This window comes from Mus caroli, unplaced genomic scaffold (genome assembly GCF_978045245.1).
Source record: "Mus caroli unplaced genomic scaffold, Mus_caroli_1 scaffold_17, whole genome shotgun sequence".
NCBI lineage: Eukaryota > Metazoa > Chordata > Mammalia > Rodentia > Muridae > Mus > Mus caroli.
Genome location: NW_028227272.1, coordinates 89190581 through 89334248, shown reverse-complemented (window position 1 = coordinate 89334248; position 143668 = coordinate 89190581). Strand labels below are relative to the sequence as shown.

The 143668-nt window shown below is 48.0% G+C and overlaps 5 protein-coding genes across 7 annotated transcripts; 3 read left to right on the top strand and 2 right to left on the bottom strand.

Moving 5' to 3' along the window:
- Positions 1-20398: 20398 nt before the first annotated feature.
- Kcne1 (potassium voltage-gated channel subfamily E regulatory subunit 1) lies at positions 20399-32083 on the top strand. 2 transcript variants are annotated; one of them, XM_021185662.3, is made up of 3 exons: positions 20399-20600; positions 20748-21038; positions 31419-32083. In XM_021185662.3, the coding sequence occupies exon 3, from the start codon at positions 31448-31450 to the stop codon at positions 31844-31846; it is 399 nt and encodes a 132-aa protein (XP_021041321.1). In that variant the 5' UTR covers positions 20399-20600; positions 20748-21038; positions 31419-31447; the 3' UTR covers positions 31847-32083. The 2 variants fall into 2 exon arrangements, with proteins under 2 accessions (XP_021041321.1, XP_021041322.1); XM_021185663.3 differs by lacking the exons at positions 20399-20600; positions 20748-21038 and adding an exon at positions 21473-21515.
- A 13503-nt stretch (positions 32084-45586) lies between these two features.
- On the top strand, positions 45587-51089 carry Smim34 (small integral membrane protein 34). The gene is made up of 2 exons (XM_029470711.2): positions 45587-45688; positions 48610-51089. Exons 1-2 carry the CDS (start codon positions 45682-45684, stop codon positions 49008-49010), a joined length of 408 nt encoding a protein of 135 aa, XP_029326571.1. The 5' UTR covers positions 45587-45681; the 3' UTR covers positions 49011-51089.
- A 5396-nt stretch (positions 51090-56485) lies between these two features.
- CUNH21orf140 (chromosome unknown C21orf140 homolog) lies at positions 56486-57542 on the top strand. The gene has a single exon (XM_021184983.3). The coding sequence runs from the start codon at positions 56508-56510 to the stop codon at positions 57261-57263; it is 756 nt and encodes a 251-aa protein (XP_021040642.1). The 5' UTR covers positions 56486-56507; the 3' UTR covers positions 57264-57542.
- Positions 57543-61740: 4198 nt separating this feature from the next.
- On the bottom strand, positions 61741-80364 carry Smim11 (small integral membrane protein 11). 2 transcript variants are annotated; one of them, XM_021185268.3, is made up of 4 exons: positions 80285-80364; positions 76072-76181; positions 70744-70912; positions 61741-63273 (listed from the first exon to the last, which is right to left on the bottom strand). In XM_021185268.3, the coding sequence occupies exons 2-3, from the start codon at positions 76081-76083 to the stop codon at positions 70757-70759; spliced, it is 168 nt and encodes a 55-aa protein (XP_021040927.1). In that variant the 5' UTR covers positions 76084-76181; positions 80285-80364; the 3' UTR covers positions 61741-63273; positions 70744-70756. The 2 variants fall into 2 exon arrangements, with proteins under 2 accessions (XP_021040927.1, XP_021040926.1); XM_021185267.3 differs by lacking the exon at positions 61741-63273 and adding an exon at positions 68809-68992.
- A 3184-nt stretch (positions 80365-83548) lies between these two features.
- Positions 83549-88809, bottom strand: Kcne2 (potassium voltage-gated channel subfamily E regulatory subunit 2). Its single transcript, XM_021185649.2, has 2 exons — positions 88694-88809; positions 83549-85066 (listed from the first exon to the last, which is right to left on the bottom strand). The coding sequence occupies exon 2, from the start codon at positions 85052-85054 to the stop codon at positions 84683-84685; it is 372 nt and encodes a 123-aa protein (XP_021041308.1). The 5' UTR covers positions 85055-85066; positions 88694-88809; the 3' UTR covers positions 83549-84682.
- Between the last annotated feature and the right edge of the window lie 54859 nt (positions 88810-143668).

Here is a 143668-nt window from a genome sequence, read left to right as displayed (position 1 = left end):
AGCTGATCAGTGATGACATCACTCCCACATCCCCCTTGGGATATGTAATCTGACATCAGCTGATCAGTGATGACATCACTCCCACATCCCCCTTGAGATATGTAATCTGACATCAGCTGATCAGTGATGACATCACTCCCACATCCCCCTTGAGATATGCTAATCTGACATCAGCTGATCAGTGATGACATCACTCCCACATCCCCCTTGGGATATGCTAATCTGACATCAGCTGATCAGTGATGACATCACTCCCACATCCCCCTTGGGATATGCTAATCTGACATCAGCTGATCAGTGATGACATCACTCCCACATCCCCCTTGGGATATGCTAATCTGACATCAGCTGATCAGTGATGACATCACTCCCACATCCCCCTTGGGATATGCTAATCTGACATCAGCTGATCATTGATGACATCACTCCCACATCCCCCTTGAGATATGTAATCTGACATCAGCTGATCAGTGATGACATCACTCCCACATCCCCCTTGGGATATGCTAATCTGACATCAGCTGATCAGTGATGACATCACTCCCACATCCCCCTTGGGATATGCTAATCTGACATCAGCTGATCAGTGATGACATCACTCCCACATCCCCCTTGAGATATGTAATCTGACATCAGCTGATCAGTGATGACATCACTCCCACATCCCCCTTGGGATATGTAATCTGACATCAGCTGATCAGTGATGACATCACTCCCACATCCCCCTTGGGATATGTAATCTGACATCAGCTGATCAGTGATGACATCACTCCCACATCCCCCTTGGGATATGCTAATCTGACATCAGCTGATCAGTGATGACATCACTCCCACATCCCCCTTGGGATATGCTAATCTGACATCAGCTGATCAGTGATGACATCACTCCCACATCCCCCTTGAGATATGTAATCTGACATCAGCTGATCAGTGATGACATCACTCCCACATCACCCTTGGGATATGCTAATCTGACATCAGCTGATCAGTGATGACATCACTCCCACATCCCCCTTGGGATATGCTAATCTGACATCAGCTGATCAGTGATGACATCACTCCCACATCCCCCTTGAGATATGTAATCTGACATCAGCTGATCAGTGATGACATCACTCCCACATCCCCCTTGAGATATGCTAATCTGACATCAGCTGATCAGTGATGACATCACTCCCACATCCCCCTTGGGATATGCTAATCTGACATCAGCTGATCAGTGATGACATCACTCCCACATCCCCCTTGAGATATGTAATCTGACATCAGCTGATCAGTGATGACATCACTCCCACATCCCCCTTGAGATATGCTAATCTGACATCAGCTGATCAGTGATGACATCACTCCCACATCCCCCTTGGGATATGCTAATCTGACATCAGCTGATCAGTGATGACATCACTCCCACATCCCCCTTGAGATATGTAATCTGACATCAGCTGATCAGTGATGACATCACTCCCACATCCCCCTTGGGATATGTAATCTGACATCAGCTGATCAGTAAAGACATCACTCCCACATCCCCCTTGGGATATGTAATCTGACATCAGCTGATCAGTGATGACATCACTCCCACATCCCCCTTGGGATATGCTAATCTGACATCAGCTGATCAGTGATGACATCACTCCCACATCCCCCTTGGGATATGCTAATCTGACATCAGCTGATCAGTGATGACATCACTCCCACATCACCCTTGGGATATGTAATCTGACATCAGCTGATCAGTGATGACATCACTCCCACATCACCCTTGGGATATGCTAATCTGACATCAGCTGATCAGTGATGACATCACTCCCACATCCCCCTTGGGATATGTAATCTGACATCAGCTGATCAGTGATGACATCACTCCCACATCCCCCTTGAGATATGTAATCTGACATCAGCTGATCAGTGATGACATCACTCCCACATCCCCCTTGAGATATGCTAATCTGACATCAGCTGATCAGTGATGACATCACTCCAACATCCCCCTTGAGATATGCTAATCTGACATCAGCTGATCAGTAAAGACATCACTCCCACATCCCCCTTGGGATATGTAATCTGACATCAGCTGATCAGTGATGACATCACTCCCACATCCCCCTTGGGATATGCTAATCTGACATCAGCTGATCAGTGATGACATCACTCCCACATCCCCCTTGGGATATGTAATCTGACATCAGCTGATCAGTGATGACATCACTCCCACATCCCCCTTGGGATATGTAATCTGACATCAGCTGATCAGTGATGACATCACTCCTACATCCCTCTTGGGATATGTAATCTGACATCAGCTGATCAGTGATGACATCACTCCCACATCCCCCTTGGGATATGCTAATCTGACATCAGCTGATCAGTGATGACATCACTCCCACATCCCCTTGGGATATGTAATCTGACATCAGCTGATCAGTGATGACATCACTCCCACATCCCCCTTGGGATATGCTAATCTGACATCAGCTGATCAGTGATGACATCACTCCCACATCCCCCTTGGGATATGTAATCTGACATCAGCTGATCAGTGATGACATCACTCCCACATCCCCCTTGGGATATGTAATCTGACATCAGCTGATCAGTGATGACATCACTCCCACATCCCCCTTGGGATATGTAATCTGACATCAGCTGATCAGTGATGACATCACTCCCACATCCCCCTTGGGATATGCTAATCTGACATCAGCTGATCAGTGATGACATCACTCCCACATCCCCCTTGGGATATGCTAATCTGACATCAGCTGATCAGTGATGACATCACTCCCACATCCCCCTTGGGATATGTAATCTGACATCAGCTGATCAGTGATGACATCACTCCCACATCCCCCTTGGGATATGTAATCTGACAGTTACTTGGGGGCTGGTGTGGCGCTCACTATTTCTACTTTTCAGCTGTGTCTAGGCAGGTGACTGGCAGGGGCCATCTCACTGTGCAGGAGTCATGGGCAAGCCAACTGTAGAATGGTGGCCTACACGGAATGAGATCACAGTTCAGGGGTGGGTCCCCATGTCTGGGCTTGTTCCTGGGTACTGGCTTGGGGCCCTTGTACTCAAAGCTATCTTCTACCAACCAGCTTCTATGCCCCAGGTGGGTGCTAGCCCCTTAGCACACCCACATGCTTCATCAGCCACTGCCTCTTGGATCCCGACATAACCAACCCTCTGCTCCACCTCCAGCCTGCCCCTCAGGGCCCTACACCTCGGTGTATACATCCTGAAACCAACAGAGATGACTTCATCTTCTTTCTCAGGCAACAGAGTATCGACCTCCGGGGAAATAGCAAGAGATGGGACTGGAGACTTGAAGTGCCTTCCCAAACTGGGGTAACCTGCCCCACCTCCAGGATGAGCCGTCTTTCTATTCCCATTGGAGCTTTGGGCAGCTTTCACCATCTTCAATAGGCACATAAAGTCTCTGTTGTCTGTGTGATACAACCCTGGGGCTATACATCCCTACAGCAGTGCCACTGGTGTCTGGTGAAGACTTCTTGTAGTTCTAGAGGCCACCAAATTACCTGAATAGAGCCCTGAGGAAGATGAGGATCAAGAAAGACCTTGAATCTCCGTAAACTATCCTGGCGCCCATGTTTGAGAAGAAGCTCAAGTTGCACAAAAGTTTAAAACTACTCAGACATGGCAGACCTCTCGTGGGCATCTGTGCTTCCTTCTCAAAGAGCTGAGTGCACAGTGTGTCTCCTCAGTCCACCCCCAGAGACTGGCTCTCCCTCCTGATAGACACCCAGTGACTCCCTAATGCTTGGAAATGGTCCTGGGACTCTCTGGCATACACCAGGTTCCTCTCTTGCCAAGGCTCTGGGTGTTGTGAGAATGTGCCAGAACTTGCTTGCTATTGGGCAAATACTTAAAATAATATTTGGCATTTTAAAAAACCTGCTCGAAAGGAAGCCAAAAAGACCAATCAAGCAGTATGTGTCCGATGAAGTCAGCAGAAGGTTCTGTCTCTTGGTGTTTATATGATGTTTGTATGATGTTTGTATGATGTTTGTATGTACTGAAAGGAAACATCATATTAATCAATGTCTTTTAGTCAGCAGGAAATCCTCCTGATAGATGGACTAAGGGACTGAAAACATTTTTTTTTCCCCAAAACAGCCACACCACATGAATTCAGCCAAATGTGAGTGACACATCCCAGCAAATGCTTCAGATGCCCTGGCTTAATGCTTGCTCCAGCAGGATTTGTTGTTTTGGCTGTGCACACCAAGAGGCGGCACCAAGCAGAGGCCACAAAGCTGGCCTTCATCAAAGTTAACTTAAGCACGCTGAGAACCAACAGAGATGGACCCCGAGAATCACGGAGAACAAAAGAGCCAGGCTGAATTGTGCCCTATGGAATAGGCAACAATGTTAGGGCAGAACAACCATGCAAACCTCCAAGGACCAATGGCTGTTGACAGGTGATTTGGGACACCAAGAATTCTCCAGACCATGGCAGCAATGATATTTTGCAGTAACATTGCCTGAAAAATGCTGAGAAATTCCTGGTGGCACAAAAATGAGCAACCTAATCATAAGGTTAAGACGTGGGCTGAAGCTGTCTGCTGGTGGCAACGTGCCTTTAATCCCAGCACTTGGAAGACAGAGGTTCGAGGGTAGCCTGGTCTACAGAGTGAGTTCCAGATCAGCCAGGCCTACACTGAGAAACCCTACCTCAAATATCCCTAACCCCCTCCCCCAAAGACTTGGGCTTAGAAAGCATTTTCTTTTTTAAAGATTTATTATTTATATGAGTACACTGCAGCTGTCCTCAGACACACCAGAAGACAGCATTGGATCCCATTACAGATGGTTGCTGGGAATTGAATTCAGGACCTCTGGAAGAGCAGTCAGTGTTCTTAACTGCTGAGCCATCTCACCAGCCCAAAGATTTATTTATTATATCCAAGTATACTGTAGCTGTTTTCAGACACACCAGAAGACAGCATCAGATCCCATTACAGATAGATGGTTGTGGCCACCATGTGGTTGCTGGAATTTGAACTCAGGACCTCCGGAAGAGCAGTCAGTGCTCTTAACCGCTGAGCCATCTCTCCAGCCAAGATTTGGGCTTAAATGTCCATCCTCAGCTAAAGCAAATGGAAGAAGATGGATGTCCCAGGTGGGTAAGGCAAGTTATGGAAAGATGACCAGGAAAATGATAAACAGACTTGATTCATGAGATCTGTTGTACGTATTTAAGTTTGTGCCTCTTCCTTGTGTTGTTAGGGGTCTTCCTGTGATATCCCCATGCATGGTCCTTCCTAAGAGGGAAACTTTGTGTGTGTAAGACCTTTCCGCCCCTCTCTTTTCCTTAAAACTCCTTGGGTCACAATAACCCGAGCGCCAAAGAAGCGTGGAATCCTTGTGTTCCTCGTTGCTGCAACAGATTAACTTGACCTTAAAGAAGGAAAGGTTGGTAGGCTTACAGTTTGGAGTACAGCCCATCGCAGCTGTGAAGGCAGGGTAGCAGAGGCTGAGGCATCGGTAGCCAAGAAGCAAGTGGGGTAGATGCAGTCTCTCGGCCAGTTCCTCTTTCTTATTCAGCCTAGGACCCCACCCGGGGATGGTAAAGCTCAGAGAAACTACTCATTTTAAACCAACGGAAAGGAAAGTCGATGGACCTGCCCAGAGACGTAGCTCCAAGGTGTCACGTTGATAATATAAACCCTCACAGGGCGTGTTTTGGGGTAGCCACCTGTGTGCAGCGATGGGGCCCAGATCTGGTAACACGGAAGGCTTTTCTTGCTTTTGATTGTAAACGCAGAAGGCTGGCTATCAACTACGAAGAGTGGAAGAGTGAAGCCTTGAGGTAAGTTCCTACATCGATCCTCAGATCTGAGATTAGAGAACGCCCGCTCCCCGGTGGAGGCACAGGAATCCGCAGATAGTCCACGGAGGTAGCACCCGGTCTTGGGAAATGAAATCAAAATTCAGATGCCTGGGACCCGGCCAGACTAATTAAACGATAACTCATGGGCAGTTTTTAATGTTCCTGCAGATTCTGAAATGGAGCCAAAGTCGAGAACGGCTCACTGGAGAAAGGCTGAGGAGGGACTTTGTTGCTAGGGGTTCTGGGTTAGAACTTTCCAGCAAGGGAGAGCCTTTGGGAGGGTGGAGGGGAGAGGGGCAGGACGGCAGGACTGTGTGGAAGACAGATAGGAGAGGAACAGGGGATCTCTAGCTAGAAGATCTACGTCAGTCAGCTTTCCATTACTGTAACAAATATCAGGGGAAAGCCAGCTGACAGAGGGAAGGTCCATATGAGCTCACGGATTTGGAGGCTTCGGTCCACGGTCAACTGGCACCAGAAAGTAAAGGACTGCAAGAGGACCAGGGCCCCACTGCATCTTTTGAGGACACACCCCCAAAGGCCTGAAAGTCTCCACTACACCGTGTGTGTGTGTGTGTGTGTGTGTGTGTGTGTGTGTGTGTGTGTGTGTGTGTGTCCCGCTGAGCCAGCTGAGCCTAGGCTATAGGATGCATAACTGGAAAGAAAGCCTGAGTCTGCGAAAACCTACAGCCGGAAGTGAGGTCAGCACCACGCAAGGGTATCCTTTTCTGCCTTTCTGTGCTCTTCAATCTCTGCCATCTTTAAGGAGATTTTCAAAGAAATAAGCATCGGTTTATATACCAAGCAAGGAGAGTGTTCCCAACGCAGAGAGGCAGAAACACCTGCTCAAACCACTGACCTATGACTAAGGAGGGCGTGAAGCTCAGGCTTACTGGCCTACTATGCACAAGGTATCAGTCCCCACAGCGCATGTCTGTAATGTCCGCGCTGGGAGAGGAGAGGAAGCTGGATCATTCAGGGTTATCCTTGGCTGCTAAGTGAGTTCAAAGGACAACCTGAAACACACGAATGAGACCTTGTCTCAAAAAAAAAAATTGATAAAATAAGATAAAAATAAAAAGATGATTAAAAGCCAGGCGTGGTGGCGCACGCCTTTAATTCCAGCACTCGGGAGGCAGAGGCAGGCGGATTTCTGAGTTCGAGGCCAGCCTGATCTACAAAGTGAGTTCCAGGACAGCCAGGGCTATATACAGAGAAACCCTGTCTCGAACCCCCCTCCCCACAAAAAGGTTAAAAGTTATAAAAGGGGGATGTTAGAAAGAGAGATGGGTACCTTTTAAAGGTATATAATATCTTTATTAATCTTTGAGAATTCTATTCAGTATATTTTGATTATGTCCCTCTTCCAGATCTATTTCCACCCCTCAACTTTATGTCCTTTTCTTTTTTCTTTTGGTAACCCACTGAGTTCTTGGTAAATTTCACCTATTTTCTGTAAAATAATATAAATTATGCTTGTATCAGTTTAACTTCAAATGAATGAGACTCAAACTATAATTTATTTACTAGGTTCTGTGTAATTACTGGGGGATAGCCTCCTAATCTAATTCTCTAACCCGACTAGCTACCTCCCCAACTGTGCTCCCCCAATACTTGCTGTTGAATCTTACTCCAGCAGTCGGGGGTGGGAGTGGGGGACATTTCACTCTGGCTTGTGCTGCTGGTCCATCCTGACTAATGGAGACCCGTTCTCTCTGCCTTCTCTGTGCTCCTCTCTCCTCCTCCCATCCCTACCTGCCACCCCCAGCCCCACGGAACTAAAAAGCCGCCTACCTCTATTTCATCCAGGCATTGTTGCCATTTTTATTTAACCAATAGCTTTAAATTGGGGAGCAAGGTTTGCACAACAAAAGCTGGTGTATTTGAGGAGTCACTTCCTCTCGGGGCAGCCAGATCCTGGGGTAGAGAATTTAGCATTTGAATACACAGCAGCACCAGACCAACCCAGAACAATTTTGCACTTTGGAATTTTTTGACACTTGATTATGCAACTTATGGAATCTGTATTTGTGATAAGAAAAAGTATTAAAGAACCCTTGCTTATGGTTGTCATTCTTGTGGCTGATTTGACGTTCCCACGGTGAAACAGAGATCCTTTCTCTTCTGACTCCGCCTCACTAGAACAACTACAGTCTATTGAGAATGGGAGTCACCAGCACGGGTGTGAGAGGCTTTGTTCCCCTCCACCCCCCCCCCCCCCACCTCCGGCATTAGAGCCGCAGGGACTGAGCCTGGGCTCCCTCAGCCTGGCCATCTAACCGGGTCACGGAACCCTGAGCTAAGCTGGAAACTGCTTCTTCCAAATAGAAGGCCGAGGTGGTTAATACTGACCATCAACTTTATCCAATTACAATCACCGTGGAAACAAGTCTCTAGGCTTCCCTACAAGAGCCTGTGTGTAAGGTAGATTGAGGTGCAAAGATCCACCCTAAATTAGTTGTTCCGTTCTGTGGACTGGGATTTGGGGTTAATTAAAAAATGAGCAAAATCTGGCTGGGCATGAACATTCATCTCTGCTTCCTGACTGGACCCTGTGACAGCCACAGCCAGCTCCGCTCCAGTACCTTCCCTGCCATGGCCCACCGCAAGTCACAGTAAACCCCCTTCCTTAAGTCCTTAAGTCCTTTTGTCACTGGAAGGAGACAAGTAACAAATGGGGGAGCAGGCAGGAGGCTGTTCAGTTCTCATGGTGCCATTTGTGTCCCAGAAGGGGTGGACTTTTTTTTTTTCTTATTCCTAATTTATTTATTTCTGAGTCCACCATTGCTTGAAGCCACAGGAAGATATGTGCTTTGCACTGGAGACTGCAAGAACAATGGCTGTGTCTTCTTTTCATCTGACAAACTTCCCTGGCATCTTCTCTTGACCTCTGCAGACAGGTCAACAGCTTAGCTCCAACCCCCTGCCGCTAAGAATTCCGGACTTCCAAGAGGATGTTTCTCCTGGCTGGCGTTTCTCCTTTCCCCTTCCCTCTCCCCCTCTTTCTCCCTCCCTCTCCCTCCTCCCCTCTGCAGCCCCCCTCCCTGACTTTCCTTTGTGGGTTTTTGTCCCTCTTGACTCTTTAGAGAGACTCGGTGTACTGATGGACAGTGGCCAAACCACATGTTGGACAGAAGCCTGGCTCGCCACCTGTAACCCCCCCCCCAAAAAAAAACCCACCCCCTTTATCTACAACTAAGAAACAAAACAGCCATGGACTAGACCTGCAGGAAGCCAGCTTGCTCTCTCCAGTAGCACTCCAGGAAACTCTAACATTGGCAGCAACCACTTCCAAATGGCCAGGACTTGAGGACCTGACGCCTGCCCCAGCGCTCATCCCCACCAGAGCGAGCCAACCATGTCCTCTGACCCCTCTCATAAGCTATCCTGCATCCCACTAACCCATGTGCAGCCTCCCTAGGCCAAAAGCCTCCAACTAGGGCAGACCTGAAGTTTTTCCTTTTCCCACTGTGAGGCTTTCTTCCTCCCCTCCCCCTCCCCCATGCCTCTGTGGCCCTGCAGGACATGGGGAGCCTTGTCCACACTAGCTCTGGGCATCCTTGGCTTGCCCAACTAACTCATGTCACTCCTGTGAGGTGTGATAACCACTGCAGTGGCTGTGGACCTAAAGCCAGCCAGGCGTCTCTCACGCTCTCTCTACGGTAAGGTGTCTGGAGAGCCCTGGCACGAAGCAGCCATCAGTGCACCTGTAACACCCGCTGTGTGTTTCTCTTTGCTTTGAGCCTCTCTCAGCTCCTGACTCAATAGTAGGCTCCCCACCTTAGGCTTTGAAAGGCACCTCACCCACCACATGTCCGGAATGCAGATTTGATTAGCCTAGAACCTTCCTCAGCCCATCTGTCTTGTCTGGCTCTTCACCCTGCTCTCTGTCTGTCAGTCTCCATATTGCTGCTCAAACCAACTCTTGATCATCCTCAATTCCTCTTCCCTCTCGCTTAGACCCTAACATGTTAAGATCCATTCTGCATCTTCAGAGAGCTCTGCTCACCCGCTCCCCACCCTGTCTCCAGCCAAGCTCCAGCCCACTCTGTCTTCTAGATTCCAGCAGACGCTCAGCTCAAACTGTACAGTGACGGTGTGTGTGTGGGGAGGGGGGAGTGTTTGAGGGGGGTGAGCAGGCTTCCGAGTCGGAGCCTCTCTGACCTCCAGGTCCTGACTGCTCCAGGCTTCTGGCAAGCTTGTCAGCAAACGTAATTGCTTTCCCAGGGAACTGTGAGACTAGATTCCTTAGGAGATAGGAGCATAATGAGGGGATGGTGAAAAGCGAAGGTCGGAGAACCACTGGGTGAGAAGCCGCTGCTGCACTTGGCAAAGGCTCGGTGGGTCCATCGCCCTCTGCGACAGGGAAGGTGGGTGCTGATGGCAAAGTGCTCCTTCACGCTGCTCAGCTGTCGCTCTGACAGTATTACCATGTGCCCGCCTGGGAACCATGTGTTCTACCCAGTTATCATTCTCTAAATATGCATTTGTTTATACTTAGGTATGCACATATTTTTTTTTTTAACTAGAAGAAGCACAAAGCATAAGACGGAGTGGCGTATTTACCCATGGAACTGAACCCAACTGCTCACCACAGCATTTCACAATACGGGCTTCAGACCTTTCTGCGCTGCTGAGGATAAAATCTAGAGCCTTGGGTGTGCAAGTTGATGCTCCACTTCAGGTGACAGCCTACATAAGAAGCTGTAAGGCCAGGAGGAGGCTCAGTTGGTGTGGGGCTTGTTTGGCATTGCACACACAGACTTGGGTTCCATTCCCAGAACTGAATAAAACAGGTATGTGCTGCCCGCCTGTAACTCGGCACTCAGAAGATGGAGGCAGGGGGATCAGAGTCATCTAAGTTGGGAGCTTGAGACCAACCTGGGCTACATGAGACCTTGTGTTGTACAGAACTATCCTCCAACCAAGTGCTACGCTCTTCAGGACCGCTGTGGGGCCTGCTTGCCAGGGACTATCACTGGGCCTATTATAGCTCCCCTCAGCGGAGGTCAAGAGGGTCAGGAGAACCTACCTCTATATCCAGTCACCTCTCCCAATAAGTTATGTGTAATCTGCCCTAACTCCGCAATGTCTTTGGGGAAGGGTTAGAGGACATGGGGCGGGGAAGGTTGAGGGAAGGGCTCTATCCAGGCAGCCCTGGGTGAGCCATCATCTCTTCTGGGTGCAGACTGGCTTGTGTGGCTGATTTAGGCCACCTGTGACCTCCCGGTAGTCCCTCACCCGCTGTTCTTTAAGTCAACTCGGCATGCCCATCCATTCCTGGTTGGTAGAATAGTACTGGGACCTCAGAGGGAGGGGTGGGCATTGTTTACACCTCTCCCAGGGAAGAAATTGCAGAAACATCCCATCTCATAAAAGCTTGAAAAGCTAGATTGAGAAGCCCCTCGCTTTAAAATTTCTGTTTCTATTCCTCTCTCAACAGACATAACTGCTATCATGAATTTGGTTTTTTTTTGTGATTTTGAGTATCTTGAACGGTTGAAATATATTTTGTTCATAAGCAAGTATGGCCTCCCTTGTTAAATAGCATCTGTTCTTTGACCCCTTACCTGTTGAGTTCACTGTTGTTTTGTGAGATTTGGCTGTGTGGGTGCACACAGCTCTGGTTCATTCTTGCTTCCTTTATGGGAAGCAAGTTTATGGGAAGAATCAAAAATTATGAGTGTTGGCTCAATAAAGGTCACTCCCATTTCATCACACCAGGGCAAGAAATGGAGCCAGCGCTAACTGAGCCTCAGAAGTTCCTAGCCACATCAACCAGTCACCTCCAGTTCTGCTCCACCAACATAACCACACCCCCAAGTTTTCTCAGAAACCACACCCCAAGCTCTCCCAGCTCCGGAAGCCATAGAAGGAAAGAGACATACAGAGCCATGAGGGGCTTGTCCCTTTGTTTGAGGGCAACAATGAGCTGACTGTCTCAGTTCCTTTATTTTTAAGATTCAACATTTTACAATAGGTTTTAGAATTTTAGAAAAATGACAGAGGTCGTAAACAGGGTTCCCATGTTCCCCCCACAAGCAGATCCTCTTACTAAAGTGCTGTGTCTGTATGTTCTGTCTGTTACAGTGAACTAGAATGACTAGTAAACTCATAATTTGTTTCTGCTTCTGAAACCGTTACCGGCTATCTACTACCTATATTCGAGGATCACACGATATCTCCTGATGGTGCTCTGGGCCCCGCTGTGTGGCAGCTTCTCGGGCATTCCTCATTCCCTCTGCCCTTGAATGTCTAGAGGAGGGTAATCAGGTGATTTTCAGGCTGTCCCACCAGCAGAGCTTGTCTGATGTTCGTCTTAGGATGAGATTGAGGTTATGGGTCACAGAGAGGAAGGCGGCCGAGGAGACAGGCTATTTTCTTCACATCCTATCAAGTGCACACACTGTCAGGGTGATTTATGCGTGTGGGCAGTGGCCTCGGTCACCTGCGTGAAGCAGTGCCTGTCAGACCTATCCACTGAAGTCATTCTTTTTCTCTCTCCATGTTGTATATAGTAGGTGAAGTCTTCGGTCACTAGGATGAGGACACCCACAGTGAGGAGGGCAAGCTGCTTTAGTCAGTGTACAGACTTAAATATCAGTCTCATCCCAAGACATCTTCTTCAGAGCGTCTCTCCGGGAGTGCACGTTCGCAGGGATGCTGACCCGGGTGTGCACATGTAAAGGCCAGAGATAACTGCTGAGTACCTTCCTCTGTCTCTCTTCAGTTTATTTTTTGAAACAGGTTCTCTCTCTGAACACGGACCGAGCTTGCAGTTCCTGCAAAGCTGGGCAGTGAGCCCCAGGGTCTGCCTGTCCCTACCACTCAGCTCAGGGCTGCAGGCATGTGTCAGCATTTGTAGCTTTTTAACATATGTGCTGGGGACCTAAATTCCAGTCTTCATGCTTGTTCACAAATGTATTACCTACTAAGCCATCTCCTCAACCCCAGAATAATGTTTGACCAAATATCTGGGCATTTCATGTCCTAGGCAGGTTGATTAAATTAACCATCATATGTAATGCTAATATGTGACTGGCAACCATTGATCTCCTTATGTTATACAATGCTTTAACAACCTATGTTTTTGTTTTTTAAACAGCTTACTGTAATTACCACACGCTATTTATTTTAGGATTGTTGGATTCCATCCATTAATATTTGGTCTCGTATTTTGGCATCTGTTTCAGGAGTTGTGCCGCCCTGCAATTTCCCATCTCAGTCCCATCTCATGAAGTCGGCTGGTATCAATGTGTGCTAACTCCATGCACTGAGGTGAGGTGTGTTAGGCGCCCTTGGTATTAGATCTCATCATATGTTGCAGGATTTCAGGTTTCAGCCTTACCATGGGTGAGTTTTGTCTTTATCTCCTTTCCTTTCCCAGCTGCCTCTAGCACATCCAGGCAGCGCTTCCTTGACCGCCACTGTAGAAAGGCTTCTGCCCGGCCTCTGGGATCATATCCTGGCCCAGATGGATAAACAAGAAAGATGCAAAGAAAAGTAAGAAACGGCAATGATGGGGCTAAGCCTGAGCGAAGCCCAGTGTACACAGTTATGGTTGTGCTGTAGGACATCCATTCCTGTGTACAATCGATCTGCACAGAGGGAGGGAGGGAGGGAGGGAGGGAGGGAGGGAGGGAGGGAGGGAGGGAGGGAGGATGCTAGAGAAAAGCATCCTAGACAAGGAAGCTGGGGAGACCAAGCTTTGATCCGTCTTCAGCTCTGAGCACAAAGCCATGGCAGGTGACCTGCTACACATAGAGCTGGGGGGAAAAATGTCTAGTTCAATAGAAACAGGGAAGAGGCCGCTGGGACAGCAGCTCACTGGGCTCTTTGTCTAACCAGGCCAAGAACTTGGCCCTTGCTGGGCAAATCCAAGGTGTTCCATGAGGAAAACTCACAGGAACCAAACATGGAACATAAAGTCAGAAACCAGGGGAGGCCTTGGGAGAATGAATAGTGACTCTCCAGTTCTCAGAGCCCAAGGAAGGAGGAGGAAAGCCAAGGCCCAGAGGAGAACCAAGGCCCAGAGAAGAACCAAGACTCAGAGGAGACCTGAGGCCCAGAAGACCTAAGTCTAATGACACACTGTCCTCATGATGGGAAATTGTCCCTAGTGTTTCTATGGGGAAGAACCCCCAAGTTTGTGTTATGCATCTGGTCCAGGATACGATCCCAGAGGTCGGGCAGAAGCTGTTCTACAATGGCGGTCAAGGAAGCGCTGCCTGGATGTGATAGAGGCAGCTGGGCAGAAAAGGAAAGGAGATTAAGGCAAAACCCGAAATCCTGAAACATATGATGAGATCTAATACCAACGGCACCTAACAGACCTCACCTTAGTTTATGGAGTCAGTCCACATTGATACCAACCAACTGTATGAGACAGGACCAAACTGGAAAATCACAGGACAGCAAAACTCCTGAAACAGAGCATGTATTCTTACCTCTGAGTGACACATGAACAAAGCCAGAAACAGAACTCTAGTCCCGCCCCCCGCCCCGCCCCCCTGCTCAGAGTCTGTGAACGGCTGGCTGCCTGCTGAGTCTGGGACCCCACAAGGTGTTCCAGGATCCACTTCACTCTGGTCACTCTTGCCAAGAGAAATGGAACACGTAAGTAACTGCGGCCTTTATTGAAGACAATTTCCTTGTCCGTTTATTCAACACTTAGATTCTGTGGCATTTCGTGACTTCCAGAAGAACGATGCCTGAGGGAGACAAGGTCCAAGCCGCTGTCACATCCGCAGATCTTCATCTTGATCCTACCATTCACGCTCATTCTTCCTTCTCATACTTCTGGCGCAGCACACATGCTCCAACTTCCCACCGAGTCCTGCTCAAGCCGGCATTCACTGGGGCTCCTCTGTGCTCATACACCACCTCGGAATGTAGGCTGGGCTTCTGCTGTTCCAAGAAAGCACACACACACACACACACACACACACACACACACACACACAGAGAGATCATGGAGAGACAACTGACTGGATACTTCAGAACCATCTACAAAGTTCATGCCACGCGGCCAAGCTCTTCCTTGGAGATGGTGACATGGCTGATTGTGATGGGCTGTTCGAATCTGCCCTTAGGAAGCTTCCAGGTAAAGCCACTGTTCCCACTCTTGGCTAAGACGGGAAGTGACATGTCCTGGAAGAGACCCCTCAAGGCCACGGGAGACCAAGAGACCAGCCTGGAGCTCTTGTTCAGACCCTGACTAAAGCAGATCAGGGTGGCCTTCAGTGAGGGCTTCAGGAACAGACAGCGAAAAACAGTCCTAGGCACACCGAGAGACGGAAGGGCCGCCCTGGTGCTGGAAACTGTTCAAATACTCCCAGCAAGGAGTGATGACCACTCTGTCAGAAAGTCTTTATGGGTCTAGGGAGGGCAGGCTGGTGAGAGGAGAGGGCTGGGATCCTAGCTTTGCCCTGTAAGGTGTCTAACCACACACATGCATGTGAACCAGGGCCCTGTGCCCTCCCCATATCGGAAATCAGAAAATCTTTATTGACGAAAAAAATGAAAGAAATGGGTCCATGCTCAGACCTGAATATGATGTGAACACAGTTTGAAGATCAACATTTTCTTCAAAGTCTTTTTTTTTTTTTATGGATTTTTGACATCTGCTTTTTCTAAAAATTTCATCTGAATGTATATATATATATTTCCTGTGAGTCATGCTTCTGCTTTCATCTTATTCTCTTACTCATTTAGTACCCGTGGGACACAGACAACAATCCATATGCATCTAAGTCCCCATGGGGCCTGGGGCCAGCGTGGTGGTGGGACAACAGACACCATGACTATGGCTGCAGATAGCCCTGCTTCTAAGGTTCAGAAATCTTCAGTGGGCAGGGGAGGTGATCCAGTCGGTAACCGCGAGGCTCAGGATCTCCAGCTCCCAGGTAAGAAGATGGATACTGAGGTAGATGCCTGCAGATCCAGCTCTGGGAGGGTGGACACAGGAGAACAGACGGGGCTTATTCACTGCCGGTCTAGGTAAGTCACTGAAATCTAGGTTCATCAAGAGACCTTGCTTCAAAACTAAGGCTAGAAGAAACTCAGCCAATATCAACCTCTAGCCTCAGCACTCACACATGTGCACATGCACTTACACACACAGACGTGCACACACACACACAACCATGCATACATGCTTTCCCCGAGAAGGCCACTTGCACCAGTGTGAAATGCAGGGATGCCCTAACCTTTCATTTCAAGGACTTCAACAATAAGGCTTCTGTGTTCTCAGGAACTGGAGACAGACCAAAATAACATCAGACATGCAAGGAACAGAGATGCCTATCTCACTCCCTCATCTCCATACTCCTGGGCCTAAGAAAACACCCGGCATATTGTTACCCTTTCAACCTTAGGTCTGCAGTGTTTAAAGGGATTATACCCATGTCTGGGCAAACTGGACCGATTGAGCTTAAAAAGGGAAATATAAAGGCAGTGTAGATCTTTAAATGTCAAACCCTGTGAGAGTAGATTTGGTGTTCTTTCCGACCCAGGAATAATATTCCAAGCTGTAATTAATTTATCCACCTTCCCATCAGTCCAGGATTATTCCTGAATAGAGACAGTGGGGTGGAGGGAGAGGCTCAGGAGGTGAGAACTCCATTATCTCTTTTGGAAAGGCTGTCTTAATTGCATGTGCGTCCTATTCATAACACCGTGACGTTCGCAGTGATTGTCAAAGGCAGCCATGAGCCTAAAGCTGCAACTTCTTTGCGTGGTAGTTCAAGGGTGTTTTGAGTTAGCAAATATGTCCTCAGACCCTGGCCAGAGCCAGCCTAAAAGTTTATTTCCGCGAGCATCTGGCTGTCTGGCAGCAGAGCAATGCGCATGGCATTTGTCGGTCTTGGTCCACAGTAGAGTCCTGTAGGATTGATGCTACGGTTAAGGTAACTGGAAAAGGCGGTCTTTGCCTGGAATCGACAATCGATTGCTAGCATGGTGGCCTCAGTGTGGGGGCCGTGGAGCCCTGCTGCTTGGTAAACCTCTGCAGCTAGGTTGAGGTGTTGCGTGTGTGGATTGGATGCAGGAAGACCGAAAACTGTAGTATTTTCTTTTTTTCCCAATAGTCCCAGGAATCTGGGGAAGGTTGTGCCTGTTGCTCTAAAATGGCACACACCTGACCAGCCCGAAAATCCTGGCAACCCAAGGGACAGACGAGGACAGAGTACCGGGGAAGTGAGTTCTAAGGTGTGAAAAAGGAAGGAACAGCCAGGCTGTGCCACCCTGGTTTTGCAGTGGGCCCCCGGACAGGACAGACCTGCCACAGAGTAACAGACTCCATACTTGTAGAACCAGGCCATGACAAGCTAAACCTGCTGAGGTGTACTGTTGGAGGGAACATGGTGAGCTGGGGAGGGGGTCTGTGGTGAGGACCTTGAATTTTGTACAGATTACCAGACAGACAGGGCCTTTCCAGATTCCTTGAGTTTGAGAACCAAACATCTAGATATTTCCGTTTTTAATTTTAAAAACTAAACTAAAAATTAAGTAGACAAACCTAGACCTACAGGCTCAGAGCTGGCCCATGACCCACACTACTGTGCGGCTGAGGTCTGAACCAGCCCTGGAGTCCCTGTAGAGGAGGGTCTTAAGCTTGTGGGTGGGAAAGCTGAAAAGAGAAGGCAGAATCCCTGAGGGAGGGTCCCCATGGGAAAGGGCAGGCTGTGTAGAGTGTGGGGGCTCCCCTTCTGCCTCAGCAGCTCTGTTGGAGGAAAGTCGTGGTAGGGACTGAGGCTAGTCACCAGTGTGGCTAGGAGGTATCCGGAGTGCCAAGAGACCAGCTTTGCTGATAGATGCCGAATGTCGCTTCTGAGCAGGACTCTCTTCACAGAGGAGCTCTGGGGGTAAACTGAGACAGACCTCCTGTATCTTCCTGAATCTTGTCAGGTGAGGGAGTGGAGTCAAGGGGAGGGTTGTAGAAACTGGCGAGCACACAGAGGTCACCAGAGATGACGTGTGGGTCAGGCCATGGATATGGGCTGACAATGCTCCTGAGAGAGAGGGTGAAGCAGATGGCCCAGAGGCCCTCTTCCATCTTCTAGGGGATTCACAATGGGCCTTGAATCCCCATCCCCAATCCTTCCTCAGCCTGGTGAAGGAGTACTCGTGTTGTTAGTGTGCTACAGCTGTGTTCCTCCCAGAAAACCCAGAAATTCTCAGGGAAATGACAGTTGTCCCGAGAGGCAATAGGAGCCACGGGATAAAAGGGTCACAGGCAATGTTATGACTTTGATCTCTGTGCATGGTCATGCATGTGTATGTGTGCGCATGCACGTACATGAGGGCTGCACATTTGTGTGCAGCACCTGGGCACGTGTGTATACAAATGGAGGACAGAGGACTGTGGCCAGTGCTGGTCCCCGGGTGCTGTCAGCCTTTTTTGATGCCGTCTCTCACTAACCTGGAACTCATGAACTGAGGTAGGCTGCATGCTTCAGGTATCCTCCTGCCTCTGCCTCTTTGCCCTAGGATAGGGACTTGGATTCTAGGGGGTCAAACAGAGGTACCCATGCAAACAAGGCAAGCACGTTATTCTCTGAACTATCTCCCAGCTTTATGATTTGGGCTGTAAATGTTCCCCCAAAGGCATTAAAAGTCTGGCCCTCAGCTTGGTGCTATTGACAGCCAAGAGGGGGAAAAAAAAGGAAAAGAAAAGAAAAAACATAAAAGAAAAAAAAAAGATGTGGAGCCTTTAAGACATTTGGAGAATGTCTTTTCAAGGGCCAGAGGCATTCCAACTCCCTCTCTGCCCTTTTTGTTTCCTGGCTTCCACATACTGGCTTTGTTCAGCCATGATACATTGTCCCACCACACAGGCACACAGCAATGGGTCTGACCTAGCATAGAGAGAACCTTTTCTCTTGAGAGGTAATTCTCTCAGGTGTTTGCTGAGGTAATGCAAAGCTACCTAGCCTGGACAACAATGGAGAGGCCAAAGGACAGAGAATGCCCAGCCTGATACAGGAAGGACACCAGTTGAACAGCAACCACAGGGAATGACCAAGCGCCATGTGTATACACTGAAGACTTATGCTAACTCTCTTAGCATCGGAGAACGAGCGGAGCCGGGAGAAAGCAGAACTCCTAGATCTGAGAGGTGATGGGAAATGGTTGGTTTGCGGATGTCACACTCACTGAAGTAGGGGCTTCTGGAAGATGATGCTGACCCTGCTGCGAGGACAGGGACCATATCTGTCATGACTTTAGTAAAGGATCAGGGAGAAAGGAGGAGGAGGAGGAGGAAGGGGCTCTGGTACAAGGTCATTTGAAGGGTATGGGGTCATATCTATTGTACCGAAGAGAAGGGGTAAGAATGAAAGGGTGAAGGAAAAAGAGAAAAAGATGGGGGAGGCTGTCCCAGCTCAATGGGGGTAGAGCGTACCTCACGGGTCCCGGCTCACCAAGGGTGGAGGACGCCTCACGATGACAGATGGGATGCCAAGAGCAGCCTTGCAATAATAAACAACTCATTCTGTGGGGAGCAGAGAGAACCAGGAAGAGAGCTGAGAACACTGCCGAGAGCAACACTACCTTTCTGGAACGGCTCCCATTCACAATGCCCAGGGACAGGAGGGAGGCGTTATCCCATGCCCTGATAGACTGATCCAGGCAGCTGGTCCAGTCTGGATTGTGTGTGTGTGTGGAAGGACCACAAGTAAGTGCTTGGCAGGATAAACACACTGTTTCCATCCGTCATCCCCTTTCCCCATCTGCTGGACTCTGGCTTTGGAAAGATGGACAGAAGGACACCACACCCACATAGCACAGCACAGAGGAGACAGAACTGGGGATGTTCAGGCTGAGTTGATGGATTTTATTTTCTCTGGAGTATGAATGGTTGTAGAAGGTATAGAGCTGAACCACGGAATCCATCTTGGGTGACCCCCAGCAGCCAATGCTGATCTCGGGTGTTGTTTTCCTTGCTTCCCTTTGAAACAATGTCTCGCTCTTTGTAAATCTAGGCCTCTCTCTCTCTCTCTCTCTCTCTCTCTCTCTCTCTCTCTCTCTCTCTCTCTCTCTCTGTTTTTCGAGACAGGGTTTCTCCTATAGCGCTGGCTGCCCTGAACTTTGTAGACCAGGCTGACCTCGAACTCAGAAATCTGCCTGCCTCTGCCTCCCGAATGCTGGGATTAAAGGTGTGCACCACCACTGCCTGGCTACTAGGCCTGCCTTTCTCATGAAGCACTGTAAGATACAAGATGTGGAGCCAGGTGTGATACCGCATGACTTAAATCTTAGCACTTCAGAGGGAGACACAGGTATCTGTGAACTTGAGGCCAGCCTGGTCTACACAGAGTGTTCCAGAACAGTCAGAGCAACATAGTGAGACTCTGTCTCAACAAAGAGACAGATGAAATCCACATTATAACCAACCCACTAGGCGGCATTTTGCTAGTGGCTTCATTGGATATTTCACTGAGAAATAACTTTGTATCATACAGGCCCTAGTTTAATTATCAATTGTATTTATTTATTTATTTATTTGGCTTTAGGCATCAAGATTTTAATTATTATAAATAAAACTATGAAGAACCTTTATATCCTTAAGACTTCTCTAAACTCAGTGCCCCTCTTTGGAATAGATTTCTCAGAATAACATTACACGTCAAAAGCCAGAGGCAGCCTAGTGCTCTCCACTGTGCTCAGTACCTGGATTCTGCCACCCACACGGCCACAGCTCCCCATCTGCCTTTGTCAACAGGAGTATTATCTTGGAATGTTGCAGGTAAGCCCGTGGGAGGGCCTTCAGTTGTAGCCAGTTGTCCCCAGGAGCCCATAAGGGCTGCGGTCCTTAGAAGTGATCAGATGAGGAAGACCACCGCGGGGTGGGGGTGGGGGAGCAGTGACCCTTGGCTGTGTCTTTTCGCTGTAGGTCAGAAGCCTGCCTCTGTATCCCATCTGCCAGCCTAGCCTTGCCCTTTCACCGGAGCTGCCCCTGCTGACTCACACCTGTCAGGCGGGTGGGCAACGCTATGAAACTGACCAGGAAGTCACCTGAGCAACTTCAGAGCTTGCTCCTGCTGGGAGAGAAAGGCCGGTTCATACTTGCCTGAGAACTTCAGAGGTGGCGCCAGGGCTGGAGTTCCTCCAGCAACTGACTGCCCACAGCAGAGCCCCGGCCGTTTAGCTACCTCTGCGCCGTCCATCCAGGACCAGGCACCCAGTAAGTAGATGCTCAAGAGAGCCTTGTAGAATAGCCGCGGAGCCACAGGGGTCCAGCAGGGTGTTAAGATAAAGGGATCTGGAGAGGCTCTGAGCCATCTCTGAGTGCACGTGTTTGGAGCTATTTAACAGGGTGTTTGTCCAGTGCTGCCCCGGTCTGTCCTCCTTATTCTCCCACAGACTGTCTGCCAGCCCTAAGCCCACCTGCTGGAGTCAAAGTGTTTCCTGCCCTTGGGGCTGAGTGCAGCGTGCAGCGTGCAGGGTGCAGGGTGCAGGGTGGGCTGGGTAACTTCAGAGACCTAGGCTGGCAGATAGCGAGCCAACCCGGCTGGAAGCCCCAGGGCTCTGTGAGGCTCCGCCCATCCAAAGCAACATCACTTGAGTGCCTCTGGGCTTGTCGGTCCTAGACCCCGGCACACAGGCACACACACCAAGGATACCGCTGCACACACCAGGCTCCCTTGGCCTCTAGACCCAGGTAAGTCAGGGGCTCCTGCCTTGGCAACAGGTACCCTGCTAGGACCAGTCTTGACCTACAGGCAGGCACACAGCATAGGGGGGCTGGGAGGCAGGGATTTAACTTGTAGCCAGTCCCCTCTCTGCCTGTCTTCACTTACAGGAAAGTTACAGGAAAACATTCTGCTTTTATTAGTAGCTCAGTGGTATTCTCAGAGAAAATTTGGAAAATATCTAAAAGCATCAAATGAAAATTAAAACCACCATCCCCAGTCCTCAGCCTTAAAGAGATTCCCCACCCCCAACTCAGCAATACTTGAAGCACACCAGCCACAAAGAACCTGATTTTATTTCTATTATTTATTTATTTATTTATTTATTTTGATCAGGAAGGTTCATTGAGTTTTGGATTTTTTATTTTTTTATTTTTATTGTTATTTATTTATTTATTTATTTGCCATGGGAAAGGCACGGGATATGGAAAACATGGTTGATATCTGATAATGGTTGCAGTAATGCGGGAATGGGAAGCTTCTAGAAGAAAACCAGGTGACAGCTATGGTGTGTGCTTAATCCCTAATCCCTACTGCCACTGAGGTAAAGAGCAATTAGGGGAGGGAGGGCCCTTTGGGTCCTCTAATGCATCCCCTTCCCTGGGCTGTCTCTGTGTGGACTGATAGCTCACTTCAGCACAGGAAGCAATGTCTACCTCCACAGAGTAAGACTGTAACCAATTGTAGCTGCCATTTGTGGTCCCCGATGGGGCCTTTGCTAGGTTCACCATGCTGCTCTTGATTCTTGGATACAATGTGAACTTGACTGAGGCCCAACACTTCTGCCTTCCTTGCCTGTTTGGTTTTCCCAGTCAATGAGGAAGGTACCACAAATCCGCAAGGAAACAGTCCTGGCACCACCCTACAGATCCTGCCTTTGATGGTGGATTAGGAGTCATTTCTAAAAGCATAAGCTCTTGAAGGACCCCGGAGAGATTCACCCATGCCACCAGTGTCTCTGGGGGTGAGCGGCTGCCTGTGTGGTCGCTCATTCTGAGAGCTGGATGGAACTCGGAGGCATCTGTGCATTCATGCATGGAGGCATCCGTGCATTCATGCATGCACGCCTGCTTCTGATGAATGATTACTGCATTCCCACCAGATGCAGATTCTGTTCCAGCTGTTCTGGGCAGAATGAAAAACAGCTCACCTTGCAGTGGGAAGGTGAACATCCAACAGCACGCACAGTAATGAAGAAAACTACACTGCATACAAACATACAATGCTATGGGATAGGATTGTAGGGTGAGCATTACGGAAAGTCAAGGTGCCGGGCAAAAGTACACTGCACCAATAATCACCTAAATCTTTTTAGAGATAAGGTAGTGAGCCATGTAGATGAAGAGATTGTATCATGAAAAAAATCATAAAAATAAAAACCTATAATTTTTAACAGGAATAATCTCACAGGCTGCTCCCCAAATGCAGTGGTTCTGGCTTGAACACTACGGGTTCCCTCCCTTTACATAGAAAACCCTTCTCCTACTCTGGGAGGGAGAGACTGGCACCATGAGGGGCTGACAGCCAGTGTTCTCACTCTTTATCATTCCGTCTAGCCTTTGAAGGGCCTGTAGCATAGATATGCCCTGCACGTGCTCTTGAAGAGAGCAGGGACAAAGGCCATTGCGGGGTTATTTGATGTTGCCTACAACCCTGTGGTGTGTGCACTATGCAGTCAGGGTAAGCTCATCATCCCGCGCCTTTAGAGGGGGAAACTGAGGCTCCCTGGTTTTACCCGAGTTGCTGAGTACAGTTCCTGACTCCTCGCTTTAATACATCAGCTGTCATATGTCCTTTATCCAAAATTCTCATACTCCTCCCTCCCTGAATCTTCTGAGCATTTCGTCCTGTTTGCCTTTCCAGTCTTCACACGCAGCCTTCTGTCTGTCACCCATGGGAAGCTCTGGGGAAGCCAGGGGGAAATAGGACCAGATTCAGAGGCTGCAGCCTCCAGGGAGCCAGGAGGCGACAGACCTCCCAATCTGGCCTCCCAGTCTGAAGGCAGTGGTTCTGGGTCTCCACACTTAGTCCTTGAGAAGCCCTGTCTGCCTCAGCCGCCCAAGGAAGGCCGGAAGGCCACGGTATAGCCAGCTCGCTGCCTGGAGGGCCTGGAGACCCCTGTCGGCTTCTTGCTCGATAAGGGGCATACATATGAAGCATATATGTCTCCAGAATTTGGACATGGGGTTGAAATGAAGGCACTAGCAATAGACAGTTGCTTCCAAGGTCAACCGGTGTGAATTCTAGGCTTGGCCAAGGTCACAGTCACTCAGATCCTCCTGTGTAGAACTGACTTTACACTCATCCTACTTCTTAAAATACAAGCCAAATGCTTCCGTGACTCTGCCCCCGAGGCTTGCTGAGGAACTACCTCAGAACCCTGTCACTAGGAACAAGAATGTACCCCACTCCACTGAGGTAAGGAGTGACCAGGGGAGCGCTCTCTGGTTCATCCAAACCTGTATGGGGCAGGGAACAGTCCGCAGCTCTGGCTGTGGACCACCCCCTCCAATTGTGCCTGTCTATCTTGGAACTTAAACTGCTAGAGAAAGCCTTGCCAGGTGAACCAGACACCAAGTCCTCAGAATGTTGCCAGTGCTGGAAAGGCTCTGTTCAGGAAGCTTCCAGACTGTTATCAGTGCTGATAGGTAACATAGCCAGAGCACACAGGCTGAGGGCAGCATTGCAGATGGGTGCACCAGGGGCCACACGGGCTCCACTCAGAGACATTCCGTCCCACCCAGCCATGGGAGCCCCATGTCCTGAGTGACTTGGGACCTGAAGCTCTGGGTCTGAGCTTTCCAGGAAAAACCACATGTACACTATTCTAACTGGGGACAATGCCCCTGCTTCAAACCCTAGCATCGTCAGTGTCAGTGACAGTGTGAGAATGTCCAGTCCAAGCTGAGCCCCAGGTTAGCTGTGTCTGAAGCTGGGCTGTTCCGGTACCAGTGACCCAGAACCATGGCTCTCAGGGCAGAGCTGTCTGTGGAGTCCTAAGGACGGGGTCAACTTCTAATAGCTTAGGGAACATTTAGGGAAGAAGCCAGTCCTCACATGTGAGACCCAAGTGTACCCGAGAAGTGGCTGGTTCCCCAGTGCCTTTGAGTCTAAGGAGTCTGTCTCCTCTGTACAAGGTCCTGGGAACTCCCTTCCCTGTCCTGGTAAAAGGGGAGCCTGTAGATAAAAGATTAAATCTCTTGGGTTTTGCCAAGAGAGATAACCTTGGGGCCACTCATCACAGTACTATGGGGCCCAGTTCTCTGTAAATTAAAATGGTTGGATCTCCACGGGGCCACTGCGCAGTGTGTGCTTTGACCCTGTAATGGAAGTGAACTTGGAGAACCTGACATAAGTGCCCTAATGGTGTGCAGATTGAACCGTGCCTTTTCTACCAGGCCTGTCACAAGGCCACTGACTAACTCATTTGGAATCCTCAGTATTGGAAATACACAATGACCTGCAGGCTTTGCTGGGTACAGAGAGCATCAGCAAAGGCAAGGCAATGCATTAACTATAAAGAACAAAGTTTCCATAAACTTGGAGAGTTGGGATTTGAAAAGGAAGCAACCAGGCTGGCTTTTCTAGCCTAGCCCAAAGCTAATCGTGGTTTTAGGTGCCAGGGTGAGTTAACATGAGCAAGCAAAGACGGCACGTTCTGGGGGAGCATGCAAGGCCAAGTAAGATCTGGCAAACAAAGACAGTGTGGAGATTCCGCCACGGCCGCCATGATTTATGTCTTAAACCTTTAACTCTGCCAGGTGTTCTGCAGAAATGAACCTCAGTCTGTTTCCTAACTGTCCACTGTGCAGCCCAGATGCCTCCACCCCGACTGCAAGATGTGCCAGTTGGGAGTACAGAGGTCTGTTTGGGACAAAAATATCCAGGCTGAACAATACCCAAGGAGTTCATTTCCGGCCAGGAGTATAGCTCATAGGTAGTGCGGTCATCAGTATGCGCCAGGCCCTGGGTTCAATCCTCCTGCAGCATAAACTAGGTGTGGTGACCTAATCTAGAATCGTGGCACTGGGGAGGTGGAGGCAAGACCTTTGGGAGTTCAAGGTCACCCTCAGTACACAGAGAGCTCAAGGCCAGTGCAGAACTACAGGAGACACTGTCAAGAGAAAAAAATCCTTTCTACTGTCCTGGAAGCCAAGGTCAGTGGTTCAACATCTGGCTGGAGACATCTTTTGGTGCTATCCATGGTGGAAGGTGGAAGGAATGGTGGGGAGGTTGACCAGTCCTGAACTGTTCATTTAAAGGCCCCATCTCTCAGCACATGCTCTGGGGACACATTTAAACCATAGCAGGAAACTTTTAAAAAGTCCAGTGCCAAGGTGGGGACGCAGAGCCGTACCATTAACGTCTCAGGGGTAGGATCTAGGCATCATTATTCCCTGAGCTCCACAGAATTTCTCAAAGCTAGTGGGCCTGGAGCCCAGGGCAGCTCCGGGGAGTCTGAAGACATTTGACAGGCAAATTTCCAGTCTCCACCTAAGTCTCAGGGGTGCAGAAGCCCCTGAGGTGAGCAGTATAGCAGGCACTTCTCTATGATCTTCTAAACTATGACCCTAAGAAGACGAGGGAGGGTGTGTGGGCCCAGGGGGCGTTGAAACAGATGCTTGGGTCTGTTTCTTCTGACCACAGAAATTTCCATCTGGTTTTAAGTAATAGGTCTTTTTTAGTAAACCCTCAAGTATAAATTAAATACAGAATTGACTCTGAAATTAGTTTCCCGTGTGGAGTTATTGATTCTAAACCAGTTAACATATGTTCCCCCACATAGTCACTATAAGAACTCCCTGACAGCAAATGGTGGCTGCGTTGCTAACTGGTTATTTCTTTTGGAAATAAAATGATAACCATCAGTACCGAGCCCATTCTTCTCTGTGGCAGGGGCCTGAGCCTCCCTTAACGGTTCCAGGCGCGTTGGGAGGGGTCACTGTGCTCTGAGTGTTTGATGCATTAGTTTCCAGAAAACTCCTGCCTGATCCCCTGCTCAGGATGGGGCTAGATTTCGGCTTTGTTGAGGATTCGGAAGTATAGTGTGCCTTCTGGCCTTCTCACCCCTAACAGGCCTCTGCCCACACTCAAAAGGCCAGCGATCTGAGCAAGGAGCTTCATTTCTCAGTCCAGAACGCCTGAAGGGAACCACCGTGCCAACCATGGCGAAATGAGACCTAAACCTAAAGACTGAGTCTTGGAGGCCATGTGGGAAGGAAAACCCAACGACCTCGGAAGACCCAGTGACCTCCTGGTGTAAGCCATTTTCTATTGTGAAACAAATGCCTGAGAGACAACTCTGGAAAGATTTACCTTGGCTCACACTGCAGAGGTTTTGATCAACTCTTACTTGGCGCCCGCCATTGCTTGAGTCATGGCGAGGCAGAGGCAGAGCATTGCACAGTTAAAACTGCTGACCTGCTCACCTCAGCCTGCAGCCAAGAAGCAGCAAGGAGTGCAAAAAAAAAAAAAAAAAAACCCTTTGACAATGACCCACGTTCTTCAACTCAGCTTCATCCTCTACAGTTGCAACGCATCCTGTTAGTCTGTTCAAATTTTGAATTCACTTATGGACGGAACCATTGATTGAGTCAAAGCATTCATAATCTAATCACCTCTGGAAAGATTCTCCCAGACATACCCAGAGGTGTGCCTTGCCAATATTCTAGTGGTCTCTCAGTCCTGTCAAGTGGGTAGCCAAGACCAACCAGCCATACCTGTACTCAGGACCACTAAATGTCAACCAGCACGCGGCGTGTTCCATGCTTGATCCGTGACCAAACAGCCTGGAAATGTGGGTGTTGGGTTCTCCTGTTTTACCGAGAGGAAAGGACACAGCCAAGAGAGGCTGGGGAACATTTCTAGGATCATGTGTCCATGAAGTTACAGAGCCGGAATCCAAAGTGGGAGGCGGGAGGCCAAAGTCTGAGCACGTTCCGCCCCTTTAAGAGTGGGTTTGGGGGCTGGAGAGATGGGTCAGCGGTTAAGAGCACCGACTGCTCTCCCAGAGGTCCTGAGTTCAATTCCCAGCAATGACATGGTGGCTCACAACCATCTGTAATGGGATCTGAAGCTCTCTTCTGGTGTGTCTGAAGAGAACAATGGTATACTCATATACATAAAATAAATAAATAAATCTTTAAAAAAAAAGACATTTACAAAAAAGAGCAGGTTTGGGTGAGAGACAACTAAAGCTCTGAAGCTAGCTTGATGGTCTCTTTTAATGAAAATAAGCAGGTTTTAGAGAACCAGGCCCTGTGTGGAGGACAGTATTACATTTTGATGATAAATGTTTACTAAATGCTCAATAAATGTTCCTGGGTAGCTCTTGTGCTGCTGTGGACCAGGCACCAGCTCAGATGAGTAGAGATGGAGTCTAAAGATCTTGACTGGGATGAAGTTGGCAGCGTCAATCAGAATGATGCTAGCCCAGCCCTATGGACCAAAGAAGGTCTCAGGAACAAAGTGTGAGCTGGGAGGGGGGGGGTCTCATTCTTCAAGTATGAGTAACACATTGTGGAGCCGGTATGAACTGGGAATGGGCAAAGACACGAGGACAAGTGGAAAGTTCAGTGAAGGGCCAGAAAGACTGGAGGCATGGCTCCTGAGGACAGTGACAGCAATGGAGGAATGGAGCTGTGATCCTCAAACTCAGAGCCCATCCACAGCTGTGCTCTGGACAGGCCATTTCCTTCTGAAGATAACAAGGGATAGATGAAGACCCTCACTTGGGGCTGCTATAGTAAGATTTGCTGCGGTTTTCATGTGGAGACCATGGCTGTTGAGCTCAGCGAGACAAAGGAGGGGTGCTGATGGGATGCAGCTGGAGTTCTGTGTCAGAGCAGCCTGGGAATGGCCAAAGGGAAATTTTGATGAGCAGTGTCTCATGGCTCTTGTGCTGAGACAGGAGTGCTGGGGTCAAGGCCATGTGTATGATTCTGAAGGAGCAGGTGTGGTCAACCAGGGCAAGGCTGGCCGGAGAGGGAGAGCAGGGGAGGGGGTGGGGGCACTAACAGTCAACTGTGGCGTGTAGAGCAAGGAGGCCTCAGAAAGCACTAAGCATCTTCACCTGGGGCTGGGTTCAGGTTCATCTTTAAAAACAATTTGTTGAGCCGGCCGTAGTGACGCATGCCTTTAATCCCAGCACTTGGGAGGCAGAGGCAGGCAGATTTCTGAGTTCGAAGCCAGCCTGGTCTACCGAGTGAGTTCCAGGACAACCAGGGCTATGCAGAGAAACCCTGTCTTGAGAAAACAAAAACAAAATGATTTGTTTATTCTTTTTTTTTTTTTAATTTATTTAATGTAAGTACACTGTAGCTGTCCTCAAACACACCAGAAGAGGGCATCAGATCTCATTACGGGTGGTTGTGAGCCACCATGTGGTTGCTGGGATTTGAACTTCGGACCTTCGGAAGAGCAGTCAGGTGCTCTTACCCACTGAGCCATCTCACCAGCCCGATTTGTTTATTCTTATTTTACCTGGACTGGTGTTTTGCCTGCAGTGTGAAGGTGTCAACTCACTTGAAGCTGTACTACAGGCAGTGTGAACTGCCACTTGGCTGCTGGGAATTGAACTCTGGTCCTTTGGAGCAGCATCCAATGCTCTTACCCACTGAGCCATCTCTCCAGCCCCTCAGGCTCATTTTTAAATTAAGCCAGTTCTACAGAGAAGTAGCTATAGGTCTAACCCAGAGTGAGCTGAGCGTTCTGGGTTGATGGTTGTCCCATGTCCCAGGGATGATGTTGGTCAATGTCACAGTCCCCATGCTATCTGGGGGATGCTGAGCTGCCCTGGTGTTGTTAGGCTTTCTTTTCATGGTGATTCTGGCCAGAAACTGTGTCCCAAACATGCCTTTGCCTCTAGCTACAAAAGTTGCTCAGGGGACCTCATGGGCATATTCTACTTGGCTGCCAGGAGATGCCTAGGAGATGAGGTTGGACCACCCCAAACCTGGCAAACTCCTAGTGGTCATTTTTGAATTGAACTACACATCTCTAGGTTTCTGCTTCCAAACAGGAGAGAGGGGTAGAAGGTGATATTTACCCCACACCCACCCCAAAGGAATATAAGTTTTCACTCATCAGTGATCTGATGGTCACCTAGGGAGGGTTCTTAGGACACGCAAAATATCTGACAGAATCCTATAGTTACTCGGAGACACTTCTCACAGTGACCAAGCCTGGGAGTTCAGATGAGAATTCATCATGTCAGGAGTGATGTGTTCTTCAGGGGCCCATCAGTCACTCACTGGAGGAGGTGATCGGAGAAGGGAGGTTAGCACGCTGACTACCTACCTACCAACCAGGTCCTCAGATTGGAGTGTTGGAAACTCAGCACACCTTCCATGGGCTGCTACATTATAGTGTTTGTCTTCCACTCAGGGAGCACGGCTGCTCTAAGAGACGTCCACGGAGAAACAGCTCCCCCACCCCCTAGATCCAAGTACCGTGTGCCTGCATGGTTTATAAGGAACAGAGCTTTGTTTGTGTCACAGTTCTGAAGACTTCCAACAGTGCGGTATGGTCACGTGTCAGAACACGTAAAGTGCCTTGTACTATACCCCGATGTGGCAAGACAGAGCAAGGTAGCCAAAGATAGCCCATTATATCCATGAACAAGTGACTGGATAATAAAGGCCCTCTGTCAATAACACACTCATCTATAAATGGATTCATCTATTCACAAGGGCCAGCATCCTTGTGACACAATCACCTTCAGTAGTCTTTCCAACATGTGGACTTTTGGGGACACGTTCCCACTATAGCAACCACCCATTGCACATTCCATCCAAAGGTGCCCTGACAGCCCCTTCGGCTGAATGGTTATGGTAACCACTGTAGTTCCTTGTCTGTTGCTGTGATAAACGCAGCGAGCACCAATAGCCTATGGAAGAAAGAGTTCTCTTGACTTACGGTTTCAGAGAGAGAGTTCATAATGGCTTGGGAGGGAGGCGTGTCGGCAGGCAGCCAGGATAGGAAACTGAGAGCTCACATCTTCATCTGCATACAGGAAACAGAGAGTGAACCGGAAGTGGCCAAGTCTGTAAGCCCCCCAAACCCTCCCCAAGTTCTGTGTTTCCTCCACCAAGCTGTCACATCTTAAAAGTTCTGCAACTTCATTCTGCAGACCCAAACTCACAGGGATCCTCCTGCCTCTGTTTTTTTCTGGTGACATTTTTATCTTGTAAAGGTTTTTAAATTACCTTAATTAATTTATTTTGTGTTTGTGCATATGTATGTGTATGTTGGGGGGGGCGGCACACATGTGGAGGTCAGAGGTCAGTTTACAGGCAGGGATAGAACTCAGGGCACCAGGTTTAACCAGCACTTTCACCCACTGAGCTATTTGCCAGGCCATCTGCTTTGTTTGTTTACGGAGTGAGTGGCCAGCATGGTTTTCTTTTGTAGGGGGAGTGGGCAGAGAGAGAAACGAGTGTTTGACAGGGGTTGAGTGTAAGGAAATGCATGCGCAAGCAGCAATATTAATGGACCGTAAAGTCAGTGATAATGGGAAGAGGAAAGAGAGCCAATGAGATACACGGCTCTGTATCATTATGACACACGACATGGCAATGTGAACTATGACAATGAGACTCATCCCAATGGCCGCCTGCCAGAGAGCGGGAGGACAGCTGATTGAGCCACCAACTGATTGACAGACCAGTGAGACTCCTGACAATACATGCCATGGGAGGATGTCTGCTCATGCCTGCCACCTGAGACGCTAAAGAATCGTGTGCATAGGGTGGGAGGTAGCCAATCAGGCAAAGAACCGTGTGCTGGAATTAGCCAATCAGGCTAAGAACTGTGTGGACGGGTGGGAGGTAGCCAATCATGCCTTTTGATTCTAAGTTGCATTTTCCTTTCAGGAGTTTTGCTCTGCATCAGGGGAACCTTGATGCCCAGGATGAGCCTGTCCAATTCCACGACTGTTCTGCCTTTTCTGGCCAGGCTGTGGCAGGAGACAGCTGAACAGGGTGGCAACGTGTCAGGCCTGGCTCGTAAGTCTCAGCTCCGAGATGACAGCAAGCTGGAGGCGCTCTATATCCTCATGGTGCTGGGCTTCTTCGGCTTCTTCACCCTGGGCATCATGCTGAGTTACATCCGATCCAAGAAGCTGGAGCACTCACACGACCCTTTTAACGTGTACATCGAGTCAGATGCCTGGCAGGAGAAAGGCAAGGCCGTCTTCCAGGCCCGCGTCATGGAGAGCTTCAGAGCTTGCTATGTCATTGAAAACCAGGCGGCTGTAGAGCAGCCTGCTACACACCTTCCTGAACTGAAGCCATTGTCATGAACTCCACACCCTATAGATGACAAGCAGATCTTTCTAGTCGCACGCCTACCATAGTCTTTATTGTAGGGGCACCACTGAGTTTTGTGAAAGACTGTGAGGGGTGAATTAATGACACCAGTTTTCTGAAATTGCATTCTTTCTATAGTAGACAATAGATTTATTTTGCAGCGCCTGTCCTTGTCTTTGTAAATCTTGCAGGGTCCCAGACAACATGGCTTCTGAGAATACAAGCTGAGTTTCCCCAAATCTCTCCACATTAGCTGTGTCATGTGACTAAGTTCTGATGGGAGACATGGGCATGATGAGTCCAGTTTGTAAGTAGGTTTTGAAATGGGAAGGTTGTGCTCTCCATCCTCCCTGTCCTGGGAAGGTTGTGGTCTCCATACTCCCTGTCCTGGGAAGTGTGTGCTCTCCATCCTCCCTATCCTGGGAAGAGTGTGCTCTCCGTCCTCCCTGTCCTGGGAAGGGTATGCTCTCCATCCTCCCTGTCCTGAGAAGGTTGTACTCTCTATCCTCCCTATCCTGGGGAGAGTGTGCTCTCTGTCCTCTCTGTCCTGGGAAGGGTGTGCTCTCCATCCTCCCTGTCCTGAGAAGGTTGTACTCTCTATCCTCCCTATCCTGGGAAGAGTGTGCTCTCCGTCCTCCCTGTCCTGGGAAGGGTATGCTCTCCATCCTCCCTGTCCTGAGAAGGTTGTACTCTCTATCCTCCCTATCCTGGGAAGAGTGTGCTCTCTGTCCTCTCTGTCCTGGGAAGGGTGTGCTCTCCATCCTCCCTGTCTTGGGAAGGTTGTGCTCTCCATCCTCCCTGTCCTGAGAAGGTTGTACTCTCTGTCCTCCCTGTCCTGGGAAGGGTGTGCTCTGTGTCCTCCCTATCCTGGGAAGAGTGTGCTCTCTGTCCTCCCTATCCTGAGAAGAGTGTGCTCTCTGTCCTCCCTGTTCTGGGAAGGTTGTGCTCTCCATCCTCCCTATCCTGGAAAGGGTGTGCTCTCCATCCTCCCTGTCCTGGGAAGGGTGTGCTCTCCATACTCCCTATCCTGGAAAGGGTGTGCTCTCCATCCTCCCTGTCCTGGGAAGGGTGTGCTCTCCATCCTCCCTATCCTGGAAAGGGTGTGCTCTCCATCCACCCTGTCCTGGGAAGGTTGTGCTCTCCATCCTCCCTGTCCTGAGAAGGTTGTACTCTCTATCCTCCCTATCCTGGGAAGGGTGTGCTCTCTGTCCTCCCTATCCTGAGAAGAGTGTGCTCTCTGTCCTCCCTGTTCTGGGAAGGTTGTGCTCTCCATCCTCCCTATCCTGGAAAGGGTGTGCTCTCCATCCTCCCTGTCCTGGGAAGGGTGTGCTCTCCATACTCCCTATCCTGGAAAGGGTGTGCTCTCCGTCCTCCCTGTCCTGGGAAGAGTGTGCTCTCTGTGCTCCCTGTCCTACTTAACATCACTGACAGACTTGAGGCAGCTTTGATGGAGGCAGTGACTTACTCTCAGTGGTACTGAGGAGGCAGGACCCTCATCTTCCTATACTGCCCACCTGTCCGGTTCATAAGAAAGAGCCTATCACCACAGTCCCTGCAGCCACTGCTTATTTTGGTCTCTGCTAAAGCCACGGAATCAATATCTAAACAGCGTCACCTCTGTCCTTGTGGTCACAGCCGGGATTCTGCCCTCTGTCCTCCTAACTCCCACTCCACCGTTATTACACACCTTTTCTGCATTCCTTTTGCAAACACCCCTGACCCCCACGTATACTCTCCCCCCTCCACTCTTCCCACCCCCATGTATACTCCCTCTCGATGCCCCTTACAGTTCAATCTGGACAGAAATTGCTTCTTGTAGGGCTGAGACAGAGGAGAAAAATAAAAAAAAGACTCCTCCAGAATAGAGACCATGAACAAGGTGTGCAGTTATCATCGGAGGGAAAGTGGCTACCCGCCCACCCCAAAGGGCCCAGGAGAGGTATGGGTGTGGGCCCTGGAAACACATGGGGCAGGGGTGGCACCTTCCTCGAGGTGTCAGGCCTGGTTTGTCAGGTGAATTATGTCCCTAAAGACACACTGAGGCTCCAACCTCCAGTCCTAGTGAATGTTGCCTTGTTTGGAAATCAGGTTTCAGTGACCGACTGAAGTGGGTCCTACTCTATGTAGTAGGACTCGTGACCTTCTAAGAGGGACACACACGGAGAGCTCCGTGAGATGCCAGGACAGAGACTGGAGTGACAAGGACAAAAGCCAAGGAGAGCGGAGGACAGATGGCCACTGGACTCGAAAAAGGAACAATTGTTCCTGTGACCGTCCAAGGACGTGAGGCCCTCCCAAGCCCTCGTTTCCAACTCTAGCTTTGAGAACATGGGACAATGCCCGCCTGTTGCTTGGGAGACTTTGATAAAGCAGTCTAGACAGCTAATGCAATATCTGCTGCCTCCTCCCCGACTTCCCCCCCCCCCCCCGCCCCAGCCAGAAGGAACCATGGGAGTGGAGCAGAGAGAGGGCACCAGAGCTGCAGTTGGCAGCAAACAAAGGCTCCTCAGGCTGCATTCCCTGAGACCATGGGGAATCACTGTCCTGTGGACCAGCCTTCTCCGGCTGCCTCCTGAAGACACAAGGATCTTTCTCGCACCATGGTACTTTGAAAGCTCACCGGCCAGGCACTCCTGGAGAGTATGGAACAGTCACCGAGACACAAGTTTTGGAAAGCTGAACACTGGGCTAGCAAGATGGCCTGGCACAGAGAGGGGACTGCAGTTTGATCCCCAGAACCCATGGTGGGTGGAAGGAGAAGACAGACTTCAGAGAATTGTCCTCCGTTCTCCACATGATATACAGTGTACACACACACACCATACACTATAAAACAATAATAAAGAAGATTTAAATACACAGTACAATCTAATTAAAAGCAACCCCCATAGCACTGACTGCTCTCAGTAGACACATTTGACTCGGTCTGACTCAAGCTCTCATTTCCTATAAGGCAGGGATCCTGTGTGTGTGTGTGCGCGCGTGTGCGTGTGCATGTGCGTGTGTGTGTGTGTGTGTGTGTGTGTGTGTGTTGGGGGTGGGAGGCAGGACTCTCCGCATCAGAATCCTGTTGTGGATCACCCTCCGAATTGCTACTCTCCTTGAATTATTTGGGTCCCAGAATCCTTTGAATTCCCTGAATGCCCGAATCCTCCCCACCCCGAGGTGCCCGTGGATACTTTTCCTGCTGTCTTGAGAGGTCACAAGCTGCTGGCCCGAGCTGTGGCTGCTGCATCTGTGACCCCTATGTGGGCCAAACTGCTCCAGACAGATGCCTGTCGCACAGACTGACGGGAAGGTTTGGAGAGAGTGCTCATGACTAGCTTGTGACATGGTGACCTTGATATTCCTGGCATACAGACCTCCTTTCTCCACAGGAATTCCTGTGCCTTTTAAGGCAGGGAGATCCCCAGGCTTTGGAGGTCTCTGTCCTTGGAGAGCAGGGCTCACCCTCTCTGGCTGCTGCAGACTCCTCATCTCTTCCTCTTGTCTCTGCCTCTCAATTTAAAGGGCAGAGGGGAAGAGGCAAGTAAGAAATGAACTGAGCCACAAAATGTCACTGCCCGTTACACTGTAACATCCGATCTCACACACATGGAGAGGTAGGGCCAAGCCAGAGACCATTCTCAGCTCTTCATAGATTCTGTCCCTGTTTTTCATACAGGATTTTTGTTAGAGCTGTGCTTTTTGCTGTATTACTTTTTTTTTTAAGTTAAAGCTTTTAAAACATGATCTTGTGTTCTCTGTTTTTAAAAAAACAATATTGAGCTGCTTTATGGCTATGACTGTTTGCCTGCATGTATTTATACTTCATATGAGCCTGGTGCCTGTGGAGGCCAGGGGTGGGTGTCAGGTCCCCTAGAGTTATGGATGGCTCTAAGCTGCCTTGTGGGTGCTGGGAACTGAACCCAGGTCCCCTGTTGAGGAGTCCATGATCTTAACTGTTATGCCAGTTGTTCTCAACTTGTGGGTTATGACCCCTGGGGGGGGGATCAAACGACCCTTTCATAGGAGTTCCCTAAGACCACTGGAAACATAGATATTTATATTACGATTTGTAACAGTAGCAAAAGTACATTTTCAAAGTAGCAATGGAAATAATTTTATAATGGTTGTGTGTGGGGGAGGTGTTACCACAACATGAGGAACCATATTAGAAGGTTGAGAGTCGCTGTGTTAAGCCATCTCTCCACGCCCGGGGGTGCAGTGTCCACACCACTGTGATGCTTTGGGAAGAGGAACCTGTGTTTGAGGAATGCGGAGCATGGGACTGCTGAGGAGAGCTAGGTCAGAGTGTTAGCGCGCTATGTTAGGAGAGAGGATCAGGGGCCCCTCTGATCACAAGTGAGGAGACCAAGCCCCAGAAGAGGACGGGGGTTATCCATGGAGCCCCCTTTCCCGGGGTACTGGTTGTTTTTTGTTTGTTTGTTTTATTTTGTTTTTTTAAATCAACTTGTCAGAACCAAGGGAAGAGGAGCCTCAGTTGAGAAAACCGCCCTCACCAGACTGATCTCCAGGCAAGTCTGCAGTGCGTTTTCTTGATTAATAACTAATATAGGAGGTCCAGTCCTCTCTGGGCAGTGCCACCGAGGGACAGGTGGCCCTACGCTGTAGACTGGAACAGGCTGAGGAACCCAGGGCAGGCAGGACAGTCAGCAGTGTTCCTGGATGGCTCCTGTTCCAGTCCTGGCCTCTAGGTCCCTGCCCTGCTTGACTTCCTTGGTGATGAGCTGTAAATGGGATGTGTAAGAAAAATAAACTCCTTCCTCCCCGAGTCGCTTTTGGTTATGGTCTATAAAGACATAAACAGCAATCAAGCCAAACCAAGATGCTTTCTTAAAGAGGCAGGGGGCTGCTTAATGCCTAGTATCTGCTGCCAGCGGGGAAAACAGGCAAAGTAATGGTGGGATTCTGGCCTTTGTGAGAGAAGCTGGGAAGTCTTCATATGCTGGCGCTAATTTAACTGTTAAGCATCGTTACTGCTACCATCATTCTTGTGTTATTGGTGTGTGTGGTGTGTATGTGTGAGTGGTTGTATGAGTGTGTTTGTGTGTGTGTGGTGTGTGTGTGTATGGTTATGTGAGTGTGTTTGTGTATGTGTGTGTGGTGTGTGTGTGTATGGTTATGTGAGTGTGTTTGTGTATGTGTGTGTGGTGTGTGTGTGTGGTTTGTGTGTGTAAGTGTGTCTCTGTGATGTGTGTGTGTGGTGTGTGTTTGTGTGTATACATGGTGTGTGTGTGTGGTGTGTGTATGTATATGTTTGTGTGTTGTGTGTGTGTGTGTGAGTATGTGTGTCTCTGTGATGTATATGTGGTGTGTGTTTGTGTGTATACATGGTGTGTGTGTGTGGTTTGTGTTATGTATATGTTTGTGTGTTGTGTGTGTGTGTGTGAGTATGTGTGTCTCCGTGATGTGTGTGTGGCGTGTGTATGTATGTGTGGGGGTGGTGTTGTGTATATGTGTATATGTTTGTGTGTGTGTTGTGTGTGTTTGGGTGAATGTGTTTGTGTGTGTCCGTGTGGGGTGTGTGTGGTGTATGTGTGTGTGTGTTTGGGTGAATGTGTTTGTGTGTGTGTGCTCGCATTTTTTGATTTGTTTGTTTTGTCTGATTGGAATTTGGGGTTCTTTTTCTTTTCTCTTTTTTTTTGAGAGAGAAAGCATAAGGTTAGTTGGGTAGGGAGTGAATGTAGGAGAGATTGGGGGATGGGAAAGAATATGATAAAACTAAATAATTTACTATAAAAATAATAAAATAAAAAAACTAGAGAAAAACAGAAAAGTAGATGAAGCCACAGAGAGGTAGGTTGCAAATGACAAGAATGCTTTTGTCACTTTGCCCCTTTGAATAATATGTGAGTGGTGGATGTTCACTGTACACAGTACTGACTCCCAAGGACTTGTTCACACAACTTGATGTGTACTTTGTGTGGGCTCCCCCACCCCCATGCCCTGCTTTTCCTTCCCCTCTGGTCCCCAGACAGCTTTGCAGTTTGCTTCAAGCACACACCCATATCTCTATAGAATCTAGGAACCACAAATGAGAGAAACCTACAGTATTCGTGTTTCTGAGGCTGATTTGATTCACTAAACACAAGTACATCCATTTTCCTGGAAACGACTTAACTTTTCCCTTGAACCTGGACGTGGGTCCCCTCATGACACTTTTCATTCAACAGTCTGAACGAGTGTCAGCAAGCAGCTGACAGGCTGAAAAAATGGTCAGATTCCGGTCATTTGAAACTACAGGCCAGGTGGCCTATCTTGCGACATAAATACTAAGTCAGGCTAAAGGAGATAAGCAAAAGCCCGGAGGGCATGACGACCCAGGGAATGCGCGCATGCTCCGTGTGGAGCAGGGTCGTTTCCTTCTTGTGCGTGCCGCCACTGGATACATAAAATGGGTCTCAATGTGAAAGGGACACAAGCAGAGCAGCTGTCACTGCAAGAGCAGAAGTCCCCATGTCTAATTGAGGCCGGGAACGTAGTGGCCTCGAATTGCACAGATTTCCAGAAATACTGGATTTCTATAGGTGCATTGGGGACGTCTGGATGCGGCTGCCCCCTGGTGGCAGTTTTGAGGATATTTCTCTAAGCACAAAGTCCTGAGCTGTTCCTGAGATGATTCTGAGATTCTGAGAGTCTTTAGCCCCTGTTGTGGGGCTGACATTCTCATAAACCACGGTGCTTGGGAGATAGCACCTACTGTACAGAAAGGGATACACCTTCCCCAGGTGTGATTTGAGACAATTTCTCCATGCGGGGACTTGGGCGTCATAACTCAGTTTTCTGGAAAGTTTCGGAGGCCCCTTTATGCTGATATCTCAGCCCTTTCCCCCCCTGCAGGGATGACGTCATCGTTCTTCCAATCCCTATGAAGATATCTGTGAGCCTAAGGACCTCACAGTTCCACAAGGGACCACTGGTGCTCTGCCCAGAGAAAGGCTCCACAGCTCAGATCTGGATGATCCGAGCTTTCCTCTCAGCCACTCTAGTCTCGCCAGCGCTGAAATTTTAAGCGCATGTCCCTATGCCTGGCATTTTCACATTTTACATAGTCTTGGGATCAAAATGATGTCCTCATGTTTGTAAGGCAGACACTTTGCTGACTAAGCTGCCTCCCCAGCTCCTTCATGGACTCACACTTTCAAAACATGTCATTTGTCATGTGTGGAAGGCGAGTAAGCAGGAGTGTGGAGGAGGCGCTTCACAGCACCAGGGGCCAGGAAACGGGACCTATGGAACCTGGGCCATCTAAAGGCCACCTATTGTCACCTACTATCACCAGCTAGGCCCCAACCCTCATGGCTGCAGAGCCTCCCACATGAAGGCCACCACCTGTGGAGCAAGCATTCAAATGATAACTGGGGGACCTCTCAGACTCAAACCCTAAGAGGCTTACTTTTGATATTATGTGTCATAGTCTAGGGCATGTGTCTGCCATTACATTCCAGAGTCCCCCAACCCCCGTGCTCTGTGCTCTGCCTAATCACCCCTCCCTGTCACCTCACCACCTTTCTCGGTCTTTCCCACAGTGTCACAGTCAGAGTCACACACCACATTGTCTTTTCTGAATTGACTTCAGTCAGCAACTGCGTTAACTTTCCTTTGTCTTCTCATAGCTTGAAAATGCCCTCCCTCCCTCCTTCATTTCTGAAGCCGAATAGTGTTCTATCCTCAGAAGGCACCATGGTCTATGTATTCACTTCCTGCCAGCAGAAGTATCTTGGCAGCTGCCAGTTTGTGCTAAGGTGACTTAAAGCTATGTGAACACCGGACTTCGTGCAAGCAGAGGTTTCAGTTCCTCCTGGTGAGTTCTAAGGGCTGCTTTGCCGGGTCACAGAGAACGACATGCTTGGCCTTATAAGAACCACGGCCGTCTTTCTATATGACTGCATGATCACGTATCCACAGAAGTGCCAAGTGAGAGCTCCTGTCGCCTGCGCTGCCCGAGGACTCGCTGCTGCCAGCCTTCTGTATTCTGGCCGCTCTGGTACTATGTACCCTGCCACGTGTATTCAGTGAAGTTTTACTGGGATACCGGCACGCTCATTTGCATATAATCCAAGTCCAATCCTTGGCAAGCACGAGGAGCTGAGTTTGGATGCTAAGCAGTCATGTGGCACCCAGCGTCCACATCTCCCTCGGGGCAGGGTAGCGGGGCCCAATGCACACTGAGCTGGACTGGAGAGAGGAAAGCTTACCCAGGCGTGGGTGGGAGTGATGCAGTATGGAAAAGAAAACACCCGGGACAGAGAACTGGTTTGTTTATTAGGGGGACCAGGTGGAAAAAGGGGTACTTGTGTCACTGGGGAGGTCTGTGCACCACTGGCCAGGGTAGGGTGTTGGTCAATACTTCATTTGCACACTAGGGGGCTGTAGGGTGTGTGTATTGAGGGAACCTTATAAGGTCAGACAAGGACAGAAACCTGATAACGGTCAGGGCGATAAGCCCTTTTGAGCGTTGATGGTCCGGAAGCCGGCTTTAGTTCACCAGGTTGGGCAGGAGGAGGTTGCCAGCTCCTGCGGTCCTCATGTTTGAAGTATCCAGGGTGGAAGCTCCCTTGGTCCTTCTTCCTTAACTTATGGTCCCACACTCATGTCAAAGCCAGGTGCCTCCACATACCTATAACCACCCTGAGGAGCAGAGAGGCTGGTAGATCCTTGGGACTTGCCAGCCAGAATGCCTACCTAAAGCAGTGAGTGCCAGACCACCCTGGAGTGAGAATCTAGGTTCCTTAAAAAACCCAGCTATGTTACATGAATATGTTTTTGTTTTAATCCCAGGTATAGGATAAGAGGTTGCTTCACAGCAGGTGACTATGACTGTCTCCTGCTCTAGGAGGAGCATGACTTTTGGCAGATACAGATAGTCTAATTCTGGGGACTCTTGAGGGGGTATAAATGCAAGCGCCCCAAGCAGGGCTATGGCAGCTGCTGCTCTCCCTCCTGCAGTGGCAGAGGCAGAGGCAGAGGCAGAGGCAGAGGCAGAGGCAGAGGCAGAGGCAGAGGCAGAGGCAGAGGCAGAGGCAGAGGCAGAGGCAGAGGCAGAGGCAGAGGCAGAGGCAGAGGCAGAGGCAGAGGCAGAGGCAGAGGCAGAGGCAGAGGCAGAGGCAGAGGCAGAGGCAGAGGCAGAGGCAGAGGCAGAGGCAGAGGCAGAGGCAGAGGCAGAGAGGCAGAGGCAGAGGCAGAGGCAGAGGCAGAGGCAGAGGCAGAGGCAGAGGCAGAGGCAGAGGCAGAGGCAGAGGCAGAGGCAGAGGCAGAAGCAGAGGCAGAAGCAGCTGAGGCAGCGGTGGGTTCCTGCTGCTACATTTGTAATTGTTGGATATCCTGACTTGCCCCAAAGAACCTGGTAAGCATGACCAGCAGGAAGTAGTCTAAAGAGGCCTCCATCCCCTTTCCCCTCTAAACTTCTTTCTTTCCTTCCTAATGTTGGGGGCTGGAGGGATTGGGTGGAATAAGGGTTACAAGGGTGGTAGATACAGAACACAATAAAGTATGCTAAAAAATACATTGACACCAACCAATGAGAAACCTGAGAAAAATAAGGTGGGCACTGATCCAAGAAGACAGAATGTACACACACGCACATCACATCCATATATCACATATCACACACAACACATCACACACCACACACAACACATCATATATCATATATCACAAATCACACATCACATATCACACACCACACATCACACATCATATTATCACACACTCACACACCCACATCCACACATACCACATATTACACACTACACATCACATACCACACACCATACATCCACACACTACACATCACACATTACACACTACACATAACATCCACACATCACACCACACATCACACATCTACACACCACACATCACATATCCACATATTACACACCACACATCGCATATCATACACCCACACATTACACATCACCCATCCACACACCACATATCACTTATCCACATATCACACACCACACACCACACATCCACATACAAATACCACACCCTACACAAAAAACAGCCCCCCTCAAAGATTCTATGGGACACAATTCCAAAAAATACGTACGATCTTGTTCCTTATAGAAAACACATGTACTGACCTGTCATTTAGAGCCATCTGGATTTTTTTTTAACTACATAGCCATGTAGGACTGGCCTCATGGTAGCCATGTGATGCACATTCTTGTGTACGCAACAGGAAAGCCACCGTGGGAACTCTGTCCAACTGAGGGAGGACCAGGCTGAACATACCCCACAGTCCTTTGCAGAAAATGTATCACTTAAGCATAAACTATCAGAATCTGGCTGGTGTTTATGTGTGTGCACTTATGTGGGTACACAGGCATGGGATTTTTCAGTCTTTAAACTATTTTTATTGCAAAAAAATTTTGTAAAGAAATTATTATTGCATGTCTATTTGTAAAATCCACATATATAATCGTTATTTTGAGAGTGGAATGTGGTGGTTACACACCTTTAATCCCAGAACTGGGGAGCAGAGGCAGGTGGATATCTTTGAGTTTGAAGCCAGCCTGGTCTACAGAGTGAGTTCCAGGACAGCCAGGGCTACACAGAGAAACCCTGTCTTGAAAAAATGAAAACAAAACAGAACAAAAATCCAATAATTGTTATTTTGATAGAAAACACACCTCAGATCCTGCATGGCTGCCTCAACAGATCATCAATTGAAACTGTGAGCTGGACATGGAGAATCCATTGCCCTTGTGTCAACGGTCTGATTGTTATAGCGCATTCTCACCACACGGGGCAGCATTCATGGCTATGACCTAGCTCAGGGGTGCAAGAATTCCAATCTAGGCAAGCTGCGTGCATGGCTTACTTTGCTGCCTCTTAATTCTCTTTCTGGGGATAGAATGTTGCTTACACAGGACATTCCGACAAGAAAATGCAAATCAGGCACACAGACAGAAGGTTAGGGGGATCAGATTAATGCCTAAAATCAAGAATTTGCCGCATTCGCAGAAAAGCCGAATCCCTGCGAGTGCTAACATGCTAGTTACAAACTCTTCATCTTAAAAAACAGACTCTCCTTTTCACTGGCTAATAAACAGAGGGTAAAAACAAACAAGCCATTTGAAAGCTTGTGGTCTGCAGGTAGCACTGATAGGAGGTCTCTCTTCTTCAAGGATACTTTTGCACATACAAGAACATCCAGTGTTTGTATGCAAGCAGTGGTCTAGCCCACACCAACCTGCATCATGCTTATTTTTTCCTCTTCCTAAGCAATATACTGAAGATTGTTCCTCAGTGCCCAGCATCCTCCCTGTTCTCTTAATACCTGCAAAGGAGCTGGTTGTGTGGGGTATACTCGCCTCTCAGCCTGGTTCTCTCTTGATGGACATTTAAGTGGTCTCCAGTCTTTGGCTGTTGTTACTAACAATGGGACAGTAGCCACATTTGCACCAAGGTCTCTTAAACACGTCCAGACCCAATATCCTAAATTTCCAGGAGATGTGTGACGGGCTGGAAGGTGTGTGTGCTGTAAACTGTGATATACCCACCATCCTTGATGATGGTAATGATAACAGGCGGCTTCCATGAGCTGCTGTGCTGTGTGGACAAGGTTCTGAATGCTGCACCTTTCTCAGCTACAAGCAGTGAAATACCTGTACGTTTTCATCAGCATTTATGTTGCTATTATCTGTAGAAAGGGCATCGTGGAGGTTGAAGGCTTAGCTCAGTGTGAGAGCATCTGCTTAGCATGTGCAAGGTCTCCCCAACACATAGGGAGGGAGTAGGGAGGGAGGGAGGGAGGAGGGAGGAGAGAGAGAAAGACTTTTATCTTTACTTTCCTGTGACTAGTGTTCATATCCTTAAATCTTCTTTCTGCTAAGATGTGCTCAGTGTTGAAAGCCTTCTGAATATTTAAAAACTGGGCAACTTAATCTCGGCCATTTCCCCCCTCATGTTCTTATCATTTATCATTCTTCACTCTGGATAATATTTTCCATGAAGGAACTTTTAGTTCTTGTGGAATTGATCCCTCTTTCTCTTTCTCTCCCTCTCTCTCTGTCTTTGTGTGTGTGAATCTCTCGTGTGTGTATGCGACTCTCTTTCTGTGTGTATCTTTGTCTCTTTCTGATGTGTGTGGGTGTGGTGTGGGGTGTGTGTGTGCATATGTGTGTGTGCGTGTGGTGTGTGTGTGGTGTGCATGTGTGTGTGCATGTGGTGTGTGCGTGTGGTGTGTGCGTGGTGTGTGTGTGTGTGTGTGGATGTGTGTGTGTGGATGTGTGTGTGTGGATGTGTGTGTGTGGTATGTGTGTGTGTGTATGTGTGTGTGTGGTGTGTGTGGTGTTGTGTGTGGTGTGTGTGTGGTGTGTGTTTGTGTGTGTGTGGTATGTGTGTGTGCATGTGTGTGTGGTGTGTGTTCGAGTGTATGTGTGTGTATGTGTGTCTGTGTGTGCATGCGTGTGTATGTGTGTGCATGTGCGTGTGTGTGTTCCTCCCTCTCTCTGGATCACCTTCCTTAACTTTCGTACCATGTTTGAAAAGGTCACTAGATCTGCAATAATATAAAGGAACACACACACACACACATACGCACCCACACGCACACTCACACCTGTATACATGCGCACAGGACACACAATGCCGCGCACACACACACACACGCACGAACACTCACAGGAGATTTTTGTGTTTGTTCTTGCTCCCCTGTAGCTGTTACCTCTAAGCCTTGTTGGATCCACCGACTCTCTTTCCATGGGGAACCAGCCTTGCCTAGCGAGATTTTCCTTTTGCAGACATCGCCCCTGTGCCCCATCCACGGCTGGGAATTCTTTTCTCCACCAGTGTAAGATCTGCTCTTCCCTTTGTAATATCTCCCAGATACCTTTAGCCTGTTTCAAAACTATCTGGTTCCATCGGTCTGTCTGCCTGTTTTGATGCCAGAGTGAAGCTCTTTCAGTTGTGGGGTCCTACAATCTGTAAACCACTCGTGATTCTGTTTCATTGATTTTCTTATTGGAGTTTCCTTAGCTTTGTGTGTGCTCAGCTTTTCCATGTAACTCTTGTATCCTTCAGTCATTACGTTTGTATTTGTTCCTTCTTTATTTCTTACTAGGGAAGTTCATCGTCTGGGCATTTGATGCCCCACCCCCACCCCCACCCTGGGAAATCAGCTCTCAGACGGATTACTAAGCTTTTCTGGGTTCTAAAATCTTTTGCTACTTACATTCACTCTCTCAGTTTTGCTTCTCCTGAGAACCCTGGCCAGTGCACCCACCAGGTCCTCCCAGGAGACTCTCCACATTGGCCTGGCCCTTCCTGCTGTGCGTCTTGATCCAGGAGATGATCAGTGAGGAAGCTGGTGACTCTTGGCCATTGAGTTCCCTGTTCCTTGGCCACACCCGCACCAGGTGCAGAACAGGAGCCATCCAGTCTTAGAGCTGGCCAGCCAGTTTGAAAGACAGCACCCTGGCACCACAGGCTTCCAGGTGCCCCAAGGAGAGCTAGAGACTTCCTAAGTCTGCTTTTTTGTTTTTCCCCCCTCAAAGAAGAAACTCCTTTGATTTGGACCTTTATAACAGGCCATAGCCGAGCAGTGCTGTCTCTTCAGGTCAGCTGAAGAGAGAGAGAGGTTCCTCCACCCTCCTTGCAGCTCTAAGTTCTGCACTGTTTGGGGTTTCAGGTTAGAAGCTGGTGCTGTCTGGGCACACTGGGGCTGTCACCTGCAGGAAGGAGACCTGTCACCTTCCCCTCTCCTCTCCTCTCCTCTTTCCCCTCTCCCCTCTCCTCTCCCCTCTTCTCTCTCCCTTCTCCTCTCCAGCAGCATCTTGAATTTGCCTCCGGAGAGTCAAGGTCAAGCCCCACCATGGAATGTGAGTAGTGAGACAGGCGGCTCTGGCTCACCTTGTTTATTCCAGGTCATTAAGTAAGAGGCATCGGAGGGCACACCTCTGCCACAGGATGCGTTTATCCTTTAAAATACAATGGTGCCTACTCTCGCCTCTACATCGACAAAGCGCACAGTTTTGTCATCAGCCATACAGTTAGCTTCTTTCGTGTTGGGATCGGGCTGGTTTTAAAGCAATTGAATGTATGGAGTCCTTAGTTGGGTGTATATTATTCGGTGCTTGAATATTTAACAGCATTCTAGCAATTTCTAGAAAGCTCTGTAAGTTTCTGCATCTATTATAAGTTTAAATAAGTTCTCTGGCACTAATCCTTATGGGGTTGATTTGCTATTTAAAAAATAATAGTAATTGTGAGAGTTCCTCTTCGTGTTCCTCCAGTGTCTCAATCCATTCCACTGGCGGTGGTGTAGGGGTTGAAATGCTTCTGCGAGCTTAAGCCACGTGACTCTAATCTCACGGGCCCTGAGCTTTGACACTCATGACTTGGAGATTCACATGTAAGTCATCCTTTATCCAAAGTGAGTAAGGTTAGTCACTCACGCTGCCAAGGAACGAGACTCCGATGCCTCGCTTTAGAAAAAGTGAGAGAGCCATTGGCGACTGTTCAGTGAGCTGCTGGCAAGCCCGAGTGCTGGACCCTCAGGCTAAGGTGAAATCAACAACGTCACCGGGACATGCCTTCCCTGGCTCCCTCAGTACGGAACAGTTTTGAGTTAAACAGCAGCTGAGATCTTAATCTCCTCGCCAGACAAGGGCACAGTGTCTTTACCCAGGGCCAGCAGAAAGGAGATCAGAAAAGACAACTTGTATTCTTCCCTTTTTAAAATTGATTAAAAAAAAAAAAAAGCACGTGTTGTCTAACACCAAGCGTACAAATGGGCATGCTGCGGAGAGTCCAGCCCCTGCCCAGGTCCCTTCTCTAGGGGTGACAAGCAGTGCCCATTTCCTGTGGACTCTCCCACTTACATCATATGGCTGTGCTTGGATGAATGGTCATCAGTGCTGCTGGGAGCAGTGGGAGCTAGCAGAAGGACATTAGGTCTTTGGAGGAGTGACCTTAGAGGGGACTCTGGGCGTCCAGCGGCCACTTCTATCTCTTGGCCACCATGGAGAGCAGCTTCCTCCAGTACACACTCTATCCATGGTTTGTTGCTCTGCCACAGACGCAGAAGCAGTGGGACCAAGCGACCATGGGGTGAGACCTCTGGATCTCTGAGACCAAATGGCCTTTGCTCTTTATAGATTCATTTACCTCGGGTACTTGCTATAGGAAAGGGAAGCTGGTTAAATATATATACTCATAAACTACAGGCGAATCCAAAGCACCCACAGGCACCCACTTTATGGTTTTAGCTTAGGTCATTTATGTAAAAGAGCATACAATTTGAAAATGCCCTGTGCATGTTCTCCTGTGTGTTTTGATTATCTTTACATTATTTCTGCTGAAACCTATTGTAAATGCTGCGTATATGGTTGTCACATTGTCCTGTGTCTTAGTCAGGGTTTCTATTCCTGCACAAACATCATGACCAAGAAGCAAGTTGGGGAGGAAAGGGTTTATTCAGCTTACACTTCCACATTGCTGTTCATCACCAAAGGAAGTCAGGACTGGGACTCAAGCAGGTCAGGAAGCAGGAGCTGATGCAGAGGCCATGGAGGGATGTTCTTTACTGGCTTGCTTCCCCTGGCTTGCTCAGCCTGCTCTATTATAGAACCAAGACTACCAGCCCAGAGATGGTCCCACCCACAAGGGGCCTTTCCCCCTTGATCACTAATTGAGAAAATGCCCCACAACTGGATCCCATGGAGGCATTTCCTCAACTGAAGCTCCTTTCTCTGTGATAACTCTAGCTGTGTCAAGTTGACACAAAACTAGTCAGTACATCCTGCTTAGGGAATAAAGGCAGGAGAAGGGTCCCTGGTGGTCAGGGCAGGCTTGTGCTTCCTTTTGCAAACACTTCCTTTCTATGGCTGGCTAAAGCTCTGGGATGTGGGACCCACAGATCCAGGGGCCTGATTTTATACTGCAGCCCTGTCTGGAGAGCCCGTAGGACAGGTTGCTCAGGACAAGTGTCAGGATCCAAGCGGTAAGGTCACCATGAAGGTCAGGAGAGCCTGCTAAGGAGCCCTTCACATTGGTAGAACAGATTTACCCTCGACCCGCGAATGATAACAGGATCTCATTACCCCACACATGGGGAATTCTCGAACTCTGTATATTGACAAACCAGTAGATGGGAAAATGTCGACTTGGTTTGGACTCACACCGCCTCATGCTGACATTCTCCATTACAGTGAAGCCCTTTCCCTCTGATCCCATTGCATATTTTTCCTCTGAGATTTTAGACTTTTTTGTGTCTTTCTTGTAGGCCAGAACGCTGGTAAGAAATCATTTGTAGTTTGATTAAAAAAAAAAAAAAAGCTTTTAACTACGTGTTGATGCTTGCATCTTTGTGCACAAGTATGAAGGTGTCGTGAAGACCAGAAGAGGCCATAGGTCCCAGGAGCTGGAGTTACGGGTGGTTGTGAGCCACTGACACGGGTGCTGGGAACTGAATTCACACCCTCTGCAAGAATTAAAAAGCATTCTTATCTGCTGAGCTATCTCTCTGGTCTCCTGCACTTTGGTTTTCTGGCATGCAAACACATTCAAACAATTTTAAATATGGCTATATTTGATGATGTTATATTAACTATTCAAAAACTTAGTGTTTTAAACTGTTACATTTTGAAAAGGAGGTGGTGTGTGTGTTGGTGGGTTCTTGCCTGTCGGACACACAAAGCTTCCGTAAGCTGTCCCGGGCACTCACCTCTTGATGGTTTGGTTATGTGTCTACCTTCTTAACCTAGGCACTTTGTCTCACCTGGGCCTTTCTGTTTCATAGCAATCAAGTGGATACCCCAAGAAGCCTTCAACCAGACCCAGTCCAGCTCCCTCCTGCATGACCCCGTGGAGGGGAAGAACAGCACTGGCTCTGCCAGGACCCTGAGGCTGCTGGATGCAACCAGCGCCGCCTGGTACATCCTCACCATCATCGGCATCTACGGGCTGATCTTCCTCTTCCGGCTGGCCAGCAACATTCTCGGGAAAACTGAGAGGTCCTTGGAGGATGTTTACTACTCAAACTTAACTACTGAGCTCAAAAGGAAAGAGTTTCGGAACAAGATGGCCCATTGTCCGTCACTGATCATCAGCAACGCCGCCGCCCTTCAGCCTCAGCAGCTCAGCCTGGAGCCAACATGTGAAGACGGCAGGCTCCACGTGGGAGCCCAGGTGGTCCCCTGAAGGTCAAGGCCTCCAGACCAGTACTGGGAGGCAGTTTGGGGCCTGCCTGTGATCTTGAGAAAAGAACCCAGTCCTGGAATAGGGCAGGGTAAGCATCTCTGGTCATGGACACTTCGGGCTATCAGAGTGTGGACAAACCACAAGCAGCTTGTCTTCAGGTGACAACGGGGTGTCAGCAGTCACCAGCTGCTGTCTTCAGGTGATGGAGTCTCAACAGGTGAAGGAGTAGTGACAGTCACCAGATGCTGTTGCCAGGTGTTTCTGGTGTGATCAGAGGAGACAGTTGAATCCACAGGTTGGAGGGACCAGGGTTCTCAGATGGATTCAGGATACTCCTGACCTGGGGCAAAAGGATGGCTTCTTGTCATGGGATGAAGGCTGATCTTGGGGTGGGATGCTCAGGAATAGCATCGACTTCTAGGGATTGCATACACATTTGAGAGCCAGTCACCTGGAATATGTGGGAGCTGATATGGTCTGTCCCCAGAAGTGACTTTGTCCATTGAATTTAGGACGAAAGTTGTTCATAGTAGAAGCTAAGAATTCTTCATTGTTTTTCTAGAAGAGTCTGATTCTCTGAAAAAAGCATTCATTTTTTGATTCAGGTGTTCCAGACTCTGGGCCGGGCATGTTCAGCCCTGTTTGGATGTCTGGGAATTTATTGCTGCACTTCTCTGAGCATAGATGGGTTTCTAGGTCACACGGGAAGAGTGCTGCCAGCCAGTCATGCCATGTGGACGTGCTCCAGTGAGAGCGTGTATGTGAGTGCACTTTGAAATGGAAAGCACACCTGGAAGTGGCGGTGTGTCGCAGTGGTGATGGTGTGGAGACTGTGGGCACAGCTAAGGCTTCTAGTGAGGCGGCGTCGAGGGCAGCAATGGTGCTGATGGAGTTAGGACCTCGTGATTATCAGAATGTGGCAAGTCACCCCTTTGCTTTTTAAATTGAGTTTTAGTTAGACTTCAGACTTAACTACTGTATTTCCATACATTGTTATACTACGTTTTTGTGAATGCTCTCTTGGTCCCTGCTCTTCTCTTGCTGGTCCCTCCCTGAAGTGTCCCCTCTGCCTTCATGTCACACACAGTGTGACCTTTTCTTGTCTCTCTCTCTTTAGACCTTCACATCCTCTCCCATAGCTTTTCTCTACTTTCCTGTGTACACATACAAGCACACACATGCATGCACATGCACACACACATATAATTCAATCTATATCTACACAGCTATGTGTGTCTCTATATGTATACACACACACACACATATATCTGTGGTGTATGTACGTACACACACACACACACACACACACACACACACACGGGATCTCAGAGGAGCAGTGGGGAGGCAGAGGCAGGTAATCCTGGCCAGAAGTTAGGGGTGTGGTATAAGTCTTCTCAGGGACTCAGCATTTAGTACCTACAGAATGAGAAGTCAGAGTGGATTACATGAGACCATAGCCTTTCTTGGTTCTGGGGAGTCCATAGCATATGGACACCCCAGTTAGTCTTCAAACATGGCAGGGGGTGACATCAGTGTGGGCCGCACAGAGAATGTGCTACGGGCTACAAACTCTGTCAGGAAAGTATGCATGAGATGTTCTGTAGCAAATTAAACAGGTGGTGTCTTAGTCGGGGTTTCTATTCCTGCACAAACATCATGACCAAGAAGCAGGTTGGGGGAGGAAAGGGTTTATTCAGCTTACACTTCCATACAGCTGTTCATCACTAAAGGAAGTCAGGACTGAAACTCAAGCAGGGCAGGAAGCAGGAGCTGATGCAGAGGCCATGGGGGGATGTTCTTTACTGGCTTGTTTCCCCTGGCTTGCTTAGCCTGCTCTCTTATAGAACCCAGGACAACTAGCCCCGGGATGGCACCACCTGTGGAGAGACGTGAGCAATCGCCATTACAAGATAGCGCCGGCTTTTGCTGTGCCTAACTGGTAAACAAGCAATGTGCGCAGGTGCAAGAGTGAATTCATGCCAAGTCACTGCCCATTCCGGGGCATAGCAATGAGGCGATTGGCAAGCAACAAATCAGGTGCTGACACGACACTCCAAGGTGTATATAAGCAGCACCATTTTCCGGGGCTCGGGGTCTTCCTCCTAATGAAGCAATAAAGCTTGCTGCAGAAGAATCTGGTTGTCTGAGTGTGTTCTTGCTGGTGAGAAACTAGCTCGGGACAACCACCCACAAGGGGCCTTACCCCCTTGATCACTAACTGAGAAAATGTCTCACAGCTGGATCTTGTAGAGGCATTTCCCCAACTGAAGCTCCTTTCTCTGTGATAACTCCAGCCTGTGTCAAGTTGACACAAAACTAGTCAGTACAACAGGATTGAGAAAACTGATTGATATGACATAGGACAGGTTAGAAAACGAGACACGCCATCCAATGTCTGCATTCACATCATAAGTGGATGCTCCTGAAGATTTAACACAGCGGAAACGGCCAGCAATGTGGGCTGTTGAGCTTGCTGTCCGTGTGCACACAAACCCTAGAGTTCTCTGGAGAATGTTAACTCTGAAACTGTCACTTTCCAGGAGGATGCTGGGCTGTTTGACCCAGGGTATAAAACCCCATCATCACCTGCCTTTCACACGCATGGCCACCAATGTCTGTTTAGGGATGGACATGTCAGAGTCTCTCATCAGTACATAGTCATCAAAGAGATGCCTTCTCTCCAAGGCCAGGCAGGTCCTTGTCCTACCACCTTGACTTAAATGTCACATGGAGTACACTAGAAAGTTAATTAGTAGAACCACACATAAAACAGAGGCCCCAGAGATCCCACGTGCTGCCTCCCACTAGGGCCAGACAAGATTTCTATGTCAAGGGGTGAAGGCTGATCATCCCCCAAGGGGGCAGAACAAAGTCTGACCCCTCAGAGCCTAAGTCTCCAGAAGTCCAGAAAAGAACCCCAAGCTCTATAGGTACATGTAGGACACAGGCCACTGTAGTTAGCTCTGCGTAGCTATGAGCAAAATACCTAGAAAGAATAACGTAAAGGAGAAAAAGACTAATTAGGAATCCCAGTTGCAGAGGGTTCAGCCAGAGTTGCTTGGTTCTAAGCACTTGGACAGACAGTCCTAACGGCAGCAGCTGGGGAGAGCATGTATTCCCCTCCTGGCAGGCAGGATGCAGAAAGACTGGGGGAGGGGGACTGGGAACCAGGCGAAACCTTCAAAGCACACATCTAGGGACCACTTCCTCCAATTAGCCACACTCCTAACTTTATACCATGTGCAAAATGTGCCACCATCCAGGGACCAAAACATATAAAATGTGAGTTTGTGAGGACACTTCTCGAAAAACCACAGCACAGATACGCCTTGGACCCAGCAGCACTGTGACAGGATGCACTGTTTGGTCTAAGCCCAGAGCAGGAGTTGGCAGGGATCCTCTGGAGGACTGAACACATGAACCCAATGCAGGGTTGGTTAGAAAAGGAGCAGGGGCCATGAAATCTGCATTGGCAATCATTGAACCTTTATAGAGGGAGGGATCTTATAGAGTGCTGGTATGTTTACACACGCCATCCTTAACCACCCTCTCACAGCCTCCACAGAGGTTCACAGAAGCTGAGGCCCAGAGAAGCTAAGAGACTTGTATACTGTCACATAGCCATCAAATGTTTTAGGGCCAAGGCTATCAGGTTCTGAAGCGCTGTGATGTCTGTTACCTCTGCCCTGGCTTGCTTTCTGTTGTGATGATAAACCCCCGTGACCAACACGACTTGGGAAGGAGGGGGTCTATTAGGGCTTGCACTGCCAGCTCAGAGCCCACCACTGAGGAAAGCCAGGGTAGGAACTCAAGAGGGGATTGAAGCAGAGATCAGGATGGCACGACTTTCACTCACGGCTTTCTGGTGGCATTATCCTACCCCTAGAGGGTCTGGCTTTCTCATCTGCTAGCCAGGGCAAGAAGGGAGAGAGGCATCCTGAGGACAAAGCCAACTTATAACTCAGCATATAGCCCTGCCCTCTCCACCCCTGAGTGTGTGTGTGTGCCTCTGTCTGTCTGTCTGTCTGTCTGCCTGCCTACCTGTCTGCCTGTCTACTGGATCTCTCCAGTCTCCCCAAATGTGATACTTCCAATGAGAAATGACTGCCGCATATGATCACCATAAAAGCCCAGCTGCTAGTGACAGGGAAACAATGTTTCGAGTTGGTTAGTGCTGGAAACAATGTTTTGAGCACATTAGTACTGGCAGTGGCTCTGGCCTCTTTACCTGCCACCTATCAATCAAGCCCTGTGCCCCGTGTTATTGAAACAAACACCATCATCCCATTTACAAAGCAAACACAGGGAGAGGCCAAGGGCCCCCTCTGTTTTCCTCTTAGTGAGACTCCATGCTTGTTTTTCTAAAGACAGCATTCTTTATAAAGAAATTCTTTATCCAGGCAGTGGTGGTGGCTCAGGACTTTAATCCCAGCACTGGGGGGGTGGGGGCATGGGAGTGGGGGTGGGGAGAAGGGGGTAGAGGAGGCAGGAGGATCTCTGTGAGTTTAAGGGCAGCCAAGCCACTGTGAAACATTTCCTATCTGCCTCTAGCTCTGAGAAGACCCAAACCACCAGGGAGTATGCTTATGCCTCAAGCAAGTTCATGGACTTGGCAACCAGGATGTGTGTGGACGGTATAAACAAACATAGGGAGGCCTAATGACTTCACTCTGGGCAAGTGCTGTCCCTTAAGCTGTGACATCATGATAGAGCCTCATTCTCACTGGCCGGTCAATCCTACCTCTGGCCACTCTTGCTGACCTGCAGTCACCATGTTGTGTATCTCTTTAGCCCAATTCTCTCCTGGACCCTGGGGACTCCATAGACCCATCAGCTTCATGGTCCCAGAGTCTGGGAGAAGAGCAGGGCACAGCTATTTAATGACACTGCAAGTTATTGCTCTGATGATCCTTTGCTGTTTAATTTCTCGGTCTTTAATGCATTCTAGCTATTAGCCCCAGCACAGATTTGCCCCTACTCTCTGGTTTTTCCACACAGAAGAAGCTTTTAAATTCATGCAATCTCATTTGTCAGTTCTTACAATAATTTCCTGAGGTACTGGTCATTTTCAGAAAGTCCTTTCCTGAATCCGAATCTTAAAGTATTCATTTTAAACTTTCAGGTCTTAATTAGGGTCATAAGTTTAAGCATTAGAGTATGCACGCATGCACACACAGACACAGACACAGACAGACACAGACAGACACACAGACACAGATTAACTTTTATACAGGGCAAGAGACAGGGACCACCTTGTCCTTCCACAGGTGGCTATCCAGTCCCACAGCACGTTTTGCTGAAGGGGCTGTCCTTTTGCCGATGTGTTTTGGGCACCTTGTTGAGCATCAGGTGGTTGTGCAGTGTGGGTTTGCTTCTGGGTAAACCCCTCTTCTGTCCCTTAGTCTATCTTGGTTTTGTTTGTTTGTTTTTTGTTTTTCCCAGCTACGCTGTTTCGGTCTGTGAGATTTTGTTACTGACATGGGAAAAAAGAAAACAATTTAGTTTATCAATTTGTGTTGTTTGCATTATTTAGATATTGTTTTGTGCTTGTTATTTGCTTTGCTGTTTATATTGCATTTTGAATATAAATGTGCACATTTGCCAAGACTAAATAACAGCAGAGAGCGGGATGCATCCTGGGAGTTTCCCCCACCCTCTCTTCCTCCAGGTAAGCGTTGTCAGTGTTTGCTGTGTGGAAATATAATCAAATATGCACGCTGTTCAAACACAAACACAGCATGCGGATTCCCCTGCACTTCTAGACGAGTTTCTCAGGTCCATGACCTCTCACAGGAGAACAGGAGGTGCCATCGACACTGGCATCACTGCAAGGCCGCTCTCCTTGCAGCCTCGGCTGGTCAGGTCCCTCCAGGCAGGAGAGGGAACTATGGCCCCACCACCACTCCCAAGCACTCGGGGGACTATGGGACCGTCAACGGCTTCTGAGCTCTCTGGCTACAGAGTTTGTATCTACGTCAAATCTGATCTGAAAACTGTTTTAGACTGCTAAAGAAATGTCTCCAGAGAAGATGGCCACAAGACACAAACTGGAAGCTGCTGTCTGTGGCCTCTGGAGAGGATGTCTGGTAACTGCACACTTCGTGTGAACTTGGCTATGGTGATAGCCTGGGTTTGCCTGAGTCCCAAGAAAGCCCTGGTGGATCAGGGTAAAGGGAGGAGATTCCCATTTATTCGACAGAGAAGTAAAGAACCAGGCAAATCATTTTAGCTGCACTGCCATTCGGAAGATCCACTTAGGCGCATCTGTGAACTACCTTTAGCTTTGATTAAAGGGGAAACAATACAAAGGAAATTAAAGTAATAAAGAGGAGAGGAAGTGAAGCAAACTGCTATTTTCTCCAAGTATCAAACGGAAACGCTACTCAGTATGGTGCGTGTCTGTAATCCCAGAACTTAAATGGCCTAGGCAGGAGGATCATTAAGGCCAAATACTGAGCCACTCAGGGTTGCAGAGCAAGACGTGGTCTCAAAAAATTATAGCAAATCAGATGTTTTTCAGATAATGTACTGAATCATCTCCATTAACGGCAGTCCCTCTGAGGGACAGGCACACAGCCTGCCTCTTTTACTCTCTGCCACATCAGATTTCCCTTCAGCCGCCTGTAAACCATTCAACCAATTCCTTCAACATTCATCCTATTTCCCTTCAACCATTGCTGTAAAGGTAGACAGGCAGGTGGCACAGTTTACACATGTGCACAGGCACCCCCACAACACACACACCCCAGGCCTTCCTAAACACATCATGAATACCCCCCAGCACACTGCACAATGTCTGATTCACAGAAGGTACACAGTAAATACCTTGGAAATAAATAGATGGGTAGAATATCCATCCATCTCCATAGTCCAAATGAAAAGGAACCAGAAACCTGACCACCATAAAAAGATCTGTTCCAGGAGTGACACTGGGTGGCGTTTTCTGTGGTGAAGAGTTCTGAGCACGTGCCTCATGCTGTTCTGCCCCTGACTCGTAGCTATGGTACAGCCGTGAGATGATGTCCGTTTGTGAGGTGAGATGTCCGTTTGTGAGGTGAGATGTCCGTTTGTAAGGTGAGATGTCCGTTTGTGAGGTGAGATGTCCGTTTGTGAGGTGAGATGTCCGTTTGTGAGGTGAGATGTCCGTTTGTGAGGTGAGATGTCCCTTTGTGAGGTGAGATGTCCGTTTGTGAGGTAAGATGTCCGTTTGTGAGGTGAGATGTCCGTTTGTGAGGTGAGATGTCCCTTTGTGAGGTGAGATGTCCGTTTGTGAGGTAAGATGTCCGTTTGTGAGGTGAGATGTCCCTTTGTGAGGTGAGATGTCCCTTTGTGAGGTGAGATGTCCGTTTGTGAGGTAAGATGTCCGTTTGTGAGGTGAGATGTCCGTTTGTGAGGTGAGATGTCCGTTTGTGAGGTGAGATGTCCCTTTGTGAGGTCATCCTTCTCCCCCTCCCAGAACTCCCCAGGTGGGAAAATGTGAGCCACTCGGGGAGCCCCATGGCTCGCTTCACAAACTGTCTTCTGAAAAACATCTTTACCAGAAGTCAGTTTGACAGCACCAAGAGAAGACAGTGCCTTCAGTATCTCAACGCTCTGAGATCGCTGCAACACAACGGATACAAGACCGTGTATTTTGGGGAAACTGAGATCCCAGAAACTCTTGTCACTGGGGAGGACTTTAGTGAGAGCTATTACATTCACACACCATCGTGGTGTATTCTACATGCTGGGGGCAGTCAAGGATGGGTGCCTTGGAAATATCGCATGTTCCTGAGAGATGACCTGTGCATCAAGAAGGAAGACAGCCTGTTCTTGGAGTTCTGTGACGTTGTGAAGAGGGCCTATGGCAAGTGTGCCATCGTGGTCAAAGGGAGAAGGCAGCAAGATGAGATGAAGCCAAAGACAGACAAGGAGGGGGAGGCCCAGGCCTATGTCCCAACAAGCATTAATTTAACAAGCATCGCGTGTTCCCTGGGAGTGGCCAAGTCCTACGGCCATGAACTCATCTCTCTGCCTCCCCACTATAATTATCTGAACCCCTTAGACTCAGCCTGGTCTTCCATCAAATGGTTTATCATAAACAACCGGAAGGAGTTTTGTCTGCAGTCTGTTGACAACGTCTACACTTATCGATACATACTCTTGAGTGACTTAATAAGCAAAGGGATTGAAAGGGTTAACCTGACCAAGTGGAAGGCCATAACCAACAAGGTGCGCAGGTGGGAGAACTATTATCTTGCCAAGTTTTCTTAAGGGCATCTGTTCCACAAAGCCCTGAGCTGTATGGTCTTTGCTGCTAACTGTGGAGTCTGATTCTGACTCGCCATCACCAAAACCACTCTAGGGGTGACCTTGAGGGATCACTGCCTCAACTGGGAGGTTCTTGAGGGCTACCAGCAAAGTCCTGGGGTTGACAGAGGCTCCATTAAAGTTTGTTGATAAGTACAGGGTATCAGCTCTCATCTTGTGATGGCTACCCTGAGGGCCACGTGTATGGGAGGATTGGGAAGACTCTGGCACAGTGGAGGGTACTGGCGGGCAGGATTAAAGGATGTGTGATCAAAATGTAGGTCTAAGAAGAAAAGAGAACAACAACAACAACAACAAAAGAACACTCTGAATTAAATACTAAGCCAATAAACTTCAGGTTAAATAATCCACAAGCATCCGCCTTGCCATGAGCAAGAGACACGTGCATACAGTGGTCCAGCCGGGGCTATCCCTCTGTGAGGTAGTGGTGGTGAGAGGCAGCTGCGAGGTGGTCAAACCGCACCATATGTCCAAGGCAAATGGGTGGGGCCACAAAAAGGAGCCATGGAGACGTCAAAGGTTCAAGGGGTTTTAGGTCAAGTGGGGGATGGGAGGGCGATGGAACCCACATATCCAACCTACAAGAATCCCATCTGGAGAGTCCAAAGGCTGCCACGGCGTTTATCTCAGGCCTCTGAGCTGAGCTACTGCAGTTGGCACAATACCCTGCTCAAGGCCCAGGGGCCCTGCTGTGGGCCGGAAAGATCTGTGCTTGCATGTCTGCTACAGGAAAAGCCCGATGCCTGTGAAACCGACCACAAAGCGCCTTCTTCCTCATGTATGCTCAAGCAATAACTTCACCACAGACGTAGTTACTCTGGGGTGCATAAAATGACAACCTACACAGGAAAATATGGACAGCCACGAGGCAGGAGCAGAAAGGGCACAAGAACTCTACTTGGTCTTCAGTTTTGCTGAACCTGGAAGAAAAAAAAAAGCTCTAAAGACAAGTCTGATAAAAAAACTAGCGTATGAAGATGTCCACCAGCTCCCGATGGATTTGACTGTGGATGGAGTTGCGAAGCCAGGCCGCTGCCAAATGCAGAATGCTCCATATTCCAATCTTGTCCTCCGCCTCTCTGGAATCTTCCTGTGTTATTCAGAAAGAGGCTGTGGGATGAACAGAGCCATCCGGAGCTTTAATACTCTTCAGGAGTAAGCGGTGGGTTCTGCAGTTTTCTCAAGTTGGAGAAAAGGGGATTTAACATGCATCTTATCTAAAGGGTACCACACCCCAAACTGCCTATCACTTGGACCTACAAAGTTCACCTGTTGCAGATCCAACTCTTACACCGTGCTGTGTGAGCTGGTGGCTGCTGTATCAGAGGACTGCATATTTGGTGGCTGGAAGCAGCAATCCACTCTTTGCTATGCTGGCTATTGGGAGAGAGACATCAGTCTCACTGGTGTGAATCAAGCTGTAAGCAGCATGGCCGTACTAACGGGGGCTCTAGGGAAGGCTGCCACAAGTGTCTCCCAGGTTCTGATGGCCCACTTACCCTTGGCTAGTGTCATCTGTTGTCCAAGAAGCAGAACCAGACGAATAGGTTCCACAGGGCTCTGGTCTAGCCAGGAGTGCTGGAAGTGTTAAAGGCCTTAGAAGAAAAGTGAGGTTTGGGAGGCCTGCGCAGGGCAGGTAGCAGAAGTCTCTTCCTGTGAATGGTCAGCTACGGCAGCATCGATAGCGACAGCCACAGTGGCAGCACCAGTGGCAGGTGCCACGGGGTCGGCAGCGTGAACCTGGCCAGCTAGGCAGATCCAAGGTCTAGCGATGAATGTTTCCCAAGCGTGACAGCTCAGTAAAAACAGTCTCAGACGATCCTCGGGGAAATGTCTTGTGTGCTTTATTCCATGTGAGCGGGGACTTTATAAACATTGAGGAGTGGGGTGGGATTTAGGGGTAAGTGTCTCCTGTTGGCTCTGTTTGAGGTGTTGCTGATGCTCTATCTGCATGAAGAGGGACAGGTCCTTTCCTTACCTGACTGCCATGGTCCTCTCAGTGGGGTGTCATGGTTACATGTTTCAGAGCAGGTACAGGAGTGGATGGGGGGAGGCTTGACTCCTGCTGATCTCAGGTTCCTGAGATTCTGGGGTCTGAGCTCACCCAACCCTCCCGGTTCTCCTGCCATTTGCCCTACAGGCCAGCAGCCTCAGCACCTTCCTCTCCTCTGAGTCCACTCTTCCGACTTTGTACTGACAGTCTGTATGCCGTTATCCTTACATCCTACCATTCTTAACCGGACCACATTATGCAGAGACTCTCTTCCTTATAAGAGAAGCCCCGGGCTCAAGGAGTCAGAACCAGAATGGCTCTTCGGTCAACCACTGCTGTGAAGCTGTGAATGACATCTCACTCTGCCCACTGAAGTACAGCATTTCCCTTTGCCAATTTGGGTGGACTTTTCTCTACTTCACACGTGCTCTGAGATCTAAAATCCTTGAGGGCACTTGGTATGATCAGTATTTATGTCTCCTTGGTCTCTTCAGCTGTCACTGCGCAGACCCTGGTGCGACACGCCTGAGTTTGGGGGTGTTGAGTGCAGCTCGCCCTTTGATTGTACAGATGGCTGTCTTGGCACTTCTGTGGCCGTGAGAGGACACCGTGACCGTGACAATAACAAAAACACTTAATTGAGGGCTGGCTCATAGTTGAGAGGTTCAGACCATTGTTGTCATGGCGGGAAGCATGGCAGCATGCAGGCAGACACACACGGTGCAGGAGAGTAGCTGAGAGTTCTACCTCTGGATCCACAGGCAGCAGGAAGAGAGAGTGACACTGGGCCTGGCTTGGGCTTCTAAAACTCAAAGCCCACCCCTAGCAACACACTTCCTCCCGCAAAGCCACACCTACTCCAAGAAGGCCACATCTTCCAATAGCATCACTCCTGTCTTAGTCAGGGTTTCTATTCCTGCACAAACATCATGACCAAGAAGCAAGTTGGGGAGGAAAGGGTTTATTCGGCTTACACTTCCATGCTGCTGTTCATCACCAAAGGAAGTCAGGACTGGAACTCAAACAGGTCAGGGAGCAGGAGCTGATGCAGAGGCCATGGAGGGATGTTCTTTACTGGCTTGCCTCCCCTGGCTTGCTCAGCCTGCTCTCTTATAGAACCCAAGACTACCAGCCCAGGGATGGTCCCACCCACAGGGGCCTTTCCCCCTTGATCACTAATTGAGAAAATGTCTTACAGTTGGATCTCATGGAGGCATTTCCTCAACTGAAGCTCCTTTCTCTGTGATAACTCAGCTGTGTCAAGTTGACACAAAAATAGCCAGTACAATTGACCCCTTGTCAACTTGACACACAAACACATCACTAGTAAGCCTCAACCCTTACATTCTTATTCATCCCCAAGATCTAAATAACTTTAAAAGTCCCACAGTCTTTACATATTCTTAAAATTTGAATCTCTTTAAAATATCCATCTCTTTTAACAATTAAAAGTCTCTTAACTGTGGGCTCCACTAAAACAGTTTCTTCCTTCAAGAGGGAAAATATCAGGGCACAGTCACAATCAAAGCAAAAATCAATCTCCAACTGTCCAACGTCTGGGATCCAACTCACGATCTTCTGGGCTCCTCCAAGGGCTTGGGTCACTTCTCCAGCCATGCCCTTTGTAGCACACACGTCGTCCTCTGGGCTCCAGATGCCTGTACTCCACTGCTGCTGCTGCTCTTGGTGGTCATCTCATGGTACTGGCATCTCCAAAACACTGCATGACCCCTTCAGTCCTGGGCCTTCAATTACAACTGAGGCTGCACCTTCACCAATGGCCTTCCATGGCCTCTCACAGTGCTTAGCCTCAGCTGCTCTGCATGACCCCTTCATGCCTTCAAAATCAGTACCACCTGGGTAACCCTTACACATTACCAAGTCCCGCTGCAGAAGGAGTACAACCTTGCCTATCTCTGGAACACAGCCTCTTTGTGCTTTCAGAAAACACTTCCCAGAAGATGTCACCTCAACGATGCTGGTCTCTTCTTAATCACCGCTAATTTCTTAGCTCCAGCTAACCAGCATCAATAGTCCCAGTAATGCAAAGTTTTTGCTTTAGTAGTTCTGGTATCTTGTTAATCACAGCTGATTCTTCAGCCCCAGCTAACAAGAACTACAAAATCTTCACAATAAAAACAACAATGGCCCTGAAGAGAGTCTTTAATTTTCCCTCTGAAATTTCACAAACCAGGCCTCCATCTTCTGCACTGTTCTCAGCATTATCTTCCAAGTTCCTACACAACATCTGACAGAGCTCTTAACAACGAATGGATCTTCAAGCCCAAAGTTCCAAAGTCCTTCCACAGTCCTCCCCAAAACATGGTCAGGTTGTCACAGGAATACCCCACTCTGCTGGTACCAATTTGTTTTAGTCAGGGTTTCTATTCCTGCACAAACATCATGACCAAGAAGCAAGTTGGGGAGGAAAGGGTTTATTCGGCTTACACTTCCATGCTGCTGTTCATCACCAAAGGAAGTCAGGACTGGAACTCAAACAGGTCAGGGAGCAGGAGCTGATGCAGAGGCCATGGAGGGATGTTCTTTACTGGCTTGCCTCCCCTGGCTTGCTCAGCCTGCTCTCTTATAGAACCCAAGACTACCAGCCCAGGGATGGTCCCACCCACAGGGGCCTTTCCCCCTTGATCACTAATTGAGAAAATGTCTTACAGTTGGATCTCATGGAGGCATTTCCTCAACTGAAGCTCCTTTCTCTGTGATAACTCAGCTGTGTCAAGTTGACACAAAAATAGCCAGTACAACTCCCTATGAGCCTATGGGGCTGCAGGATAAGAATCTTGGATTCTGATGCCAGCTCTCTGGTCGCTGGTTATGTCTATGCCTAAATGACCCAGTTACTCATTTAATTGCACAATTTAATTAACCTGATCCTCACAACAGTTGCCATGTAGGAGTAACTGGATCTGCATTATACAGTTGTGGAAACCTGGGGTGCAAAGCACCTGTGTGGGCTGCTGCTGTGCACAGGGCAGCTAAGACTCAAACACAGTTCGCAGCTGAGGTGCCACCCACACTGCCTTGTTTGTCACGTGTCCGAGGTAACCCCGCCAGGCAGCTGCTACCCTCAGTTTCCCCATTTGACAGACAAGGAAAGCTGAGAGGTGAATCAAGTCCACAGGTTGTCAGTTTGTAAGGACAAGCTTGTGCTCACAACCGCCATGCTTAGCTTGCTTCCTTCTCTCGTTTATGTCTTGTAAGAAAGTCAGTGGGGTAGCACCCAGCAGACTGGCCAGCGTCAGCTATGCACTGCAACAAGAGTGTATTTCAGCACAGAGTGGAGGGGAGGCAGGACACCCTATAAAGCATCGTGAGTGTGCAGAGCAGGATAAATAGCAACGGCATATCAATTGGGTATTAGATGACCAGGAAGGGCTAGCAGGAGTGATTCTCATCTAGAAGTAAAACAGGGTTTGGAGCCCTGATGCTTTGAAGCTTTGGGTAATGACAAGGAAAGCAAGCAAGAGGAAGTTCACTGTAACTGGTGCTCTGGCGGCACTAGCACGAGTGTGGAACGAGGCTTTATGGCACACAGACACTTCAGCAGAAAGTCACAGGGCACACTGAGCTTGGAAGCCAGTGGCCCCTGCTGGAATCCTGCTAGTGATGAGGCCTTGCATGAGCTGCCTTGCTTCCCTGAGCCCAGGGTAGCTCATCAGGACAACGGGTTGAAGGCCTTAAAATGGAGTCACACGTGCCCAAACCACCACATATGGCCGGCCTTTACTGAGAGCATAGAATGAAGCCTGTGTCAAGGCTGAGATCAGTGCAGATGTCCTCAGTTAAACTAATGTCACCACAGTCGTTGCCTCTTTATCATCTGAGGAGCAGACTTTATTCCCTGGCATTCACGGCCATCTGCAGCAGGCTGGGGGATTCACGTACTTGTCCTTGTGCGGGTGGGGCAGCCAGGCTGGAGAACAACTGGAGGCTGGAGGCTTTCTGGGAAGAAGCAAGTAAAAGGAAGGGTAGACATTGTCATGGACCAGTGCAGGGTTGAGCAACATCACTGCAGACGAGTGCTCTGGAGTAGCCTCTGTGGTGTTGGAGCTGTTTAGTCTCTCTGGCCTTTCTGGATCCAGCTACTATACCTCTTCCCAAGGGCCAGGGGAGATGTTTTGAGAAGGCAGTGGTCTAAAAATGATGCTTTCTTAGAACCAGCATGAGTGTGGATTAGATATAAATCACCCCGCCCTGTGATGTGGTACCTGGTCCCCAGCTGTGGCACTCTTTGGGGAAGTTGTAGGAAGCAAAGAGGCTCATTGTGGGGAATACGTTGAGGGCTACACCCCTGCCCTGGCCTGCCTCCAGTCCTTCCTCCATTGCTGGTGCTGACATTTGGGCAAGCTCCTGCCACCAATGGAGGGAGTGCTGTCCTAGCATGATGCCCTGAGCCCAAGCAAACCCTTCTTCTTATAGTGTTGCTCCTGGAAGGCACTTGGTCCTAGCATGAGAAATGTAAGGGGCATTCTATGCGAACAGAATCCTTGCCCTTTGGCTCTGCCCAACCCAGCTAGACAATCACACAAGCAGTGCCCACTTCTCTCGTGGGTGAATGATTTTCTCCCACATGGCAATTACTCTTTCCATACGCAGCAAGGCTCCGTTCAGACAACTACTGTGCTCAGGGCAGTGACTTTTATGCTCATTTTATAAACACAGAGGAGGCTGGGTTGGCGGCTGACACCTAGATACACACACAACCTGTGGTAGAAAGCTGGATGTCTCCGGCCTTTGTTACAGTGTGGCTGCTTCCTGTTCCTGTCCTTTATTCCCTCCCCCACCTGTTTCACCGCTTTCCTAACACCAGGTAAGAGAGAAAGAAGGATAGAGGGGAAGAGGAGTCAGGAAAATCTCTGAACCTAAGTTCTTTCCTTTTGTTTCTTCTTTGACCACTAATATACTGCAACCAACCTTTCTAAACGACCAGCAACCTTCCACCTTGCCTCTTGGGGTCCTAGCGTTTACGTACCCTCTGAAAAGTTCCCAGAATTCCAAACATCATGAAATCACAGAAACTATGTATAGCTGGCAAAACCACGCCTCTGCTAGAGCACGAGACAAATCATACTCAGCTGCTTCGGACAATCTGAAGGAGCCCCACACCCGGGATTAAAATGAAATCACGTTATAATTTTTAAAAAGAAACCAAAATTCCAGAGCTGTCACTACACCAGAATCCAAGACTTTCTACCAGGGAGCCCTGTGCCCATCTCTTCTTGGCTCCTCACACCAGGTGGCATTAGGTTAGGCCAGGAGTCCACAGAGATGTCATCAGACTGTCAGGTACTAACGTTAGAAGTGCATGTGATGGGGGCTGGAGAGATGGGTCAGCGGTTAAGAGCACGGACTGCTCTTCCAGAGGTCCTGAGTTCAAATTCCAGCAACCACATGGTGGCTCACAACCATCTGTAATGGGATCTGATGCCCTTTGCTGGGGTGTCTGAAGACAGCTACAGTGTACTCACATATAATAAATGAAGAAGAAAGAAAAAGAAAGAAGTGCACGTGGTGGACCTCAGGCACCAGGGCCCAGGGCCCTCGCTTTGTTGGGGGCACAAAGGTCTTTTCATCACAGATCACTAAGGGAAACTCCCCAACAATAAACTCAGAAGCTACGACAGCTGTTTAATGCTGGCCTCTAGTCTGACCTGTGGAGATCAGGTGTTCTCTGGCCCTTTCCCTCTCTTCCTTTCATCTTGGGCTTTGCAGGTCAGGGGTGTGTGTGAGATTAACAGGGGGCTGCCTGAGGGATGCTGGGGACTTCTCATGGGGGGAGCATGGTGACATCTTACGGACACCCAGGGGTAACTATGCTATTTCCTCACTGCGCCCAGCTGCGGACTCTGGCTGTGGGCTGCACCATCCTGTCTGCCTACTAACGTCTAGCCACTGCTTCCACAACTATTTAAAATACAGCTCCCCATGCCCAGGGTTCATTTACTGACGGCACCAGTGGGTGATTGCTCATCTCCCTCTAGCGGCAGAAGAGTGCACTTGCACAGTAAGAGAAGACAACATCCTGTTCTCAGGAAAGCACTGGGTTGAGCCCAGCCCTTGGGTCATCTGTATAGTGATCCAAGCAGACAGCCATAAGTTCTGCAAAGCCAAGGGGTAAGCTTTAAATCCCACGGCCCAGGAGGCTGTACTCTACATAAGCAGCTGCAGCCAGACCTGAAGTTAAGGTCAACGGATCTCTCTGTCTTGAATACAGGAGGAATTGATGGGCATGGTGGGAGGTGGTGTCCCCGGCCTTGAGTCTGAGGTTCAGCATGCTCAGAGCTGGCTGTGTCCTAACTCTGCAAAGTGAGTAGCAGACAGAGGTTTGAGAAGGGGTGGGGCCGCTGGCAGGAGGCCACATGGAGGGCTTAACTGAGACTTGAGACTTGCCTACAGTCCAGGGTCAGGTGTGAGCACCATCTAAGCAGAGCCAGAGGACCCAAAGCCTTGGCCTCTTCTCATCTCTGCTCCAGGCTAGCCCCAGGCCAGAGTGGGGTCATCGGAGAGGAAGTGGCTCCCAGGCAAAGGCTGGAGCACCCTCCTTGCGGGATGGGGAGTTCCAGGGAACACAGAATTTCACCTGTTTGATGTCTGCGCTCTGTGAGCTGAGGATCATTCTGTACTTAGCTCCCTGATGCTATGTGAACCCTCCCCTGGCTCCCACACGAGGACCATTCTGTACTTAGATCCCTGATGCTATGTGAACCCTCCCCTGGCTCCCACACGAGGACCATTCTGTACTTAGATCCCTGATGCTATGTGAACCCTCCCCTGGCTCCCACACGAGGACCATTCTGTACTAGCTCCCTGATGCTATGTGAACCCTCCCCTGGCTCCCACACGAGGACCATTCTGTACTTAGATCCCTGATGCTATGTGAACCCTCCCCTGGCTCCCACACGAGGACCATTCTGTACTTAGATCCCTGATGCTATGTGAACCCTCCCCTGGCTCCCACACAAGGACCATTCTGTACTTAGATCCCTGATGCTAAGTGAACCCTCCCCTGGTTCCCACACGAGGACCATTCTGTACTTAGCTCCCTGATGCTATGTGAACCCTCCCCTGGCTCCCACACGAGGACCATTCTGTACTTAGCTCCCTGATGCTATGTGAACCCTCCCCTGGCTCCCACACGAGGACCATTCTGTACTTAGCTCCCTGATGCTATGTGAACCCTCCCCTGGCTCCCACAGGAGGACCATTCTGTACTTAGCTCCCTGATGCTATGTGAACCCTCCCCTGGCTCCCACAGGAGGACCATTCTGTACTTAGCTCCCTGATGCTATGTGAGCCCTCCCCTGGCTCCCACAAGAGGACCATTCTGTACTTAGCTCCCTGATGCTATGTGAACCCTCCCCTGGCTCCCACACGAGGACCATTCTGTACTTAGCTCCCTGATGCTATGTGAACCCTCCCCTGGCTCGCACTCGAGGACCATTCTGTACTTAGCTCCCTGATGCTATGTGAACCCTCCCCTGGCTCCCACACGAGGACCATTCTGTACTTAGCTCCCTGATGCTATGTGAACCCTCCCCTGGCTCGCACACGAGGACCATTCTGTACTTAGATCCCTGATGCTATGTGAACCCTCCCCTGGCTCCCACACGAGGACCATTCTGTACTTAGATCCCTGATGCTAAGTGAACCCTCCCCTGGTTCCCACACGAGGACCATTCTGTACTTAGCTCCCTGATGCTATGTGAACCCTCCCCTGGCTCCCACACGAGGACCATTCTGTACTTAGCTCCCTGATGCTATGTGAACCCTCCCCTGGCTCCTACACGAGGACCATTCTGTACTTAGCTCCCTGATGCTATGTGAACCCTCCCCTGGCTCCCACACGAGGACCATTCTGTACTTAGCTCCCTGATGCTATGTGAACCCTCCCCTGGCTCCCACACGAGGACCATTCTGTACTTAGCTCCCTGATGCTATGTGAACCCTCCCCTGGCTCCCACAGGAGGACCATTCTGTACTTAGCTCCCTGATGTTATGTGAACCCTCCCCTGGTTCCCACACGAGGACCATTCTGTACTTAGCTCCCTGATGCTATGTGAACCCTCCCCTGGCTCCCACACGAGGACCATTCTGTACTTAGCTCCCTGATGCTATGTGAACCCTCCCCTGGCTCCCACACGAGGACCATTCTGTACTTAGCTCCGTGATGCTATGTGAACCCTCCCCTGGCTCCCACAGGAGGACCATTCTGTACTTAGCTCCCTGATGCTATGTGAACCCTCCCCTGGCTCCCACACGAGGACCATTCTGTACTAGCTCCCTGATGCTATGTGAACCCTCCCCTGGCTCCCACAGGAGGACCATTCTGAACTTAGCTCCCTGATGCTATGTGAACCCTCCCCTGGCTCCCACATGAGGACCATTCTGTACTTAGCTCCCTGATGCTATGTGAACCCTCCCCTGGCTCCCACACGAGGACCATTCTGTACTTAGATCCCTGATGCTATGTGAACCCTTCCCTGGCTCCCACACGAGGACCATTCTGTACTTAGCTCCCTGATGCTATGTGAACCCTCCCCTGGCTCCCACACGAGGACCATTCTGTACTTAGATCCCTGATGCTATGTGAACCCTCTCCTGGCTCCCACACAATGGTTGGGGCCATCCAGCAATCATAGTTAAAATTTTAATATAAGCAATTTCTTTAAAGTTCATGTTCTACGCTGTGGGCAAGGTGGCAGACAAGCTACACACTCCCAAAAACTTTCTGTGTGGCCATCTGCAGTGGGCCCCAGCACTTCCCAGCACACCAGGGCTGGTTCCCACCTCCTAACTTTCCATCCATGTGTGGACCTTGAGGTGAGAGAGTTAAGCCTCTAAGCACCTTGGTCTCTTAAGCACTGAGCAAGGAAGCTCACCATTGTTTCCTCTCAGATGGGAAAGTGTCAGAATGGTCCAGAAGTAGCTAGTAGCCCAGGCTAGCCTATGACTATCTGCAGTCCTCCAATCTCAGCCTCCTAGGATTACAGTTGTGAGCCACCATGCCTCTACAAGACTGATAGCTATGAGTTCTTTCTAGACTGAGCTACTGTGATATTCCATGGCTCTTACCCTCCCTTCAGGAACCCTCCTAGGCTGGCACAGGGTCCAGCCTTCTTGGTTCTGTCATAGACAAGCACAGAGCTTCCCTGATGTTACACAGTCAACATGGAAACAAGCTACACATGAAGAAGCATGCTGGCAAGTGGGGACATGCTGGCCCAGGCTTCTACTGATGCCCCCTTTGCTGAGGACTGTCCCCTACAGCAGTGTTACCGTTGATGTGGGCATGCACATGCACCCAGAACTTTATCATAACTCCACAACCAGAATGTGGCAGAGAAAGGAAGGCTTGAAAAAGTGTTCTCATAGCGTGTTCTGTGTTGGGGATGGGGTGGGGATGAGGGGGAGAGGAGGTAGATAGGAAGGGGGAGAGGGAGGGAAGGGGGATGGAGAGAGTGAGAGAGAATGCAGACAGCAGTTAAGAATAATGTACTTTATTTCAGTAAACAAAATACTGGTTCTTCTAAAAACGTATAAAAATCCACTCTGTCAATCATTTAAGTTAAAGGTCTAGGCCAGAGTGCGGTCCTCTTCTGTGACGTTTTTGTTCTCTCTTCTCTGCTGGAGTCCACCCAAGCTGACATTTAAATAGGAAAATCTAGAAAGGGAGACCACAGCAGTAAGGCTGGTGCTGAATAGAAAGGCTCGGGGCTTTGCATGCTCCACACCAACTGTGCTTGCGCTCTGAGACGCCAGGGGAGGCTACTCGGCCTGACCCACTAACCGGTGCATCTGGGTTTCCTCCTTTAGTGCAGGCTCTGGACAAGCTGCTAGCCTGACAGACAGGCTAGCTCCTGGGTCAGTTCTACGTGGCTGTGTGCACACCCACGCTTGTGTCCCTGGCTCAATGAAAGCATGGACATAACAGGCACCGACGAGCTCACACGTGATCTTCCCACCCTCCTCTCAGCTGACAGGCATCCTCTGCCTGCATCATAAACCTAGCCAACCCTTCAGCTCAGCTGTCTGCCCTCGGCATTTGAAACTGCTAATCACCCCCTCCTCCAATTAGCACTGAGGCTCAGCACTTCCTGGTGGTTTTGGTTTCCCATCAATAAGACAATTTTTGAAAGGCAAGACTCCACGGTGGTAAGTTACTCTGCCTGGAAAGTCTTCACTCTCTGAGGGCCAGCAGGTGGCGGCAAACATGGATGAGTAGCATACAACAGTGCTCCTATGGTCTCGGTATTGCACGTTTTGGAGGTGGCACAGTTGGGGAGTGAGTAAGGTGGTTCAGTTCCCAGATCTGTTCTTTCAGCTTGACGTCACCTTGGGGAGTTGTCAGGAGTACTGAGGCATGACATGCACAGTGAAACCCTTGCCCCAGTCTCGCTGTCACTAAGGAGCCTGCTTTACTCGACAGCCCAAGGAAGCTCCGGCTTTCAGAAGCATGGCATCAGGTGGGTAGTGCCGTGATGCCAGAGCCCGTTCCCACGGTGACCTGGAGCTGAGCAGACTATATAAAAATCACCTGTTGGATTTTCAAAGCACCGGCTGCCCAGACTGAACAGTGGACCCAGTGCCCTTTCCTGAGGCTGGGGCCTGGGAAGCTGTGCTCTTAACAAGCAACCCAGGAATCCACACAGCCATGTATAGAAATTCTGATGTTCAGCTGGGTTCTGGAATCAGAATCTAGAATCTAAAATCCTTGATCACCATATTTGAATCCTGATACTAAGAAAGGATTGGAGTTCAGTTTGATACTTTAAAATTTGCACACAAAAGTAAATAATCAGGTGTGTCTGTGGCAAGGCCTTAAGAAAAGCTCCCAGGACCCTTGAGTCCTCCATCCCACCCCATGCACACAGAGAGGCACCAGATGCAGTAATACACAAGCCCCAAGCTTGGGGAGGAGCTGCCAGAAAGGGCTGGCTAGGAACACAGGGGCATAAAGGTCTCCGTGATGCAGAAATGCCAAGAGAGCCCAGGGAGAGGACTGGAGACATGGGCAGGTGAGGTTTGGCCAGATGATGAACAGACTGGAAGGGATCATTTGCCAACAGGGAGCCAGACATCATCTGAAGATAGCAGGGCTCCTTAATTTGACCTGTGTCTCCATCTCCTCCTCCGCCAAACATGCATGTCTTAGTACATGGGCTTTTCTGGCCTGCAGCTGGAGTCAGGGTCCTAAGCCAACCCCTCCCACTAACAAGCACAACAGGCTTGGCGAAGAGGACTGATATTCTAAATGGTCAGAGTGGGGCTGAGGCTCTGGCTTTGCACCCTGGCTGCAGTGCCCATGTGCCCTCTTGCAGCACTTCAGACCAAGGATGTAGAGATCTCAGGGCACCACACCCTTGGTTGGGCACTGAAGCCCTCTGGAAAGGTTTTGTTTGCAAAGCCCAGTACCTCTAACGTCTCTTCAGCTCGCTTTCTTCTCTGACTGCTTCCTCTTCTCGGCTTGCAGTTTTCCTTCCAGGCTTCTCCTTTGGTACATTTTCACACCCGCAAAGGCCAGGCACAGGATCAGGGTTTTTGCTGCCAGGATATACAGCAGCAGGGGCACGTGTTCAAGAACCTCAAGGGAGAAAGACACAGGCTGATTGCTCTAGCAGTGATGAGGAGTCTCCGGTTCCTTCCTTTTGCAAATGTTACTGAGCACCTACAATGTTTCAGGCTGAGGCTAGACTCCTGGACCACAATGGTGTTCTAGTTAGCTTAACTGACAACTTGATACAATCTATAATCATCTGAGAGGAAAGTCTAGATTGGAGATGTCAGGAGCCATCTAGTATAGGCTAAGGCTAGCAGGTGGCCTTCCTGGAAGTGGCCCACCATTTTTGCATTGTCTGTGATGGGTGAGCTCAATGGCAAGGCCCAAAGAAACTTCACCTCAGGATTGCTTCTTGCAGCTGCTATGCCTTCCCTGTCATCATTAAATTAACATAGTAGTTCCTCGGCATTGGCTCACCCAATTGATCAGATTTCTGGCAGATCAACATAAGGATAAACTTTCATGAATTAATGCTGTTTAGATGAATTAATGATTCTATAGACTTCTTGATTTGATTCAAATTTTAGGAAGTTTTAAAAGAAGGTCTTAGTCACTTTGCTAGAAAGATGTAACAAAGTTAGAATCAAGAATGGAATGTACCCACCCTTCATAATAGTAAGTGAAGGCTGCATAATAAGAAATACAATGAGTTTTCATCGTCACACTAAAAAGAGAAATAAACTTGGGACAGATTTGTGTGTAAGGAAAAACATTTTAGTCCAAGGATAAAGTCACAGGTGTGCACTATGATAAGTCAAGGCCATGAAAAAGCTGTTGCTTTGAACTTATAATGAGCATATTATTATGAAATACTGCCTTGAACTTAATATCAACACCCCTCTGTAACTCCCATTTTATGATAACATTTTATCTTTGAGGTAATTTTCTAAGGAACTTTTTGTCTAAGGAGGTATAAAAAGACCAGAGAAAAGAGATACAGTTGTTGATTAAATGGTTTAGCTTGGGGAGCTCTGCCCCATCCATCCATCCATCCATCCAACCATCTATCCATCCATCCAAAGTGTATATGCCTGTTTGTCTATATGTACATGTATAGGTATATGTGTGTATGTATGTAAGCATGCACAAACACTTGTTGTTTGTGACAGACAATCAAGCCTGGCCAGAGTGTGTCTGTGCAGTGTATAAAGCATTTAATTCTTTTCTTTTCCTTCCTCTCTGGTTCACAAAGAGTTAACCAGCCTAGCCAGAGAGGCTTCTGGCTGCCTGGCCAGAGAGGGGAGTGATGGTGATGGTTTTTTTATTAAATGCCCCCGCTGCTAGGCAACAGTGTTAATCACCCAAGCCAGTGCTTTTTAACCACAGAATAAGCAAGAAAGTTTTTAGGATGTTTTCAGAAGTTATCAGCAAACACTAAGTATAAAGAGCTGCACCCAGCCCCATGGAAGGGACAGGCAGTCCTGACTGAACAGATGAGGACTCTAACTACGGAGAGGTGGCTGACTGGTGAGGAGAAAGCAGGATGTACCGGACTCTCCATCGCTGAATTTCCCAGTAACACATCTTGTCCTTCCACCTGAATCTGGTTTACAATTTAGTCCGGCAAGTCAGCTACAACTCCGCTGAGCTCAGTACCTTAGAAACTATCTAACTATTAGGAACGGCTATCTGAGGATTTCCGAGGAAGGCTGCCCTGTGGCAGGATAATAGAGTGAATAAGAGAGTGAGGAAGAAGATACACTCTAGTTGTTTAATTTAACTAAGACGGTAACTAGGTCCACTTTCAGCCACTACTGAAGAGTGAGGATCACACAGCTTAGGTGCAGTGGAGGATCGGAACGATGTCAGAACAAACAACATGATGGGCATGTATCCTGATGACAGGACCTGTCACGAGGCTGCTCCTGAGCGCTACTGGCCAAGCTTGACTCCACACTCACAATCTAGCTGATGGGGAATGTGAGCATTGCCACATAAGCCTCCTTCCGTGCCCAGGCTGCTCAAGGCTGAGACTGCCTCAGATCTCCACAGGGTACTGTCTCATCCCCACAGATATCTCCTGGGGTCCTCGCAAGATGCAGCCAATGTCACAGGCCTTGGTTCTCCATGGTACAAGCCTCAGTCAGCTTTAGCAGGGGCAGGGATGTGTTCTCTAATCAGGAGGGGAGAAAACAAACTGAAAAGGAATTACAGCTGACAGACACGGCTAGGTGGTTCCATTATTTACTTTAAGGGGACCAGAGAGGCAAGAGTTTCCAGGCCGGAGGGCAGGGGTGGGGGAGTGATGCCAGCAGAGGGCAGCAACACTGAAGAATTAAAGAGTCTGCCCCACTCTGTGCCCCGTCCGGGGCAGAAACTGGCTTCAGCTGGCCTCAATTTCTCGATCATCTCCTCTTATCCTTTGTTCTGGCTGGTTTTGTGTGTCAACTTGACACAGCTGGAGTTATCACAGAGAAAGGAGCTTCAGTTGAGGAAATGCCTCCATGGGATCCAGCTGTGGGGCATTTTCTCAATTAGTGATCAAGGGGGAAAGGTCCCTTGTGGGTGGGACCATCTCTGGGCTGGTAGTCTTGGTTCTATAAGAGAGCAGGGTGAGCAAGCCAGGGGAAGCAAGCCAGTAAAGAACATCCCTCCACGGCCTCTGCATCAGCTCCTGCTTCCTGACCTGTTTGAGTTCCAGTCCTGACTTCCTTGGTGATAAACAGCAATGTGGAAGAGTAAGCTGAATAAACCCTTTCCTCCCCAACTTGCTTCTTGGTCATGATGTTTGTGCAGGCATAGAAACCCTGACTAAGACATCCTTTAAGCTCCTTTTATCTCTCAAAATATGCAGACCTGTAAGGGAGGAAATGACTACTGCTGGAATAGGTGAGATCAACTGTGTATGTGAGTGCATGAGGTCATGTGTGTGTGCCTGTGTGCCAGTATGTATGTACATATGTTTATGTGAGTGGGGGTGTGTGCATTCATTCATATGAATGTGCATGCATGTGTGCACACACTTGTATGTATATGTGTACACATGCTTATGTGTGTAGTGGGTATGTGTGTGTATGTGCTTATGTGCACCTGTGTGCGTGTACGTGTGTTCATGTGTGTGTGTGTATGTGTGTGTTCAAACATGTGTTCATGTGCATGAGTGTGTAACTGTATTATGTATGTGTGCATGTATGTGCATGTGTGTACATGCGAGTGCAAGCATGCATGCATGTGTGCACATGTGCTCATGTGTGCGTGTGACTGCATATGTTATGTGTGCTGGTCCACATGCTTGTGCCTGCATGAGCATTGTTTTTCTTACTTGTCACTGAACATGGAGCTCAGCTCACGATTTCAGCTACACTGGCTGGCTAGCAAGCTCCTAGGATCTGCCTGACATCAGCCGCCCTGTGTAGTCAAAAGGCTAGCCCTGAACTCTCTCTCCACCTAGCTTTACCTGGCTCTATCTCTACCTGATCCTTCCGTCTCTACTTCCCACCTTCTGGCATTATAGGTGTGCACCTGGCTAATCAGCTGGTCTTTTAACCAACGCCCCCCACCTTACCTCTAGGCTTTCGGGCTTTTAAATGAATGAGCCCCGCCCTTTCCCTTGCTCTTACTGGCTAGTGGGCTATGTATGCCCTGCCTGCCCCCAAACTTGGTTCTGACAGCTAAATCTGACTGACAGTTTATAGGAATCTCTTTCATTCATTTCCCAAGCAGTTCAACTTCTCCTTGGTGCTCCTGTGGTAATGACTTTTGAAAGGTGGTTTCCATGAAAACCGAGTTGAATTCTTTGAGAGAATCAAGTGTGGCTAGGAAAAAATCCCAATGCTCTTGGCAAACAGCTGGATGAGATGATGGATGAGGACCAGGAAAACCAGGAAAACTGGAAGTTCTGTAAGATCTCAGTCCACTCTCCTCGCCTCAGGCTTGTGCATCAAAGTCATAAACGGACACGTGGAGGACGAAGTCTGAGAGCGAGTGCAGCGAGGTGGGATGCTAGCGAGAGCCTCTTCTAGGATATGGGACAGACTTGTGTCCTCGCACAGCAGAAAGTGGGCTAGGCAGCTCTTTGGGGTCTGTTCTGTAAGGGCACTCAATGCTTTACTGACTTTTCTGTCACTGTGATAAAGCACCCGATAAGAGCCAATTTAGGAAGGAATATATTGTGGTTCCCACAACGGAGACAGGCCACCACAGGCTCTGGTCCCATGCGAGAGGGAGCCACACGGCCAGAGGTTCCACCTCTAAATACCATCATACTGCCTGAGCCATGCTACAACAGATTTGAGAGGCACCAGCATTCACCTGTTACATTGACTTCAAGGAAACAAAAGCGAGGTTGGCTAAGGGACGCTTTAAAGGCCTGATTTTTGCAGAACAGTGAGACAGTCTGAGGTTAGGGGAGGCACACTCAGAGAAAGGCCCCGCCTTCCTCTGGCAGTCTGCAGAACAAATGCAAATTCACACGTCTTACCCGTTGGAAACATTAAATGTGATTATCAAGGCATGGGTGTGAGTAGGGGGTATGGGGAGTAAGGGACATTCACAGGAGTGGGAAGAGATGATGAGAGCCAGGACTGAGGACCATCAGATGCTATACGGATATGACATTGTTGGAGAACAGATTCAATTCACTAAAAATTATCACTCTACTGTACAGAGTATCTACTCCACTGATACAGAGTATCTACTCCACTGATGCAGAGTATCCACTCCACTGATACAGAGTATCTACTCCACTGATGCAGAGTATCCACTCCACTGATGCAGAGTATCCACTCCACTGATGCAGAGTATCCACTCCACTGATGCAGAGTATCCACTCCACTGATGCAGAGTATCCACTCCACTGATGCAGAGTATCTACTCTATTGTTGCTCTTACCATCTTCAAGGCTATGATGTGTGTTAACCCCTGGTGGTGCTACCATGAACTGCAGTGAACCTTCAGAGAGTGGGGCCTTATGGGAGGTTCTCAGGTCACTGGAATTATGTCGGCAGAGGTTTAAGGGACTCTGGTCTATCCTTCCGCTTTGCTTACTGGGTTCTGAAGTGAGAAGTCTTACCTGCTTCTATTCTCCCCCAAATGCCATCTGTCACCCCCCACCACACATTTACAGCAAGGCTGGACTTTCCAGATCCCATGAACTCAGGTGTTCCCCTAGTGTGACAGATATCCTATGTGGAAAGACAAAAACAAAACAAAAACCAGACTATACTTTTAAAAACTAGTCTCACCTTCCAGTTCATGGCGGGCCAGCTGTGATTCACTTCTGACCGATGGACCTGTTACACACAGGCATGAGAGGCAGCTGGAAGGCCGGGCCCAAGGAGCTGGAAGTTCTGATCTAGGGAGAGAGAGAGAGAGAGACAGAACTTCAATGCAGAGCCTGCAGGGTGGACCACAATAGGAAGTCTTTGATAGGGAGAGGCCTGTGAACAGAGAGCGAGCAGAGGAGGGTGGGGGTCTCTGCACAAGGTGACCCCGTTCCTTCCTCGTGGCTCTCTGCAGCTCCCTGCATGGTGCTGCTGCTGAAGCATCTGTTCTCAACTGACTCCTCTGTGCTCTTAAAGCCCACACTCACCAAAGCTCCTACCCGTCTCCTGGCACGAAGACAAGCTAGTTTGGGGACGAAGGGCCTTCTGGACACTAACTGTGCTTGTCCTGGCTTAAAATAAAAACAAACCAAAAACTATCTGGAGGGAAAGGATGACAGGGGGAAAAGGGGGGGGGGGAGAAAAAAATACAAAAACACAAAAAATCCTGTCCTGAGAGCTAGGGACAGTGCAGAGACAGCCAGAGAACAGACGCTCTGCACAGTCTTCTGTCTCATTAGCTATGACACCTGCCTCCACAGCCAGAACACGGGTGATCTGGATGAAGCATCTGCACATGACACTGGCAACCAGCTGGTGCCCTGCTAGTTCTGAAACTTGACTTTATAGGAAGTTGTCACAGCCTGACTCCACTGTGCTGTCTGTGCTAATGTGCTTAGATGAGCTAAGCCAGTGAGTCTCCATTTTACCCCCCTTTACTTTAAAGGGGGAAGTCATAGGGCATAAGGACTGTGCTCAGGGTCCTCTGGTGTGTGACCAGAATCCGAACCCACCTAGGACCAAAAGTCTCTGATCCAAATGGATGTCTCTGGGTTCTTGGTACTGTATTTAAAAAATTGAAGGTGGACACAGGTCAGAAAGTGACAAGGAATTTTGTTCAGAAGCACAGACGTGGTACAGGCCAGGTACTCTACAAGAGGCCAACAGGCACCTTAAGCTGGAGTTGACCAGCCTGTAGCTTCCTTTTGTGGGTTTAGGAGGGGGTAGAAGCTGACTGTTATCAGTGGGGTGTCCTTAAGTTCTAATCGATATGGGCTATGTAAGCTTTAGTTCACATCCTTTCCCACAATGCATTTCAATTTAATCCTATCTGCTCCCAATTACACATAGCCAAAAGAGGGCAAATAGGGATTTTCCCCCTCCCTAACTGTTCATTTTAAGGTCACAGTTTGCCTTACTATGCATGCACCCCAGTATATGTTGGATCTAGCCATGATGCCTAGTTTCAGGATATGTTTGGTCACCAAAAGGACTTACTGAGGGTCATTGCTAAGGAGCTACAGTTTGGAGTGCCCACAAGCCTCTGTTTAAAGAGGGGTGTGCATGCAGCTCCACATGGGTGTGGGGGAGATCCCGGCTTGCTTTACTGGGAAAGCACTGTGTAGCTCAATCAAGCAGACCCCCAGGTTTCCCTCCCCCTTGCCTATCTTACATCCAGTCAGCCAGGTCTGGGAGCTTCAGCCTCAGCAAGTCACCTGGGTACAGACGGGCTGCTTCCAACTCACTTTCCTTCATAAAAACTTAAGACTAGAGTTAGAAATGCAACGGGAAATGCCACACACCTTTAGAATGGGTTTCCTTAAGGAAAGCTCATGGGAGATGGTGTAGAAAAACATTTCCAGGTGTAAAAGTATCTAGTATATAAAATTCAGATCTCAGTCTATTTCAAGGTTACAGAACTTTGAAAACCAGCTAGCTATTGGCGCAAGATAACCAAGCTTTGCCTTTGACTTGTGCAAAGTCAGATAAACCAAGAAGCATATGATTCAAAGCCCTATTTAAATGCGATAGCGGTGGTTGAAGGTGCCCACTACCTGCAAGCGTTTGCCTTTAAATAGCAGCAGATTCCAACCTATCTTGGAAAAAATGAGCTCTTTGCATGTTAGAACCTGCTGCTGGAATTTACACCTTGAACGTCTAGTAATCTTAGGGATTAGCCATACTGTATATTAAAACAAAAATTTTTTTATTCTTATAATTCCTTCTTAATTGAGTTGTATACATATTATATGGTAGACGATTTAACTGTTTCCCACAAGTCACCTCTGTGAATTGATTTGTCCAGGACACTGACTCCCAAGGTCAAGGGAAACTAATGGGCCCAAGATGCTTACAAGAGGAAATAAATGAAAGAAAATACCCCGGGGTCTGGAGGTCTGGCAAACACATTACACTTAGCAGCAATGTGACCTTGGCCTCTCAAAGCCTTCTTCATCAGTAAATTCTCCTTCAGAAGATGGCCAGTAATCGCTAAGAAGCATGAGTAGCACACAGAAAGCATTATTGTCTTGATAATGTCTCTCCTTTGCTATGGTCCTCAGATAACAAACAGCAATAGGGCGGGATGTAGTCAGGACAAGATGCCAGGCACGGGATAAAGAATAAGGGCAAGAAGAAGGAGGACAGGACTCTACTCCAGGTGGCAGTAAGGGCTGAGCACGTGACCTGGGAAAGCCATGCGGCTCCTGAGCCAAAGTGCTCTTGGGATATCAGGGTCCAAGGAGTGAGTCTCCCACTCTGGGATTCACAACTCTCTGCTCTGTCTAATGTCACAGGACCTGATGCCAAAAAGACTAGCAAAACTTGAGTGTTACGAGGTAAGGTCTCTGAGAAGGAAGCTGGGGGCTGTGGGTGTGGCTGAGCCAGAGTGCTAACACAAAGCTCTGGGTTCAGCCCAAATAACTCACAACCCAACCTTGGTGGTACAAGACTGTAACCCTAGCACTTGGGAGGTGGAGGTCAGGGGATGGGAGTTCAAGGTCATCCAAGGCTACAGAGAAAGACTGAGCTGGAGGCCAATCTCAGACGCACAGAATCCTGCCAAGGAAGGAGAAAGAGAAGAAAAAAAGAAGAGGAAGAGAAGGAGGAAGTAAAAGCAAAGGGGAATCTGTACTGCTATGGAGTGGGTGGGGTGGGTAGAGGAGAGCAAAGGGCCCAGAGCAGCCCCGTTCATTTTCACCCACTGCTTTAAATTTCACGGCAGCTTGCAAGCTTTCTGCAAACGGGGACAACCAAGAAAGCTAAACATAGCAGTGAGCTGTCTCCTCTGATATCACGGACTCCTGGCGCCATTCAGAAGCAAGCAGCAGCTGGCAGCAGAGGGTGAGCCAAAGCCACTGGGGTAAGGACAGCTGGAGGCCATTAAAATATACGAAACGCAGGGAGCTATCCAGGCTTAACCCTTCACGACAGAAAATAAAACTGTTTGTAGTTTTGATCTTTATTGCAAAGGATCCTGCCAGGTTTTATTCTAGAAACAAAGAAGACAATTCACTTTGATTACACCAATTGAAACGACCTGGACAATAGTCTGCTCACAAGCTCCGTGTGCTCCTTGGCAGGGCTAACAGAGTCGAGGGTGCACCTATCTCAGCACATCTCCAAATTTCAAGGCTTTGGGGAGCCTGTGAGTTATGGTGCACCTCCCTACTAGCTGAAACGACACGCCTTATTTAAGCAACTCTGGCGCCTTTCCGTGTGCTCCTTGGCAGGGCTAATAGAATCGAGGGTGCACCTATCTCACCATATAACACACTCACCTATCCTAGCAGCTTGTGTGAACTGTCTGAAGCCGTTTTCACTCCCAGTTTCTACCCCATTCACTCCAATTCCTCAGCCAACCATTTAAAGTATCCGTAGGTTCAAATCGCCATGGCCCCCTGGACCTCACTTAGCCCGCTCAGCACAGGCCTTGGTTTTCAAGAAATCCAGAAGGACCTTATCCAGGTGGCCAGATTCCAAATTTCAAGGCTTTGGGGAGCCTGTGAGTTATGGTGCACCTCCCTACTAGCTGAAATGACAGGCCTTATTTAAGCAACTTTGGCGCCTTTGCGATCTGGGGCACCACAGGATCAAATGGGGCTTTGCTCTCCCTGGATACTTGGGAGTGCCCAGCCCCAGGTTCTCGCCCCCAGGCATTCCCTCCACGGGGGTGGGGGGTGGGTAGAAGGCCAGGAATTATCATCGCTCCCTCCCTGCGTCACCAAAACAAGGCGACAAGATTATTAGAGTTCCCATGGGCTATGTGGCCGTAGGCAGCAAGTGTCATCATGGGAGAAACACGAACACGGGATGACCGAGGGATCCCCAGCGCCCCAAAGACTCACACACTTACATTCGGGGCGGCGGGGCCTCCTCGCTTGCTGCTCACAAACCACGACTCCCACAATCCCGTCGTGAAAACTACAAGTCCCGAAATGCACCGCTCGGAACGGAAGCGCCGTCTTGAAAGGCACCACTTGATACGCAGGCGCAGTGGCTTTAGGGCGCCCGCAGATTCGCTAGGGTTAAGGAGCGTGTTGCGACAAGCGCAGGCGCTATGGGCGTCAGGCCAGTTGCGCAGGAATCTGAGGCTACTGCAGAAATCCAAATAGGAACCCTGAGGGTGGTCCGCAGGGGTTAGGGTACTGCCTGGGACCCTTTGTTCATGTCCACTGGTCGTTGACTCCTGTTCTATACAGCGGAAGACAATAGGTCCCAGGTTTTTTGTTTTGTTTTCCAGGCTTAGCATTCCTCCAAGGGGACAGAACAACAAGAATGCATCCCGGTTGAGATAACCGATAGATACCCTGACTTTAGGTTCCCAGTTTCATTTCTAGCCAGTGAATCCCCAAAGTGCCGGGTGGGGAGACACAGACAGCAGCCCTGTCCAAGGCTCTGGAGAGGGAAAGTTCTCACTGAGCCCTCCACCCTCTTCTGTGGAGGTGGGAGCGGATGCCCGGTGCTGACACTAATTGCGGGGTGAATACTTGGACCCAAGAAAGTTAGCTTCAGATCTCATCATGCCTCTTTGTGGAGATGAAGTTGAAAATGTTAGCGTGCAGAGGGTTTCACAGACCTGGTTGTGCCAACAAGAGAATATCACATTGAGACTATCGTTTAATTTAATTCTACAAGGCCTATAAAAGGACACACTATAATTGTAATATTTCACAAATGATGAAACGGAAACACAAAGGATTTTTTTCTTTTCCGAGGCTGAGGCCAGCTCGTGCCAGACCAGGGGCTCGCCATAAGTTGCGAGACTAGAATCAGCCCCTATCACCTGTTCCTTTTGCAATAGCTTTGAATCTGCACTGAAGTATACTACTCAGGTGTGTAGAACTAGCAGACTAAGCAGAAAGACTCTAAAGGGACCATGGGTAGAAAAACAACAGCAACCCAGCTGTTTGACTTGGCATTTTCATTTAGAAAGCTTTGGTTGAAGTTGATACTGGAGGGAGAAGCTGGGGTAAATGGATCAACAACTGGATGCCCATCCAACATGTTAGTTATCTGCTGTTAACGCAACAAAATGCTTGACAGAAGCAGCTTAGGTTATCTAGACTAGGTGAGTAGAGTCCATAGCTGGGAGGAGAGTGATGGAGGCTTTCCCTCTCTTGGTCTTCTCCTTCAGGTTCCATCCAGGATCCCAGCCCAGGGAATGGTGGCACCCATTTAGAGTATGTTTTCCCACCTCATGTAACCCAATCTATATAATTCCCCACGGGCATTCCCAGAGGTGTGGCTGTTACCCTAGTCTAGATGCTGTGACGTTGCCCATATTAACTACCACATAAAGATGTAGCATTTCTCCTGTTCCCCCTAAGTAAAATTGACTGATTGATGCCCATGTTATAACTATATTTTCCAGTGAGGATGATAAAGTATGTTTAATGAAAGCTTGGGTTTAACCACCTGTATGTGTGCCTGGATAAACAGATAAGCCAAGGGGAAATTTACAAACACTGGGAAAGGGTGTGTGTTTTGTGTTGTGTTCTGAGGGAGACACAAAGCCCCTTAGACCTGCAAGGGGCATGCCCAGCAGAGTCTTAATGTTTGTATTTCAAAGAGATATTTCTACATGCTAGAAGAATTATTCTTGCAGAGTCTCAGTGTTTGCATTTCTAAGAGACATTTCTTTAGATGGAAGAAGAATTATTCCTCAAAGAGAAAGAGAGAGGATTTTGTAATTGCAAGCTTTCTCACTGCTATAAAAGAGGGTTCCATAGCCTGTCGGCCTCCTTTGGTTAGATTGTACAGTCAGTTCTTCCTGGTTTCTCAGGCAGGTTCTTTAAGGGGCTGGATAACCATTTTGAGCTGTTAGAAAGATATATTAATGTTTATTCAAGTCTCTTAGGATATGAAGGTCAATGAAATAATTTGTACCAAGAGTATAGGATATTTACTGGCCAAAGTGGGAGCCTAGTCATGAAGGAGGCTCAGGGAACCTTGACTTGATTAAAAAGAAAAGTCATTACGAGGGTAGATAACCTGGCTGGATACAGCCCCAGGCTAGGATCTCTGGGTCTGGGTTATCTAGGTTGACCATGTTGGTGTGCAACAGAATGTTAGACTTCTGGTCTGAGGAAGGAAGCCACTCATGGCACATCTGCTCTTGGAATATAAATGACTTACTCTAACAGCATTTCGTTTCTCTGGTAGCAAAATGCAAACATGTTGCAGGAAGCAAGTGCTTTGTGTAGATTACATCTCCTTCTCTAAAGGGACAAACATTGTAGTTGGTTTTATGGTGTGTGGCCACCAAAACTCATGTTAAAACTTGAGATGAGAGGGAGGTCTGGCCTTTGGTGGAGGGAGCTTTACCCTCACTGGGCTGCCCTGCACTACCAGGGCACACACCGTTATAATGAGGGTGTGTCTGGTGTCTATCTGGTCATCCTCTTTCTGTCATATATTAAAGCCATATGATATCTTCAGCAGGAACCTCAGACGCTGATACCTATGCTCTTAGTCTTCCCAGCCTCCAAAACCACGCACGGACTCAGAATAACCCCTACAAATCATTGTCAGGCACTGTCTAACGAGAACAGAAATGGTTCTCTTTGACTCTTGTTTTTGTACTCTGAGGCTGGAGGACCTACTCACAATGGGTGGGCCCTGGCCATGGCAGAGTAAAGACATGGGATATGGACCATGGGATATGGATGCTAAGGACCAACATGTCTCTCGTTTTTCCTGGATGTCCTACCTGCAGCTATTATGTCTTCGTCCTTGTGTCTCTGTTCCAGCCATGTCCACTTCCTGTTGAGCTCTGTTAAGACTTGTCACATTTGAGTACACAGCTGACTCCTCCCCCCTCCCGTGTGTGTGTGTGTGTGTGTGTGTGTGTGTGAGCTCTTCCACCTCTGCATTCCCTACTCCCAACCCCCACCAGCCCCTACTGCTCAAGATGTCACTCTCTTCTCAGTCCTAGGTTCCAGGCCAGGAACCCAAGTAGAAATATGTCATGAAGTTGAGTTAATGAAGAAAACATCTAATCTTGATAGATTGCAGTCTTCTCATCTGTAGGTGAAGTGGTAGAGGGTGACCTCCAAGGTCCCCTTCAGCTCTGGCGTGATGCTGGCATATACTCCGTCGTGTAAAATATTCATTTTATTTTCCTAAGGACAGGCTACATTGTATTACACACACAACATGGCGTTGAAGCATATACACATTGTGGAATGACTAACGTATCATCCCACATAGCTACTGTTATGTGGTTAGGATACTTACTATCCTCTCAGTTATCAGTTTTTAAGACCAAAAGGTATGTTACTGACCTTGCAGTGCAATGGGTCTAGAATGGCTTGGAACCTCAGCTAGCCCCTCCCACCTCAGTCTCCTGAGGGTTGGGTTATGGGTGTACATCCCCAGCCCCATTAAAATTTGTAGCCTTTGACCAACATCTCTCCAGCACCCTGCCTGTGGTGCAAAGGACTAAGTAGTCACTGTCTAGCTTGCATCAAACATCTAGTGGGGTGTTCTGTAGCTTCCATCTTGTCAGATATGTGTGAAAATAAGCTATAAAGCGGATCTAAAATTAAATAAAGAGTATGATGTTTAGGAAGAAAGGCCATACTTTTTCAAGCCAGAGAGCTTTTAGAGTTTGAGTTTCTATAAAAAGTTAAAAGTGCGTTTGGCTGCACGGGGGCTCTTGACTATTTGCTGCTTCTGGTGTGGGCTATTTGTCCTTTCAGAGTCTGTTCTGTCCAGACGTCCAACTCAGTTAAATACCAGGAAAGCTATGAATGCAAAATAACCCACGATTCTGTCCATTGACCACCTCGGGCTCGCTGCCCATTCATAAATCGGTAAGTAAATGCTCTCCTGTCAGTTCAGCAAGCCCGAGAGAGATTTAAACCCCCGCTTCTGAACACGTGTGACTTACTCATAAACTGAATCTGCTACATCCAAACTAATATTTCATGAGAAGGAAGGTTGAAAACTGTAAATCTCTGCTCTCTATTCCCTATTCCCACTGCCCCTGCCCCTTGCTTCATGTTTGCCTCTGTTCTCGTGATTGAAATTGTTTAAAATGACATTTACATTGCATAATAGATGAAAAAAGAGATCCTTAGCATAAAGTATCACCCTAACAGGCTCACCTAAGCCACTGAGATAGAAATGTCACTGTGTCAACTGCCAGCCAGGCTGCACAGAGGAACTAGCTGTTTTCTGAGCAAGCACAAGTGGGGCTCTCGAGGCAGCAGCAGCACCCTGTCTGAGCCAGACGGGCCCCCATTCTTTATCAGGGTGACACTGTGAACCCTGTCGCCCCCATGTTCTCATGGATGGTGGCCTTGGAGTCTTCCAGATGCAGGATCTGACTTTTGTACTTCTCCTGCCAATCCTCCACGATGTACTGGTGGTATGGGTCCTGGGAGTGCTCCCGCCGCTTCGACTTCACCGTGCTCACCAGGATGGCCACCACGATGAACGAGAACATGCCGATCATCACCATGAGGTACAGGATGACATAGTAGAAGTTCTCAGCATCCACTCTGGCCTGGAGTGCCTGCTCCTCGGCTGTCGTGTTCCTCCTCCAGCTGTCCATATAAGTAATAAAAATCTTTTTGAAGGCATCCTCCAGTGTCTGGGTCAAATTGGCTAATGTGGCCATGCTTCCCCCTTGCTGTAATTAAATGGGAATAGAGATTGGCAAGGTTAACAGAGAATAGAGGTTAGCAAGGTTAAGGCTCTTCCTCCATTTGGCTACCTCCAGGGAGGTGGGGAGGAGAGAGCAAGTGGAGAGAATGCAGTTTCTAAGCCAGGCTGGTGATGGATTGAATTAAAACTTGGGTGGTCTTTTAACCAAACACAGTCATTTTTATTCATTTTTGAATGCACTGTTACAATAAAATGTAATAGAAGACATAAATCTATATAATGGCATTTATACATAATATATAATGCACAAATTAAAATGAATAAATAGAAGGAAGTTGGACAAAATGTGTACATATATAGGGATACTTATATACCCATATATTTTTGATAGCTGTATATGCAGCCTCAAAGCATAAAGTTACTTAAAACACTAAGAAATTATGAGATGCTATGTGTGTGTGATGTGTATGTGTATGTGTATGTGTGTGTGATGTGTATGTGTAGTATGATATGTATGTGTGGTGTATGTGGTATGTGTGTGTAGTGAGTGTGTGTGTGATGTGTATGTGTAGTATTGTATGTATGTGTAGTATATGTGGTGTGTGTGTGTGTAGTGAGTGAGTGAGTGTGTGTGTGTAGTGAGTGTGTATGTAGTGAGTGTGTGTGAGTGTGTGTGAGTGTGTGTGAGAGAGAGTGTGTGTAGTGAGTGTGTGAGTGTGTGAGCATGTGAGTGTGTGTGTGAGTGTGTGTGTGTGTGTGTGTTGCCATGAGATTTTTCTTTGTAACTACTTGATTAGTTCTGGGGTGTGAACTCTGTTGATGACATATGTCACAATTTAAAAAGGTTGGCTGTGGCTAGTAGACAAACTTTACACACACACCCCAGAAAAGAGCATTTTAGATAGTGATGCCAAAAAATAAACAGAGCTTTCTTCACAGTTCAATCTGTCTCTCATTGCCATCCCCACAGTCTCTGCACAGCTACCACCATCTCTCTGAAACACTGTGTGGTCCTCCTGGAAACGTCTCTTTAGGGTGTGAGTGCCCTTCTCTCCCTGCACAAGAACACCCTCTCTATAAGAAGGGAAGGAGGGCTATGCCCTTACCTTACATCACAGGACTTTCCTGCTGTTCTTAAAATAACCTCTGAATTCCTTAACAAGATTTACCTGGCTTGGCCTGAGCACACCTGACCCACTCCTAAGCTTATCCCTTAAAATACGAGGGTTATGGCTTATGTACATTATAAGATGAGGGATATGGCTTATGTGCATTATAACATAAAACACATCCTTCCATTGCCCTCATTGAGACTCCTGTTCCCAATATATATTTTACATCTGACTTTTTAAAGACGACATACTTATTTAAATTTTACATGTGTGGATGTTTTTCTGCATGTATGTATACATACCATGTGCATGATAGGTACCTCAGAAGGCCAGGAGGAGTGGAGAGAGAGAGAGATTTGTGAGCCACCATGTGCGTCCTGGGAACTGAACTCGGCTCCTTTGGAAGCACAATTCTGCCTCACGGCTGAGCCGTACAGTTCCCGCCCCTCATCTGACATCCTTCCTGCCACTCAGAGCCTGACAGGCTAAAGAGAAAGTTAGCAAACAATGAGATTGGTCCCAGGAACACACCAAGCACACTCTCCAAGAGGTGTGTGCATTGTCAACTTAAATAGTGATGTTTGCTCGAAGGGGTGTAGCCAGAATTATTTTTCTCCTTGAGGTTTATGTATGCATATAGGAAGCTCCAAGTTCACTTTCAGGGGACCCCTAGGCTCCCCACCATCCACAGGTATCTTGAGGAGAGAGACTTCAGCACCGCCCTCCTCTGAAGCCCCTAGCCTGCTTCCTGGAGTGGACACAGTTGGCACCCCGAGGGCTGAGTGCCTGTATTGCACATTGTTTGCTCAGCCCTTCGCTGCTAAGCAGATCACGAAGATTTTTTGTTGTTGTTGTTCTGATTTAATCATAGGCTTGAAAGGGTGCTCGAGGATTAAATAAACACCTGAGTGCTGCCCTCTGTCCAGGCTGGGGAAGTCCAGTCTGAGGGGCTCACTGTTTGCAAACAAGGCACTGGATGTGGCTTGACTGGGAAGTCTAGTGTTTCATGGCCACCGAAGAACTCAAGGCACTGTGTGTGAGAAATTGTATTGGTGGAGACTATGTTAAAACATATTCATATGCTAAGCAGAACACACTATGAGAAGAAATGGAAGATTGGGGTGAAAGGCAGTCAGGGAGACAGAGAGGACTCACCAAAGCTAAAAACGCAGGAAGACATCACACTTTGTACACCAATTTCCAAAAGTAAAGTAAGGGCAGGAGGGATGAAGGTTCAGTGGGAAAATACTAGCTGCCAAGCCTGAGGGCCTGGGTCTGGATGGGGCACCCACATGCATGTGTAATCCCTGTGCTCCTGTGGAGAGCTGGGAGGTACAAGAAGGTCCTGGGAAGCTAACGTGCTAATTTCTGCAAAGACCTCACAGACAGCCGTGTTTGGCACTCGTTCCTTTTCCCCCATGAATCCCACGTGAGGCACTGTGATTTCAGAATACCCAGAGAACCCAGTGTGCATTTGTTGAGCTGTATGAAATCACAATCCTGGGCTGTAGAGATGGCTCAGTGGTTAAGAGCACTGACTGCTCTTCCAGAGGTCCTGAGTTCAAATCCCAGCAACCACATGGTGGCTCACAACCATCCGTAGTGGGATCCGATGCCCTCTCCTGGTGTCCCTGAAGACAGCTACAATGTACTCACATAAATAAAATAAATACATTTTTTTTTTGAGGGAATCGCCATCTGTGTGGGTCTAACTGGTTAGCATCATGCCGTTCCAACTATGGGAACTGTATTTCCACTGAGTCTCAGAACAGGATGGGCCCCTGGGAATGCTAGGCCACCTTGCTCTTTGGAGGGCAGTTCAATGACAGCCTAGGGCACTTAGCTCCATTTGTCTTAGACCAGGGCTCTCAAAGTGGCCACTGTGCCTGGGCTAGAAACAAGTGACTCTGGCCAGTGCCCAGGACTCAGTCTTTCCGACTGGAGGTCACACATTCCAATGACCCACCTCCTGTGGCTGGTTGGTTCAAGTGTATAAATAACAAAGGATGGAGACCACGCTCACTTGCTTCTGCCAGCTGTGCTCTGTCTCCCAGCCACCCAATGATCCCCTCGTTCCTACCACAAATATATGACGTGACCTGACAAGGACGCTCTGGACAGTACAAGGAAAGTCACACATTTGACCCCAGTGACCAAAGCTTCCTTTGCTCGAAATATGATGGATCACGGCCCTTACCCGAGCCGACAACAGACAGCAAAGGCTTGGATTTTCTACAACGGTAGAAAAAAAAAAGATACGCTTACCTCCATTTAGCATGAACCCTTCTTTTTAAAAAGCACTTTCCACATTCTCATCTGAAGGCACTGACTTGAAGAAAGGATCCAGGAAAGCTTAGGAGAGAACGGAGTAGGTAGAGAGAAGGCAGGCAGGCATAGAGGAGAGAGAGAGAAGGCGGACAGGCATGGATGAGTGAGACCACATGCCCAGAAAAAATTTTTTTTTTTTTTTTTAGTTTTCTGAAAAAGGAAAAAATAATGTTATACAATTCCTTTTAAAAAAGATCTATAATAAAGCTTACCTGTGCAGTATGTGAGCAATGCAAGAGACCTTCAGAAAGTCAGGCTCTGCCCCTCTTCAGGACTGGATGTAAATCTCAGCAGGCTGGGCACTTTCAGCTTGAGACCAGTAAGCCCTTGCTGCCTGGAGTCTGTAATCCTGGGCTTTTTACAAATCCTAATGTTTAATCTTATGTGGAAAGTTAAATACTGGCTGGCAGCCGGGAATTAACCTTGATGCCTTGACAGGGCGGGGCACGGAGTTGCCTGTGTGACGTCGGGCTGTGGGTGAAGTGGCTCAAGTTCCCTCTGTGTGACAGTTAGGTGAACTTTTCCTGGGGAGATGCGGGTGGACACTTGCTTACCCCAGATGGGGCATCAGTGATGGACAAAAGTAAGGATTCCACCCATGTCCATCTTGGTGAACCAATGAGAGCATTAGGGTCGCTTACAGAGCTGTGGATGAGAGATTCCTTACAGAACCGTTGGTATTCCCCCAATGGCTGCACAATTAAAGCGTCTCCCACCATGATTGGATGAAGATTTCCCCAGGGCTGCATGGATGGAGCCTCCAACCCTTCAGCCAATGGTCCACACTGTATATAGTCAGCACCTCCTGATCTGGATTGCATACTGCCAGAAGGGGAGGGTACAGAAAAGAGTGAATAGAATCTCAAACGAAGTCCTGTGAGCCTCCCCAACACCTCGAAGGGAAGGTCTGTGGGCTCCAGCAGCCATCTTGTTGAGGGTCAGAGGTGGTCAACGTCGATTCTGATCAAGATGGAAGCCATGCTCGGAGCATTCCACAACAGAGACCCAGGATGCCCTCCTGCACCAGTTAACAACAAAGACAGTCCCTCACAGACGCACTCTCAGGCCAATCTGATCTAGGCAAGTCTTTCATTGAGCTGTTTCCCCAGATAACTCTGCACCAACTTCCCAGGATGCCCTTTGTTCCCTGCATAAGACAAGGCAAAAGCCAACCAGGGAGAGACAACTGGTTTTATGGTAGAGCTATGGGCACCTCCACAGCAATGGAAGCCAGCAGGAAGGGCAATGAAAAGTCGCCATCCAGAAAAGAACGTTCTGGACCCACATGAGCTACTGCTCTCAAGCAGTTTATTTTAGGATCCCTCTCACCTACACCCCACTACACAATTCACAAGACAGATTGAGACTATGATATGACAGAGGAATCCTTCTTCCCTGGACCTCTTTTTGCTATAGGATCTGTGGCTACACTAACAAATTACAAGATTATTGACTTACACGAACTTCTTATCTTAATGTTCCAAACTGAGCCTCTGTAAAGTCAAGATGTCACCAGAGCTTCTGCGACCCATTTCCTTGACTTCCCAGGGGCCAGCATTTCTTGGCTGCTCTCTTCCTGGGCATCGAGTCACCCTTGCTCCAGGTTGTGCTTGCATCTTGCCTCGACTCTGACCCTCCCATCACACTCATTTAAAGTCCTTTACAACTGGGTCAGCTTGCCCAGATAATACAGAACAGCCCTCCCACCTCGAGATTCTTAGCTGTCAAACCTGTAAGGCCCATTTCCCATGTAGGTCGTCACGGTCACAGGTTTGGGAATGGGATTAAGTTGCTACTCACCTTAAGCCAGCATTTTTGCATCATCTGTCACCTGGGCCTGCACCACTGTCTTTCAGGCTTTTGCTTGTTCACCCTATTTGTATTGTTGATTCCCACCTGGCCACTAGACATATTTCTCCAACGGTACTATTTTTATTATTTATTTGTATATTTATTTGTGTGTGATGTGTGCATCCATGTGTGCTTGAGTGAATAAGGGAAAAGTTTGGGGAGAGGAAGCTAAGTGGTCACCAGAAGCAGGAAGAGGGACCAAGGGTAGCAGGAATGTGAGGATTAACAACATTTGATGAAATACATGTGTGTGTGTGTGTGTGTGTGTGTGTGTGTGTGTGTGGTGTGTATGTGTATGTATGTGGGTATGGGTATGTGTGTGTGATTTATGTGTGTATGTGGGTTTGGGTGTGTGTGTGTGTGATTTGTGTGTGTATGTGGGTATGTGTATGTGTGATGTGTGTGTGTTTGGAGGGTGTGTGTGTATGTGTATTTAGAGGGTGTGTGTGTATGTGTGTGTATAAGTGTGTGTATGTGTGTTTGTATGTGTGTGTGTTGGGAGGGTGATGTGTGTGTGTTTGGAGGGTGTGTGTATGTGTATTTAGAGGGTGTGTATGTATGTGTGTGTATAAGTGTGTGTTTGTGTGTTTGTATGTGTGTGTGTTGGGAGGGTGATGTGTGTGTGTTTGGAGGGTGTGTGTGTATGTGTATTTAGAGGGTGTGTGTGTATAAGTGTGTGTTTGTGTGTTTGTATGTGTGTGTGTTGAGAGGGTGTGGGTGGGTTACCCAGGAGAGTCTTTCAAGTGCCCCACCACTGAGCTACACAATGAAGTCCATTATTTAAATGGCAACTAAAAATGTAATTAAAAAGCCCAGCATATCTCTATTTTATAGACAAAATACCTTTTGAAAAATTAAAGTATTCAAGGATATTTAAGATACAGAGAATTATTGCAGTTATGCACAAGACTAAAATATTAATTTGTTTTGGAGTAAATGTATTTAATGATTTCGTTCCGTATTTACTGAATGGTCTATCATTTGGGGACGGAGAGCCCTTTTTGACCTTGGTCTTCATCACTAATCCTCTCTGTGGGCAGAAGCTTTCAGTGCTCTAACACTGCCGTCTCTGATGCAGACAGAGGCACGGATTGGGCAGATCTAGCACGAAGGAACAATTTCCAGCCGCCCCTGGGATCGGTCTTGTCACCATAGGTTCCCTCTTCTCACTCCTATGATCCACCACAGCTGACCATGTGCCACCTTAAGAAGTCCTTTGAAAGGATCCCATACCCTTGACATTTAAAGGGGACTCTTCTCCAAGCCTGGAAATGAAGACGTGGGTGGATGTGTAAATAGGCTAATGGGTGTGTGAAACGGAGTGTAAGTCTCCGTGGAGCAGTAACCATTGCCCTACGTACTTGCATATCCAATGGTCACATTGGACTCCTTGAGTATAGAGCTTAGACAGAAACAGTGATGTATGTCTGTAACCCTGGACTCAGGAAGCAGAAGTGGGAAGAGTTCAAAGCCAAAGCCAACCGGAGCCATGTAGTATAGCCATATCTCAAAAACTTCATCACACGCACATTTCTTATTTGAAAATTTCCTAAAAAACAACAGCAACAAACTAAAACAAAAAACAAAACAAAACAAAAGAGAAAAAACCCCTCTCTCTCTGTATGCACACAAGCATGAATATAAGAAGGAAATTTTTAAAATATTAAAAGGACATTACAACTACCCAGGCACCCCTGAATCTGGAAGGGCTTTAAGACATTGCCTCTGATGAGTGTCTCGTGGGAAACAACAGGTCTTCCACTGGCCATCCAGAAAGCGAGCGGCTGCAGGAGGCTGCGGTCCACATCTAGAAAGTTCTCAGCTGTCATAGTTAACGTTGTTGTCTCTCTGTCCTGGCTAGTCAGGCTGTTTGTGATAGATTATCCTCCGTGAGATCTGAAGGAAGGAACTCTCCACTCAGAGGCTGCCGTATTCAAAACGGCCACATCGTGTCACCACAGACCTGTCAATGTGTGCCACAGGGAAGACAACCATTGAAGTCAGAGGTTTCTATCTCTATGTAGAATATTAAAGGTAAAAGCCTTGTTACACCCTCAGAGTGGACCGTGCTCGCTCTGGACTATCTCATCTGATTGCTAACAGCCCATAGTAAGACTTTAGAGAGCCCCACAAAGATAGATGCTGAATTAACTATAGTCACAATCTCATTGTGTGTAGGCATATCAAAATGTCATGTTGTAATCCTTAAGTATATGTAATAAAAAGGATAATTAAAATATTTCTCTCTCTCTCTCTCTCTCTCTCTCTCTCTCTCTCTCTCTCTCTCTCTCTCTCTCTGTGTGTGTGTGTGTCTACATATGAGTGCTGTTGCCTACTGAGACCAGAAGAGGGCATCTGATCCGCTGGGGCTGGAGTTACCTTGGTGTGAGCCACCTCAGCTAGGTGCTGGGAATAGAACCTGCGTCCTCTGCAAGCGCAGCCAATGCTCTTAACTTGCTGAGCCATCTCTCTAGAGGGGAATCTTTAACTTCTTTATGCTTGCATAAAAACTTTCTGAGATAATTTCAGACTCACAGAGAAAGTTAAGTCCCGTGGACCACCCCACCCAGCTTCCTGTGGCGATTACATCATCTTAGCTATGCAGAAGACAAGAAGCAGGTTACTGATTTTGACAAGACGGGAACTGCAAAACACTCAGACCACAGTCGGATCTCAGCGTGTGTGCGTACTCTGACGCATGCACGTGTTGGATGGATGGATTCAAGGTGCCACCACCATACACAAGAGGGCAGAACCGCCCCCAGCCATCAAAAGCTACTTCATGCCCCATTCCCTTCATTCCCTTCTATCTGAGCCCTGTCTCCCATTAGCCCAGGGAACTACCAAACAGAAGCCCCTCTATACATCTGCCATTGTGAGAGTGTTACAGGATGCGGAGTACAGAGTAGGTCGCTTGTGAGGTCAGCTTTTTCCACACAGTTTAGTGTCCTTTTGGTCCATGCAAAGTATTGCTAATAGCAACATGTCCCTTTTCCTTGTTTTGAACTAGTATTGTGCTGTAGAGATGTGTCCCCGCAATGACAGTTTCTGTGATTTGCCTGTGAGTGTGCGTGTGCACATAACTTTTCACTGCTCTGGGCTGAATGTAGTAACTTCACCACAATGACGGCAGGGACACGTTCAGATTTATTTATTTATTTATTTATTTTTGTTGTTGTTGTTGTTTTTCGAGACAGGGTTTCTCTGTATAGCCATGGCCGTCCTGGAACTCACTTTGTAGACCAGGCTGGCCTTGAACTCAGAAATCCACCTGCCTCTGCCTCCCAAGTGCTGGGACTAAAGGCATGCGCCACCACGCCCGGCATACGTTCAGATTTATAAGGCGTTATGAGGCTAAAGAGCAGGGGATCTCCAGTGTCGCTGTGTCATCTAACGCTGTAATTAGCTGTGAACACAAATTCCAGTTACTCCAAAGTTCCCCAGCAGAGCTTTGGCTTCCATTGTCCTCAGCCAAGAGCTACTAGAAGCTTAGAGGATCAGAACGCTGTGGGTCCTCAGAGATTATCCAGTCCAGCCCGAGGCTGTAGAAAAAGCAACCAGGATGCCAAGAAGGGCACCAGCCGACATCTCCCTTGCACCTCAATTTTCTGTGATTTTTTTTTTTACTGTTTTTTTTTTTCTCCCTGCCCAAAGGCAGGCAGAGCTGCACAGTCTCTGCAGTCTTGTCAAAGGTTAGACCAGACCTAAGCGCCTTTCAAAGCCTCAGAAAAAGTCTTACCCGGGAAATTTGACCTTGTGCTCTGTAGCTTTGTCACAGGAGCCAGGCTGCAGCCACACATTCAGATTCCCATCAGTCTCTGACTGCTAAAGCCACACAGTATCAGCTGCTCTCGGGGAATTACTAATGGTCTAAGGTTCAGATTCGATCAGAATTTATAGCCTGCAGCTGTCAGTCATAGGTTCATCCATGTCTGTCTGTCTGTCTGTCCTGTCAACAGTTCTTCCAGCATTCAGCTCTTCCAGGCTATGAGTGTCTATAGAGTGCCAGGCACTTTAGAAGGCTCTGGTCCATGCTGTATCTGCAGTTAGGGTCAGAGAATGCCACCTGCCAGATGGGAAAGAAATGACCTTGAAATTCAGAATCCCTGGGGATTCCTAACCCAAGGTCTTCTTGGAAATCTGGCCTAGATCATTCTTTCATAGGGCTCCTGATCACAAACTCTGCCACATGCCGCTCCTTTGACTCGAACAGCTTTCCTTCATTTCTGAGTTTAGATGGCAGCTTGAGTCCCTTTCTGGGTTTTGTACCTGAAATGTGAGTGTCTGCCACCAGGGGGTGCCAGAGAGGTGACTTAGTCATAGACAGGCCAAGACCCTTCTTGCGGACTTGTCCTTTCTGTGTCCACGATTTAGGTTCACTTGCAGCATTTCTGGTACACAGAGCTCCTTATGAAAATACAGACGTCCCTGCCTCTCTGGGGATCACCGATGCCCTCTGACGTCTTTGTGAAAGGGGCACACGTCAAAAGAGTAAAGGAAGCTCACAACACAGAATCTTCCCCAGCTGGTTCACCCCGAGACACAGAAGTGTCCCAAAGCCATACTCATGCTGAGTGACCCAAGAGCCATTCAGTTCCCCGTGCAGATGAAGTTAACTCATACAGTGGCTTTATTTAATGGCGGGTTCGTATGGTCGCTTTTGAAGGGTTGCTGCAATTTTGTTCTGGGTGTCAGTGCACAATTCCTACCGATTTCCTTCTGTGTGCCAGAGAACACTCACCCTTTCCTTCTCCAGGACCATAATGTGGGAGCAGCAAACAATGGTTTGTGGGTTCCTGGAGGGCAATGTCTCATGATTCTTTCTCCTGATTCCGAAGCTTCCTACATAGGAACTTTTGTCCAAAGTCTTTGGATTTCAGACGTTGCGATCAATATACGCTAGGTTTGCCTGGGAACTTTTTCGTGTGGGGTCCTGATGAGTCCCTTGGTCCCAGTGAGATGGTTCACCATCCCTCTTAGCTTAAAGCTCTTAACTTTTTAAGTCTAAGCAAAACCCCTGCGTTGATTGAAGGTTAAAGGATTCAGCTTCAGTCTCTGTGGCAGGTTTCAACTTGAAATGGATCTTAACCTCAGATCTGCCAGCCCTCCCTCCCTCCCCACCTCCCTCCCTCTCCCTCTCTCTCCCGCCCTCCCTCCCTTTCAGCAAAGCTATAAGTGAAACTCATCTCCCTTCGCATCCCCAAACCCATCTAACTGACTCTTAATATGGGCACTTTCCACCACAGTGTTTTGACACCAACGTATTGTGTCTGTCCTTCCAAGGCTCACAGAGCATCTAATCTGAAGAGATATCTCTTCATGGCTAGTAAAAGAGTGACCCTCTTCTCCTTGACATCACCAATGTCATTATGCAAGGGCTTGCAGCCTTGAAGGTTAGGAAAGTTCCTTAGAGGGAGTAGAAAAGAAGCCACCATGAGATGTCATAATGTCCCCTAGTCTTGGCTCAGATCAGGAGATCAGTGTCCAAAGGTTTTTGGAAGCTGCCTCAACCTCCAAACCTTCTTGCTACCCTTCTGGGAATCAAAACTGCCGCTAATTTGTTTTCCTCCGGATTTCTGTGTCTGTTTACAAGAAGCCTTCATGCAGGGATAGTCTCGTGTCTGCACCAGACCCTCAGACTTGAAGAAGATGACGCTGTGGTGGCTGGGGTGGAGAAAAGGAATTTGTTGAGGGATTGTACTCCATTCCCAAATAAGCTCTGTCTCTCTCTCTCTCTCTCCTAGCCAGACTCGCTATAAAAGGGAAAACTGGACACCGGGTGGTGGGAAAGGAAGGGAGCCCGTGCTGGCAACTCTCTGTGAGACAGGGACACCGCACTGTTTACAAATTCCTGCAGCCAGCCCTGGAATCCAGATGCAGACGACTCTGTTTATGTAACAGAAATAGACCCCAATGCCGTGTGACTAAGGTGGCTACTGGAGGTCGGGTCCCCCACGAGGAGGCATTTGCTGCTGCTGCTGCTGAAGTCAAAGGGGAAAGATTCCCTGGGGTTCCTGGGCAGGTGGGATTTTTTGGGGGGTCGGGTGGGGTCAGTCTTCTAGGTGAGGTCTCTTGTAGGACAGGCATGTCTGAGATGTGTGGGGAGCTCAGGGCAGAGGCACCCCAGCATCTTTTCGTCATCAGTCACAAAGGGACATGGCCTCTCCCAGCAGAGACGCATCAAAGACTCCAAGCCAGCCCGTGTTCAGGACAAGGCTTCTCCTCATGGCTCCACCTGGAGAAGCCTCGGTCCAACACATGGTTCTCATTGGCCACCCACGGCCTGGTCAGCAGGGAGGCTTGGATGTTCTAGAGTCAGCAGATGTGTCTCCAGTCAGACCTTCCCTCCAGACCTGGTCCCAGCTCTCTGCTGTCATCACAGCCCAGTGAATGGATGACCTCCGTAAAGCACATCTCTGGAGAGTCGGACTAAATGCTTTCCCTCTTCAAGAGACCTCCAGTTGTCCCCATCCTTCCTCTGGGCACAGAGATCACCTCTCTCTAGACCTCCTCCTCCCGACAGGGTCACCTGTGACTTTGAAGTCAGAGATGTGTTTCATCTGCACACGCCTTGCCCCAGTGCAGGGAGTCAAGTTGTTAAAGGGAAAGCCGCATCAGAAGATGAGGCTAGGAGCAGAGATCCTGTGTCCTAGTTGGGGGTCCCTATGCTATTGATTCTTCTATCACTATATTGAAATTCCTAAGGGTGGATAACTTTAAAAAGGTTTATGTCAAAGTTCAAGAGCAACGTACCAGAAACAGCTCAGCTCTAAGGAGGGATTTCATGTTGGATATGACCAGGCTGAAATCCAGAGAGACATGAAAAGCAATGGCCTCCAACTGGGCCCCATTTTTTTAGAGGACCCACTCTCTCTATACTACCAGGCTGAGGACCAAGCCCCTGACATATGAACCATTGTGGGATCCACGTCAGATCCAGACGACAGCATGGTGCAAATCATGCCCCTAGCTCCTTATATCCCTAAGGAAACCAGAGTTCTCACACACCGAGGCCAGGCCTGGAGTCTCCAGGTCAGGTCTGTAGACCTGGATTCTTGGGCCTATGTACTTTGGGGACCAAACACTGTGTCTTCTCTTGAACCTGCTTCCTTGCCCTCCCCTCCATATATATACTTTGTGTGGACATACTCACCAGTCTCGTCTCCACATAAACACTACCTCCTCAAGGACAGTTACCCACACAGCAGCTCCCACACACTGAACTTCTTATCATATCACCCGGTGCCTTGTGGGTAATCACGTCCCCGGTTGAAGGTAACTCCAGGAGATCTGTACCCTGGGTCACCTCTCTGGCTTGTGCAGTGCTTGACCGCTCTGACATCTGCTTTCCTGCCTGATTCCTGGAAGGCAAGAAACCTGTCTGCTCCCACCATCTTCCCAGCGCCTGGTGACAACTGTATTCTATTAGTGAGTGAATTAGTGCCCACACCAGAGGTGGCCTGGCAGAACCCAGGACAGCTGGGATACATGACACCTTGAGAGGACACCAGGCTTGAACTCCACCAGGACCCATCGTACCTGGGGCTTCCAGCTGACAGCTGGTGGTGATATCTAACTGCCTCCTGGAACCTTGAGAGGAAGAAAGGCCATGGGGAAAATGGGACCATATACAGCTGGGCGTGGTCTTCTTTTTTCTTTGGAGAAATAAACACAAGCATGTGAACCCAGAAGGAGGAAAGTTCTAGACACTCAAATCTCTGATCTCAGATGCAGATCCAAGGACAAACAGGCCCCGGGGAAGTCACAATTGGATGCCAAAGTCACGGTGCAAAGGAGGTCACTATGGCTGCCAGGATCAGCGCAGGCAGGCACACACCAAGTTATTCACTACCTCGTGGCCACAATCCCTTCCACCCACCCACCTACCCCGTGTGCCCCCAGTAGAAGACAGAACCTTCTGTCTGGGGACTTGGGTCAGGCCTGCACGTAATTAACTGTAATAATTGGCAGGTGGGTCCCTGCTTTTGGCTTTCAATCCACCAGGGGCTCATGAAAAAACAAAACCCCCAAACCCTTGGACGCTCCACAGCTCAGATTTAGCTTGGGCTCAATCTGAGAGGCGTCAGCCTTTAATGACCAGAAACAAACTGTGGGCAGCAGCTGTCCTGGGCAAACAAGGGATCCAGAACAGTCTGAATGGTCCAGGATCCTTTGGCCCACAGTCAGTGTGCTCCCTGGGGAAGGAGGGGACAGTAGCCTGGCCTGTTGCCCTTCCTGGGAATGCAGATGTGGAGAAGAAAGGAGGCTTGTCCAGATGTTGTCTCTCTCTGTTTAAAAGAGTGATCATTGTCTACTCAGATTCGGCAGACCATCAGTGCCCCTGTCAGCTTTCCCATGAACATCTCTGGTACCCAGGATGCTGGGATTCACCGTAGGTGTGCCATCATCTAAACAGCATCTACTGCCCATATGTTCTCCCCAGTTGTGCCTATTCCAGGCATGGCTAATCAATCAACAGTGTTAACTTTTCTCCTGAGGTTAAGACTCCTTCACAGGGAACTCCAAGAAGTCATAAAAATAGATAGGAGTTGCTCTGAGACCTAAGACGGACTCACCAGCTCAGTTTAGTAGTTCAGAAGAAGCCAAAATATGTCATCTGAGAGCGACTAATAAAGAGAAAAACGGAAATGAGATGCACTTTAGGACCATGGTGCTGAGCCAGTTACTGACAGAGTGGTCACTACACCTTTTCAAAACCTGGGTCCTCTGATGATAACTTTTGTGGAGGGACCATTATATGGAACTTCATAAGAGACCCAGCCATGGTGGCCAGGCCTGAGGTAACACCCCATATGTAATCTGAAACCCAAAGCCTGTTCTCCTATGGGAAGTGTGAGGTGTGGGGTGTGGGATGTGGGATGTGGGATGTGGGGTGTGAGGTGTGAGGTGTGAGGTGTGGGGTGTGGGGTGTGAGGTTTGGGGTGTGAGGTGTGAGGTTTGGGGTGTGAGGTGTGGGATGTGGGGTGTGAGGTGTGAGGTTTGGGGTGTGAGGTGTGGGATGTGGGGTGTGAGGTGTGAGGTGTGGGGTGTGGGGTGTGAGGTTTGGGGTGTGGGGTGTGAGGTGTGAGGTTTGGGGTGTGGGGTGTGAGGTGTGAGGTTTGGGGTGTGGGGTGTGAGGTGTGGGGTGTGAGGTGTGAGGTGTGAGGTCTGGGGTGTGGGGTGTGGGATGTGGGGTGTGAGGTGTGAGGTGTGAGGTGTGGGGTGTGAGGTTTGGGGTGTGGGGTGTGAGGTGTGAGGTTTGGGGTGTGGGGTGTGGGATGTGGGGTGTGGGGTGTGAGGTGTGGAGTGTGGGGTATGGGGTGTGGGGTGTGAGGTGTGAGGTGTGAGGTGTGGGGTGTGAGGGGTGAGGTGTGAGGTGTGGGGTGTGGGGTGTGAGGGGTGAGGTGTGAGGTGTGAGGGGTGAGGTGTGAGGTGTGGGGTGTGGGGTGTGAGGTGTGGGATGTGGGGTGTGAGGTGTGGGATGTGAGGTGTGAGGTGTGAGGTGTGAGGTGTGAGGTGTGAGGGGTGAGGTGTGGGGTGTGGGGTATGGGGTGTGAGGTGTGAGGTGTGAGGGGTGAGGTGTGGGGTGTGGGGTATGGGGTGTGAGGTGTGGGGTGTGAGGGGTGAGGTGTGAGGTGTGAGGGGTGAGGTGTGAGGTGTGGGGTGTGGGGTGTGAGGTGTGGGATGTGGGGTGTGAGGTGTGGGATGTGAGGTGTGAGGTGTGAGGTGTGAGGTGTGAGGGGTGAGGTGTGGGGTGTGGGGTATGGGGTGTGAGGTGTGGGGTGTGAGGTGTGAGGTGTGGGGTGTGAGGTGTGAGGTGTGGGATGTGAGGTGTGAGGTGTGAGGTGTGGGGTGTGAGGTGTGGGGTGTGGGGTGTGAGGTGTGAGGTGTGAGGTGTGGGGTGTGGGGTGTGAGGGGTGAGGTGTGTTGTTCTTTGTCATAGTTAGCTTTCTATTGCTGTGATACAATCATAATCAAAAGCAACCTGGGAAGAAAAGGGTTTACAGTCCATCATGAAGGGCAACCAGGGCAGGGACTCAAGGTAGGAACCTGGAGGCAGGGACTGAAGCAGAAGCCTTGGAGGAAGGCTGCTTACTGGCTGGATCCAATGTCTTGTTCAGCTGCCTTTCTTATACAATAAAGATGTCCTGCCCAGTGGGCTAGGTTCCCCTGACTTCCATCATTAATCAAGAAAATCTCCACAGACGTGCCAGCAGGCCAATCTGACGGAGATGCTTTCTCAGCGAGCGTCTTTCCTCCTAGACAACCCTTTCGTGTATCAGGTTGACAGAAACATTGACCAGAACAGATTTGATCTGGCCTGATTTTGCTTCTGTTCTGCTATCAAGGCTGAGCCAGCCTTCTACCCACAGTGAATCCTGAGAATTCTGGGAGACAGTAGCCCTACCATGGGTGGCTTCAGGGTGGTCCCTGCCTCTTGTCTACCTTAGCACTATTCTCAGAAGAATAAATTTATAGGGAAGTAAGTTGTGGGGTTGGGGCCTTCTCTTAATTGGAGTTCATATCTAGAAATGGAACTGTAAGGCTACATGATAACTCTATGACTAAATGTATTTAGAAAACACTACAAGATTTTTTCCACTGGGGATTTACCATTTTATATTCCCACCAGCTGTATGTCAGGGTTTAATCTTTCCAAATCATACATGTGAACGTATGAGTGAACGTATGTGAACGTGTTAGCTCCTCCCTCTATTTAGTCCATTTTAATGGATGTAAAGTGGTATCTCATTGTGGGTTTTTTTTTAATTATTACATTTACTTATTGTTTGTTTAGTGTGTTTGTGTATGTGGGTCAGAGCACAGCTTGCCAGACTCAGTCCTCTCCTCCACCTTGTGGTTTCTGAGGTCAGAATTGAGGTCATCAGGCTTAGATTCGAACACCTTATACCTCCTCACTCATCACTGTGATTCTGACGTGCAGTTTTCTAACTACTAATAGCGTTGAGCATCTCTTCATGAGCATGTTGGTTATTTCAATCTCTTTGAGGAAATACCAGCTCAAGTCTTTTGCTGGGTTTTAAGGTGAGCTGTTCATCTCTCTGTTGTTTTCACTGTAGAATTTAGGTCAATTCTTAGCCAGTGAGGTCAGTGAGTCAAAGGGACAGTGAAGTGTCTGTGGGGGAGGGTGGCAGATTTAGAGTCTAATAAAATTATTATGTGCAGGAAATAAATAAAATTCCTTTGTTTTGTGCTAAAAGTTCTCTGTCCTCCCTTTGGGGCTGGCTTTTGGGGGATGAGAAGATTAATTTTAATCTGATATGCTTTATAACTTAGAACCCGAAGCATCTGCCAGTCATGCTTAGTCTTTCTAAGAAACCCAAACAAACACAAAGTCTAAGTATCTCTCAGCTTCTCTTCTCAGCCTCTTCCATACTTCCCTAGCAGTATGTGGTGGTAGTGGCAGTGGCTTTGCAGTCACAAAGCCCAGGAAATATCTTAGCATCCTTGGCATGGTAATTTGTGGTGACTTCTGACTCCTCTGAGCTCCTGGGTCATGTCCTCATCTGCTGGCCAAACCTTGCCATGATAGAGACAAAGTCACCAAAGGTTGTGGCTTTCTGGTCAATTTTCTCCTGGCTGAGACGTCCACTGGATCCTTCTCGTGGAGAACACACCTGAGTTCAGTTGTGCCGTTGGTTCCTCTCTCGAGCCTCGTTCTCATCATAGGTAAACTCGGCCTTGGGAACACAAAGCATCAGAAACTTCCTGCTGAATTACCCTCCCTTGTTAGGCAACTGCAGCATCCTCCCAGAACCCCAAAGGACAGTATGCTGGTAGCTCAGAGGAAAGAGAAACTTTTGGAAAGTGGTAACTAAGCCAGTCTTTGGAAAGGTATGTTGGAATCTACACTGAATCTCTTTCATCTCTACAGCATGAGATACAATTTTGCAGATAGGTGGTCCTCTGCAGTCAGGGCCTCGAGCTGTCCTTGAAGGACGAAGGCCTGGAGAAGGTCAAGTCATACCTGAGTGGCTATTTATTTTTGATCTAGAAGACATTAGCTGCATACCTGTTATGGTTTGACTGTGTCCCTCCCCAGAAGCATGCGCCAGAAACAGTCTCCAGCACGACAGTGGATGGAATTAGACCTCACGGGAGGTATGTACATCATGAGGACTCTACACTTCTAAATGGATAAATAGCCGGAAGTCTAGGAGCTTGGACGTTCATTTCTCTTGGTTCATGCTGTTCATCTTACTATGTGCCTGCTGCCACAATAAGGTGTAATGAGAAGGCCCTTAGCTCTTCCCCTTCAGTCTTAGACTTCTCTGCCTTTTAGAACTGTGAGCCAATGGACTCCTCCCTATCATAAATTACCTAGTCCATGGTCTTTGGTTTTAACCTCACAAGATGTAGCAGGAAGCCACCTAAAGCGCACCATTACCACTTACCACGAACATCTACAGCTTATTGCTTGCAATGTAACAAATGTACAGATACGACATCTAAAGATCCTCCCTGCCGGCGCTCCTGGAGTAGAGGAGGGTATTCTGCTGATGTTTGTCTCTCAGTGTCTCTCCAACTCCTTGCACCGCCATGCTGGGGATTGTGTGTAGTACATGCTTCTAGGGAAGGACATAGTTAATGTGTTCTTCTAGATAAACAAGAAATAGCCACTTGGGTATAACTTGATGTCTTTGTCAGGGTTTCTATTCCTGCACAAACATCATGACCAAGAAGCAAGTTGGGGAGGAAAGGGTTTATTCAGCTTACACTTCCATGTTACTGTTCATCACCAAAGGAAGTCAGGGTTGGAATTCAAGCAGGTCAGGAAGCAGGAGCTGATGCAGAGGCCATGGAGGGATGCTGCTTACTGGCTTGCTTCCCCTGGCTTGCTCAGCCTGCTCTCTTATAGAACCCAAGACTACCAGCCCAGGGATGGCACCACACACAATGGGCTCTCCACCCCTGATCACTAATTGAGAAAATGCCCCACAGCTGGATCTCATTAAGGTACTTCCCCAGTTGAAGCTCCTTTCTCTGTGACAACTCCGGCCTGTGTCAAGTTGACACACAAAACCAGTCAGTACACTTGATATACCAAGTGTAGCTGCTACTACATTAAGCAAGAAGGCTCCGTTTTGAAGGGGCCACTTTGAAGCTTATTCTCCCCTCTTCTCAGAATTCCCATTCCTTCATCTTCTTCAAATCTAAACCTTGATCCTATGTAGAGCTCAAAGCGCAGATGCTGGCCTGCTCAGAACCATACAAAGGGGGTTGACCAGTTTGGCTTATTGCTAGTTCTGGTGAGCAGACACTTTTGTGTCTTCCTGTTCCTGATTGAGCTGAATCCTGATCTGCTGCCAGTAGTATACAGAATTGCTAGTTCTGGTGAGCAGACACTTTTGTGTCTTCCTGTTCCTGATTGAGCTGAATCCTGATCTGCTGCCAGTAGTATACAGAATTGCTAGTTCTGGTGAGCAGACACTTTTGTGTCTTCCTGTTCCTGATTGAGCTGAATCCTGATCTGCTGCCAGTAGTATACAGAATTGCTAGTTCTGGTGAGCAGACACTTTTGTGTCTTCCTGTTCCTGATTGAGCTGAATCCTGATCTGCTGCCAGTAGTATACAGAATTGGAGGCACTTCTGAATCTCTGTGCTGAGGGGAGGAAATCATGTCTATGCGGGGAAGCCCCTGTTGGAGCAGAGGAGACAGAAGTGCCCGGCAACACAGGTGACAAGAAAATTCAACAGGACCAATAGAATGATAAAAGCCCTCACCAGAATGAAATGAAAGTTTTGTATGGAAAACTTAAGATCAAAGACAGTAGTCACTATTGAACAATGACTTGAGAGGTTCAAGAAGTGAAAGACATATCTCCAGTATAAGAACTGGAGAGATGGAAACCTAGAGAGAAGGTGAGAGACTGGTGGTAAAACAGAAGGCAAAGAGAGACAGAGACACACACAGAGACAGAGACAGAGACACAGAGACAGAAACATACATAGAGACAGAGAGACAAAGACACACATAGAAAGAGATACAGACAGAGACACACAAAGACAGAGAGATACACAGAGACAGAGGCACACACAGAGACAGAAACAGACACTGAGAGACATAGAAACACACAGAGAGATGCAAACACAGAACACAGAGATACACATGGAGACAGAGAGACATACAGAGACACACAGAAAGATGCAACACAGAACACAGATGAAGAAACACTGGCTGTGAGCTAACTTCTGACCACCTTGCCTACACTGTGTTGGGATCATGTGGTATGGCCACAAGCACATGCTGCCACACTGGTTTACGCATGCTGGGTGTCAAACTGAGGAATTTGTTCATGCTAGTCAAACACTCTGCCCACTGAGTCACATCTTCCACACCCCAGGACTCCTTTGTTTTGTTTTGTTTTGTTTTGATTTTAAGCCATGCACAGAAGTGTAACTTGATGAAATTTCAAACTCTAGTGTTGAGAATATTGTTTACCAAGGTGGGTGAGAACCAAGAGCTCTGACGGGAGGTGGGGCCTTTGCTAGCCCCTTCTTCTCAGTTCTATGGAAGCCACGTGAAAATGACTGACTGCTCACTATTTTTGAATTAGTGAAGAGAAGCATCTTAATGCCCCACCCCCAGTTTTTACGTGTCTATGGCATCCTCTTAGCCCAGTGGCTAACCGTCCTCTTCCTTGGTTCTGCCCCTCCTGGGGAGTCCTGGCAGCTATAGCAACGCTGGCTTTGCTTTGAGCCTGGACCTCAGTGTTGAGGTATGGAGGAGAGGGAAGCAGTTACCCTCCTCTCTGGGCATCACTGGCTCATGGCTTCCAGGGGGAAATGAGGCATCAGGGGAAGAGCACGTACACTGGCTACATCATCCTACCTGGAGTCCCCAAAGATCCTGAAAACTGAATTTTCGTGCCAACCCCAGCATGGTATCTCTTGTGGCTGTACTGATGTCCTTCTGGAACACAGCTGAATATGTGCCCCCGCCCCCGACACAACCCAAGTTCCCTCCTCTCTGCTTGAACCCACGGTCCTCACACCCACTCTCCTCTTTTACCCAGTCACACTGTGAAGACTCATTCATTCCCTTATCTGGGGGGCATCGCCAATATCGGACATTGCCTCACTTCTTGGGCTTCTTCCTAAAGACAATGGAAAGCAAGGCTGAAAGGCAGGGCCCCCTTGAAGAAGCATCACCAAGGTGAGCTAGGGATTGCTTTAGATAAAGAAGAGGAGGAGAGAGGGGCTGAATGGGAAGCTCTTCCCACTTCTCTAACAGGAGGGGAGTTGTGGCTAAGGGGCCTTTAATGAATCCATGCAGGCAAGTGGAAGGCTGCTCCCTTGGGAAATGGCCTACAGTACCAAAACGTAGCAGGGAAGTCTTAGGAGGATCAATATTGACGCTTCATGGGACAGAGTGAGTTTTCAGTGATGCTGAGGACTGATGCATTTGCCTCTGAGACTGATTCCTGGGAGCACATTAATATACATCTTCCCGGGTCCTCCAGAATGCCGGGTGGCACTGGACACATCCTTAGCACAAGGTAACAAATACCCATGGCTTTGCATCTCCCATTCAGCCTGTCCTGCCAGCCTAGCACTGACTTCCTTGAGCTCCACCCCCACCTGTCTACTAGACCTAGCCTTGGGCTTGACAGTCTCCCCGGGTGAAGGCTTTTTGTCAATTTCAGAGGTTGAGAAACAAGGACATGGTTCACCCGGCCTTCCTGGTCCCCTGAGATATACAGTGGAGCTGGGCCAGAACCCCAGAGATCCAAATGAGGAAATGTCAAGGCACCCCCAGGGAGACTCGGGTCACTTTGCCAACACTGACCAAGAGCTGAGCCAAAGGGCAAGAAGACACAGGCTTCCTGTGGACAGTGTCTCCAAGGATTGACCAGTTGACAAAAGTCTTCAAGCCCTAGCTCGGGGAGGAGAGATCCAGCTTTCTGTGTAGCCTGGCATCGGCCTATCAGGCCGGCAAGGACTGGCAAATGGCCCAGTGTAGATTCAAGGCCCCTGAGTACCCATGTTTGTCTTTCTGCTCAATTTCAAGAGCTCAGCAATGCGTCCATTTCAAAATAATGATTACAACGGTCTTTGGTAAGTTACAGACATTGGAATTCATGTCAAAGTACAGTAGAACAAAACATCCTAAGAGAACAGTTCCATGCGATGACTGGTTCAGAAAGAATGGAGTCTTGTCTAGGGATTCTCAAAAGGCACATGGGCCTCAAGCACCTCTGTGAGGATGAGATGTGAAGACATTACAGTTCAGAGAGTTGGTGGAGGAAATGACCAGAGCTTCACATTTTGCAAAATGGGGTGTTTCAGCTTGTTCTGGTCATCGACAACGAAAGGCGTAACATTCGGAGATTCAATTACCTCCCGATGCTGAGGACTAGTTGAATATATTTGTTTCCTGAAATGTCCCAGTGAAGCAAGAGAGAAAATGGAACAAAAAGCTCTGGCAGAAACTAAGCCTTTCTCACAGCTGTGGCAATGAACAATGAATCCAAGAACAGCCTCTATCCTGGTCCACCCCTGTGGGGCCCTGGAAAGATGCAGAAAGCAGGGCTTAGCAGCAGCTTGGGAACAGGGGGTATCTGTTTGCCCTCACTCCATAAAGCTCCTTGTGTTGGTGCAGTGCAGTTATAAGGCACACCATGCCCATCTCACTGAGGAAGAAATTCTGAAAAGAAATTAATCCTTTCTGATTGAGGATGTCAGGCACCCAGGTACCCAGGCACATGGGCATCTGGACACCTAACTATCTGTTTCTTTCTCTCCACTTAGGGAAATGGCAACTTCCCAGCCACACATTGACATTCCTGGCAAAAACAGCCCTATTATCCCACCTGAACCAACAGGAAACAAAGCCAGTGGAGAAATTTGCCTGTTGGGATCTCTGTCATGTGGAAGATGCCGAGCGGAGCCTGGCAGCGCCCCTGAAACCTCCATCCAAACAATCAAAGGATGCTCAGAGCCTTCGAGCCTACGTGGGGTAGGACCACTCCTGGAAAAGCCAGACACCGGCCTCCTCCAGTGGCCCTAATGAGGACCAGGTGACAATGGATGGATGTGATCACGCCGGGTTCGTTGAGTCTGAGAATTCTGCTGAGCCTGGAATGAACCCATCTACAAACAAGCGAGTCTGTCTGTGCAGGAGCTGGAAGGAATGGGGTGTGGAGAAGGCCGCGGGGTAGTGTGTGCCATCAATTACTTGTGGCTCGCAGAGAGCCGAGGACGCTTGGACGTCCAACTCATGAGCATCTGGAGAAGTCTTTGGACAGCATCTCAAGTCCTCCGGATGAATCAAGGTCATTCAGACCAACCAAGCCTGGCCAGATGGAGGCTGGAGTGTGCAGTGTGCAAATGTCTTGTGGCTCATCTTAGCTATCCTGCCTCTTGCCTGTCTTCTTGGTAGTCCATTCCTTCCATCCATCGTACACCAGTTTAGGGTCTATCCTGCCCTGCTAGATACACTGCAGAAAAGGATCCAACCTAACTCTCTTCATTTATGGCTGCAGAGATGGCTCAGTGGGTCAAATGCTTGTCATGCAAGCATGAGGACCAGAGCTTGAGACCCAGATCCCATATAAAAATCAGAACGTGATAGTGTGTGCTCCTCATTCCAGTGCTAGGGAGATTTCTGGGTTCCTGGGCTCTCCAGGCAGCCAGCCTAGCCTAAAGGCTGAGCCCCACATTCCAGTGATTGGCTTTGACTTAAAAATAAGGTGGTCTGAGTTCCTGAGGAACACACACACACACACACAGTCCATATTTATATTTTAATAGGAGGGGATGGTTTTTGATAGAGTCAGAGGAGTTCTTGCTACAGAGATGGAATAATTAGCTAGTGAGAGAAGCAGGAAGAACTTGAGAGGTGGGTCCTTCTTGACCCACTCTGCCTCTGCCTCTTCCTAGGGCTTTGGCCTCCGTGTGTTGGTCTCAGCTTCCTAGTTTGTATAAGGTGAAATCCAGCTAAGATAACCCCGATGCACCTTCTGTCTTGACATGAGGTGCAGGTCAGTGAGAACTCTTTGGTCTCGAGCACAGGGACCTGTGGAGCCCTGGGGACAACATGCTGGTCACGAGCTATTGATCTTAGCTTGCCGTTGGAGGCACAGTAGAGATATATTGATAGCTTAGTGGTCCACCGCTTCTCCTGTGCTCTTCAGGGGACCACTGGATAATAGACTACTTGCCCAAGCTCCCTGAGTCCCAAGTGCAGCCCCAATCCTCTCCAAAGTCCCCCCACTGTCATAACAGAAGTGCAGTCTACAGCACCTCTCTCCCAATCTCACCTAGAACTTGTACCAAAAAGGTGCTTCAGAAACCCCATGGACCAGCCCTGGAAGCCTAGGCCACAAATGCATACTCCCTGTTATTCGTTAGTTTTGTGGACTCCGGGTTTCATCCATGAGAGATGTACTTGAGTGTCCGAGAGTGAACTTTTTTTAAAAAGTCACTTTTTATAGCAAATGAGGACTTTTCAAATATCACTTAACAAAAGGCCTCTTTGAAGTTGGGTGGGTGGAACCTAGCCACAGTGGGTACCCGGCTTACTTGCTACAAATGGCCTATTTTGCTACAAATTGAATGCAGAAGAGAAGACTTGAGAGATCGCAGCCTCAGAAAGAATTCAAGGAACCTCAGAGCCATCCCCCACACCCCACCTCAACTATGCACTGTGGAGAGATGTTGTGCTTGGCTCAGCTCCCCATTGGCTCCCACGTGGCCCTGGTGCGGGCTGGATGGTAACTTGGACTCTCTCTGGGCTCCTGTTTTAGATCTTGGAGGAAAGGAGACCAATTCGTGAGTATTTGAGAGTTCAGGGCATAGAGTAATAGAATATAGGAAGGGAGGAAAAAGTAGGTTTTCTCTACTTATAACCTATTTAAGATGTCCTCGTCTTTTAACCCCCATACACCCCACTCATTTGTACACACATAAACACATACATGCACTCACATACTCACACACATGCCATACATACTCACTCATTTGTACACACATAATCATACACATGAGCATAAACATACACTCACTTGTACACACATAAACATACACATGAATGTACACACATACATGCACACACACACACACACACACACATGCCTGGACTTCAAAAATGTGCCTTCCCTGCTTCTGAGAGGGGGTCTCACGAGGTTCAATGTCTCACCCCCCTCCTAGTTTTCCACCTCACTCTTAGGAACTTAACTGTGTTTCCCCTACCTCTCTATGTCAAAGCCTTACTACCCAGTCCATTGTAAAGTCACTGCAGAAGAGACAGGGCCTGTGAAGAAGTGGTTCCTGTCGGTGAGAGGGCTAGGTGGGCTCTAACACAGGGAGAATGACAGCTCTGTACGAGGACCATTAGTCAGGGTCCTCCACAAAAACAAAGCCAACAGGATGCATATACACTCCCTGGGAGTCATCAGATTGCTTTACACATGCAGTCTGAGGAGTCCTGAATGGCTGTGCACTGGCAGCTGAGGCCTCCTGGGTGTTGATTAATCAAGTTGGATGTCTTAACAGTCTTCATCTTGTGCTAAAGGCCTAGAAGGTTTCTGAAGAGCTGATGGCCTTCAGTCTTCCTTGGAAGCCTGAGAAAACCCTGATTTCTCTTTAGACCCCTCTATCTGGGCCACCACCAAAAGATGCTGTCCACTCTGTGGAGAGGACTTACCTCTCACAGTCCCTGCCCAGGCGAGTATTTCTTATTTAGTCATTGATTCGGTCAAGTTGACAGCCAAGATTAACCATCATGGCTACTTAGAGAGAGAGCAGAGATAGTAACACAGAGATAGAAAACCACACGAGAATAACAAGAAAATGCTACCTACAGACCAAGGGGCCTCAGGAGCAAGCAGCCCAGCCGGCCACAGTTCCTGAACCTTTGACCATCAGGACTGTAAGACCACAACTCTTGTTGAAGCCATACAGGGTGGGATACAGCAGGAAGGGTAAGAACATTGTAAGACTGGGGACTCTAGACCTTGCTCCCAGTTTCCATGATCTGCCTAGCAACTAGAGTGGTTTTGTTTTGTTTTGTTTTAACTTTTTATTGATTCTTTGTGAATGTCACATTATGCACCTAGGTCCTGTGCATCTCCCTGTCCCTAAATAGACACCCTTCACCATTGCAAACTCCCCCACACAAAGTAAAACACATACACACACAGACACTACAACCACCACCACTAACAACAAAACAAAGCAAAGAAGAAGAAGGAGGAGGAAGAGGAGGAGGAGGAGGAGGAGGAGGAGGAGGAGGAGGAGGAGGAGGAGAAGAAGAAGAAGAAGAAGAAGAAGAAGAAGAAGAAGAAGAAGAAGAAGAAGAAGAAGAAGAAGAAGAAGAAGAAGAAGAAGGGAAGGAAGGAAGGAAGGAAGGAAGGAAGGAAGGAAGGAAGGAAGGAAGGAAGGAAGGAAGGAAGGAAAGAAAGGAAGGAAGGAAGGAAGGAAGGAAGGAAGGAAGGAAGGAAGGAAGGAAGGAAGGAAGAAAAGCCTATGTCACTGTGGAAGCTGTAGCACGTCACAGTGTGACCCACAGACCCACAGTGTGTCTTTGAAGCAGGAATATTTTAAACAATATTTCTATTTTGAATTCTGTGTATTTGTTTATGTGCTTGAGGCAGAACCCACAGAGACCAACAGAGGGCACTGGATCCATCGAAGCTAGAGTCCCAGTGGTGTTGTGAGTGGCCAATGGGACCCAAGCTCTGGTCTGGAAGAGCATTACGGGCTCCCCACCACAGAGACATATTCAGACTAAGGACAGAAATAGAGGATTTAAGGGTACACACATTCCTCAAAACACGGCTGTTAATATCCACCTTGCAAGGCTTTTGTAAAAATCATGAGTAGGAAGCACAGGATCCAGGCAGAGACGGCACTGTGTAAGCCACTGTGACTATCACGATCTGTCAAAGATGTTAGAGGTAGCTGGTTTATAGGCTGCTGATGCATCTTTGCCAAGTGGCATCTCATCGAGTGAATGACTTAGTACTGAAGCATTTAGTGTTCGAGGCAACCCTAGAGATTCTTCTCCCTGGGACACTAGGTGACCTAACCTTCAGGGTATGTTCACAGAATCTGTTATTCCTGAAACCAATTTTCTCTTTACATCCATGGACCTGCAGCCACCTGCTTACCAACTATTATGGTTTGGATCTGCAATTTCCTTTACAAGGCCATGTTCTGCATGCTTTCTGGATGCTGGTGCTATTGGGGGAGGGTCTGGAACTATGGGTGGTGGAGCCTGGCTGGTGGAAGCAGGCAACTAGAGGCAAGCTTTGCAAGTCTACGGGGCCACAGGTTCCTGCCTGGCTCTTGGCTTCCTGGTCTGTTATGATGTCATCAGCCCGCGTCACACACTTCTGCCACCATTATCTAAATTTCCCACTTTCCCTTCCCCTCCACAATGAATGGACCTCTCTGAAACCAGGAGCCCAGACACACACACACACACGCACACACACACACACACACACACACACACACCCCGTTGCTCTGTTACCCTGTCACGGTGGTATAAACTAACCAGTTGATCAATGCCACATGAAGGCAGAACTTCTAAGTACTCACTAATAAGTCCAGGCTTTGCTGAAAGGCTGAGATTTATACCACAAGGCCAGCACCTTCGCACCTAGTCCTGTAAACTCCTCCGGGATGACTCTGCCTTTGTTTGCCTTCTCCAGAGAAATCCTTTGAATGCCATGATCCTAACCTTTTAGACATGCTCCTTGTGACAAGCCAGAGGAGCAGGACTGCACACAGCTTCTTGCTTCTGAAACAGGGTTTGGTCTCTGTGGCCACATTTAATGTATGTCTACACCCTTCCCAGTAACCCTGGACCCGGAGCTACATTTAGTCTTGGAAAATCCTGGACTCTGATCATGTCTGAAATCTGATGTAACTGGATAAACTAGAAGTCTCTATAAGTTCTCCCAATTCACAGTACCATAGATGTCAGCCAACAGTACTTCTGTACCTTTTCTCACTCACTACATGAAAGGTGACTCTGCCATCTGTGTTCATGGTCATAGGTTCTTTGCCTAGAGTCTCCCCTTTAGGACAAAACTTGATATAAACCCTCAGGCCCAGGAAAGCCACATCCCCACCCGAGATATTTCAGATGGCTCCTGCTGTGCTGGCGTACAGAGACACCAGAGGTGACTGCCTGGCTTCATGTTTGCAGCCTTTAAGGCACTGTCTCCTTACACCTTCCAGAATGTATCAGTAAAGCAGCTGCTCACGAGTCTTGACCCACGGTCAGGACCCTAAGACAGAGCCACAGGAGTGGATTTGCAGAACCCAAGAGTGTGACCCATCAGACGCATATAGATTCCTATGCTATTTGAATGAGCTCAGTGGAAGATTCCATCAGCTATTTGGCACATTCAGAGAGAGATGGGGTGTAGGACCCCCCCCCCAGAATAATGAGGTGACAGGGAGCCACGTGACAGAAACACTGCTAGGGATTCCACTGTGTACCTGGAAGTTCCGTGGTTCAGACTGAGATACCTTGTTTGTTGGTGTCACAGGCTCCCGAGGCAGAATGCTGTGAGGATCACTTTTCCGTTGGGGAGAGAATTCACACGTCCAAAGAGTGGGGCGATCAACCAGGCACACATTTGTTTTTAACTGAATGTGCTGGAGGCAACGCTTCGAGAAGCTCTTCCGGTAATTATGGAGCCTGTAGGACGGACTGAGTTTTTCCCCTTGTCTGTAAAACTGTGACCCTGGCAAGTCACCCAAATGACCCTTGCAAGTCACCAGCTCACCCAAATGGTCAGAAGGCAGGAGTGATCTCAGTAGTAATTCAAATTTGATAAGAAAGACTGTGAAGCTGAAATATCTGGCAACAGACACCACCAGAGGGTTAGACTTCCAGTAACATTGGGTCTGACAGGTTCTATCTGGAGGTGTCCACAACCTCTCTGGAAGGTGCAGCTCCCTCCTTGAAAACTGTTCCGAACCCTAACACCTCGAGGTATAGGGTGCCAACTGCTCTGGGAAACTGCCTTCCACTCTCAGTTGATATTTCCCAGGAATTCCCTCCCAGGCCTTCCCTGAGGCTTGTATCTTAGTGGATTCTAGTCCAATCAGATTGACAGGCACATCAAGCATCGCACTGTTGTGGGGTGTCCACAGCAGTCATTCCTGCAGTCAGACACTCGAATCATAGTGCCCTGAGTGGAAATCACTACACAGCCAGTGCACTGCTTCTGAAAGATCCTTCCTGCCCTTGCCTTTGACTGGGCAGAGGTTAACCCACAGCATCCAGAGCACCAAGCCCATTCCTACCTGGATCAGAAGCTCTGCTGTAGCAAGATCTCAGGAGAGAGCAAGGGGAGGGGACCATGCGTGCTGAAAATTACCACAGATGGGACCAGGTGTCTGAGAACTGTAGAGAATCGTGTAGGGAGTCAGTAGCAGCGCTGACATGCCATCCACGAGGTGAAAAGGACAAGAGGGTCCCAGAACACAGACTGCAAGGGTCGTGGGGAGCCGAGGTCACTTCACAGAGAGGGTGGGTCCAGAGACCCTTCCTTGCCTGCCTCTGATCCAGGGCAGATGCCTCCCTAGCTGAATGCAACTAGAAAACAGGATCCTTGGGTTCCTAGGGCAGAGAACACAGGACAAGGCACAAAGTGTGGCTGCCACTAGGTCCTAAGGAGGACCTCAACACTGCACCCCAAACCCCACCATCTTACTGCTTTTATACTGTTGATGGTTGGTATTTCAACCCAACAGGGTCTAGGCAACCCTGACAGCTATGCCTGGGGAGAGCCTGTCAAGGTTAAGTTAACTGAGTTGTGAAGCTGCTCCTTGTAGGCAATGCTAGCCTATGGGCTGCACTCCAGAACTGAATAACAAAGGAGAAAGTGAGGGCAACGAAAGGCTGAATCTCTCTCTGCCTCTCTGCATCCCAATCATGGACACAGTGTGACCACCTGCCTCCAGCTCCCGCTGCCACAGCCATGACTACACTCATGATGCACCGTACCCTCCTTAGGAGGCATTTGTTTGGGTATTTCATCACAGCAACAAGACAAGGAAACTAATAGTTTGTGTCATTGTGATAACCCTACATTGGCTTACAGCCTGTGAAAGGATCCAGCATTTGAGAAAATTAGGAGGCAAGGCGGGAATCAGACCACCCGGGAATGAAGAACAGTGTAAGACTGCCGGGTATCCATTTCTGATCATGCGATGTTACCTGGGGCACGGCAGACAGATTCCTACAGGGAAGAAAGACAGCCTCTGAGAGGACTCAGTGTCAAAGGTTCATGATTCATGATTCAAAGTGGAAACTAGGGGTAGGATGTATTAAAGTTAGTGTTCTTTATTTCAGATAGTCCTTTTGGTTCCTTAGCAATGGCTATGCCATAGTTTGGGACATTCCAAAATTAGGATTTTAAAATCAGATGTAGCCAATGATGGATGGTGTGGAATGGAAACAGGGTTGAGAAATGCCCCCAGGGACATGAGGATACCATAAATGAGGTCCTGCTCTTTAGGAAGAAACAATGCTCTCTTGGTATCTAAAGGAATTAGTGCCCAGGTCTCCATGGACTCCAGTGTTCATGGATGCTGAAGTTCCTTTATGAAATATCACAGTGTTCTCAATGACCTGTGCACATCTTCCTACATGCAATAATACCTCAACTGTTCATAATACCCAACATAGTGACCAAGTCTATAAATGCTCAACCCAGATGTAAATTTCCCCAAATATTTTCCACATATAACTTGTTGGATCTATGGTGTAAAACCTGCGGCTACAGTGAGCCAACCACGCTCATGGGATTCTCCAAAGTGGATAAACTTGCAAGGTGCTTGCATACCAGTGCGAGTGCTGGAGAAATAGAGGCTGGCCCGGACTTGTTTCCTGACCTCCTCAAGCCCACACATTGCACAACGGTCTTCTCTGAATCCAAACATTCCCTCCAGCAGGAAGTAGAGGGCATGTAAGACTCAGGAAGCAAACAAACTTCACATATTTGGGAAACTTTCAAGACTCCTGAGGGCTCTGACTCCAAGGTTACAGAAGCCGAGAACAACTGTGGGTGGGGTAGGGTGAGGGACATTCTGACCGACCAGCAGGATCTCGGAGGCAGAGGCTGAGCTGCAGAAAGGAGATTCTCAGCTGTCCTGGGCTTCCTCAGCTCGCAGGAGTCTTGTCTGTATTAGGGTGGGCTTCTCAGTGATGATGCTTTTGAGACATCCTGGCTCCTGTAAGTAACCCCCTTGCCCAGATTCTTGTTGGTAAAGAGAATAAAGACTCATTGGTTTTCTACATTGGACTTCTGTGCAATTGCTGCTTTGGACTGTCGTGGGTTCCCTTTCTGACCAGGTGTGGAGGAGGATGCTGTGACTGGGAATACAAGAGGACTCAGGAAGGCTTCAGGATAGGAAATATGAACAAATGCATGGACAATGACCCAGAGTTAATGAACACCATGCCTCCTGGCTACCTCCAAAGGTGCAGGAGTTCAGGCAGCAGCAAACAGGGCCAAGGAGATTGGCATGACCCAGAATTTATGGACACATTAGTTTCTATTGCCAGGGAAACTCAAAGCTTGAATGGAATGCAAAATCAGTTTTTACAATTACATTTTTTAGCAATTAAAATTATGAACATTTATAGATTTATATTTCAATATTTGGGTCACATGTTTCAGACTAAAAGAAAAAGTGGAGACACTAAAAACAGATACAAGAATGAAGAATGGAGAGAGAGAGAGAGAGAGAGAGAGAGAGAAAGAGAGAGAGAGAGAGAGAGAGAGAGAATATGCCCTAGCAGCACAGAAGTCAAGGGAAAGAGAGACCCTGGGAGAGGATTCCAAACCTCCAAAGAGCCAGGGATAAGGCCCTGTGTTGATGAGCATGTTACAGGACACAAAGTGTGGCCTCTGAAGGTTCAGAGACTACACACATGAGCAACTGCTGCACATGCCCTGTATTGTGAACTTGGAGAGACACGAAGTGTGTTCAGCTCTTATCTGGGAGGTGGCCACACCGGCTCACAGGCCATCAGCTTTCCCTAAACCTGATACAAGATTCCTTCTTAGAAAGTTTATCTAGACTCAGGACAAATACTTAAACACAGAGAAAATATACCCCAGTTTTATGATCCTACAAAACTTCAAGTCCTCAGGCTACCTCAGGACCAGTTTGGGAAACTTCCCAAATGCATGGTTTAAAATGGAAGGCACAAGGTGAGGCTGGGTAAGCTGAGGGCAGTTCCCAATGACCTGACCACATACCGTGACCATAATTAGTTCCTGGAGTGACCAGGCCAAAACCACACCAGAAGTCACTAGCTGTGAACCACTGGGCAAATGACCTGCTTTTCTGAGTAACCCACCTATCAAGGAGACAGGCTGCATCTTAGAGGTGTATTCTGTTCTGTTCCTCAATGGAGCTCTCTTCTAGTAGCCTGAATCTAAGATACTGGGGCTGACCATCAAACCAATGGGATTCAGTGGCACAATCATAGAGGAAGTCTCAAAGCCTCAAACATGTCACAGCTTGATCCAACAGCCTCACTTCTATACATTAACCTCAGAGACCGTCGAGGATGGGCGCTCACTGCTGTGACGTGGATGGTAAGACAGAGGTGGGAAACAATTCTGGCTCAAACAATAGGATCTAATTCCATAAATTATGAAATGCTTGCACAATAGAACACAGTGCATAAAACTACACCATAGGCGGATACGTGATGATGAGGGAAGAGTGAGGAACAGGATGCTGTGCGGCAGAGGACAATGATAAGTCTGATCTCTGGCCTCTCAATAGCCTCATGTCTACAAATGAAAATAAAGGACGTGGCCACAATTCTAACAACACTATTCCACAAGAACTAAGGCTGGAGGCCATTTTCTCTTTCTCCTTTGGGCTTCTCCTGTCATCTGTAATGAACATGAGCTGTGTTTGGAGCCGGGGTTTTAAGTACAGATTTTGATGGAGGGTATTTTGTACCCAACCTCTCCTCACATTCTGAGGCCAATTAATCTCTAGAAATAACTCAGTAAACACCTCAGCAACAAAGGGTCTTCTTTTATCTGCCTGACTTGGAATTTTTGATAGCATGATTTCAATGATGTTGGGGGAACTTTTAGATCTGTGGTTTTCTTTTTGCCCAGATGGTTGTCGGGCTGTAGGTAGGGAAGGGTGACTATCTCTGGCACTAGTTTCACTTAATTGGAGGAAGAAGAAAAAGCAATTTGTGGGTCAATGTCCCCCTCTTTCTACCAGTGATGCAATTAGCTTGCAATCAAGTTCAGCACAAAAAAACTTCTGGCTATTCATGAGGGACCAGAGAGGCTATCCAGCCATGGGGAAGGTCACAGGCAATGCTTTGTAAACAAACCTTCAAAGAATAGTTCAAGAACCTAAGGGTGCTACTTCTACATGGTGGCAGTGTAAATGCCTCTGCTCTCTTGGGGACAATCAGCCCCTTGCATCCCAGGATGCTAAAATAGGCCTGCTACAGAAGAGGGAAAGATAAAAGCAGCAAACACTCGAGGTGCCTCCTACCCTCTAAGATCCACACAATTAAAAACAGCAAACCACTCTGCCGATGGCCTGTGCTAAATGTTCTGAATATTACAAAGCCACACTGTTCCAGTTCTCTTTAGGGTAAGTAACAGAAATCTCCTAAACGTGGGGATCAGCAGCAACAGTTTCACTGAGCTCTGGACTCTGTGGCTCAAAACGAGACAGAGCTTAGCAACCATGGTCTTGATTTTTCAGTGGACTTCTCGGGGGATATCTTCACGCCTGACTCAATATTGATGCATGAACTCCCAACAGTGTACCTTCTCATGGCCTCTCCATGTAGCTAGGATTCTCCTCAATACAGTGGTTGAGTTCCAAGAGGAATATTTGTAAGACAGCTCAGAAACAGTGGCACAGCTCAGAGAAGCAGTGGCACTCCATGGCCTTGCCCATCCTGGCCCTAAGCCACAAGCCATTTCATCTACTGCCTTCTGTGGGCTAAAGGAAAACCCCAAGGCAAGGTCAGATTTAGCCAGAGGGGTGGTAGAGTCTGTCTTGTTGGCAAGTGACAGAAGCACCTTGTAGAAGAATCACCAAGTGGGGAGCATATGTCTGGTGCATGCTAGACTGGCTGGCCACCAAGTTCTCCCTGACCAATGCTGAAGTTACAGGCAGGTGCTGCCACACTCAGTGTCTTGTTCATGTTCACTAGAGACCCAAACTCAGGTCCACACACTTGTGCAACAAGCACAGGCCTGAGCCATCACAGTTCTCCCTTGGGATGCTCATCAGGGCTGTGTTAGCCTGCTATCGCCAAACCTTCTGATTTTCAGGAGAAGCCTGCTATCTCCAAACGTTCCATGAAATCCCTCTCCCTTCCCCTCTCCTCTCACGCTCTGACATTGGTGACTAACCCCAAACACTCTAAGAGCACGCCTGACCCGTTATCTATGGTGTTTCCTCTTACTAAATCAGAGTACCTATCCCTTCTACAAGCAGTAGCACTGTCTTTTGATAAAGAACAGTTTTCAACTTTGGGCACATAAAGTGAGAGAAGGGCTGAGACATAGGATGTCACCCAGAGAGAGATTCTACAAGGGGCGAAATGAAGAACCTGATCATTCTGGGCAGAGAAGGAACCAGGTTCTAGAGGAGGGAAGACTCGCAGGATGGGCAGAGGTCACCTGTGGCTAGGAAGGAGGCCATGCTTTTCTTCTGAAGGAAGGAACAAAGGGGAATTTGGGAGGGTTAGCACAACCGATAGAGCACAGTCAACCAGACTACACACGAGGCATCGAGGCTATCCCTAAGCCTGTGATGATCCCTCTTGGGGGCATCTTCTGTGTGGCATAGTCTAGAGGGCTCAGGCTAACACTGGGGCAGGGCAGGGGAAACACTGAAAGCTGTGGAGAGGGCACAGCAGACAGGGTCCTCTGGGGGACCAGAACCAAGGCAGCACGTATGTGTTATGAGAGGAACTGATGTGTTATGAGAGGAAGGCCGGTGGGTGAGTGAGCGGGCTAGTCTTAGTTGTCAACTTGGCTGCATCAGGAAATAACTAAAGCCCCCAAACAGGGACACGCCTGTGAGGGATTTTCACTGAATTCAAAGTAGGAAGATTCACGTCTAATCTGGATCTTTTGAGGTGGGAAGACCTACCTCTAATCTGGGCCATGCCCGCTGCTGACAGCCTATATATAAAGACATGGAAGAAGGAAGGAAGCTTTCACTCTTTGTTCTCACCTTGATGTGAAGTCCATGCCTTCACTGACATTAAAGCCTACTTCTTTGGGATTCTGGTGTATACTGGAGACCAGCTGAGACATACAACCTCCTGGACTGAAAACTACTGGACTCTTGGACCTTCTGTTGGTAGATAGCCATTGTTGGACTTTGTTACTCTAGAGAGAACTCTGACCAATACAGTGAGGTATTGGGCTTTGATTTGTAGACCCCAGGTAGAGTTAGACCCTGTTGGAGGCAGGGGAACAGCTATGGCTGAGTTAAGGGCAAGCATCATGTGCTTCTGCTGATGGCTAGCCAAAGGATGGATCTGTCTTGTCCTGAGAGAGTGTGGGCTTGCACTACTGAGAAACATCAGCATCACCAGGAGATAGATCGCAGCGTAAGAACATGGCAGGAGACTGGTAACGCACAGGAATTCTTCATGTAAAGGGAAGGTGCCTTCCTCATGTGACATTCAAATTCCATCTAATCTGGAAGGACCTGAAGGAAAACCAACTATGTGTTTATTCTATAGTCCTGTAACAAGTAATGGTCTCCCTCTAGGACTTTCTTGAAAACAATGTTTTTGGTTTGCTTTTTAAAGATGAACAGTTTGAACCAGATTGCACAAGACACGAGTGATTGATGGGGGAGAATAGTAGACGGCATCTATAGATGAACAAAACAGCTTTCAGCACACATGAAGACTCCAACCAGGCTCATTAAGTCCAATCCGTGCCTACGAGATGCTTATGTAAGAACATTCGGGAACCTGTTTAGTTTCTGTGAAATGAGGCATACCTTCCCAAATTTCACTTCCAAAGTTAAATTTGAACCTGGAATAACATTCAATTCCTCACTCACCATGCTATGCATCTGCTGGAAGCAAAGTCAAAACAAATTTTCTATTGTACGACAAAAAATGAGCGTCGGCTCGTCCACTGTTTCTCGTGATCTCTTCATAGTTTCCTCTCTGTTCCCATAACTTAGAATTATTTGCTCACTCTCTAAGTGAGCACGGCTTTCTTCTCCTTAATGTCTCCTTCTGGCTTACGATTTATAGATGTGGGAGTCATCTGAGGTTGGGGACCAGTGGGCCAGGGACTAGCCCCTCTTTGGGTCCTTGAGACTTGGGACCTTGAACACAGAGGTCTCTGCCTCACAGACCCCCATAATGTATATTGTTGTTGAGAAAAAAAATGCTAAAATCTTAATGGGAAAGTAAACTAAGCCACACAGTTTCTTAACTTGTGTTTCAGGAAAACAAACGCTTGTCTTAATGCTGCAGTGCTCCCTGTGAAAACAATTTCCCCAAATGCTGGAGGCTTAAAATATTTGATTCTTGCTCAGAAATCCCATCCAGTATTTTGACATTGGCACCCTCTCCCCCATGCTGGGCCTTCAGCTCTGCAGTGCCTCTCCTCCAGCCTGGCCGGTCCTCATTCCAGATCCCTCTGGGATTGTTTTAACTATATGGGCATATTTTCAGCTTCGAAAATACTGAAAACTCTTCCAGTGCGTTTTTACCAATTACTGAGGTTTGAGTTTTGCAGAACAAATTTCTCAAGTGGGCACCAGGCTAGGGAAGTTCTGGCAAGAGGCACTGTCCTTGTGTATTGGAAATGTGAAGGGCAGAATTGAGGTTATATCCTTGTCAAGCCAACCATTTTCCTGATTACCATCTTCCTTCCCTTGGTTAAAACAAGGCAAGTTCAAAGGGTAGCCCGGCTGTCAAGGGCAAAAGAGCCAGGTGGGAGCCACGAGCTAATTTAGGCAGCTAAAAGGTTAAACCATCAGACAGCATAAGACATGTGAACCATCCACCCTGAGTTAATCCATCAGCATAGTGACTGGGTTCGGGTGTTTTGCTCTGTGGCTACAGGGGAATAAAGATGACATGAGTTAGACATATACTCTCCTGTTACAAGTTTTCAGTGCTGAGTACAGAAATTAATCCTGCGGCTTTTCAAATCATGTACTCGTCATCTCTGGCACACAGTACAAAGCCTCCTTGCAGCATAGTCTCCTGTCTGTAACCCATAGGGTTGACTTTGTACAACCAATAGCAACAGCCTCGAAGATGTGGGTACCATTCTGTGCCCTCAGGTTTTAATCTGCCTTCAATCTTTCTCCACCAGAGAAAGGGGTTGTGCAATCTCGCAGACAAAACTGATTTTAATTCAATAAAGGGGGTGGGGGGAGAAGAACAAACATATCGTAGCCCTTTGGGGTCGGGGAAGTGGTGGAGGGAAGCTTGTGAAATAATTGTTTTCCATCATCCGTGGTGAGAAACCCTCACATCTGCTCTGTGGGAAGGGCTGTCTGAAGATGTAGTTTTCCACTTGGGAGAAGCTGGGCTTAGGTGACAGTTCATAACTGGGAGAAGGGATGGGGTAGGTGAAGAGGGACTGATGAAGAGGCAAGGACAGCATCACAGTGGGAGCCACATTAGAAAGGGTTTGTGGATAAAGTAGTAACAATAGGGACGTGAGAAAGGACTTTAAGAAAGTCTACCTTGACTGGCTGATACCAGTCTTAGTTTTAGTGGCTTTGAAGTTATTGTGGTCTTTCAGAGAACGGTGGGGTCTAAAGCTTGTTTTGATACCCTAATCATCTAGTAGCCACTGGAACTTGAGAGATGGTCTTCTTCCTTCTCCTTCGTGTTTGCCCACAATGATGTATCTCATCTCAGATCACTTGAACAGCCGTTATCCACCAATTAACTCTCTAAAACCTCGACACCTTTCCTGTCCATCCATCATTTCTGAAGCAGGTAAAAGCAGAAACTAACCAATAAACATCAGCCCAGTATTGAATGTCTGCTGCCAGCCTCGTCTGTAAGTCAGGCTGGCCCATGACGTCAGCATCAGGTTTCACTGTGATCTGGCTTTGACATTGATCAGCAGCAGGGCATTGTTACTCCCTTATAAAATATGCAATGCCATTCCTAGGGAGCTGCTTGGCTCCTCTTGTCTTCTGACCTATCAGGTTTTAGCCAGGCATCCAGTTCCCTTTTGCACATCTGTGTTCCAGTCTGATAACGTTGCTCATCAATTATGAGCCCTATCCCAGGAAGACTCCTTCTCCCTGATGCCCAGGGAGAGATGCTCACTGCATGACGTGGGCCTGGCCCTGTGTCTGTACGGCAGTTGCCTTTCGATTCTCAAAGCCAACTTTTGAAGTTCAGGTTCATAGCCATTTTGACGCTTCCTGGTGGCATCCCCACCTGATGCTCACAAGACTGCATTTCTGTACACATTTCCCTAAGTTTTTAGATATTAAAAACTTACAGAGGCAGATTAGCCATCTTCGTGTTCTGAAGGCACTCCTGCTGTGGGAACAGTGGATTTAGCCTCCCAAGGGGCGGAGTCCACAGGAATAGGTTTCTCCTCAAAAATAAGAGTTTTCTGTAATAGTTTTGTAATAGCAAAATGGAACCACTTGCTTCAGGACAGAGAACCCACTTACTGGAACCCACAAAGGCTATCCCAGCAGAGGGTTTAAGAGACTGGAAACCGTTCACAAGGGAGGGAGGTCAGTGCTGAGTAACTGTTCTCCTACACACAACAGGGAACCTGAAGCTGGGGCCCTGGCTGTGTCCTAAGTAGCCCTCTGTGAAACACAGCACCCCAAAACAAGCTCCTAGTTGTTTCTTCAATTACCCCTGCTACAAGAGTCTACAGTTTATGGTTTTATTTTTAGTCTTGAATTCTGGGTGGGTTTTTTTTTAATACAATTTGGTTTTCTGCTTTCTGAAATTGAAAGTTATAGTAAAATTAAAAAATTTTGTATTTCTGCATTTCCACCATTTATATTATCATACTAACTTCTAATTGTAATAAGTTTAAAAAGGAAAGAGAAGACACAGAGGGAGAGAGGAAGCCAAATGAAAGCAGTGAAGTGGAGGGAGGGCAGCAGGGAGGGAAGGAAAGATGGGGGGGAGGAGAGGAGAAGAGGAGGGGGGCCATGACCCTGTCTTTTAAACAACGCTTCTGTGCTCATTCCTCTCATTCAGTCTCTCCTCAGAGACTGAAATGACCATGGATCCCTTCATCCCTGAAGCGTCTATTTCTCCAGAGACATGTGCATCCTTAAATCATCTGCAGAGGGAAAGAGATGGGGAAAGATTGGTCAGGGAGTTCCAAGTCATAGTTAGACGAGAGTCAGCAGCCCAGGTCACTTGCACAGCAGGTGCACAGTGGGGCACAGTAGATCTGAAAATGTTGAAAGAAGGGAATTTTCACCATTAAGAAATAATACAGGGGACCTGCAAGATGGCTCAGTGGGTCAAGGCTCTAACTGGCAGGGTTCAATCCCCAAAACCTAAATGACAGAGGGAGAGAAATGCCTCCTGCACCTTGCCCTTCCACCTCCACAGGTGTGTTATGGCAGGTATATGCATGTATCATCACGCATACATACATACATACATACACACACACACCAAAAATTAAATGTAATAAACATGTAAGGATATATATGTAGAATCCAATGTGTGTGTGCCTATCAAATTTACATTTGTATCCCACTAATAGATGTACCTTTTATGTTTTATGTATCAGTTAATTTTTAAAATGCACCTATATTTGTATAGAAACAGTTTTATTTCTAGAATTCCAAAGTACGTTATCTATATATCCCATCAATTTCCATTTTGTCTTAATATTCTTATTGGTTTTTTTTTACATTTAGTGTGTGTGCCTGCGTGCCTGCGTGCATGCATGTGTGCATACATGCATGCATGTGGACACACTCACATGTATGGAGACCAGAGAATAACTTGTGGGAGTCAACTGTCTCCTTCCTCATCGTGGATCCTGCAGACTGAACTCCAGGGGTCAAGCTTGATGGCAAGCACTTTGATTTGCTGAACTATCTCACCAACCTGGGTTTCTAAGATATATTTGTGTTTAGCCAAGCCTGGTGTACCTTCTGTAATGCCAGGAAGACTGAAGCAGGAGAATCATGAATTTGAGGCCAGCCTGGGCTGCATGGAAAGACCTTGTCAAAAAAAAAATAGTGTTGATATGTTAAGTTTATTTACATTTAAACTATATGTGTGTTAATGTATGTACATATGTATGTATGTATATATGTATGTATAGTTAATTTCATCATTGGTAAATGGCATGTTAAAAATTATTTCTAAATCAAGAGATTTTCCTGTTACAGTCTTCCAGCTTTTCAGAACTGAACTTTGACAGTATACATGTATAAGGCCCTTCTACCTCAGGAGACTAACCAGTGTGTATCTACAGCTCAGTCCCTAGCAAACAAAGGAGGCTTCAGCTTCCCAGGCTCCCTCACGTTTCTCTCCAAGATGTCACAAGCAAACTCACGCTCACAGACCAATCAAGTTGTTTCCCAAGGACCTCACTGCAGCTGGGCAGCATGGCTGCTTAATCAACTCAGTCCAGGAAGAGGGAGTCAAGCCAACTCCAACCCCGACCCCATTCCTTCCTTACCTGTCTTGAAGGCAAGCATCTTTTATTTGTTATCCGCCATTCAGATTTCCTCTTGTGGTAATTAATTCATTGTTTTTCTCCACTCAGATTTCTCATGTGTCAGAACACTAATTCATAGTCAATCGAATATGTCTCCCATTCTGTGAACTTTTAATTTTGTTTTTGCCAGAGGAAGATTTATGTTTTCTGTGAAGACTGTTACGATGTAAAATATTTGAGCACGCCCTTTACTGTTTAAGTGGCCCTTCACAGCGCCATTTGATGCCTCGTTTTTGCCCTCTTCTGTACATCCTGGCAGAAGCATCCTTGCTGTCTTTAACATTCTGCAAGTGTGTAACTTCTGTTTATGCTGTCAGGTGAGGTACAGGGCATATGGAGCGAGGTACGGTCCCCATCTCACTGACCCTTCTCCTTCCCCAGCCCTCCCACCTCCCACGACTCTAAGAGGCTTCTTCCCACCATTGCTCCACCAACAGGCATGACGGCTCCATCTTGCATCCATTTCCTATGGCTGCCCTGACAGTTTTCCACAGATGGAATTGCTTCAGCCACTGTACACATCTCGTGATATAATTCTGGGTATGAGAAAGTCCACGTCGGGATGCAGGGCAGTCAGTGTTCCTTCTGGAGACCCCAGAGGAGAATCAGTTTCCTTGCCTTTACCATCTGGACTGCATCCCGGCTTCCACCTACACGGTGCCATCTTCTCTTCCACCCCACAGACACCAACCATAGCGAGATCTGCAGCAGGACAGGAGCTGCACATAAGGTCGAGCCTGCAGGGTCAGGGGAGAGGAATGTGAACCGCTTAGTGACCCTTTGATTCTCCTCTCAGCTGTGAAACTGCTCAGTAAAACACATTTCAAGGGAATTAATGTCATTATGTTCAAAGGCAGAGAATTCGGAAAGAGTGGAGGTGCTGAAAGACTTCTTGAGTTTTAACTCAACAGAAGGCCTTTTCAATTAAATTAATGCCTTAAAACCAACCATTAGTACCAGAAGGTTTTTTTAAAAAATAGTCTTTTAAGTTCTTTAAAAAGTGTTGTTCTTGTTCCTCTCTCTCTCTCTCTCTCTCTCTCTCTCTCTCTCTCTCTCTCTCTCTCTCTCTCTCTCCCCTCTCTCCCTCCCCCCCCCCCCGCTCTCTCTCTCTCTTTCTCTTGGTCTGGTTTCAGCCTGTGCTGAGTTTTTTTTCCACTTCCAGTTGAATTTAGTTGCCAATGTGCCAATGGACCTGTTTCCACTTAGGCACTCTCCCCCTGTGCAGCCTCCAGGCAGAAGTGTCCCCAGAGGCTGCAATGTCCTTCTATCCCCATTTCTCAGCAGCTTATGCAACATCAGGAAACGGGGTCCAACCCAGGAAGGCGGAGCTGGTGGGGACAAAGGGACACCATTCTTAGAGTCTAACTCCATCCATCTTCTGTTCTTGGCCCTCTCATGGAGCCACCGGCAGCACACTCTAGTCACCAAAGTGCCATATGGAGGAAGTGAGTGTCATTGACCAGCAGCAGCAAATTATAACCTGCCTTGGGCAGTGGCGACGTGTGGGCAGGGGAAAGCCACCTGCAGATAGACCCAGATGAACACACGTGAGTTTGCCAGAAGCCATACTGGGAGTTTCACGTGGTGCTGGGCTCCTGCCGGCACAGCTGAGTGATGGAGGAGGAGGGAGTGACAGTGCTGGAAATCTGCTTACTTCCCAGCGGGGCCTGAGTTAGTAGAGTGAGCTCCACAAGCTGGAGAGAGGCAGCTTCTACTTGTCCTTCCATCACGGTGAGCTGCCTCGATCATCTGTGTGCATGCAGAACAGACAAGAAGTACAAATTCACACACACACACACACACACACACACACACACACACACACAACTGTTCCTGTGTATTCTGGCTATACATGCACCACTCTATACCTGCCAATCTCTTTATACCTCTGCATCTGCATATGCTAGTGTGCATCTATGGGTAGAGCCTACTTTTCACAAAGAATCAAGAGGTGGCAGAAATACCATCTCTCAACTACCTTCATAGCCCCTTCCCCTTCTTCCTTCCCCTTCTTCCCCTTCCCCTTCCCTTCCTCTCCCTGACTCCTCTTTCCTCCTTCCTTCTCATCTTCCTTCTGCTCTTTATCTATATGTGTGTATATGTATGTGTGTGTACCAAATGCATGTATTCTTATGCCCTCACCCTTTCTCTGTCCTGCTTCTTCCCTTTGTCTTTCTCTCCTCCTTCCCTCCCTCCCTCCCTCCCTCCCTCCCTCCCTCCCTCCCTTCCTCCCTCCCTCCCTTGTTCCCTCCCTTGTTCCCTCCCTTCTTCCTTTCTTCTCTCCCTACACCCCACTTCAAGAGAAACACCATGTAGCCTAGGATAGCTTAAATTCACCAACCTCCTGTCTGAGCCTCCACATGCTCGGTGTAGGTGTATACCTCCCGGCCTGGCTTCTCAGCTTTTTAGAGGTTTCTGAGGTGCAGGCATCTGCCCAGCCAACTCCTACCTCAGCTGCTGTGCACTTATCAATAGACACCCACCCCATCCCACTTCACCGCACCCCCACTTCCCGCTTCACAGTGATGGTGATGTCCCGGGTCTCTTCTTCATTCCTTCTTCCCAAGTCCCAGATGACAATGTTCCTGTCTCTGTCACCCTAGGACCTTTCCAGAAAGCCAGAGACATGAGTGGGGCAGGTACTTTCTTAAGGCCCTGGAATGTCTTTTTTTCCAGTTGATGACAGCTACTCCAATGGTGGCAACAGAACCTCATTACAATTGGCAAGCTTTTTAAAATCAATAAACTCAAATTTTGTTTAAATTAATAAACTTTTAAATAACAGTCTTAGATTCACACAGAAGAGTGAAGTAGAAAGTATTGTGAATATTGTATTTCTATGCCCTCCACCCCAGATGTGTACTCATGCCTTTCAACACCCCAAGACTGGTGTGTTTGTTCGAATCAATGAACCTACACTGACAGATCATTATCATCCAAATTCACATGGGCTCATTGATACCACTGAGCACTCTGTCTAGACAGACATGATATAGCTACACATGGGCTCACTGATACCACTGAGCACTCTGTCTAGACAGACATGATATAGCTACACATGGGCTCACTGATACCACTGAGCACTCTGTCTAGACACACATGATGTAGCCACACATGGGCTCACTGATACCACTGAGCACTCTGTCTAGACACACATGATGTAGCCACACATGGGCTCACTGATACCACTGAGCACTCTGTCTAGACAGACATGATGTAGCCACACATGGGCTCACTGATACCACTGAGCACTCTGTCTAGACAGACATGATATAGCTACACATGGGCTCACTGATACCACTGAGCACTCTGTCTAGACACACATGATGTAGCCACACATGGGCTCACTGATACCACTGAGCACTCTGTCTAGACACACATGATGTAGCCACACATGGGCTCACTGATACCACTGAGCACTCTGTCTAGACACACATGATGTAGCCACACATGGGTTCATTCATACCATTGAGCACTCTGTCTAGACAGACATGATGTAGCCAGCATTGCAGCAACCCATGGAGCGGTGGCACAATCTTAAAAACCTTCCACACATGCCCTTCTCCCTCTCTCTCTAGCTGGTATCTATTGGTCCTTCTTCCACACTTGGGTATCTATAGGTCCTCCTGCTTCCACACTTGGGTATTTTCCCGAGAGTCATGGCTAGAGTTACATAGTAGGCAGCCTTTATGGACTGACTCCACCCCCCCAGCCCCACCCCGATTGGTGAGCGTGTAGAACGCCTCTGTGCTGTTTTGTGTCTTGATAGTGCACTCCCTCACCTGTGAAGGACATTCCAGTGTCTGGGTGGAGGACCAGCCTATATTTAGTCATTCACCTACTGGGTTGCTTCTAAGACTTAGAAACTATGAACAAGGCTTCATTTTGTGGGCTTTTGCATGGACATAGCTCCCAGCTCTGTTCAGTGAGTGCTTAGAAGCACAATTGCTAGGTTGTAAAGGTAAGATATATTTAGTTTTCTAAGAAACTGCCAAACTGTTCAGACCATTTAAATTTAGCATCTGCCTAGCTTCATTTTCTCAACACTGTCATTAATGTGCAGTAATACACAGTAGGCGCTTGAAGCCCTCCCGGGTTGACACTTTAGATTTCCCCAGAATTCTTCAACTCAAGAATGTGGAAAGTTTTTACCAGCTCCTGGAGTCTTCCCAGCACACCACAGTCTAACGACCCTTTTAGCCTTCACAAAGTGTGGTGCTTTTAACTGACACACATTTGAAAAATATTTGTCTTTAATTACAAAGGATTCACTTTTGCAATCAGGGAGAGGAGTCAACGTATCATATTAAGATGAAGAGACTGGAGACAGGCCAGGCACACTTGAAGTAAGACGATGTGCACCCTAGTCACGCTTCCTGACGTGTCTGTATCAATGTCCCAGTGAATAGAGGGCTTCCCGACCCCAGGAGGAGACCCACATATGTGACTAGGTCAATACAGACTGGGTAGTAACTTTCTAATGAGACCCTAAGGCACAGATCTGTATTATTAACCCAGTCTAGTCCCAGAGCATGTCATCAGTGGGTTGTCCTAAGGACCCAAATAGCAGGAGCATAACATGAGGACAACAGGAATGCTGGGAACAACACAAACACCACAGATCCATTCATGTAAAAGGGAATGTGTAGTAACTCTAGTGGCCTCGCTACTCAGACAATGAAGTAGCCTGTCAGCATCCCCTGTGATATGATGGCACCATTCCCAACTGGCACTAAAATTGATTGCAATAACTTTTTTAAAAAACCTTTTAACTACAGCTGAGCTGACATCAAAAGAGAAAAATCCTGGGGGGCACCTGGAGAAATGGCTCAGCAGTTAGAGTATGTCCTGTTCTTTCAGGGAATCTGAGGTCAGTCCCCTCCACCCCCGCCCCCGGCTCAGCAAATAGAGTATGTCCTGTTCTTTCAGGAAATCTGAGGTCAGTTCCCCCACCACACACACACACACACCTGCACCCATGTGGGGAGGCACTCAACTGCCTATTGTTAGAGATGGTAATGTCCAGAGGGCCAGGGCTATGTCTCCGTGGTCCAGGTCTCTATGAGTCATCCAGGCACCAGGGACAGACAGGGCAGGGGATGAACAGGAGACCTCCCATACAAAGCCCAAACTACCACAGACAACACCCAAGAGACAGCATCTGCCCCTTGGAGGGATCAAAACGGAGATGTATATAAGAGACTTTCAGAAGCGTTGACCTAACCCATTGTCAGGGCAGAATTTCAGACAGATAATAGAAACAGCATGGGAACGGTAACCTTTAAAGAGATGACAAGGGGGTTGGAGAGATGGCTCAGGGGTTAAATGCACTGTCTGCTCTTCCAGGGGATCCTGGTTCAAATCCCAGCACCCATATGGCAGCTCACAACTGTGTGTAACTCCAGTTCCAAGGAATCTGATGCCCTCCTCTGACCTCCACACATGTGGTCCATAGACATACATGCAGGCAAAACATTCATATAATAAAATAAAAATATATACATCTCAAAAAAGTTAAACAAAACAACCGTGAGCCCCCAAACCAGAGACATCCATCCATCCATCCATCACCAGATACAGAAAGCCAGAAGAGCACCAAGACCAGTGACATCCATCCATCACCAGATACAGAAAGCCAGAAGAGCACCAAACTACAAAGAACACTGAGCTGAGAATGACCTTGCTTCTGGGTCCCAAAGCCTGCTACACTCAGAAACCACAAGATTGGCTAATGTATGGCCTGAGTCTCCTAATCACATACTTTTGGGAATACTGTCCCTGAAAATCACCCAGTAAGTCATAAAACAATACCACAGACATGGGTATGTGAACACTCGGTGGTTCTCAGTTAATAGTCTGTTTGTGGAGGTTATAGAACCTTTAGATGGTAGAGCTTTGCTCTCAGAAGTCCATGACAAGGGGCGAGCTTTGAGTGTGTATAGCTCTGTCTCGGTTCCCTCTTCCTCTCTCTGCTCCCTGTGCGGTTGAGACACAATCTCAGCTTTCCACACTGGCTGTCTCCCGCCATGCGTTCATCACCGTTATGGACTCATAAGTCAAAGTAAATTTCCTTAAGTTGTTTTGGTCATGGCATTTCAACTGATACAGATGTCATCTTCCTATTATCCCGGCATCTCCAGCTGCCGGCAACAGAACACGCCACAGCAGACAAATGTGCTCAAGACTGGTTTGTTGCCGTTTTCCCAAGTGTCCCGATCAATCACCAGCCCCAAGCTTGACAAAACTCGGCTGCTATGGAGAGGAATGCTGGGAATTCGTCAAGCTTTTCACCTAAAATTTCAAAATAGCACACCATTGAACCACCAGGAGAAAAGTGGTTTTTATAATATGAAAGCCCACAGAATGGCCACAGTAATTGCATCTTCATGGTTTACAGGCAAGAAGTCCTCAAGTTGATTTGAGTGAGAAGTAAAATAAACAGTCGGGGTTCTCCTGCCACTCGCCGAGATACTTAAGCACTTAAGAGACTTATGCTGGAAACCACACTCCCGTCCCCTCCTAGTGCTCAGCCGTTCCCTCAGAGCTATATCTGGTAGGCATTATTGTAACACCGCTATGAGTATTTGTTTAAAGTTCACCACACATTTATGAAGACCAGATTTGGATCCCCATGGAAATATTGGACGAGGAGGTTGAGAAAAATAAGTGTCATAAGCGAAGCTCACAGAGGAGGAAGAATGTGAAGGGAAGAGGAAATAGAACCCAGAAACCAGAACACTGAGCCAAGGACTGGGGAGCCATGGGTCTCTGCTCAGGGACTCTGTGCAATGGGCATGGAACCCAAGTCTAAGAAGGTGACCCTGAACAGATCCTGAACAGATATTAAGCTAAAACAGATCCAACAGCCTCCAGAGATGTGGCTTAGGGTCAGTGCAGAGTCAGAGACGGGGAAGGTCCATATGGGAAGCGGGGGCAGGAGGAACTGAGTAGGAAAGTAGAGAGTCTCCATACACAGGGTCTTTTCAGGAAGCAGCTTGGACTGCTTCCTGGACCACTAATACCTGGAGGTCGACTGCCAGGTGACCTGTCCCTGGGAGACTGGACTCTGTCCTTATTAACTAAATCACAACTCCACTCTCTGTGGATCTTCAGGAAACTTGGACCATCATAGTCATAACTCCAGATCCCCTCCAGTTATCATCCCAGCACCAATATATCCTCAAGGCAATGGATGACGACATCCAGGGAAAGAGCAGACTGGAGCCCCTCCCACTGGGACAGACCTGGCAGCAGACATGCTATAGACAGGGTCACCAGAGACTGGGCAACTCAGTTGTGCATGCTTATACCTTGGGAGGTGGAATACAGACTGGCAAGGGTCAATGCTCTCATCCTGGATGGATGTTAGGATAATTTAAAGGAACTTAAAAATAATTGCTATCTTCTGGCTATGTGTCCAGAGACTCTGATCCAGTTGCTCTGCAGAGAGCCACTGGCACTTTTAAAGCAGTGTTTATGTAATTTCCAGGCCAAGCTTCAGCTAGGTTTAGGGACCTGGGAAGATAAAATGAGCAATGACTTTCACACACATCTACCTGTGTCTCTCTTTGTATTTCAGGAATAGGTAGCTGACAGTGTTTGGGGTTTTATTCATACTATGTCTTTAAAAAATAACAACCCTCGAGTTTGGTTTCTGCATTCCCACTGTAGCACTTTCAAGCATGGGTTTCCTAAGTTTTCTATTTATTTAGTAAGGACTAGTCACTTACCACACAATGTGCAGTTCTCCAAGGGAGAGTTACCAAGTGACAGGCAGCAACAAGCATGGGAAGAGGTTGATGACAGCCCACTCAGACTCATGAGCTGTCATCTGCCCACAGCTGTGTGGAAGGCTCTGTGATCCCACTCTCAAGGTAGTGTGTCTCCTCTGGGACTGCAAGGACAGGCAGCATGGGACACCATCAGAAACATCATGTCAGGGATCCAAGACACAGATTCCTGAACCTACTGTTGGCACAAGTGTTCAAAGGTGTCTACACTCAGATTCTGGGAATCCACGAACGTGTTGCCATAGAAGTAGGATTTCATTGTTGTGATTTCATGATGGCGACTGAGACAGAGCAATTTCTAGGACAGTCCATCTGAATCCAACAAATCCACAAGGCTCAAGGATCAAGGGAGGGAGATACAGCAGGAGGGAGGGGATAGCAGCAGAAACTGGAGTCACGTGCTTTAACGGAGATGGGAGGAGCCACAGCCCAGAATGTAGCTGCTCACCTAAACAACAACTCACCTCTGCCTGAACTTTAGCCCAGTGACACTGGTTTCAGACTCTGACATCCAGGACTGTGAGTCAACACTCCCATGCTGATTTCAAGCACTAAGTTTGCAGGGTGTGGTAGCAACAACTGGAGACTAATATACTCTCAAGTCTGTTGGCTTTTTGTCTAGGCTCTGCCCCAGTTACCTGGCAACAGCCAGGTGTGCCTGACTCACTACAAAAGGGGCTGCTTGCCCCCTCCTCTCTCTCTTGCCTTCTTGCTCTCACTCTGTCCTCTCACCCCTTACCCCACCTCTCCCCCTCCCCCTCTCTCTCCTCGTGCTCATGGCCAGCCTCTACTCCTCTATCCACACACAGTCCACCCTGCCTTTCTCTGTCTCTACTCCCTCAACTCCCCTCCCCATGCCCTGAATAAACTATATTCTATACTATATTCTACACTATACCATCATGTGCTGGTTCCTCAGGAGGAAGGGATGCCTCAGCATGGGCCCACAGAGGCACCCCTTTCCCCCCACACACACCTGATTACACATCCACCATATTCCTTCCCTCTTTATTTTTTATAAAACACAACACCATCACCACATCCATTTTTTCTTACACTCTGGTATTTCCTTAATGACACGTCACCATCATTTGGTGAAGGGGCCAAGAAGATATGTGGTCACCTGCTTGGAAAACTTGTCATCCACCTGCCATGGAAGACGCAGTGTTAAAGAATGACCTTGGAAGTTTTTAACAAGAACCTTTCTGGTGTTCTTTTCTCTTTTTCCAGTTTTGGGTGTGTGTTGTGCATGAGTGAGCACGTGTAATTTTGCATGTGCGCGAGTGTATGTGAAGGTGTGTGGTACATGTGGAGGCCTGTAGTTGCTATTGGCAATCACTGATGGCTCTTCTGCGTTACTCATTAAGGCAGGGTCTCTCAATCAATTCCAGACAGAGATCACAGATTGACTAGGCTTGCTAGCCAGTTTGCTCTGGAGACTCCTGACCTCCACCTTCAGAGGCTAGAGTTACAGGCAGATTTCCACACCCACCCAGTGTTGATGTTGTTCGTGAGAATTAGAACCCTGGTCCTCATGCTTGCACGGGGAGTTCCTTAACTGTGGACCCATCTCCCAGTCTCTGAGCCTCAGCTGTAAACTTTGGGAAGCAGCAAGTGTCTGGCTTTAAAGATGTGGTCTCGCTGGTTATTGCAGCTAAAAATTTTACAGAGGGGGAGAGGGAGGGAGGGAGGGAGAGAGAGAGAGAGAGAGAGAGAGAGAGAGAGAGAGAGAGAGAGAGAGAGAGAGAGAGAGAGAGAGAGAGATTCCACTGGAGGCTTATATCTGTCTGTCCTCAGTGTTTCAGCATGTTCATTACACAGTCTGTTCCACCCTCCACAATGTCTTTGTAAGTAAAATTAGATTAGCGAGTTTCTCTTCTCTCACAACCTAGTCAGAGAACACCCAAACTTTTAAATAATTTCAGTAAATAGATTGGAAGCTCTTTGGAATTCTTTTTTGTAAAATTTTGAAGTTTGACTTTTTTTTTCCTGTTGCCTAATCTTTTAATGCACAGATGATGATGACTGGCAAGTGACATAATTCTCTACAAAAGGACACAGTCAGGACAACATTCCCAACCATCTACTTGCAATATACTTTTGCTGTGCCCTAACTTATTCCTGAGGACTCAAAAGTTCAAAAATCTCCTGTTTCTTTGTAGGATCTGGGGCTGTGGCTGTGCATTGCCCCAGAACTATCCCCGAGGCTGGAGAGATGGCTCAGCAGTTAAGAGGGACTGTTGCTCCATCATGAAGACCACAGTTGAATCCCAGCCACCCATGTCTGGCAGCTCACAAATGCCTGTAACTCTAGCTTCAAGGATCCTGGCCTCCCTAAGTGCTTACACATATATGTGCACTCATGCATGCACACACGCACACCTTAAAAATATCCCCAAGCTAACAGCCAGTGATGGTCACATACCACAGAAAGCCTGTGAATTTGTAACACTAATCATGACACTGTCAAAGGAACTGGGTCCCTGGTCTCTAAGAGCAATCCTTTTAAATGACTTTGAATGGACATGCAGAAGACGCCAGTGAGAAACACATCTTTTCCAATAGTATCTCCTTCCATTTCACAAGACTTCAAAGACTTGCACATGCTCACGGCTTCCTTTGACTCGGCTTTGGTGCTTCATTTTGTTCTGAAAGTTTGATTCATGGCTGTCATCCTCTGGAAGTTTGTACCCTCCAGTGACAGCTTTATAACAGTTTGCCCATGGAGGAGGCAGTGAATAAAAGCCATCCTTTGTCCTACCTCTGTGGGGTGACCAGGGATTCACTCTGTGAATATTCTGGTCAAATTCACTGCAGCATTGTGGGTGACACAAACATTTTCTCAGTGAAACTCTGTTCTTGTTACAGAGATCGCTTAACATTGGAAATACCTTCTCCGGGACATCTCTCTTATAGTGGTGGTGGTGGTGGTGGTGGTGTGGCGGGGGATGGGGCTCACAATCATTCCGTTCCTGAGCAGAATTGGCAGGTCCTGTAAACTGAGCCATGTTAGAGCCCATGACTGCTCTGTGATGTGTTCAAGGCATCTTCCAGCCGGATTTGCTGACGAAGGCTACATCTCGGTTTGCTCAGCAGTTTGTGTTCCGGTCATTATTTCCCAGCCTTTGTCACCACAATGTGAACAACAAGGCTTTTGTCTGTGGTCTGTAGCTGTTTCCATTCACTGTTAAATAAGAAACCTCAACAGGGGCTTCAGACACTTATCATCAAGTTTATAGCGAGTTATGTAAAAGCACTGGGCTGAGATAGCATTCAAAAATTATAAACATTTACCTTTATGCTCTAAAGAACATAGTTTTAAACATTTTACAGATCAAATTGGCCTCAAATCACACTAGTAATACAAATAGCAGCATGCATTAAGCCCAAGGTTCGTTGTACAGAATATAAATTTATGTTTCAAGCAGTTCATTTGGTCATCTGAGTTTTTTGGCAACTTGTTGTTGAGCGTATCAGTCACCATTGTTTTGCTTCACGATATGGCCAGCAGTAAAGAGAAGGGTCATCGTCTTGACTCTCCGATGGTTCACAAATTTTGTTGTTGGTATTGCCTGTAACAGCCAATGCTCTAGAGCTTTACTGAAAGCTATGTGTCCACTTTGTGGAAGTTGATGTTGATCATACAAACCAACCACCCACATAACTAGATTCACATGATCTGTAATTTGTCATAACTCGATGAGTGCAAACAGTTGTGGAGGAGCAACCCTGTGGACATTCCATGGGTAACTCAGGGGTAGGTGAGATGCCACCAACTGTTCTGAGGACTGAATGTATGTCAGTGTCAGTTCACAGGCAGATACTAACTGCACAGAGTTTCCACTAATTCTTTTAGACTTTGTATCATTGTACTGTACTGTACTATACTGTACTGTTTGTTTGCAGTGTTAGGCACTCAGCCTAGGACCTCACACAGTCTGAGAAAGTGAACTACCACTGAACTATGTCCATAGCCCTTGGTTGTTAAAAACAATATTCTAATATAGCTTTTCTCTCACCACTGGACAGCATTTGGTACCTTTAGGGCTGTGTAGTTTCCATGGAGATGACAATCACTTTCCTAGCATATGCCCCTAATATAAATAAACTGCAATATATTTATCTGTGACTGTATCTACTCCCAAATGCAGGCTGGTTAGCTGCTCTTCAAACCATTTCTTCTTTCGTGTTTTTTGTTTGTTTGTTTGTTTGTTTGTTTGTTTTGTTTTTTTGAGGCAGGGTTTCTCTGTATAGCCCCGGCTGTCCTGGAACTCACTTTGTAGACCAGGCAGCCTTGACCTCAGAAATCCGCCTGCCTCTGCCTCCTGAGTGATGGGATTAAAGGCATGTGCCACCACGCCCGGGTCATTTCTTCTTTCTACAAAACAAGGTGTACATTTCTTACTCTACTTTTGTCTCCAAAGGCTACAGACTACATTCTCACCGATGGAATATGTCCCTTCTATGTCTGACCAGAAAATTCTCCTCACCATCCTCCGTTTCTACAAGTGCAGTGTGAAACTCAGTCAGAGCCAGAAGCAAAGTATTGGTGCCGGCACTGCTAGGAGGCAGAGACTACGTCTTTGGGACCGCCCCTGAACTAAGAAATCAACCTGTGCCGTGTGACACCAATTCTTGGGTAGTCTGTAATAGCATTCAATGCTACCCTTAATTAGCACACTTTCTTTATGCAAGGCATCTATGTTTGGAGGTCTGCAAAAATAGACATATTCCTGACTCCAAGAGTATATGTGACAGGCATGCAGATAATTGTGGTGTTATGGATCAGCCCACGCTAAGCACAATGGCAGTTTCAAGTGGATAATTGCCCCAATTAGTATGATAACAAAACACAAGGAGGGGAAGAAATTTCATTAGAGATAAAAAAAAAGGGGGGCCATTTCTCAAGGGAGAGAAATAAGCTTCCTGTTTGAACTGGAACTTTGAATTCTGAGACAAAGTGTTAGAACTTGATACTTGAAGAACCATGGACAAGAGCCACATGGAGGAAGATGGAGAGTCCTGATGATAATTTAGAAATAACCCTCTGGTAACGGGGAAGAAGGAGGGTGGAGCACAGGTGGGCCAGTATTTGTGGGGTTGATTTGAGGACAACTGCAGCCCCAGCTGCTATGGTTCAAAGCTCAAGCCCCAGGGTCAGCTGACCGCTTGTGACCCTTGCCCATCTTGGGTGAGTCACTCCTACTGAGGCTCGGTTTCTCCACGTGTGTAAGGTGGAAAGCCATAGAAGGTGCCTCTTACAATTGATGGGTACAGTGTATGTAAGGCACACATGCACACAGCACCTGGAACAGGATGTGTCCCGGTGTGAGACAATAAAGATGTGATCTGGGCTTGGTTCTGGGATAGTAAAGAAGAAGGTAGATTGATATGTGCTCATATCAATCAGTAATGTGTGAGTGTGGTCTCAGTGGCTTAGAACATTCTCCTGCATGTAAGAGAGAGGGTGGTTTTGAGATGCAAAATATAATAGCATTTACCTAAAAAAAAAAACCACTTCTATGTGTTATTAACATTATGCCTGCCTGTATGTCTATGAATCATGTGAATACATGTATGGTCTATTTACCATGGGGAGTAGGAGAGGCCATCGGGTCTTCTGGAACTGGAGTTACAGATGGTTGTGAGCCACCATATGGGTGCTTATCCCTGGGTCCTCTGGAAGAACAGCAAGTATTCTTAACCACTAAGCCATCTCTCCAGCCTCCAATAAAATAGCATTTTTCAACTGGCAAGTTCAAGGCATTAAGATAAAGCCAGAGAGAAAGGGGAAGCCAAGGTAAAGGATCCCAAGAAGTTGAATAAACTGTTGAGCAAGGACAACATGACCCCAAGATACAGATCAGCATCTTGCCTGAGATGAAGACACACAACCCACTCTACCTCTTAGACAAAAGAGAACGCAAAGCAAAAGGAAGCATCTAGAAAGACTATGATATACAAGTCATACAAGCTGGGATGTTGCTACTTGCTAGTTGAACTGGATTGAGAATCACCTCTGGGCGTGTCCATGAAGGTGTTTCTGGAGTTTAACTGAAGAGCAAATATTCACCTTGAGTGTGGGTGGCACAGTCCCTGAGTTAAAGTGCCAGACTGAATGAAGTGGGAACCAGAAAACCTCTAGAACATAAGCACTACTGCATCCTGCTCTACCCAGATGTAAACAAGCAGCCTCACTCTCTTGCTGCCATGCCTGAGAGCCCTGCCCACCACTACTCCTTGAAAGCCCCACCCACCATCTAGTCTTCCTTGCTACACATCCTCAAACCACCAGCTAAAATAAACACTTCCTCCTTTACACTGCTTCTTGGGGGTTATCTCGTCACAGCGGTGGAAAGGTAAACCACACATGGACAGCTGAGACAGCTTTGGAAAGATGGTAGCATGGGTTGAAAGCTAACTTCATCCTTGGACAATGAGATTGGCCATGCCTAGGGATGGATACTCTGGAAGTGGCCTAACATGACTGCTGAGGCAAAGAAAGTTTCAGCCAACGTTGATCTTGAGCAACTCCATTTGGAAACTCGGAAGTCTGAGGACTCCCAGCAGGATGGCAGCCCACCAGCAGGCAGAGGCCTCCTGAGAACCTTCCTAATGAAGTGAAACCTTGGTCATTTTCCCTGGTGGAGGTAATTGTAAGTGACATTTCTTTGAATCATTTATTTATAATTTTTTCTCCCTTTTAGCATAAGAAATTAAACAGATGGAAAAAACACATTTAAAGGCTTTTCTTATTACTTGCTGGCAGCCTTTGGCTCCAGACAACTGGTTAGCCTCTTTCTCTGGCGAGCAATAATGCCTGGAAGTGTTTATGCTGCCTTCAGACACACAGAGACTTAGCAAAGACCACATCTCCACCATTCGTACCCTCCACCAATGTTTTCTTCCAACCCTTAGTACAAAGATGTCTTATTGAGGCTCTGGACCCCACTCAGAGGTCTTTGGGTTAATTTAATTCCTCTTTGTTGACATGGAGAGTGTACTGAAGCCTGTCTCTATCCACAGACTGTGACAAGAATCCAGAGTTCCTTGTTAGACGTTGGGCTTGGATGAGAACATCCATTGCAGGGGACTTGGCTAGGGACATGAGCAGCTGGAGAAAGGACAGAGAGGAGGCGGGGTCATACAAAGGGGGACCATTTCCTTCTCTTGGAAGAACTTCTAGAGGAGACAACACATGAGACCAGCATCTTTACAGGTGAGAGATCCAGGAAGAGGGACCCAGGAACCCTTTAGGGGGACAGAAGCCTCCTGTGACTCCCCCACAAACTTTCAGCCTGATGGAGGCCCAGGACATCTGCTGTTAGACAGCACCTTCCGGGCATGTCAAGGAGAATTTGTTCATGAACTCTTAACAGTATGGCTAACCAGACTAGACCAGTATAAAGATAGCATCAGTTGGCATGCCAGTACTGATAGGAGAAACCTCACATAGCCTCCTGGAGAGCTACAAGTGATCAGTGACTGCTGAAAGAGAGACAATCTGGTCCTTCCCAGGATGAGTTTCCACACGGATGTCCAGTCTCAAGTGGACACATATGCACAAGAACAAAGTCAAATGGACTCCGTAAGTTAAATACATATGTGTGCACATACACAGCCATAAATATATACATGTAACAATAATAATTAAAGAAGAAAATAGCGGGGTGCAGGTGGATTCATGCTTCTCCCTCTCTCACACTCTGATTTCCACCCACTTCCTCACAGCTTCCATCCCTGTCAAGAAGGGAAGAACTGTCATGGCAGTACACACACACACACACACACACACACACACACACACTGGCCCCCAGTCACTCCCTCATCACTCTTGATGTTTGACCATTCCTTTACTCTATCTGATATCATCAATCAGGTAGGGCATCCTCTCTCTGTTTGTGCTCCCGAAGCACCCAACAATACTTCGATCTCTCTCTCCAACACTAAACTCCCCGCCGATAGAAGTCAGGAGTACCTGTGGTGGGCAGGGTTCTGGGGGGGCTCAGCCCAATGTCTGACTCACAGTTCCCTAGCTCAGATCAAATGAGGATGTGAGTGAACGAATATAGGAACATCCAGCCATCCAACCCCACCCGAGTAATATAGGCGCTGGGCACCATGCTGTGCCGTAGAGATACCCCTGTGAGGGGAAAGTTACCGAGGTGTCGGACATGAAGGGAACACTCTGGCTACTGTCCAAGTGAGCAAAGGGGTGTAGACCTGGTTCCGTCATCACAGTGTTCCTCTAACTCACGTTCCAGTGGACCTGGTCCGTCATCACAGTGCCTCTCTGACTCTTGTTCCAGTCAGTGTACCTGGTCCGTCATCATAGTGGCCCCTCTGCTCCACTTCCGGTGGACCTGGTCCGTCATCACAGTGTTCCTCTGACTCACATCCCAGTGGACCTGGTCCGTCATCACAGTGCCCCTCTGATTCCCATTCCAGGCTCATTGCTAGCATTGTTCCTTGGGGCTATTTGAAGCCTTCTCTGGTGGTTCCTTATTAGTGAGAACCATTTTGGCAATTTGGATGGTAATTTTGTCCTACTGTCATTAGTGTGGCGGGAGTGAGGAATGTTCAGCATCCCTCCATGCCTAGGATAGTCCTCTGTGGAGAACAGCTGCCCCCACACCCGGCCTCATTGCCAAAGGCTTCATCAGAGCGTCATGTAGGTAAAAGCTGGGCTCTGCTTTACACATAAACAAAGTCCTTCTCAGAAGCTCTTTAGAAAATGCCGAAGTTTCCAGGAAGGAGATTACTGTGTAAAGTGAGGGAAGATTATATTGTTTACCAAGAGCCAACCATCATTTGGGACACGATGTTACCACCAGCAGTGCCCTTCAGTGCTGGGGTCACACAGCTGGCCCCCAACAGGCTGCACGTGTGTGTCAATGTGACCGAGAGCCTGCCCATGGCTCAAGGATCCCCATTCCCTCCCATACTTCCACCTCAACATTTACTAGAGAAAACACATTATTATTATTATTATTATTATTACTATTATTTTAACTATAAATTGCCTTCTAATTATCTTTAAGTTTCGGATTCTGTTAAGTCTAAGATAATAGGTTATGTGAAGAGATTACATGTAGAACTATCATGGGCTGAATGGTGTCCACTGGAGAAGACCTGTCAAAATTCTAAACTCCAGCAGCTTAAAATATACTTAATAAGTATAAGGCCTTTATAGAGATAATCAAATGAGGCTGGAGCCTCATTTTAATTTAAATAAAGATTTAAATTAAATAAAGATTAAATAAAAATTAATTTAAATAAAGACGACTGGAATCTTTATTGAAAAAGCAAAACAGACACAAAGACACTTGTGAAGAGAAGATGACAAACAGAAGAGGAGTACACAGTGGGGTAGGAAATGTGGCTCAGTGGTTTGAACATTTGTTACTCTAGCCAAGACCCAGCATCCACTTCAGGTAGCTCACAGCCTCCTGTAGCTCTTGCTCCAGCTGATCTGGCACCTTCTTCTGGCCACCAAAGGTTCCTGTACTTATGTGTACAGTCCCACACACGTACACATAAAAAATAAAATAAATCAGAGACAGGCAGATCTCTATTAGTTGGAGCCAACCTAATCAACACATTGAGCTCCGGGCCAGTTAGGGCTACCTAGTGAGACCCTGTCTCAAAACATAATTAATATTTTTATTTATATATACACATAATTATTTTGTTGTTGAGACAGGGTCTGGCTGTGTCATCCTGTCTGGCTTAAAACTCTGTCTGCCTCTGCCTCCTGAGTGCTGGGATTAAAGGTATGTGCCACCAAACCTAGCCCATAATCTTTTTATTTTAAAGGACACCGAGACAAGTTGCTATCTACAAACCAGAGAAAGACCAGAAACAGAAACACCCTGGGAAGAAGGCAGCCTGGCCTACACCTTGATCTTTGACCTCTGCCTCCCAGAGACTGAGACAATACATTTACGACTTCTGTTTCTTGAGCCTCATAGTCTCTGGGTTTTTTGTTATGTCACTGTTAGCTAAATAACATGATTTTATTCCAGAGAACAAAAGAGATGTGAAATACAGTACAAAAAATAGAAAGATTTTGGGTACAGTGTGCTTGGGACAGACTCTTCTATTTGAACTGTAAAATAGAGCTGTTGAAAATGATTCCAAATGGCAGTGATAATATAAAAAGTAGGCTTGGCCTGGCAACAAGCCAACAGTAGAATGGATAATTACACTATCAGAAATAATGAAAGTCTTAAATATCTAGCAAAAGCCAAGCAAACCTGCAGCCCGTAGACTTCTGGAGCTCGAGAGGGATTGACCACAGCAGTTAAGTTTAAAAAACAAAAAACAGAAACAAAAACCATTTCAGCCTCTGGGGTGTACTGGACACTCTTCTTGATGTCTACAAACAGCTCTACTTGGGTCAAACTTTACTGTGCATGAAGTACCTGTGCTTTATGCAGCTGAACCAGTCCAAAGATACAGGCAGGGCAGAGAAAAGGATCCTCATTTTAGAAATGAGACGTCTGTGGCTGTGAGACTCATTTGCCTGGGGTTAAATAATTAATTTTTTGTTTTATTAACCATAATTTATTTTGGTTATAAGAAACAATAAGCGGTGTTAAGTAACTCAGAGGTAAAACAATTAATAGTCCAGGTTCTCCCAAGCAGTGTGAGACTGCCCTTTGGGCGAGCAGACCCACAATTTCCCCTGAGGCCCTCTCCTACAGGGAGTGGAGGGTCTTTACCCACACAGCTGCTAAAAAGATAAGCCCATGGCCGTCCTCAAGACCTCATTCTCTGATCAAAGTTCCAACTCCCTGATGAGAAAACATTAAACTGCCTTTAG

What these genes read in the sequence shown, in the direction of transcription:
- CUNH21orf140 (XM_021184983.3), top strand. Translation starts at nt 56,508, where the DNA reads ATGGCTCGCTTCACAAACTGTCTTCTGAAAAACATCTTTACCAGAAGT.
- Kcne2 (XM_021185649.2), bottom strand. Translation starts at nt 85,054, where the DNA reads ATGGCCACATTAGCCAATTTGACCCAGACACTGGAGGATGCCTTCAAA.
- Kcne1 (XM_021185662.3), top strand. Translation starts at nt 31,448, where the DNA reads ATGCCCAGGATGAGCCTGTCCAATTCCACGACTGTTCTGCCTTTTCTG.